The 144,179-nt window shown below is 45.2% G+C and overlaps 8 protein-coding genes across 8 annotated transcripts; 5 read left to right on the top strand and 3 right to left on the bottom strand.

Moving 5' to 3' along the window:
* The first annotated feature begins 2,778 nt into the window (after positions 1 to 2,778).
* LOC142560270 (alpha-crystallin A chain-like) lies at positions 2,779 to 6,245 on the top strand. Its single transcript, XM_075672232.1, has 2 exons — positions 2,779 to 2,934; positions 3,431 to 6,245. The coding sequence occupies exon 2, from the start codon at positions 3,556 to 3,558 to the stop codon at positions 4,069 to 4,071; it is 516 nt and encodes a 171-aa protein (XP_075528347.1). The 5' UTR covers positions 2,779 to 2,934; positions 3,431 to 3,555; the 3' UTR covers positions 4,072 to 6,245.
* A 1,759-nt stretch (positions 6,246 to 8,004) lies between these two features.
* Positions 8,005 to 9,059, top strand: LOC142560269 (alpha-crystallin B chain-like). The gene has a single exon (XM_075672231.1). It carries the CDS (start codon positions 8,247 to 8,249, stop codon positions 8,781 to 8,783), a length of 537 nt encoding a protein of 178 aa, XP_075528346.1. The 5' UTR covers positions 8,005 to 8,246; the 3' UTR covers positions 8,784 to 9,059.
* A 15,486-nt stretch (positions 9,060 to 24,545) lies between these two features.
* Positions 24,546 to 45,271, bottom strand: LOC142559995 (uncharacterized). Its single transcript, XM_075671728.1, has 8 exons — positions 45,127 to 45,271; positions 40,742 to 40,959; positions 37,498 to 37,758; positions 33,478 to 33,617; positions 31,116 to 31,239; positions 27,536 to 27,683; positions 25,552 to 25,694; positions 24,546 to 24,809 (listed from the first exon to the last, which is right to left on the bottom strand). The coding sequence occupies exons 1-8, from the start codon at positions 45,269 to 45,271 to the stop codon at positions 24,636 to 24,638; spliced, it is 1,353 nt and encodes a 450-aa protein (XP_075527843.1). The 3' UTR covers positions 24,546 to 24,635.
* A 13,503-nt stretch (positions 45,272 to 58,774) lies between these two features.
* On the bottom strand, positions 58,775 to 59,666 carry LOC142560268 (alpha-crystallin A chain-like). The gene has a single exon (XM_075672230.1). The coding sequence runs from the start codon at positions 59,596 to 59,598 to the stop codon at positions 59,062 to 59,064; it is 537 nt and encodes a 178-aa protein (XP_075528345.1). The 5' UTR covers positions 59,599 to 59,666; the 3' UTR covers positions 58,775 to 59,061.
* A 1,111-nt stretch (positions 59,667 to 60,777) lies between these two features.
* Positions 60,778 to 62,137, top strand: LOC142560267 (alpha-crystallin A chain-like). Its single transcript, XM_075672229.1, has one exon. It carries the CDS (start codon positions 60,947 to 60,949, stop codon positions 61,565 to 61,567), a length of 621 nt encoding a protein of 206 aa, XP_075528344.1. The 5' UTR covers positions 60,778 to 60,946; the 3' UTR covers positions 61,568 to 62,137.
* Positions 62,138 to 67,151: 5,014 nt separating this feature from the next.
* On the top strand, positions 67,152 to 68,089 carry LOC142560266 (alpha-crystallin A chain-like). The gene has a single exon (XM_075672228.1). The coding sequence runs from the start codon at positions 67,267 to 67,269 to the stop codon at positions 67,798 to 67,800; it is 534 nt and encodes a 177-aa protein (XP_075528343.1). The 5' UTR covers positions 67,152 to 67,266; the 3' UTR covers positions 67,801 to 68,089.
* A 6,559-nt stretch (positions 68,090 to 74,648) lies between these two features.
* LOC142560265 (alpha-crystallin A chain-like) lies at positions 74,649 to 75,519 on the top strand. The gene has a single exon (XM_075672227.1). It carries the CDS (start codon positions 74,767 to 74,769, stop codon positions 75,301 to 75,303), a length of 537 nt encoding a protein of 178 aa, XP_075528342.1. The 5' UTR covers positions 74,649 to 74,766; the 3' UTR covers positions 75,304 to 75,519.
* A 743-nt stretch (positions 75,520 to 76,262) lies between these two features.
* Positions 76,263 to 112,915, bottom strand: LOC142560264 (zinc finger protein 711-like). Its single transcript, XM_075672226.1, has 10 exons — positions 112,618 to 112,915; positions 107,308 to 107,417; positions 105,358 to 105,410; positions 102,780 to 102,900; positions 99,033 to 99,139; positions 91,134 to 91,185; positions 89,715 to 89,974; positions 88,652 to 89,008; positions 85,676 to 86,044; positions 76,263 to 82,731 (listed from the first exon to the last, which is right to left on the bottom strand). The coding sequence occupies exons 2-10, from the start codon at positions 107,411 to 107,413 to the stop codon at positions 82,666 to 82,668; spliced, it is 1,491 nt and encodes a 496-aa protein (XP_075528341.1). The 5' UTR covers positions 107,414 to 107,417; positions 112,618 to 112,915; the 3' UTR covers positions 76,263 to 82,665.
* Between the last annotated feature and the right edge of the window lie 31,264 nt (positions 112,916 to 144,179).

Raw genomic sequence — 144,179 nt, 5'->3', positions numbered from 1 at the left:
GTTGATGCCACAGCACCCATTTCTGCATGGCGCAACCAACAAAGAGGAAAGTGCAGAAAGCTCTCTACTATCCGTGCTTTTTCCTGGCGCTTTATTTGTGCGCTTCGCGTTCGTCCGGCGTGGTTAATACACAGTAGAACCAGTTGCACTTGCACCGAACAGTCGCTCACTCCTCCCGCGGCATGAGTACGGCTAGGAACAATGTAAATTGTTCCTCTTCCGGCACATGCTCAATTTCGTGGTCGCATTTTGATCGCATTTTGATCCAACGAAAGCTGTTGCTAAACAATGGCCCCATGTATGCATTATCTACTAAGCCACGAAATGTTTTCGAATGCATCCCTGCGGTTAACGCCCCCAGACGGCCAACCTGGCTGTAGCGTATCGCTTGGTTGATTACTCTATTCTTGTCGCACGTTTCGTGGCTTTTTGCTGTGCAGGAAACCGTTAAAATGAGATATGTGCCAGAAAAGAAAGGCTGGAACTGCAGCACACGCACGCAGGAATACACGCGTTTATGTAACGCATGTTTTACGAGAAAACAAACTACAATTCCGTAATCTCTTGTTCAGTAAGGCACTCCACGTCGTCATTTTTTTCTTGCTAAGGATTTACTAATTTTGGAATCGCGTTCTTCAAGATTTGTTCTCCGTAACCAGTTCGTTTTGCTGCGCGTTTCTAATATCCTGGATGTCGCATCATATATAGTGTTTATATTTGGTCGTAAGTCTGAATGAGTTCAGTCGATTTTTCCGACTGTGTAGCTTGCCAGTGGACCAGAGTTCTTGCAAGTGGAAGTGTTGCGATGAATCATATTGAGAAGGAATAACAGGAGAAACAGGCTGGCGAAAAATAAAGTGTAAGAGAGCGTCCTATAGTTATGCTTTGGCTTCTTAATTTGGAGGGATTGGGGTGAGAAAGTACCTAAATGTCAAACAACATATTGGCCTTTTTACGGCGCCCTGCGAAATCAGATAATGTTTAAACAAAGCTTCCGCGACCACAACGCATTATGTGATGTCTTAAATTCGTTGGGAGGGTGTTGACGAGTATCATTCCCACTTTGAAAGTGAGGGCGGACCCGAACTATGCGTCTTGTTGTATTCGATATTCGACAATAATTTGATCATCTACCAAGATCTTGTTATATAAAAAAAAAACGCAGTTTTGGTACAAGATGCAGTTAATTTATGCAGGTTTACCAGAGATAAAAGAAAATACGCAAACCATAACGGGGGCAAAAATAGACGTGATACGGGAAGGTTCCAAGGCACGATCGAAGCCTGTTCCTGCCCCTGTTTGCGTTTTGTTTGGAGCAGCTATAACGCGCTAATCTGGTAGGCCATGAAAGAAAGTGGCGTTTAAGACCGTGATTACACCAGCGCGATAACGGTAGCATAGCCATGTCGACCGCCAATCGCTGACGCAATCGACCTATACGTGAGAGAGTTTGCGGGCTCGAGCTTCGGGGAAGATTCGAAGCCCGTCACGAAGTATCATGAATGTGTATACACGTACATGTCGGGGCAGTGATTCCGGGGTGACATTGTGACACGTTAATACAGACGCCTGAATAAACGACAGCTGTACGCATGCACACAGGGCCGTAAATCTAAGCAACAACACACATTCGCTGGCGCCGTCCTCGACTTTAGAAAAGCTGCAACAGTTTTGATTTTGGTTTCGAAGACAACCTCTGAATTACCGCCATGCCAGTCGCCGTCGAAATTTTGCTGCTCAGAAAATATGATTAGAGGCAAAGGGAATTGGGGAACGACAGGAATTTTTCTAGACTAGTCAGGGATAGAACTTTAATTTTTAGCAATGCCTCGTCCGCTTTTACACTTTTTAGTACGTCGTTATATGCACGGCTCTCTCTCTACCTATTCGTAATATCGTATTACCGCGCGCAAATAAAAACTGACTGACTGACTGACTGACTGACCGACTGACTGACAAGAAATGTCTCATTTAGAAGTAGCGTACCTTCTTCACGGTATAAACAGCGATGCATTGAAAACACCTTAATAATCATTGTTTTTCTTTTTCCATAAACAAGGTTGTCAAACGGCAGGAAGTGTTTGAAATATTAGGATATGTGGCTCGAAATTCGCGTCAATATGCATGCTGCTAGTACTTTGACTCGAAAAAAATTCCGCCTTAACATTTTGATCCAACGAAAGCTGTTGCTAAATAATGGCTATATGTATGCATTATCTACTAAATGTTTGTTATCTCCGAGATGTACTTACTGCAAGAGGCATATTGGCGCGTGTTTTGCTTTGACCTCAGCTGCATGCGATTTTTGAACATGTACGTAAGTCATTGATCATTTATTTTTTGTAATGTCATAGCTGACACATATTTTGGATAAAGCTTAAAAAGTGCAACACTGCACTTATAGCATTTAATGCATTAACTAACATAGATTTCCGCAGTACTTGCATGTCTGGCATGTGTTATATGCAAAACGGTGTCGTCGCGTGCTCACTTAATCTGCGTTAAATATTTCGTAAGAAAAAAATTGTTAGCGCTGTGTTCAGACAATAACGTCGAACAGCCATCCGCTGACTCGAATGACCTTAGGACAATGCCATAATAAGGCCAGCAGCAGCAGCCTCTTCGCCCGGGAAGCGTAAACGCATATAGAAAAAAACTCCAGGTTTGTTTTGACTGCTTCCACCGTCTACCATATGGTCAAAGCTCCCAATGACCTTGCCGCACTGCGACGGTTACGACACGTGACCCATCTCTGCCCAATCACCGAGCCGCCTCCGCCTTCGAGTCACTTTCTCCCTTCGGTTCAGTTTCGATCGCGCCGAGCGGAGCAGACACTGCTCCGGTCTTCAGAGCAGACGACATTGAGCTGGAGCTTGAAGCAGACTACTTCCGGTTCTCCACTTATCGTTGCCATTCTTGGAGCCTGCTTATAAGGTAATATGCTAATATTTCTTCGTTATATTTCTCCTCATGTCAGAATAAATGTGCAGTAGTGGGCCTTGACGATAAATCGCACTGAAACTGTTGATGTCAGGAATATATTCAGTGTGTTTTTCCTTCTGTACCTGAAGACAAATTGAAGAATGCCGATGAAGGGCAGGCGATGCCAGGTATACATTGATCACTGGGTGCAGTTTAAGTAATTCCTTTGCACATTCCTCTTGTGTGTGTTTTTTTTTTATCCAACCTTTCTCTCAGACAGGCAATAATCAAATTACAGCTTAATATTTCATCTCTAATGATACGTCCTTAACTGGAAATCATTATGCATACCAAAACTTTCGTGCCACACCGAGTCACGGCACAGTTTCTGTCGACCTTTGCTGGCCAGTAGTTCGTACCTGTAGCTTTCTTCCATGCCACAACACGCTCATGTTATTTCTCCTCTCTTTTTCTTTTGTGTGTGTGTATGTGTGTTCTCGCCATCTAGGTAGGAGCATCCTAACGCCGCTTCGCGCAACATACCATCTCGAGCTGAACCGCGAGTGCACTTGCAGAAAATCTCAAGACCCTCTGCGGTATCCTCTTTCCGAGCAGACGACGTGCGAAAACAACATGGCGCTGTTCCCGCTGCTGAACCGCAACCTGTGCGGAGGCTCGGAGCTGGCGAGACGTCTCTTCGACGACGACTTCGGCAGTTCCTTCCTCGACGGCGAGCTGTTTGACCCTCCTTTCTACCACCAGCGGTTCTACATCCAGCCCCGACATCAGGGGCCCTCGAACAGCGTCTGCCCCAAACAGCAGGGCACCTCCGTCGCCTGCACGCCTGACAAGTTCGCCATCCGCGTCGACACCCGGAACTTCACGCCCGAAGAGATCGAGGTCAAGACGCAAGATAATTGCGTCATAATTCACGGCAAGCACGAAGAGAAGTCCGACGACCGCGGCTGCTATGTCAAACGCGAGTTCACCCGCCGCTACGTCCTTCCCGAGGACGTTGATCCCCAGGCCATCAAGTGTCACCTGACTCAGGGTGGCCTCCTGGCCTTGGAGGCTCCACGCAAGAACCCCAAGAAGGAGGAGCCTAAGACGATTCCCATCGACGTCAAGCACGAAGGCAAGAAGGCCTAAAGAAATGGGGGAGGGTGGGGGTGGAACGTAGTTGAAGTTGTAATATTGTAGCTCTATATATGTTGGTTGTATACTAATCAGCTCTTGGGAAGACAGACATGCGAGAACTCGCTCCGTGACAGATGACAACCTTGTCAAGGCCTTCATCAACTTCCCCAGAGGGTACCGATCGAGCTGGTTAGGCTTAACCTTCCGCACGTGTAGATGTGCCAACGTCCGATTGTTTACAAACACGCGTGGTAAGTGGAACACCTGATGGAATCCCTCCGTACATATATGTCTCGGGGTAGCCGATCCGCTCGGCGTATTTTCTTGTTGAGAATTGATGGCAATCTGTGATGATGGTGCGTATATGATATGCGAGAATATATGAAACGCGAACAAGAGTGGATGCTATACCAAAAATATGACGGATATGAGTTAGGTGCGAGGCATGTTGCTATAGCACTGGTATGCGCCTGCATCGCGCGTCGGAGATCGAGGTTCGAGACGAGAGTCGTCTGTTATGAAAACTTATCGATCTGCGCGCGGGGCGCCGCTGTGCGCATGACCTTGAGGAAATAGTGGGAAGTGCCTCGCGGGTCAACGGTATTTGAGTGTGTCAATATTTATGGTACTCTTATGTATACTGTTACGGGGCGCACCGCCTGGGATGCTTTATTTGGAGCAGCGCTCCCGTTCGCCATTGGCCGTCGTTTCACGTGCGTACCGTTTCTTTCAGTTCTTTACTTTTCCTTGTTTATTTTTCGATTTCTCACCGCAAGCTGCTCACACTTTCAAAAAAGCGCTGCGTCAAATCGATCTTGAATATATTTACATTGATCGCCACGTCCCAAGCCAAACTGCCTAAAGAGATCTGTGATATGGGGAGCTGTTTGATATAAGAAATGAATGGTGTTGAGGGGAGGACATACGAATTCAAGAAGCTGAACGTCTAGGACCTATAGATGTCGGCATATATGCGAGTACAAATTTAGGTAGACTGAATAGTGTGTTCATGTATGGAATGATCGTCACATACTCTTCCAATTAGACGGGCCATGTGACACTTTGAGAGAAAAAAAAATTCTAGAAGGCACCCACATCCCTAGGATTAGATGTCAGTCTGCTACTCAGGCTAGGTTAGTGTGTTAATGAATTCTAAACTGTCCTTTACAGCACATATTTTACACAAAGCCCTTAGCACTGATTTTTTAGTGTGAGGGCTCAAGCACGTGCGATAGGAGGAACGTTGAAGCTCATTATACCAATAGCGCCGGAGGTCGTTCATTAACCGCGCGGTTTGCGATAATATTTCGAATGTGTAGCATAAATTTAGATAATGCAGATGTCGCAACAGAATCGGGACGCTGTAATTCTCCTGAAGTATACTAAAAAATGTGCAAATGAACCAGCTTTAGCACGTGTATGTTAATTAAGCGCTGATACTAGGTGCATACATGGTTAGTTGACCGTTGACGTTGTTTTAGGCTATATGCAACGTTCGCAAAAAAAAATAAAGGACGACTGACAAACATTTAACTTCGCCGTCAGTCTCTCCATAGCAGATTACTCATGTAATCTCAGCAGAGGCCTCACCGTAGGCTCGCGGTCAGCTTGTCGCAATCGGGATGCAGATGTCACGTGGTATATTCGTCACGTATATGCGTGGTCATATGTTGACGTTATAATAGTCACGTGACGCATCACGTGGTCGTCGTGACCCCACGTGATGTGGCGACCGCATGGTGACCGCGTATTGAATCATGCGTTCATTTGATGACCACGTGATGCATCGGTGAGGTCATGATCACCACGTGGTAATCAAGCAAGACCGCGTGTATAGTAGCAGCGCGAAGAGTTCAAAAAATAGGTCACGGAGCGAGTTCTCTCACCTGTTTACTGTATAGCCCTCTCAGCCAAGCAATCGCATGCGCCAATTTACTCGCGTTGTACTGCCAGAGAAGAGAAAAAATAAGTAACCCCTTGTTCTTGCACGAACGACCCTATGTAGCCTATATTTCTTCGCGGTCCAGGAACCCTAAACGTTTCCCGCACGTAAGACACCGAGTTCACGGGTCGCGGCCGGGTTTGTACGGCAAGTACAATGTTTGTTTCTTTGAGATGGTGGCCAGACGCCATTCTGGCCCTCTCCTGTGGTTATGGGTCAAATAAACGTCACTGCTGCCCACATCGATGGTTGCATCTGGCCTTGGTGTGTCTTCTTACCGAGTATTACTAGTCAGTAGAGTAAGCAATAAGTCAACAGAGTTAACAGTAAGTCACCAGAATAAGCGGTAAGTAGTTTTGAAGAGAATAAATTCTTTCTAGACTGCAGATCGATTTGGTGTTGGTGTGATATGTGTACCTGGCCACTTTTGCCTCTCACGTTCACGGAGTAAGACATTTAGAAGGTGAAACTCCCGTCAGCGCGAGCGAGCGCGGGCGACCAGATAAGGTCACAATTGTTGTTTGCGCCGACGGGGCCATATACAGTGGCGGCGCCATGCGGCGCGTCGTAAAAGCCGCAGCGAAAAAAAAAAAAAAAAAAGAATGCAGCGCCCGGGCAGGCTGCTCCGGCGCGCTCTCAACGGCGGTAATTTCTTTCCAGGCCGCCAGGCGCCGCCAGCACGATAACGGCTCCACGGGCTTGTGACTTCTTCTAGTCGCCGCAAACAGCGGAGTTTCCTCTCCTAAATGTTTCTTGCTCCGTGCTCACGTTGGACGATTTGAGTCCTTCTAGTGAAAATGAGAGAACTAACAAAGCGTCAAAACGAAGCTTGCAATGAAAAAGACGCACCAAGTTAGCGTAGAGCTATACGCCGTACGGAGCGATACTGGTGCGTAATTAGAGAGAGAGAGAGAGAGAGAGAGAGAGAGAAAGAGAGAAGCCAAAATGAAACCCAGGTGTGCTCGTTCAAATTTTGTAAGCTTCAAACGGGAACCGGAAGTGTGATTAGTCAACGAAAAATATGGGCCCATACCGGATATAGTGCAGTTTAAATATGTGAGTCGATAACGAAGGTAGTGTTATGCAGTACACTGGTGTACCCAGACATTTTTTCAGGGAAAAAAAGGGGGAGGGTGTACCCACTTGACCAGGGACGAGGTGGGTGAGGAGGATGTGGGAAGGGGGGCACGTACCCTGTGTGCCCTCCCCTGGCTAAGTCACTGATGCATCTTAAACAACAAACAACACGGTACACAAATGCGTGCGAGAAGTCCTTGTCTTTCTTCCATGTCAACCGCTGTTGAGTCGATCGCATATTTTTTTCTCTTCTTTCTGCCTTTCCTGTTCTTATTTTCACTAAAATGATCAAACATGAAAACATGTAGCAAGCAACGTAACAGTCGATGCCGAAGAGTACGACGAGCTATGCACGAATCAACTATCGCCAGCAAAATCAGCTATGACAGAAAGCGCGGACACATTCAAGTCAATCTCTCTCTAAACCGCCCCTCCCTTTTCTTTAAAAGGGAAATAAAGTTTACTTATTCATTCAAGTCAACAAAACGACCCGCAGTGCTCAAAGAATGCTCAACTTCCTTAAGTAGTTCGATCGCCGGTTTTTATTTAGAACATATTCTACGTACGTGTTATTGGCCGAAGCGTTAACTAAGGAGAGAAAATTAACATTGTTTTGATGGCTTTGGGACGGCTATAGCTGCATAGAGCAACAGTAGAAGGTTTATTTCCCCGTAACGACTCCTAGCTAGGGGCATTTGACATCGCGTCGTAGCAGACGACGCCTCGGAACTTGCGAGAACGTATGAGAAAGATCGACGGGTGCGACGTGTGAAATAATGATAACGACATTTTCCGATTTGTTGCGGTAGCGACGGATAACGCTTCAGCGCTGGACAGAATTAAAAAAAAGGAAAAAAAGAAACAAGAACAAACAAGAATGACAACTATCGAAGCCACTGCATGACGCACCGACCGAGCCAGAATAATCGCGAACCTTCTCTCTCGTCCCCACAGCGAGCAAGTACAGCGCTCACACCACGTGACTCTGTTGGACCTATCAAATCGCGCTCGTGGTTGTTGCTGTTGTTCTCTCGCTCTTTCTCGAACGCTCTTCTCGAAGCAGACGACACGCCTTATAAGCGGCGTCTGTTCGCTCAGCTCGATCAGATTTGCACAGCTGTGCTGCACACAAGGTTCTGTGGGTGAAGCAAGCGTTCGCAAAAGCGTCATGGCACTGTTTCCTCTGCTCAACTACGGTTCCCGGTGTCCCTCGGACATGGCGAGGCGCTTCTTCGACGACGACTTCGGAGGCTCTTTCCTCGACGGTGAGCTTTCTGACACGCCGTTTCATCACCAACGCCACTATGCCCACCCTCGTCACCACCGGCAGTCGACCGGTAGCGTCTGCCCTGCAATGCAGGGCACTTCTGTCGCCTGCACGCCGGACAAGTTCGCCATTCGCGTCGACACTAGGCACTTCGCTCCGGAAGAAATCACCGTGAAGACTCAAGACAACAGCGTCGTCATTCACGGCAAGCACGAGGAGAAGTCGGACGACCGCGGCTGCTACGTGAAGCGCGAGTTCACCCGCCGCTACATCCTGCCCGAGGACGTCGACCCCGAAACCGTAAAGTGTCACCTGCAGCCCAACGGACTGTTGGCACTCGAAGCTCCGCGCAAGAACGCCCCCAAAGAGCAGCCAAAGAACATCCCGATTGAAATTAAGCACGAAAGTGCTAGCGGCGACGCTTCGAAGGAAAAGTGAAGATTGCCATTGTGCCTGGAACTATAACCTCCAAGACCAGCAGCGCGATCTCCGAGGCTAGGCCTCGGACATTCCAGCGTGTGTACTTGTTTTTTTTCTTCTTCCTGTTTTTGTTTTCCGTGTTTCCAGTGAAAGCTGGCCTTTCTTGTGTGCCTGTATGCGTGCTTGTATGAGAGTTCCCGGGGTTAATTTAAGGCACTGTTTATGTGGTGGGTGTGTCTGCATACACTTTGTACGATAAGAGTGCTGCCGTATAAATAAAGGCACAATATTTCATATTCTTTTTTTGTGTTTTCCTTACGCCTGCGCTCTTCACGAGGTGTGGGTTCAATTGCATTACGCTCGAGCTCTCCCCTTTACAGCCTGGCTTTGAAGAAACGCTGTCAGTCGCCATCGTCGCGACTAATGGCAGACGACAGTGTACTGAATAGAGCCAGTGGATCCAGTGCGTACACTCCGCTGAGGTTTTTTTTAATTTAAAAGGTGGTGGCGCCACTGTCGCCTTCACCTCAATGAGAAGCCCCGTGCGCTTCTCGCGTCGGATACCCTACCACAGTTGCATGGAACTTTGACAGTAGTTTCATTCTTCTGCATCTAGTTCTGATGCTCGGTGGTGGCGGAACAGCAACGAAAACGACGGTGCGTCTAATAGGCGGCAGCTACTGAGCCCGTGAGCTCGCATCAGCCAATGGTTTTTTTGCATCAACCTCGGCGCTTGCCAATGCATCCGCTGTATCCACTCTACATTCTAGTACTATCTAGTGTTTCTGTATGTCCTCCCTGCGGGAGCATACGCAGGGACACTAGTACACTCCGCACTTGTCGCAACCCTGCGGTCTCCGCTCATGCGTGCTGCTCCAGCCTGAGTGTCGTCTGCTCGCTCGGCTAGAGCCAGGGTCCTTGACGCGTTGTTGCATCCGGTCTTCACAGCAGGTGCCGCATAGCCAGACTGCAAACAAGCACTTTGGAATTGTTTTTTTTTCTGGGCGTGTGTAGTCGAATTGGAATGGTATATGTGATTGACGCATACATACCACCAGCTACATCTACCGCGCAAGTTACAGACCGCCCAGAATGTACGGAACAAATCGCGTCGAATTGCTGTTCGGTTATAGACGCATTGTCACTTCGGTGATTTGAACTTTGTCGTCCGCAAGTGACAGCCATGGTCTCTTTGCGTGTATTTCCTTTCTTTCACGACGCGCCCACGGTATTTCCAGGGGGGGTATTCTTACAGTATAACGCCCTCCCCGGTCACGAATAGGATGTCTTATCAGCGGGACGCATTATTCAAAGTAAAGTAGCCAGCCAGGGGACTATTATTGTTTGGTTACAAGATCGCCCCAAATGGTGCAAACTTTATTTAGGGTGCTTCTTTTTATAATGCTCAGTATATTGCAGTCAAGCAAACCGTCTCTTCGTAAACACTCCATCGATAGTAACTCATTGAATTGCGGTACGTCTACTAGCTGCTACTGGATTATGAAGTTACACTTAAGAAGGACGTCTGAGTTTTCTTAAATATAACGTGGTCCGACAAGTTTTGTGAGTATACACGGTGTAAGTCTGTTTTGCATGTACTTCAGTAGGAAAAATTATGAGTTGGTTCCGAGGCGCAGAGCCAAAGTATACAAATTTGCACGGCTTTTGTCAGTTTCTGCGCTAAAGAGCACAGTTTCTCTATATAGATGGTGAAAATGTGGCCTTTAAAGAAATCTTACCGTGTTTAGAGAACAGTGGAGCGTAACATACCGCAGAGGTCCCTAAACTCTATGCAGTCGATCATACCTGCCAACCTATAAGCTTTAAAATTATTAATAACTCCGCGGACCGAGGGAGGGCGATGACACGCATTCTTACGAACTTTGCACGGAGCGCGCACCCTTTCTCACGCACACACACTTTTAGTAACGATGATGTAACATTAGACGCAATATGCAAGCAACAGTAAAGTTTAAACGGCAGAAGCTGACACGCGTCACGTAGTTCTTAGGTCGAACTGACTTTTTGCAGCAACTCTGCTGTTTGCCGATTTGGCCTACTTCACGAATTACGCCAAATAAACTTGCAAGAATCAAGTACCGCAAGGGTATGTCACCCTGTCTTTCAACACCTTTGAGTCTTTTCCGCAAACATATTTTTTCGTAAGACGTTACGCAACATACGTAAAATCGTATAGAACGAACCCATATTTGTAAACTTTACGAGAAAAAAAAAAAAGGCACAATATACCAGCCTGGCTTAGCCACATGATATTTCTAAGACGGGTCTCTGTCGAATTGAGAAGCTGAGTCGCATACCTCGGAAGACATTCACGAATGAACGGCAACTGGCTGTCGAAGTATTGCAGCTTGCTTAGTGTTCACTCGAATAAGGCCGGCTTGGGATGGCGTGCTCGACGCCAAATGTAATAATAATATTTGGGGTTTTACGTGTCAAAACCACTTTCTGATTATGAGGCACGCCGTAGGGGAGGACTCCGGAAATTTTGACCACCTGGGGTTCTTTAACGTGCACCTAAATCTAAGCACACGGGTGTTTTCGCATTTCGCCCCCATCGAAATGCGGCCGCCGTGGCCGGGATTCGATCCCGCGACCTCGTGCTCAGCAGCCCAACGCCAAATGTGTCACTCAAACAGCATCCAGCAACGCAGCCCAACCAGGCCGTCACAATAGGTAGCCAGATACTTACGTCGGTATATAGGACCGGCTCAGCATGCAGGAACTTGTGTCGGATATAACGAAGAGCATAGAAGTAAAGCTCGGATATAGTGAATCATTTGAAAGGACTCGGGTACAGCGAAGAAATGAGGCAGGTCGGATATAGTGAAACATCTGCAAAGTCTTGGGACAGATTTCTAGCAATGGCAAAGCAGGTTAAGACTGTCGAGAGTTGTGCGAACTCCTCTGTATATACAGTGTCGCTGATGTTGCGGTATACGATGGGATTGGAATGCGCACCTGCGAAACTGTTTATCGGTTGCATTCTGGGCTTACTCACTTTGCTACCACTGTGAATGTACAGTGTGTCTCAAGTAGCATGCACCAAGATTTAAAAATGTGCAAATGCCAGCTGGACAGATCACAAGGTAATGTTGTTTGTCGTCGCTTGGATGTACTCAGATTATTTCATTGCTTTTGCATTCCGCCTAACTACATAATTAGTCATAATTAATTAATCAATCAACTTCACAAATGATTAGATTAAAAGTGTCAACGAGAAAATTGTAGAGCAACGTGAAGAACTCTTGATACAGCTTTCTGTTGCTCAATACGTGCTACATAAAAGTGTTTTCCTGAGCGTGAAAGAAGCCTGCGCACGAATACACGCTAATTAGCTCGAGCTGCCAGTCGTGCGGCAATTATGCGTGTCTCCGCGCTCGGGTTTTTTTCACGCTCGGAAAAAAACACTTTTATGTAGCGCGTATTGAGCAACAGAAAGCTGTATCGAGAGTTCTTCATGTTGCTCTACAATTTCCTCGTTGACACTTTTAATCTAATCATTTGTGAAGTTGATTGATTAATTAATTATGACTAATTATGTAGTTAGGCGGAATGCAAAAGCAATGAAATAATCTGAGTACATCCAAGCGACGACAAACAACATTACCTTGTGATCTGTCCAGCTGGCATTTGCACATTTTTAAATCTTGGTGCGTGATAGTTGGGACACCCTGTATACCTTTCAAAAGACGAATCGCCAACAGTGACAGCACACTAAGAAGGAACAAAGATATTATACCCTGTATACCACAATACCCTGTATACCTCAATATCCTGTATACCTCAATATCCTGTATACCTCAATATCCTGTATACCACGCTTCTGGGACACGGACCCAGTAAGACTTGATTGAAGAATTTTTTTTCGTGCTTACTTCTTTTTTCTTTGCTTTTACTTCTTTCTTTGCCTCTTCTCTTTTCCTTTTTCACTTTCTTTTTTTTTCTCGACAGCTCGTCATGCCATCAGGCACCCGACGGCTGTCTGACCGCACAGGGCGGCATTCCTCCAACAGCAGGTCTCCTTGCGGAAACGGCGTATCCGTTCGCCCCCCCCCCCCCCCCACACACACACGTACGACATCACGGGTTCTGTTTTGCGTGCTATCGTGTCTGCCTGCTCGAGAATAGAGGATAGGGAAGGGTGTGGGTGGGGGGTCAACTGCGCTTCACCGTCACTGGCATCGCTGCGTCAACACTGATAGCTAGGCTTCGACCCCGACGACAAGTAACGATCCTTCTTTTGAATGCGAAGGAATCCTCATAGAACTGTGTAGCCGACGTTACAGATAGGAAAAAAAAAATTGATAAGAGCAACTTTACTCTGTTTCAAACCTAGCAGGCAACGCTGCGGAAGATACGCAAGTAGTCCGGTTATAGAAGTGTTACTACGCGTGCGTTTCGCACTGCGCAGTCGTATTTTAGTTGCGACGCCTTCTATGTACGGAAAAGTTGACAGTCACTTTAGCATACTCTAAAGAGGATGAGGGCGAAAGCCTGGTTGCTCACGAGACATTCGTTAAATTACTTCGACATTCTCATTCGAATGTGATGTTACTTTATGTTACTTGTGCTCTATTTACTTGTTTCTCTCTTGTTCTTTTCGCTCTACTTTATTTTTCTCTTTACTTGTTCTTCTCTTTTTCGGTCGCCTAGATATCGCCAGTGGACACTGCGTGGTTAATGGTACGTTAGAAAGGTCGCGGTATGCGTATGACGACCGTTAAGACACATACGCAGGTTCACTGAATGAATTTTTAAAAAATTTAACACTCTAATCGACGAGGTTAGCTACATGGGCTTGTATATATGGTGCATTATACTTTCTTAAAGCGCAGGAAGAATGAGAGGCGCACGGAAAGGGAAATCAGACAAACGCACAACGCTGACATTGAACAACAGGTTCATTTCCAATCTCGCAGGCGTACTTAGACTCCGAAACGTCATAAGACACGTGTATACACATTGGTCGGCAAGGAACAAAACCGGGAAAAACACACCCAGACACTTTTGTGGTCACATTGACTATTCATAAGGGTGTCCACGTTCATCGCGAACAGAGACAATCGAACTCTTTGTTTTTCTTTTTTTTTATTGATCAAGAAATACTGGCGCAAGCGCTTGAAATTTTGGTGCCATAACGCCGGACGGTCAATTTCTCGGCCCACGAGCCATCTTTAAGACGTTCGCCTTAAAACTCCTTCACGCGTCACAATTGACTTGCGGATGTGAGGGATTCTGAAATCGGGCGTATTATTAGCGCACTTTTATGCAGCACATATGCTACACACACTCTGTTTCAGTCGCGAGCGCAAGCCGTGTGTGCCGTGAATGCTAATCGCGGAAAACGGGTCGCTCGATCGGTGGTAAATAGCTTCGGACCCGAAGAATAAACACGTGGAATAAACATGTCGCGCATTGCGACGTGCGAGAGTGAGTCCCGTGGCATGTTAGGACATGGTCGTTTCGGAGTTCTCTGGTATATGGAGTTCTCTGATAATGACACCATCGATGGGAGAGCACGTGGCTATGGATTGTGTACATAAGTTTGTGTATGCCTTCGAATAAAGTTAGTTGTGAGTTCAGCGCTGTCCTGCGTGTTCCTGTCTTCGTCATAATGCGCTGCCCCTTCAAGATGTTCAACCAGTACCAACTCGCCCAAATGTCGACGCTTCTATGGCATAGCGCTGCAAAGTTCACCTAGATTGCAACTAATGCGTAAGTGCTAGCTTAAGCTGGCTCCACTGATGAGAAGGAAGCCGGATCATCACTTCCATTCTGGTTGTTCTCGCAATAGAGCTTCAAGGCTGTCTTTTACCGCCTTCGTAGCATAACCAGAACGCGGTAAAACGGCCACCCGAATGTGCCATGAATGTTACCTCGAATCAGTTGACTCGTGTATATATATATATATATATATATATATATATATACGCGTATACCCTGTATACGCAATGCCTCATGACCTCGAGCGTACCGGAATCTTGGAAGAACGCTAACATAATCCTAATCCATAAGAAAGGGGACGCCAAAGACTTGAAAAATTATAGACCGATCAGCTTATTGCCCGTTGCCTACAAACTATTTACTAAGGTAATCGCAAATAGAATCAGGAACACCTTAGACTTCTGTCAAGCAAAGGACCAGGCAGGATTCCGTAAAGGCTACTCAACAATAGGTCATATTCACACTATCAATCAGGTGATAGAGAAATGTGCGGAATATAACCAACCCTTATATATAGCTTTCATTGATTACGAGAAAGCGTTTGATTCTGTCGAAACCTCAGCAGTCATAGAGGCATTACGGAATCGGGGTGTAGACGAGCCGTATGTAAAAATACTGAAAGATATCTATAGCGGCTCCACAGCCACCGTAGTCCTCCATAAAGCAAGCAACAAAATCCCAATAAAGAAAGGCGTCAGGCAGGGAGATACGATATCTCCAATGCTATTCACAGCGTGTTTACAGGAGGTATTCAGAGACCTGGATTGGGAAGAATTGGGGATAAAAGTTAATGGAGAATACCTTAGTAACTTGCGATTCGCTGATGATATTGCCTTGCTTAGTAACTCAGGGGACCAATTTCAATGCATGCTCACTGACCTGGAGAGGCAAAGCAGAAGAGTGGGTCTAAAAATTAATCTGAAGAAAACTAAAGTAATGCTTAACAGTCTCGGAAGAGAACAGCAATTTACAATAGGCAGCGAGGCACTGGAAGTCGTAAAGGAATACATCTACTTAGGGCAGGTAGTGACGGCGGATCCGCATCATGAGACGGAAATAATCAGAAGAATAAGAATGGGCTGGGGTGCTTTTGGCAGGCATTCTCAGATCATGAACAGCAGGTTGCCATTATCCCTCAAGAGAAAAGTATATAATAGCTGTGTCTTACCAGTACTCACTTACGGGGCAGAAACCTGGAGGCTTACGAAAAGGGTTCTACTCAAATTGAGGACGACACAACGAACTATGGAAAGAAGAATGATAGGTGTAACGTTAAGGGATAAGAAAAGAGCAGATTGGGTGAGGGAACAAACGCGAGTTAATGACATCTTAGTTGAAATCAAGAAAAAGAAATGGGCATGGGCAGGACATGTAATGAGGAGGGAAGATAACCGATGGTCATTAAGGGTTACGGACTGGATCCCAAGGGAAGGGAAGCGTAGCAGGGGGCGGCAGAAAGTTAGGTGGGTGGATGACATTAAGAAGTTTGCAGCGACAACATGGCCACAATTAGTACATGACCGGGGTAATTGGAGAAGTATGGGGGAGGCCTTTGCCCTGCAGTGGGTGTAACCAGGCTGCTGATATATATATATATATATATATATATATATATATATATATAGTCGCGAATGCGAACAGTGAGAGCTCTATCTCTAGCCTTCGTATAGTGTTGCCTGCATGTATGAAACGGTGTATTAAGGAATTCGCGTAGGACTGTGGACATGTACTAGCAAGTTAAGATCTCTCTTCTGCGCGCTTCACTTGTATAATATATATCGAGTGATTGATTCACAGTTTTAACATGCACCTAAATCTAAGTACAGCAGCCCTTCTTTCTTTCTTTCTTTCTTTCTTTCTTGCTTTCTTTCTTTTCTTCCTTACTTTCCTTCACTATTTGAAGAGGTAGCTTAGCGCAAATAAACCCACGGACACAAGGAAGACAGACAAGGACAAGCGGATATGGACGACCAACTAGCCCAACAGTCAACAAAATAGCGCTTGTCCTTGCCTGTCTTCCTTGTGTCCGTGGGTTTATTTGCGCTAAGCTACCTCTTCAAATATGGACGACCAACTAGCCCAACAGTCAACTCTTCTAGAATTCTTTCCTTCACTCTTTCTTTATGCTATGGTTGTCACTACTATTACTACTACTACAACGACGACGACAACGACAACAATACGTTTCGAAGTCTTTCCGTCAGCTGCTGCGCGGTAATGTGGCGCATGTACACAAATTATCTCCGAGTTTGATTGCGGAGCTTTTGCCATTGCATTCTTAGGCGTATAGTTCACTATTTAAAATAATAGACGTAACTCTGGCGCTAATGAACAGGAGCTGCACACACGGCGATACAGCTGCAGCTTGGGAATGATGGGCGCAGTACATGTATTTGCCCAGCCTTCGCCCTTCATGGCTCCAAACGGCCTTTGCCACTTTGCAAGTTGGCTGTTTTCTACAGAGTATACTGCGTCATATAAACGCAACAATTCGCAGCGATTACGCTTGTGCCCAGATACGTACTTATTGCTCTGCTGTGTTTATAAAGCTGTGAGTGCTTGGAAATTTATAGGAGCACAAACCTCACGAGAACGTTCGAAGCTACGAGCGTGAAGATCAGACAAATGTATGCGTAGTGACCACGGAGGTAGTGACCCTCATTCTCGCGGCACTTGAGCGATCGCAGTTCTCTCAAGTGGCTTTTGCAGAAATACTCGATGACTCACATCCGTCGCATAGTTGTTAGCAGTTGCTTTCAAAGCGACAGCTGCTACGATAAGGCCTCGGCATCGACCGCGGCCACAACAACAAGCAAAGAAGTTATCGTTATCTGTCTGGCTGCGCACATTGTGATGATATAAGAGGAGTTTCAGGGGACGGCGCAGATTGCCACAAAGCTGACCGCGACCGAGCGTCGCAAAGAAAAAATAAGTAAAGGAAAAGATCGCGCGTCTTTATTTACCGAACCCATACTTTAGACAGCTTCAGGTGTACACGTGCGCGCTAACTTGAACACGAACCGTGCTGACTCACCTGTGGCGCCTGTAATAGCAGGTGTGTCTTGGGGGTCAGTCCTAGGACCTTAGTTATTTCTGATTTAAATTACCGATTTATATAATGAAATGTCTTCTTCTCTCTACCTTCTTTTTTGACGACTGTGGGATTTACCGAAAGATACCTTCCGATTCAGATACTGCTATTCCCCAAACGGACATAAATACCAACGTTACCTGGTGTTAAATGTGGAATATGAAATTGAATGCAGCCAAATGTAAATCAGTTTCATACAGTCGATCCCCTTTTCCTACTTATTCCCTTAACGGTACTTCAATAAATTGTGTAACTGCCTATAGCTACCTCGGTGTCCACATCACTAATGATCTCTCTTCAAAGCTGCCTGTTGACTGAATCATATCTAAAGCCACTCGCATGCTTGGTTTTGTAAAACAAGATTTCTCACTTGCTCCTGCATCACTTATGTTCGTCCTGACCTGGAATACGCCTCATTGGTATGGGACCCCGGCGCTATAGCAAGCTTGAAGCTGTGCAGAATCGTTCAGCTCGTTTCACTTTGTTCAACTATCATCGCGCTGAAAGCGTAAGCAGCATGAAATCCAGCCTTAGGCTTCCTTTACTCTCTACTCGACAAAAGATCTCGCGCCTCTGCCTCTTTCATAAAATGTATCACGATAACCGAGTATTCCACCGTCGACACCTCAAACCCCTCAGCCTAACGACGGATCCCCCAGAGTTACGGAAACCGATCTCGATGATCGTGAATTTGCGCAGACGCCGGAAGTGGTAGCTGGCGCCAAATAAACGCCATGGTCGCCTTACTTTGACGCTCGTTGTGTGATGAAGACAAATAAGAGTAAGAATACGTGGACTTTTTATGTGCATTTCATTTACTAATGCACTTTCGCATAGACTTAATTACAGTGGTTTGCGTGCCTGTCCATGAAGGATTATTTATGAACGAAATGGATGACAGCCTGCTGAGAGCGGCCGTTAGAGGCACTTTTCTATCAATACGCTTTGCATAAACGTACGAACCACGGCCAGATTAAGCAGACTTGCAAGTTATTCAAGATTTTTTGAACCCAGCTATCCTTCATTTTGCAGGGTATCCATACCTCATGTATTCCCTTGGCACAATAATTCCTTTCACCCCAGAAAGGCCGCCTTTGACGAAGATAGGTCCTCCTATCGAAACATTGCTCATCCTTTCTGAGGCACCTTATCCCTCAGCCGCCAGCGACAACGAGAGCATGTGACGTCACTCTATCGATCCGTTAAATCTAACCTGCCCAGGATGACATGGCCGCCTTTGACGAATATAGGTCCTCCTATCGAAACGCTGGCCAGCCTTTCAGAGGCACCTTATCCATCTTTATAACCTTTATGCAACAGTGTGCTACTGCATCTGTCAGCCCCGTTCTTGATTTCAGAAAAAAACATTTAAGTAATTTTTACCCGATTACTTTGCCATTTGCCTGCCTTAAACATTTAACATCACAGGGCTGGTCTGACGCACTCCCTTCGGTGCCCAATTTGTGGAGATGATGCGAGACTTCATCACTTATTATTATTCTGTCGCCTTTCTTCATTTGTAAGAAAAAAATATCATTTTAAAAGCAAGGTTTAGGCAACTTGCTTTACATTTTTTTTTTGTTTACGGACATTCTTTTTCTGGGAGCCTTCTCTCGTGGTCGCTGTCATAGGGATGCTTGCTAAGTCGTTCAGGAATGTTTAGTTGTTTCAATACGATTGCCTGATAAACTATTCATGCCCTACTTTTAATGCATTCCTTCTCACAAATTTCTGTTGCCTTTAGTAGTCGACTTCCGTTCATTCGATCTTAGCGGGACTGCGAACTTTAGTCGAATTGTCCGAAAAGTTGAATTAAGAGACAGGCAAAACAACAAATAAATTATATATATATATATATATATATATATATATATATATATATATATATATATATATATATATATATATATATATATATATATAGTTCGAAGTGATCTGTAATGTCCTTTCGGCTCTTGCTATGGAAGTCCGACTCCACCGGGCTGGGTGAGGTGAAAAATCATCGACATGTTTTAAACGCTGCCTCACGCCGACACGAAACGAAAGGAGCGGTCTTCACGGGCGATAGTGCCGTAGGCCAATTAAAATGAAATAGCTTTACGCCTACGGAAGAAGTAGCGCTGTCTATTGAATTTCTTTTATTTAGATAAGAATAAACAGAGGGGTTGTCACCGTTTTCTGACGACTACTACCCCTTTTCGCTCGATCTATAACGTATGGTAAAAATGAAGTAAACATATATGCTTGCATTAGGTGATGCTTCAAAAACGACAATTAAAATGAGAGACGCCTAACACACTAAGAGCGAAAGACTCTTGTTTTGAAGCTTTTAGCAACCGATGCGCACGCGCGGAGACGCCGGTGGCTGTCGGGGGGCGGGGATGGGGGGGGGGGGAGGTCGAACTAACCGAAGCGGCATGCTTTCGCGTTCGAACGAAACGAGCTTTTCTTCCATATCAGCGTGCGATTTCTCGCCACTTTTCAGAGCGTTCGAATTAAACGAAGGGTGGAATTAACGGGAGTCGATTAGTAACAACTTTTCTAATAACTTCCGAATCTTGGTCACTCCTTCGCAGCATGGTTATGCACGCGACCCGCGAAGGAAAACGAAAACGGGAGCGCGGATGGCATGCGCCTGGCCAGCTCGTGGGTACGCGCCGTAAGCACGAGGGACGAGACGAAGAAGAAGAAAAAGCTTTTTAACATTTCTATCAACGCATGGCTCATTTATTTTCCTTTTTCTTTGCCAGCTACGGTTGGTGAACAGGGCTCGGGCGGCGGCAGCGAGCCATGGCTACCTGGACTGAAAACAATAATGAAAACACGGAACATGCGCACAGGACAAGGTATCCACACACTTGGTTTGAGCAGGCTTCTGTAACGAAAAAAAAGGCACCTCTAAAAGGGGGTGAAACATTTAAGACCTAAACAAAACCTTCAAGAAACTCAATCTCATCGTCATTCAAAGATATGGATGGCTTGCTGACGCAGTTGTCCGCCAATCTTTTAATAAAAAAAGCTTCCACGATTTCTCGCTCGGTCCTATCTTTTGCTTTCCTCAGAAACTTAGTGTCGTGAAACTTTGGCTTGCAGCCGCACAGCTTGCCATGTTCAGCCAGAAAGCCACCTGTCTTATTACGTACAATAAGTTATGCTACCTGGCCCGCTCGTTGAAACATCTCCCCGTTTGGCCTGTATACCGGCGACCGCAACCCAAAGAAATTTTTCATAAACATTTGCCATACAGTACGTGAATTTAATTCTGTGCTGAGTAGTGAATTGTAGCAACTTCCTTTTGTTCGTCTTTGCACAAATTTTTGACAACTTACACGGCTCAGAAAACACAATCGGAACCTCATGCTTCGAAGCAGCAATCTTCTTGACGCTGTGTGACAGTTTATGAGCATACGAAATCACCTGCACCGGCCTCTTTTTTGCTTACCAGGCTTACCTTTTGGATTAAGGTTCTTAATATTTCGAAGCAACGCTTATGAAACCACAGTAACTGAGTAACAAAGCAACGCAATAAACCGCAGTTATTGGTCAGCGCTTGTGATGTGGTTTGTGTTTCTTTGTCTCCGTGCCAGTCGCGCTGCGCCTTTTGAGTTTGTCTTTGACCCTGGCCTGTTAATTATTTCATTGTGATATCAATTATATGGACAATTCAGGCGCATTTCTGCGGTCACCGTGAGTTTCCGTATAAAAGTCCAAGGGCGATAAAATCGTCGCCGCGCGCCGTACGCTGTACGCGCTGTATGCGCGAGTGAAAGCGTGGGAGGGTGAGCCAGCGATCGCGTCTTGTCGCGCACGCAACGGAGGTAAGCGGGGAGGAAGCGCGCCGCCTTCCGTCGCGCCCATGGCTTCGGGGGGGGGGGGGGGGGGCAGGGGGGGTCTACTCCGGGCTGCCGCGTGCTCGCCCGGCCGGGCCGCTGTATCTTGAAAGATATTGTTACGGGAAGGAAGAAGCGCGCATCTATTTACAGATGGCTTTTAATGGCTGAGCCAACAATTGTAGATCAGCGATAATGCTAAACTCTTCGTCGTCTCCAAGGCTCCCATCATCGTCCTCTTCTTCCTACATTACCGACTGTGACATCTCCTCCCGTCGGAAAAAAGCACCTTATTGGTGCGGCTCATCGGTCTGAGAAAGGTAAGGTTTGAGACGGCTGACGTGGATGGTTTGCCCGTTACAGCACTCATCGACACTAGAGCCCAAATTTCTACAGCAAGTAGAGTATGCGCTGCGCTGTGTTTTCGCGACATAGTTCGCGTTGGTGCGAATGGCAGCACGAAGGTCAGTTCGCTCGCTGCTGCTGCCGCCGCGTTTGCGCACTGCAGAGTTCTCGCAGCGAGTTTCCGCGGTCATCGAGCGACAGGTGTTCATGTTTGCTTGTGCGCGCGCGACACCTTACTTCGTATAGCTGTCCGCTAATTTGATAACGCAATCTATGCTTCGTCTTTCGGGCGAAACTTCGACATCTTTATTGGTCCTCAGGATGAATATGAGCAGCAAATTTACCTAATGATTAGTGGCGCAACAACCTCCGCCCTCCCCCTCCCCTGTGCAGTGTTTGTTTATCCAACAGAGTTAGCCCAAAGACTGCGTCGATGCAAAGTTATTGCGAGTTGTTGCATTTATAATGAAATATATATGCTTTAATATAGATAGTGCGATGTTAACAAAGCCGTTCCAAGCCATAAGCATGAAACGCAGGCAAATCCACATAAAACCATCACTTCCATGCTGGCAGCAAGCGCCGTGCTCGCACTTTGTGCGCGCATGGCGACATGCTTGTTAATTGTTAGGAAGCGAATGTTTACAGCAGTATAAAAGAGTGAATAAAACTATTAGATTGACTGCGTATCGCAATCAATGCTTCGCCTGTCGGGTGAAACTGAATTTTCTTGCTTCCGCCGTTCGCCATGGGTTGGGTGTTCTGGTGCTGCTGTCGATTCTGAGAAGCTTCAACTGTGTACTTCTGCGCAAGGTGCCTATCGCGGTTTGTGGTGTGACCGCGGTGAAAGGCAAAATACGGAGCTGCGAAAACATAAAGTCGAGGAACATTGCAAGCATTCTAAAGAAGGAATACGCAAGAAACGTCGCGCCTGAAGAAGTAATAATGACTACCTGGGCGCTTCACGTGCACTGTTGTGCGGTACCGACTTGGTTCATTTCGTTTCAAGGACCCCAGGTAAGTGCAAATTTATGAAAAAAAAAAGATAACCGCCTCTTCCAGTCCGTGAAGATGGTTGAACGGCGAAGCTGTGTTACACCGAGTGCTCGGGGTCGGCCTCCCGGCACTGCCGTTTAAACTCGGCATCTCTGGCGCGCAGCTCGGGGTTGGCCCTACGACCACGAGCCCGTTCATGAGCCAACTCTCGCTGGCGCTCGCGGTATAGGCAGGTTCTTGCTCAGGAGTACGCACTACTCGTGGTCTTCCCATAATTGTAGCTGGGATGGAATGTGCGGAACCACTAATTCAAAGCTCCGTATATTGGGCACAAGGCCCACCATGCACTGATGATGCGGGCGCTGCAATCGTTTCGACGATTGGTTTGAATTGGTATGACGATTGCCGTGGCTGCCGGCACTTCTTGCTGGAGCAGTAAGTGCCCGCAGCCACGCGCTCCTCGTATCGCCTTTCAGTCGCTGGGCGCTGTTCGTTGGCCGCAAACCGCCAGCATAACATTTGTTTCTTTCCCGGCAGGGTGGAATCAATCAGTCGATACATTCGATGCCGATCTGACTCGATCGCTGAAAATGCACCGTGTGACAAACACCTGTACAAGATTCGCGTGTAAGATAGTATTCTCACAGGGGGAAAGGGGTCACTCCAACCCCTTTCCCCCCGCTAAACTCTTCTTTTCCTCGCTCGCTAGGTCACGTGGTCCCTTTTTAACGAAGTCCGACAACGACGGCACGGGGTCCGCATCAACAGCTTCGTTGTAAAAAGACAACGCATATCCAACATAACCTTGGCATTCAACTGACTCGAAGGTCCTTTGGCTAGCAAGGTGTAGGTGTGGTAGCGTACGATGCGCGAGCGGCCTCGTCGCCTGTGAGTGGTACGCAGTGACGTCATCGAGGCCACCATATGGTTGTACAGCTAGCATGGTGAAAAGCTACACGTCACCCCGCTTCGCTAATCTAAGAGCACAGTGCTGGCTGTGAATAGGACAACACGGCGTATGTGGCTACTCGTGATTACTCTTCCTGGCCACGAAGACGATGGCGAAGTCTGACTCTGCCGAGGAAAGAATGTTGACGAGAGGCGCACGTGTGGCGGCAGAAGAAGGTACCACATATATCTAAAATACATTTAAGAATACACACATTCAGTAGCACATATCGCAATGGTCCAATAATGGGCTAGCCCAAGAAAATGACCAAATTAATGGCCCGAATTGGCTAGACCAAATTAAGGCGATGCCTCTGAGACACTGCATGTCCTTTGTTGTGACGTATTGTTCGACACAGCGGAACAATGGCGCGGTTATTGGTAAAACCTTGTCGGTCAATTTCTTTTTTCATGTTAGGCTAGATCATTCTGTGGCGCTACACAAGTTGTTAAGAAACGGGTAGCCTAGATAGAAAAAGAAAAACGCCGTTGAGAGGCGCGCGTGTGTACAGGCGATTATGTGTACAAGTGGGCACAAGATATCGCGCTATCACGGGAGCGCGTGTCAAAACTCTGCGATGCCAAACAGCATTCTTGCGCCTCCCTCTGTCGGCGCAAAAAGCCCGGTGTCGAGATGTGGCATTGAGCACGCACGCGCCCTCACTTCGTCGCGATCTTTCCTTTGGATATTCGGTGTAATTTGCGTGTTTCGATGAAAAATAAACCGTGTTTCGATAAAAATAAAATGCTTGCAGCACGTCCTTCCAGGAAGTGCTACAGGACGTGCTACCATCGCTCGTTGTGTAGCGACTTGTTTCTTCTCGCTAAAGTTAGCAACACACACTGAATCGTCCCAGCAACTGCCTCTCTTTACTGAACGCGACGGGATCAGCCAGGAAGGGGGACTTCTTTTCGTCAGCGCTCCTCCTCGGGTGGGAAGAAGAACGTCACCATGGAATCGTTGACGGTCGCTAGCCGCTCCAACGTCTTCTTTTTGTTCTCGCAGAGCATCTGGTCTCGGTGCACTTCGTAGACGGCCCAGGTGAGCATGACACCCTTCTCGCGCGCCTTGGCCAACGCCTGGCTCACCTGCGGCGAGCCGATCGAAGAACCGGCGCAAGCGCGTTTAGAACGCGACACCAGTGGCAAATATCGAGTTGAGTCAGATTGAAAGATTAGGCTGCCGAACTAACGAGTTCTCGATTTGTAACGAAAAGGGAAGTTTTTTTTTTTGTAAGCAAGAAAAATGACGAAAATGAAAAAAAATCTGAATAGCGCCACCCTGTTTTAGACTGTGGTATGCCTTTCATCTATGTGACGCATGGCCTCCGAGATTGGTGTTCCTGCCGACGTTGGTTCCTACGGCCGCTGGATCGGCCGCGCGCCGCCGTCCCATCTCGGAGGTCATGTGCGAAGTCAACACTTTTATGAGTCACCTCACGGCGAGCGGCATCGCTTTTCCTGATTACAGGCGCCGATGCGGCAACCACCCTCGCCAGCCCAGGCCGCGAACGCTCGAAGAGGTAAATAGTTAAAAAAAAAAACACCTAACAGCTGCACAGAGCGAGGTCCCGTGTAGCTGACGTCAACTCCTCCGCCTTGGCGCGGGCGGTTCGAATTCAGGAGAAGCAGCGGGACCTTCGCCGGCAATTTTTCTACCCGACAAAGTGAGATATTGGCACAGAGAAAACGATGAGATACTCCTAGAATAATGATCTGCCGTTGATGCCGTTGATGACGTATGTTATGGCGTCCTGTGTGAATCACCTCCTGAAGAACGTGGAATGCAAACTTCTTTTCCCTCGACCCTGTCAACCGATGGAGGTCTCACCTTTACGCGAGTGGCATTGTTCGTCTCGAAGACCATGAAGATGCCGCTCTGCTTATTCGAGTACGTGGCGGTCGAAGCGGCGGGATTGGTTTCGTCTTCAACGATGCTGGCGTCCGGCACATCGCACAGCGCGCTCATGTCGTCTGCGTCGGATATTAAAAAAAAAATTACCACGGATACATCTAAAACAGACGGACAGTAATCAATGTATATGATACAGCTCTGTGATATATAGCACTAAGATAGAGCACTGATATGGCACTTCGTAATTGTTGTCACCTCACGTAAGGTGTAAACTTAATATCTAATTTGCAATAGGTAATTCAACAACCACAAAGCTGCAAAACAGTGCAATTGGTTGTGAGCATTTAATTACACGCAATTACTTAAAGGGACTTACTTAAAGGGCCAGAATGTGTTATGCGACGTTGATGGAAATAAAATGACCATAATTTAAAGTCATAAAAATCCAGCACGCTGTTCGCGGTTTAAGTAGGAATTATGATTTTAAAGTGGCAAAGAAAGTTGCCACTTTAAAAGTTGGTTGGTTGATTACCAACCATAAAAGTTGGTTGGTAATCTCTTTCAGGGAGGTTAAAAGCAAAACTGCTGGAGTGGAAACTCTGTCCCGAAGGTGAAGCCACAGAAAAGGGGGCACAATGAAACAATAAATAAACGTTAAAAAATGATGAAGGAGCGCTTTTCGCACAGTTCCCACGAGTTAATCAACAACCTTGGTTAATCGAGGCTTATTCTACCGGACAGATATGTATCTACGCGTATCTCTGCATTACTGGTATCAGTATGAAATATGAATATCCTGGCACACTATATTGGGGGAGAACGCCATCAATATTCAGAAGAAATTACTTTTTTCGCTGGGAAAAAAACCATTTTTTATTTCCTAGTTAGCCTAGCATTGCAAATAAAAGAGCGAAGTCGTTTAATCTGTAAGCGGATATCACCCGACAAGGTTCTATTTCAATGAAGGAGAGGCGAGCGTTGGCTTCACCTTTTCTGGTAAGAAGCTACGGCAGCTTCCACTGCCAGCAGTTTTTCTTTAGCCTTCTTGGGGGTCCCTTTAAGCATATACGCATGCTTTTCCGGTATTGCCAGGATATATGTAATCAACCAGTATGCGTGCTCCCACTTTATAGAAACTCTCGCTGTAAAAAACTGGTGGCGCGTCCATCCTTCGGAGCTGACTGCTTAAGTTAATGCGATTCGCAATGTGGTGATGAGTTTTATCTGTTACGATTATTATTATTATTATTATTATTATTATTATTATTATTATTATTATTATTATTATTATTATTATTATTATTATTATTATTATTATTATTATTATTATCGTGATGACGGAAGTAACGAGAACGAGGCTGCATTGTGATATATGCGAAAAAGCAAAGTGTTTCATAAAGAGCTTGACGCGCTATCTTTAATCGTTCTATTATACATGCACACTTAATGGCAGATAACATGCGGCCCATGTGTCTGCTCAGTAATACAGCAGCCAACGCATACCTGTAGTGGCCCAAGCAATTACTCAGCTTGGGTCACCAAGTGTGTCAACGAAGTTGGATACGGACGGACAGACACGCGCACCGCAGAGTGGTTAACGTTCAAAGGGGGGCAATTAGACGGGCTAGCTGACGGCCGTTGATACTTTCTGCTTGCGCTACGATGCGACAAAGACCAGGTCGGGAAACGTGGACAAGCGATTCGTGCGCAAAGCTAAAACTTGGCATCTCTGCTTTTACGCTCGCATCTCAGTCTCATTCTTGCGATTTGTATATACACACGACACCAATAAACCGGTCGTAAGTTTTGCGCACCTACTACTACCACTACCACATAGCAACTACAGCAGCAATAACTACTTCTACTACTACTACTAACCAACAGCAACGACGTCTACTACTACTGCTGCTGCTACTAACTACTACTACTACTCGCATTTAGAAACCACCGGTGCGCTCACCGTAGAAGCTGTGCATGCACTTGTCCCCGAACTTGGTGGTATCCTTGAGACCGCCCAAGGGCTTGAAGAGGTACACCGCAAAGCTTGTGGAGAAGGCCACGCGAAACTTCGCGTCCTTGAGCTTGTCGATGGAGTTCAGCAGGCGTTCCTGCGAACGGGAGGCAATCTATGGAGGGAGCGCACTGCACGGCGGTAAGAGATGGTCTACCGACAGGCCAACTCCCATATCTCTCCCTGTTCAAGCACGCGTGAAACGCAGAAATTACCTCGTTACACAGCCTCTCAACCAACTTGAGTAATTCTTTTTCTCTCTCTCTCTCTCTTCTTTTCTTTTTTTCATTTGAGAAACGTTTACCGACTGTAAAAGGTAGTCGAATTCAGGTCCTCACAATGTTGAGGAAATTGCTTAAAGCTTGTAAGTTGAAAGAACTCGAGCACGAAGTTGAGCTCTGCATGCACAAAAAGAAAGAAAGAAAGAAAGAAAGAGAGAAAGAAAGAAAGAAAGAAAGAAAGAAAGAAAGAAAGAAAGAAAGAAAGAAAGAAAGAAAGAAAGAAAGAAAGTGCAGTTTTATAAATTGCACCCGTTAGAGCATTTAAAGAGAATTAATGCCTCGAAAATAGCTCAAGCAGGGAAGAAGAAAAAATAAACAGGGACGAAATGACGCACGAGCACAAAACACTTGCCCTTACGTGTCCTTTCGTCCTTTGCCGCTTCAGCTACACTATGGTGACGGAATGCAAACCAGCGCGCTTTCAAGCCTTGGAACAAATGCGGTGCTCGAGCTTCCACCTTATACGCGAAATCGCTACAATCGATCAGTGTCAGGGTTTTACAAAAGTCGTGCTCACAAATTATTGACACATTTTGTAGGAATTATTAGCTCGAGGCGAACTCCGATACCGCCTACTAATGCTGCTACTATGCGCCTACTAATATATATATATATATATATATATATATATATATATATATATATATATATATATATATATATATATATATATATATATATTGTGGTTTCACACCTGCTTACCTACAAAAGTGGACAAAATACATGCGTCTTTGGTATAACACAGCACTCATAATGCGCAACTAAACGAATGAAAATGAATTGGCAGCCAAAAGAAACGAAGGTAAACTTCCGCGGATTCTCGAGCTAGTAGCTTCAAGCTCAGGTACAGCCGGTCAAATATCATGCCACCTTCTTGTGTGTGACGTCATTACTTCCGCTTTCCACTTCCGGGTTTCCAGGAATTTCGTCAAAGTGGTGCTCACGTGGCGGGTCTATGAAGTCTACGATTCTGCGCTTCGATGTGCGCTAATCAGTGATTTCTAATTAATTTGAATTATTGCAGACACTTCAGTAACTCAACTTGTAACTTAATTTATGCTCGGCTCTCATATATATGTATATGTATGTATATATATATATATATATATATATATATATATATATATATATATATATATATATATATATATATATATATATATATATGTAATGAAACCCATGAATTTTGTGCTGTACTATTTTTTATAGTTTTTTCTGATTTATTTTGAATTCCCTCCCCGGTCGTCTCAGGAGGTGAACCGGCAGCGCAGCACAAGAAACAAGTGTGTCACTCGATGCTCGTGCCAGTAAAAAATGGACGCACGATCTTACAAATCCGTGGCTCTGGACCGAAAACAGATCTCGCAGTTCTGCAAACCGCAACTGTTAGCAGATTTGAAGCTGAGAAATTTCATCTGCAAGTTTGCAATTTACGAGGGCCCTTTTGCAATAGAAGGGCATCGCAAAAGTCCTACACTCACAAATTTGAGGCAAATTTCCGAGCAGCCTACACATAACCCACCAATTTCGTACCCTTTAGATGTAACAGGAACAGTCTGCAGATTTGTGATAACGTTATTTATTTATTTCTTAGATACAGAGTTGAAAACTTGGCGTTTGGTGTTTTCCTTTTTTTTCTTCGGTCTTGCAACTTTCAACAATTTTTTTTAGATAAAGTGACCGTCTGTGCTGGTTCATCCGCTTCTGTAGATTAAGAGTAAGCTCGATAAACCGGAAAAAATTTGAAAAGGAACGAAGGTTTGCCCGACGCCATCTTCAAGTCCTCGCGTACGTCAGCTATAGCCGCGGCGTCGTGAATTTTGTCACCATCTGCTCGCACCTCGTTCATTCCTTTTTCTTATGGCTAAGGCTGGACTGGGTTGTATTCTAAAACAGTCAAAGCCTGAACTTGGCAAGTTTACGGAATATTTAGTGAGCCGCAGCGTCCCAAATACGAAAATACTTCGAAATCCGGGACGTACGTCACATTGATGTATACCGGCGCGAAAGTGAAAGAAAATAAATTTACCTTTAGCGTTACTTTCTGTTCTCATAACGAGCGTATCACAGTTTTCTTTAAAATATACAGTTTTGAAAGGATACCTAAATAGTCCAAACTGGTTTATATCTTTACGGTCCCTTCCGGCTGTTTCGGCAGGATTCATTCGCTTGCTCTTAGAGGTGTTGCAACAGAACTACTTGTTGGCCTAGTTGGTGCTTGCTAAAAGGCATGTTTTTTTTTTTCGCCGCAAGTTAAAATACACACAAAAGGAAGACACATGCCCGTGTTGTCTTTATGTGTCTTACTTATGTGTGTGTTTTAACTTGCGGCAAAAAGATGTCTTTTAGAGTTGTGTATGCTATGTAGCTGCTGTGCGCCGGATGTTCTGCGCATATGTCTCTGACGTTTTTATATAGCGGAGCTGCATTATAGCTATAGTTTCCAGCGTTTCGTGATGTGCGTATGCAAAAACGATGGCGTCGCCTACAGAGCTGAGATAGTTTAAGCACAAGGCAAAATCGTGTCAGCGTAGCGTGTCCCAGCTGCGCTTGAGGCCAGATGTGTCAAATACCGGCGATGGATGATGGTTTGACGCGTTGCGATCGACGCAAACAACGACAGCGAGGCCCTTGCGCCCTATGCCTTGCAGAACGACGGGCGAGTGCCTTGCCGTGGGAATGTGCCGACGCGTCCGCCGTATACAGACTGGGGACGGAATCGTTGTCGCCACCGTATACGTCCATCCCGGGGACGTCAAAGAGGGACTTTGAAGACTTTATGAGCGACACATTTGGGTGGATCCTCCCGGCGGCACCCCAATTCAATCGTCACTGTGGGCGACATTAACGTCGACGTGTCTCGTCCCGGCAGGAAGTGGTTCTTGGCGTTTCTCTTGGAAAGGCTCGGCCTTCAACGTTACGCCAAGACCGATGTCTGCACGACGCGCCATCGGTCGTTCATAGACCTAACGTTCGCTAAGAACACCTCCAGCGCCGTCACAGAGCCCACGGCCGTCTGTCGTAGCGACCGTAAAGCCATAGTTACTGCGGTCACGAGGTAAACGTAAATAGAAATAAACACAACGTGCGCGTTTGCGTTAAACTGTTTTGTTGTTTTGTCTTATTTTCTTCATAGTTACATACATCTCCGTCGGTCATCCACCTTCGCAGAATGTAATGGCTCTGAATGTTTTTTCTTCAACATCAGAAAAAGAAAAAAGATCTATATGGTTCTATCGTTCGCTTACCATGCTTGGCGGCTCTACGGGGTCTAAGGCGTCGCCCGTGTACCGGCTCAGTGGCAGTATCTTGCAGTTAGGATGGCTGGGGACGTCCACCAGGTGGGTCAGCAGTATAAGCAGGTCAATGTTGCTGCATCGCAGGGAGACATGCAGTCATGCCTCGTCGCCCGCTTGATGGGCCGCGTACGAACAAAAATTTTCAACAGTTCCTTTTACAACAAGGCTGTCGAGGGCGCAGGTCTCCGGCAACAGTCACTAGACTTAACTGCGGTGCTAGTGCCAACGGGAGCCGAACGCCGTCCGTCGGCTTTAAACGACTTTGTGGCTTGACAGAGAGAGAGAGAGAGAGAGAGAGAGAGAGAGCTTTCCCAGCAAGAAAAGGCACCTACAGTCTACATTATCCCTCAATTTTTCTGGTTCTCGACGTTCACATAGCAGAACAAAGTTTTTCGCCGCGTGTTGTTGACATGGCGACGACAACTGCGCCAATTTTTAGAGGTAAAATACTGCGCTTACGCCTTTGAACTACCTGAAAGAAACCGTATTGATTCGGCTGGAAACCGTGAGAAAAGGAACCGGTTTGTTCATATTCTCGAGAACGATCTCAGCCGCTGCGACATCTACGCCTTTCTATATGCGGTCGATCTATCTTATTCACTTGGTGTGTTCTAAACGTGAACATCAAATTTATTCCCATTGATTCTAATTAATTTGCTGCTCCGCTTGCGAACGTCCGCCAATCGAATCCATTTATAATGACGTCGCAGAATCCGCAACGTTTCAAACCCATTCAAATAAGTTTCAGAAAGAATGAAAAAAAAAAACGTTAATTCTGTGAGCACAATGTGAAGCTTGTGACTGACCGCTGTGCTGTGAAGCACAATTAAAATGTGACCCGCCGTGGTTGCTCATTGGCTATGGTGTTGGGCTGCTGATCACGATGTCGCGGGATCGAATCCCGGCCACGGCGGCTGTATTTCGATGGGGGCGAAATGCGAAAACACCCGTGTACTTAGATTTAGGTGCACGTTAAAGAACCCCATGTGGTCGAAATTTCCAGAGTCCTCCACTACGGCGTGCCTCATAATCATAAAGTGGTTTTGGTACGTAAAACCCCATAATTTTAATTAAAATGTGGAGGCTACAAATGTGGAAGGCAACCGTGGCTTCATTACGGTCACGGAGCCTATGCGCCATACGGCGAGTTTCGTCCGCGTACATGTATATCTTTTGAATAACGAACTGCTTTCTATAGGATGCCATGTTTGAAGCAACTTTCACAACTTCGAAGTCGCTAAAATGACGTCAATAGTTCATGAAAGTTGCAAGAAATGCCTCCGGCCGCCAACTCGAAAACTTTGTCGCTAAACAGACAAGTCGTAAATCTAGCGGCAAAATCGCTAAAATGGCAACAGTGATTAGAGACGGCTAAATTATAACAAAGCAAGGCTGATTTTGTGCTTTCAAAGATGGTTAGGTTAGGCGGTCCAAACGAAAATTGGAGGACGCTTAAGCTTCGCCTTCAAGAGTGGAACGCGATAGCGTTATCGCACCCCGTTCGCACCGCCCACTCATTCGCTCGGCATGCTCTTGACGAGACGAAGGGGAGAAGCGGGCGAGTGGCGCGCCACCTGTCGGGGCAGCGCCGTACATTGCGAGGAGGGGGTCTTCTGTGTTTGCCGCAAGATGGCGCTGCGTGTGCGCCAAGCGCAGATGAAATGTAGCGGAAACGTACTTCGCTACTCGTTTAACTACGACTTCTGTAATTTACATGCTCATAATTACCGATATACACCACATTATAACTTTCTAAAACACGTTTCTAAGGCAACACCGCATTCACTAGAGGCGCTTTTGTCCCGTTTGAACCATCGAACTCATGGCCGAGTGGTAGCGTCTCCGTCTCACACTCCCGAGACCCTGGTTAGATTGCCAACCAGCCCATCTTGCAAGTTGTTTTTATTTATGAATTGCCTTCCGGGATTTTTCGCTCACGGCCAACGCCGACGACGCCGACGACATCGGCCTTTCTGCGACACGAGCTTCCTAACGCTGTCGCATTAAAACACGGTATCATGGAAGCTTGAGAAGGTGAAACTTGTTTTGGACTGCCCTGGTCACAGCCTCCTCTGCAATGCAGGTACGTAGGGCGCGTCCCGCAGAAAGCTCACATCGCAAAGTCGAGCGTCAGCCTGTTACACGTACTGACGCTCGACTGACGCAAATGGCCTACTTTGCCTCCCCCCCCAGCACTTCTGACAGTGAGGGTGGTGTTGGGGGAGCAAGTCCCCCTCTCCCTATAGGTACGCATATGCCGCTTGGGTCCCCTGTTTCCAAAACTCCTTATTAAGGGGATACGTGTACTCACGCGACCCCCTTGAGCTCTTGCAAGGCGCTGGCGTCGTTCTTTCCGCTCGAATCCTTGCCGCTCAGTTTAACTGCCAGGAAGGTGGTCTTCAGGTTGGTCGTGTTCTTGTCTTGCGCCGCGTCTAGCATTCCGTTAATGCTCTGCGGGAAAGAATTCGGTGGCGATTTAGCGGCAAAAGAGAGAAATGCGTTAGCGTCACGTCGCACCTCTCTGAGGTCCCTGATCCATGATTTAAACCTCGTTCACCACAATGCAAAGTGCATGTGGTCAATATATATATATATATACATATATATATATATATATATATACACATATATACACCTGTCACATGTCGCTAAGAAGCCGCAGTGGTTGCTCAGTGGCTATGGTGTTGGGCTGCTGAGCACGATGTCGCGGGATCGAATCCCGGCCACGGCGGCCGCATTCCGATGGGGGCGAAATGCGAAAACACCCGTGTACTTAGATTTAGATGCACGTTAAAGAACCCCAGGTGGTTGAAATTCCCGGAGTCATCCACTACGGCGTGCCTCATAATCATAAAGTGGTTTTGGCACGTAAAACCCCATAATTTAATTTTTATATATATTTATTTAGTTACATGTTCCTTACAGGCCTCGTATGATTCATTGGGTGAGAGGGGCGGGGCGTCAGAGTAATAAATACGACGAAAACTGTATATTCACGAACGCACCACCATATAAAACCAAATCATTGTACAAGAGAGAGACAGAGAGAGAAGAACGCCAGCTGTACAATATAGCCGACAAAACAGCGCGAAAAGATGAAGTCGGTTAAGAAAATGCGACAACGATGAACGCTCTAACGCTAGTGAAACAAGGATAAGAAACACCAAGAATAAAGCAAAAATTACTCACAGGGGACCTTGATCATGAGAAGGAAATTTACAGAAGAATAAAAATGGGTTGGAGCGCATACGGCAGACATTTCCAGATTCTGACTGGAAGCTTATCATTGAAAAGAAAGGTGCACAATGAATGCATCCTACTGGTGCTAACATATGGGGCAGAAACTTGGAGACTTACAAGGAAGCGAAAGCGAGTTAAGGACCGCGCAAAGAGCGATGGAGCGAAGAATGTTAGGCGTAACGTTAAGAGACAGGAAGAGAGCGGTGTGGATCAGAGTGCAAACGGGGATAACCGATATTATCATTGACATCAAGAGAAAGAAATGCAGCTGGGCGTGCCATGTAATTCGTAGGTTAGATAACCCGTGGTCCATTAGGGTAACATAATGGTTGCCAAGAGAAGGGAAGCACAGTCGAGGACGGCAGAAGACTAGGTGAGGCGATGAAATTACAAAATTCGCAGGTGCTAGTTGGAATCGGTTGGCGCAGGACAGGGGTAATTGGAGATCGCAGGGAGAGGTCTTCGTCCTGGGCAGTGTACATAAAATATGATAATGATGACGATGATGATGATGATGAACTCGGAGGTACAACTAAATAGACTAACGCGTAAAAGTGAAAACAAAAGAATACAAACCACCATGCCACTTTTGACGTCAGTATGCATTGAAATTCGAGCGTATGACCTGGGTGGAGTTTCTTCTTGACCTCTTTTTGTCGACAATAAAATCAGGGAGGGCGTTCCGTAATCGTATGGCACGAGGAGGCTACGACCACTTGAACGCGTATAGTATTCACGTAGCATTATAGAAAACACCTGTCGTTATGCAAGGCGATGGCTTCGCACATTGTGTTGTCACCTGACCGGTATTTCTTTTTTTTCAACCTGCGCAGCCGATTTTTCGCTTCACTGTGCCGGCTGTACCGACTGGACCATGCACCCACATCGGCACTACGTTTGCCTTTTTTTTTTCTTTTTTACGGTTCTCCTTACATTAGCACATTATAATGTCGCATGGTGCAATTCGAAATTCCTTTGTCAACGCAATTTCTTTTCCTTCTTAAAACACCGGGTATATTGTTGTCGTGGTACTTCCACGTATTCCTTTGGCTGTTTATGGGGTACTATATGGTTTGCGAATAAATTATTTGCAACAACACGGCACGAAGGCTATAAAAATGTGTACCGTATTTTATAAAACCTTTGGATAGTGTTCAATTCTCGGCGTATCGCAGCATTCTCTTCAATTGTGTTCGTTACATAAAAGAAAACTGCGGTACACTTTTCACGAGAAGCGTTGACAACCTGCCGCGTTGTAGCTTGGTGTCTATGGCGTTGCGCTGCCGAGCTCAAGGCCGCAGGTTCGACGCCTGCCACTACGCGTCCGCGTATCGATGGGGCCGAAACGCTAAGACACGCGTACATTTAATTTAGGTGCACGTTAAAGAATCCCAGGTGGTCAAAGTACTCCGGAATGCGCGCTACACAGCATGCCTCATAACCAGATCGTGGTTTTGGCTCGAAAACCCCAAAATTCTATTTTATTTTATTATAACATGACGCCCCCCCTTCCCCCTCCTCCCGCTCTCGGTGCAGGCTTTGTGAATCAACTCTGAATAAACGGATTCGAAAATCAATTCTTACGATGAGCCATGCAGGAGAGTCCGCGGAGGAGGGAAAGAGAAAAGCAGAAGGCAGGGAGGTTAACCAGAATAACGCCCGGTTGGCTACCCTACACCGGGAGAATGGGAAAGGGGAAAACAAACATGACAGGGAGAGAGAGGAGGGAAGGAGAGAAGGAAATTGCGGCAAGTTCGTTGACGCGTGTGGTCTTATAGAAATTGCATTAATAGTCACAGATGGTCGCGCAAGCACGCCGTCAGAGCTTTAGCTCGGGCCCAACTCCGACGCGGCCTATTCAAATACACGTAAAACGCAAAAAACGTTCTTCTGAGATATCCCCTGGACGAATTTCAATGAAATTTGTTGCATTTGAGAGAGAAAGTTAAATTCTAGCGACTGTTGGAAGCGAAATTTCGATTTAGAGCCTGAATCTTGTTAAAAAGATTTTTAAATTATTCGACCGTTCGAAAAAAATAGAAGCACGAAGTTTACAAATTCATAGCTCTGCATCAAGAACAGACATTGCGGTTCTGTAAACGGCATCCATTAGATCATTCAAAGCGGACAAATTCTTTATGTCATTTTACATATTACGTGAATTTGTTGCGTCGGTTACAAGGGTTCTGCAAAAGCTATATTTCCATATTACTAAACTTTTTTATATTCATGTGTAACATATCAATTTTGTCCGCTTTAGATTTACTATTAGATACAATTCACAGAATTGTATTATCATCTTTCGTTGTTAAGTTACAAAGTCGTAAACTTTATAGTTTTGTTTTTCCAAATTTTCTATTTTTGTGAATTTTTAATAAAAAATTGACGACCTAACTCGAAAATTCGAAACAAGCAGTCACTAGATTTTAAGTCATTTCAAATGCAACAAACCTCTTCAAATTTGGGGCAGTGGTTGCTGAGTAAAACAAATTTTCCTTTTACATGTATTTAGATAGGAGCAGGCATTCTCAAATCATGAACAGTAGGTTGCCACTATACCTCAAGAGAAAAGTATATAACAGCTGTGTCTTACCAGTACTCAGGTATGGGGCAGAAACCTGGAGGCTTACGAAAAGGGTTCTGCTTAAATTGAGGACGACTCAACGAGCTAAGGAAAGAAGAATGATGGGTGTAACGTTAAGGGGTTAAGAAAAGAGCAGATTGGGTGAGGTAACAAACGCGAGTTAATGACATCTTAGTTGAAATCAAGAAAAAAAAATGGGACGTGGGCAGGACATATGTAATGAGGAGGGAAGATGACCGATGGTCATTAAGGGTTACGGACTGGATTCCAAGAGAAGGGAAGCGTAGCAGGGGGCGGCAGAAAGTTAGGAGGGCGGATGAGATTAAGAAGTTTGCAGGGACAACATGGCCACAATTAGTACATGACCGGGGCTGTTGGAGAAATATGGGAGAGGCCTTTGCCCTGCAGTGGGCGTAACCAGGCTGATGATGATGATGACCCGAGCTAAAGCTTCCTCTGAAGAAGCACAAAAGTGCCTTCACCGCAGGACTCCGCAACTCCACTTACGGTCATGATGTTCTTGATGTTGGCAAGGTTGGAGTCCGTAGCGGCGTCGGGGCGAAAGTAGTAGGCCAGGCCGGCCGTGAGCAAGCCGTTATCCTTGTACAGCTGCTTGACCTTTGTGGCTACTGTGCTCAGCTGCGATTTCAGCCAGGAGATGTCGTAGGCCGCGAAGCTGTACCCGTAGTGCTGCAGCTTGACCGTGCTCGTGTTGGTCACGTTCGGGAAGCCCAAGTAGTCGAGCTTGTTCCTATAGGCAGTTGCGCTCTGGTAACGCAGAGAACAAGCAATCAGAATAAACGGAGGGGAACAGGTAGACTCATAGGTGCCTAGCCAATAAACTTACGAGTAGACGGACGGAAAGATGAACTAAGTAGGTAGACAGATATATTAGGTGTCCAGCTAGGCATATTGTTATCCTATGTATAAGCATGCATATCCAATATGCGCGTAAACAACCAGGTATGTATATATATCCAGTATAGACTCCCTTTAAGACGAACTCAAAGGGACCATGAAAATTTCTTCTTCTTATCTGAAAAATAATTGGCAACATGACCAGGTGCACCCAAACATCTTACTTCAAAACGGTGAGTGAAGTAAGTTAAAGTGGGGGAAAGTGACATTAAAAAGCATTTATTCATCTGAACTTAACAGATAACCGTTTTCAAGTGGTACTCTTGCTTGGTTTCATCCAGTCTATGATGGATGTTTGGCGCTTCTGTGCAAATGAGCGAGCAGCCACAAACGATGTCATCTGACCTAACGACCTTGAAAATCCATCTGAGCCTTCGTGCTGCTGTAAAAAGTTCACTAGGGAGTTCAAGCAGGCATCTGCGGTCTCACAGGTCACCGGTGCAAGCTCCGAGCTAGCATAAAGTACGAAGGAGCGCGCTGAGAGCGCGGCAAAGCACCGCAACCTGTAGGAAAGTCTAGGTGACGTTGAGAGAGGTGGGGAAGGAGAAACGATGCGAGGCGTGGCGGAAGAGGAATGTAGGCGGAGGCGCGCTGGGTTTATCTCCTCTGGCAGTTGCTACAGGTTTCGTCTGCGATACGGACGTGCCGGGTTCGTCTCGTGATAACATATCGTCCTCGCGCGCGCCGTACGTTGTGTGCGCGAGTGAAAGCGTGCGAAAGTGAGGTCGACGACGGCGGCTCAGTCTCGCGTGCGCAAAGGCAGAAAGGGGGAGGGGGAAGCGCGCCGTCCTCCGTCGCCAGCGTGGCACAGGGGAGGGGAGGGAGGTGGTGTACTTCGGCCGCGCACATCACGCTGGCTTTATCTTGAACGCGATCTGCTTTGGCGTCACAGTCTATAGGTGGGCCGATGGCCCCCCGTAGACTGGGCGCTGTGTTCTCGCCGTTAAGTTTGCGTTGAAGCGACAGACAGCGCGAAGGCCACTTCGCTCGCTGCTGCTGCCGCGATTCCTCACGCCAGAATTTTGACAGCGAGCGTACGCGGTCATTGAGTGCGATGTGTTCATGTATGCCTGTGCGCGCTGACACCATGCTTGTTAATTTCGTTAGTAAGGGAATGTTTACAAGGGGGCGTTCTCCGGTGGCTGCTGCGTACGCCGCTGCCGCGCGAGCCCTGTCATGAATACGATCTGCGATGCAGACGGTGTAGGCGCACCGAAAGCCGATAGCTTCGTATGCGCTATCGCGCCCACGCGCTTATGCGTCACCCGCGTTCACGAAGGGAAACGTCACTGTCTCTTTTTATTTCCTCCTCTTGTTTTCGCCTCTTTCCACGGGCCATGTGCACCGCAGGGCCCTAGGCGGGTGCCTTGATGCGCACGCCCAGGGCCCGACTCGTCGAGGCACGCCTGAGACAGTTCGTCTTAAGCTTTTGAGACGCTGTCTACACAATTGTGCACAGCAGGAGAGTTCATCAATAGCAAGAGCACTGATGAAAACAATGGTACTTAAAATGTGTTTCACACATCTTGAAACACTTATTATTGGAACTGTGCTGCAATTTTGAATACCTTGCAGAATGTTTTAGCAAAATGAGGGGCGGTAGATGGCTGGGTGTTTTTACACTCTGTCAGCGTGCTCTATGTAGCGGATTCACTTCTTTTATTGTTTTTCACGATGTCATGAACCAGGCATAATTTTCAATTGGCTGGATATGTGCTTTTCAAGCTTCTCAAAACACGATATAGTATGTGTTCTCATATTTGATGTTCCCGCAGCGAGTCTTCGGACTGAGTTGAAATATTGCAAACTCGACAAAACTCGCTAAACAATTTAAAATGTTTAGTCTTTTCTGCAGCTGTACACTTTCTATGATTCTGAAGAAGAGATGTGGTGAAAGCAACTTTTCAATCAACGGGATAAAGTGACGTCTGAAAGGGTTAAGCGGATTTTTTTTTTTGCATTGCGTCTATGAAAAACCAAACAAAGATTCTCATATTGCTCGTTATATGCGAGAATTCGGCTTAACCGAGTTCGTCTTATATATATATAGTGACTGGATTTTTCTATGGGCCAAGTGTATTTAGAAAGATGAGAAGCACAACTTCGCGGTTATCTTCGGTTTATTTGCCCAGCAGTTTTGGTCGGTTGATCGACGTATACGTCTCATGGTTGCGATTAACGAAAATCGGGCCCCTTCGTCTGACCCTTTCTTCCGGTTCGTTTAAAATAAACAAATAACTAAACAAATAAATAGATTATGACGGCGCAACTTCGCGGTGCCACGTAGTGCACACAGAAGCACTGCACTATGCTAACATAGCATCACTGCAAGGCGCGACAAACAGTGCAAGATACACATACAAAACATTAACATCGCGTTGAGAACAGACCGCACGTCACCGGCGAGTGAGAGACAGAAGACGTGAAGTATACAGAAAGCATTGCCGCTTTTCTAAGAAGGGATAAAATAAGCTATCAGCATGGTCGGGCGTGCGGAGCGGCCGTGCCATGCCAGTATTGGCATCGCACGAGAGGTACCGGAATTTAACACAGATGGCGCCAGTCCGCCTCCTTTATTTCCGTAATTTTTTTTCTCGCTTACAAAAGAGCTCCGCGTTGTTGCCACGATACGCGGAGTGTTCGAATTTACACAAGCCCATCCTATCAACTTACAGCGCGAGCCAAATGATTTTTGGTTTCTCGTCCCTTTGGGAAAGCACTCGCCTTCTTCATGGTTGTATTGCGCTCAGTTTTACACACGCGATATTAAGGACGTACAGGACGTGGACGGACGTAGCGTTCACCAACTAGCTCCCTTCATTGCTTTACTCGCCTTCTTGAATTGCTCCCAGCTCTGGTGATTGTCGTAGGACAGTATGTCGCGCTGGTAGGGAAGGACGTGAGTGTAGACGAAGTAGTCGCAAAACTGGCCCGCGAATATGTCGTGCGACCCCGACTCCGAGAACGCGCTGACCGTGCAGAAGATGTACGCCACCGGCCGCTTGGTGGGCACCGGGGTCGTCTTGGTCGTCGTGGACGGCGTCGCCGCCTCTGCGCGGTGACGCGGCAGCGACGCGTGCACGCTTGTGCGTTACGTACACAGTTAAGGCGCAGAGAGCTAGGGTTACGACAGGAAGACCTCAGTGCGCAGTCTTCCGCATTAGACGAAGCGATACCAGCCGTAGGATGAACGAGGGAAGCCTCCTCCCCTCGTACTCTTACGGGACATGCCCCCATATGACGTGTATATATATATATATATATATATATGAGATCTCCATGCCGTCTGAACCTATAAGACATATGGGAACAGGTGGGTACCCCATATGTTCACATGGGGATCATACGGGACCTTACTTACACGACATAGGGGAACATACAAGTGCCGAATATGTCTACGCGGGGATCATATAGGACATGCCCTCATATGATACACAGGAACACACAGCTTTTTATACAGAACTACCATACCTTCATACGGAGATTACATGAGATGTGCCCCATATGGTATGGCAAACATACGACTTCTATATGGAACCACCCCCCACCCCCACAGGTTCACATAGGGTCACATATGGGATATGCCCTATGTGGTGTATGGTAGCAAACGGATATCGGAGCCTCATATGTTCATAACGGGTTATTGGAAAGGGGCAAATTGTTTTTTGATGGGGTCAACCTGGAGCCAGGCTTTCTACATCAAGCGCTTTTCCAGCGCTTACTTGACTCACCCTACCTCTCAAGGGCCAAGCTTTCGTACAAGCGGGTACGAAACGGTAAGCTGAGGATAATGTAACTTCAAAATGATGGTATGAGTCACGAACTCACAATATAGTTAAAGCTTACTTGCATCCTTTCTGGGAAGACCGATTTCGTCGGACTACGTAGGAACGCCCTGCTTACCGCGCGCGTGGCTTTTCTTTTTCTTGTTTCCCCCCCCCTTTTCGCCTCTGCGTCTCAGAAGAAACGGCAGAAGAAAACACTCACCCTTAGTACCACAACTAACCAATCCTTTTTAACGTGTCCAGATTTGGGCCGCATTGGCTCAGAGTTCCCTAAACTTGCCACGTTCATTATTTTGTTCCTTTAGAATGCAATGTAGTCCAGTTTTATCGATAAACAGTTAATTTGGTTATAGCAGACATAATCTATGACGTACAGCGTGGTTGGTGCCAAAACTTCGAAGGGAGTCGTCGCCACCCTCCTTTCCTTGTTGCGCCTTTTCTGGCTTTCTTGCTTTTCTGGTAATTCCAGAAGGGTAATTGCTAATACAGCTGAAATCATTCTCTTTGATGTCCCTGAAAATTCAGTTTCTTTCCAAAGAAGATTGACGACTGCAGAACTGACTTCCTCCCACCCTTTCACAAAATCTCTTCTCGCGGTGAGATGGAAGGGTAATTGCGCAAGCCTAATTGCTAATACAGGTGAAATATTTTTTTTCTTTTATGTCCCCGTAAATTCAGTTTCTTCTTCAAAGACAACTGATGACTGGCACTCACTTCCCGCCACTGCTGCCATGACGAATATGATTTTGCTTCTGCAATTTTAAAAAACACTTCTCTTGCTTTTGGGTACTGTTTGTTGCTTGCAGTTATCGTATTGATATCTTACACACTTTATGCTATGTTGATTGCGCGTATAGGTTTTGTTTTTGTGACCACATACTTAATTATTATTTTTTTGTCCTACGCAGCCCCTCCTGACACGTCCATCGATTGCTTGACCACATAATTATTATTTTTTGTCCTACGCACCCCTCCTGACGCGTCCATCGATTGTTTCGCGACGAAATTATGTAATGTGCCCTTGTCAAAACGCTGGCTCTAGTCTGAGGCTTCACTCATTCCACCACTGTCGGTCATACGCGCACGAAATTCATATCGCACACTTGGCGCCAATACGAAACGGAACGTTCAATTATTCATTAATTATTCTTTTTTTTTTACAAGCTGCGAAACCACAATTTCGTCCTTGCAGGACGGACACTCGTACAGCGAACAGCCAAGAGTAAGAAAGTCCACAAGGGATATGCAAAAACAAAAACCAGATACCAAATTGCACTAGAAAATAATTTGAAGGCAAAATTGCAACGCACCGATAATTCCAATGTAAGAAATTGCGTTACGAGAATTGCAATACAACATACAAATAAAATTAACAGTGTCAGTGGGCATTTGTGTGCGTTTTTGTGCTTTGTGTGTGTGCACATGTTTTTGTTGGTAGTGAGCAGTGCGCGAGTGCATACGCAGAGGCAAAATGTTGACGCCGCAAACGACGTCGTGGTCCACTTACGTGTGGTCTCCTTAGCTGCAGACAGAACAAAGACAATAGCGTTTTCATCTCTCTCTCTCTCTCTCTGTCTCCATTCCCACTAACAATGGTTAGTGTGGGAATAACAACGACCTTTCAACGCCCCTGCGTTGAGAAAGAAGAAAAAAAGAGCGTCCGGCTGTAGTTGACAAGCGCGTCATTCTGCGTCCACAAATCCTAACGACGTAGTACAATTGTTCCGAGTATCCAGGCTCAGTAGTACGAGCTTTCTTTCTTTCTTTCTTTCTTTCTTTCTTTCTTTCTTTCTTTCTTTCTTTCTTTTTTTTTTTCAAATATGACCGGAGGGAAATCAAGCGCCCCGCTTAAATGGACACAAGTAAGGAAGAACAGTAAATCAGTTTGCACCGATCAATCATTCGTTTAAAACTCAATTTTTTCCCCGGTAATTTCGCGGTAAGAAAGAAGTCCGTTACTTTAAGAGAAAGAAAAGGTCAAAGCGAAACCCCGACGCCTGTACTTAACTGTGACGTCACGGGTTTGAAAGTGTGTTCGCGTATTTGGGCCGTTGGTGGTTCAGTCAGTTTTTTCCTTCTTGCTGCGATCAGTATTGAGCTCTCTTCGAGCACGATGTAGCCCATGGTTGCCGATAAGAAATTAACTAGGCCCGAGCAGACGTCGCCGTCAAAATCTGTGGCGTCACTGCGACGTAGTGCGGCTACTTCACCGCGGCGTCGCCGCCTGAATTTTAGTTCTCGTTTCAATTTTTTTAATTTCATCGGGTCTACCCTAACGGCAAGAAAGACGCCCTAGTGAAACTCGATATATATTTTTTTCTCTTAAGCGTTCTACAGATAAACATTAACTTCAGCTGCTGTGCTGTTTCTGTGAAAGAAGCGAATATATCCGAGTATATATATATATATATATATATATATATATATATATATATATATATATATATATATATATATATATATATATATATATATATATATATATATACGAGTTGTGTTCAAAAAGTATCGAACCTTTGGTCAGCACAAATACATTTATTCATTAGGAGGTAAAAAAACCCTAGTCCCCTTCAAAGTGTATAGCTTTCTTGGTAACGCAGACACTTATCCCAGAGCTTCCGCCATTGTTGGAAGCACTTCTGGAACGTGTCCGTTGAAATAGTGATCAGCTGGGCCATCGGATTCCGCATGATGTCTTCTCTCGACTCAGATCGGGCTACTTTGAGCGGCATTTTCAGCTTGATAAATAGCCAACGGTCACGCGGAGCCATGTCAGGGGGAGTACAGGGAGTCTGGCGAACCACGGGAATGTTGTCTTCGGCGAAGAAAGCCTGAATCCGATGCACGGAATGGGCGGGTGCGCTGTCATGATGGAGCATGCCTAGTTTTTGCTGCCCACGGATCGGGTCGTTTGTGCCACACAGCATCACAAAGGCGACGAAGGACCTCCTGGTAGTACTCCTTTTTTGATGGTTTTGGCCTTGTGGTGCGTACTCACGGTGCGCCACCCGACGGGAGTCGAACGGTCGACATGACCTTGACATTGCTGCATGACCTGGAGACGTACGCGCTTTTTTTTCCCCCTCGGTCATGTCGGACGTTTCCACTGTGACAACTGCATCTTGGTTTCTGGGTTGCACCCATAAGCCCACCCCTCGTCGCATGTGGTCACGGGTGTTCAGAAAGTTGGAGTGGGTTTGCTGTTTGCATTGTCCAGCAGGTACTGTGCGATTTCCAGACGGTATTTGCTTCTGCTCCATTGTTAGCAGTTTCGGTACGAATTTTGCGGAAACTCCGCTCATTTGCCCGAATCCTCGGTCAAAATTGAATGTACTGATCCAACGCTACACCCGTGTCTCGTTCGCAAGTTCTCGGACAGTGATGCGACGGTTCTCCATAACCAAAGTCCGCAATTGCTCAATGGCATTCTCACCTCGGCTTGTTGACGGCCTGCCTGGACACAGTTCGCTGTCCACTGATGTGCGAGCATCCTTGAAGCGGTTGTACCACTGCTTCATCTGTGAGGTACTCGTGGCATCGTCCCCAAAAACCTGTCGAATCTTGCGAATGGTTTGCATGGCTTGGGTGTCGCCAAGCCTTTGGCAAACTTTGATGCAATATCGCTGCTCATTTTGCTATTTACTGGAATCCGACAAGCGCTCACTACACTTCCTTACTGAGAGGTCGACTGCCAGCAAGTAGCGCTTTCCACTCACGCATGCGCACGAATGTCCCCTACCTATCTCCAGCGAAGGAAGACCCCCGCACTACATTGGTTTACGTGAGAAAGAAGAAGGTTCGGTACTTTTTGAACACAGCTCAAACTTCATTTATTTACCCTAACGGCCCATAATCATCTTCAACATCGTCAGCTATAACAGGGCATTACAATCGGAGGGAGAAAGGAAGGGGATAAGAACAAGAAACTTCAATATGGGGTTATAAGCATGGAAAACAGATGTTATCAGCATTAAGGAGATACAGTGTATCCAGCAGTAGCATGAAGTAATGATTATATAATGCAATAACGCTCCGAGTCTAACACTCCCAAGGTTAATTCTAGTAGTATAACAAATACCCCGGAAAGTGGAAGGGAGTACGGCGCCGCGGTAGCTCAATTGGCAAAAGCATCGCACGCGTAATGCGAAGACGTGGGTTGGTATCCCACGTGCGGCCAATCGCAGTTTTTTTTCCTCCACTTTTATTCGTATTTATCATTTCTTTAACTTAATCAGCAAGCACAAGTTATTTCCGCTATGTTGTCCTTGGTGTATTTGTTGGTTTCTTATGATTAATAAAAATCGAGCCCCTCGGTTCCCTTTCTTCCCGTATATATATATATATATATATATATATATATATATATATATATATATACACACGCTGCTCCAAATAATCAGCCTGGCTCCGCATGTATAATACACTCACATTTTTTACTGCTTCCGCCGCCGCCACCGCCGCCGAAAGCGCTGTCGCCGACAGTGCCACCATCACCGCCACCACCGTCTCCTGCCTTGGCTTCACTGGACGCTAGGAGGCGCAGCAGACAAGTGCGTAAGCCGAGGATAATGAAAATAGCGCGTTACCTTCTCTGCAGGTAAGGAAGCCACACCGCAGTACACGTGTCTTACAACCGTTTTCCATGTTTCTAGCTTCGACTTTTAAAGACACGTTCTATGGAAGCGCGAGATCAGTCTGTCTGCCTGCCTCCATTTCTATCTATCTATCTATCTATCTATCTATCTATCTATCTATCTATCTATCTATCTATCTATCTATCTATCTATCTATCTATCTATCTATCTATCTATCTATCTATCTATCTATCTATCTATCTATCTATCTGCGTCTTTATACCTGGATGCCTCTTTATCCATATGTCCATCCTTCCATGCATCCAACAAAAGCTGTGAACGCATGAGTAATCTGATTTTGTATGTAGACAGGGCTAATGATTTGCTGTATAGGCAGTCTGTAGGCAAGGGTCAAGAAAAGGTAGGGTGTTGTGATCGAACAAGTTGCGAGGATTGAGCTTACGGCCCGGCGCCTTTGTGCGGGCCTTCACCTGTTGTGTCGTCCCAGCGCCTCTGCCTTTCCACTCGCGACGTTTGTCGGCGGTGGCGCTTCAATCGCACTGGTTTGCGGTGGAGGCGCTCGCGCTGCCCTACAGTGTACTAGAAGAGTACTGTACGCTGCCCTTGGCGGCTCGGGGCTTGTCCGCCGTAGGGTACATCGAGGCACCCTAGTCCAACGTTTATAGATCCCTATAGTCCGCCGAGCGAGCGCGGGAGAGATTTCTCCAGGACAGCGCTGGGTACGTACGCGTTTCTTCCCGTCCGCCGGCCCCTTTGTGTCTCGGACTTGAGCTCGCCTACGATGCCTTTGCACGTACAGCAAGCGCGTACCTTGTGTGTCGGTCCTTTCCGGACGCTAAGCCACAGAGCGGCTCGCGTGCGGTCGTAGTGCGCCGAGCCGTACTTACCGGAGGCCCAAGCCGATGGAGAATACCCGAGCTCTACGCGAGTGAGCCAATCGGTTATCGCGAGGGTAAGCAGCATAGCGGCGGGATACTTTTCCTACAGCGGCGTGTCGCGGGTCCTCTGGCAGCGAACTGTCAGCACGGCGCCCCTGTGTATTTCCGCCTTTGGCGCGGGAACCCTCCGGTTCCCGTACCGGCCCAGGACCGGGCGCCTGTGCAGTGTTGGGTGCCGCCAGAAGCCATAAACGGTTTCCGCTAACTCGGGGCAACACTGTGTTCTCTTACGTGCGCAGCGCTCGGCAAATGCACCTTTTGCGGCCTGGGCGCTTGAGTACGAGTGGCTAACGGCTGACGCGGCCCTGTGGCTTGCTATTGCTCGAACCCGCGGTGGTCGGTACTCCTGTGAGATACTAGACCCCCGCAAAGTATATATAGACTGTCAGCAGGCGAGTCGAGAGGAATTGTCTATAGGCACGAGTATATGGTCAAGCGCAAAGCCGTAAGTTCCTGTGTGGGCGGTTCGCAGATTAATATACAGAAATCGTCAATGGACATTCCCTACAGAGTCGCTAGACAAATGCCTATGGGTTTTCTACAGATGATCTAAATAAATTTTGATAGAGGGGAGGGGGTGTGCCCCCTGTTGGTGGCCATGCGTACACGAGTCGTCGAACATGATAAGCATCAGCAGGATTATCGTCAGCAGCACGAGCACGACGATGATGAACGCCTTGACTGGATCCCTTCTGCGAAGTAAAAAGGAGAGGAAATAGAGCATTATGCGGTCATTTGCACCGTAATCGCGAATAACAAAGTATGATTGACTGATTGTGACAGTCTAATTGATTGACTGTTGCGCAAACAATGTCAAAAGGAGAGAGAAATATAGTAAAGTTGCAGAGTGGAAAGGGCTGCGGCGATTCGAGATCACTGGGAGAGATCTTCGTTCTGCTGTGTACATGAAATAGGCCAACGACGACGAAGGTAACAAAGTTTTAAGTAGCACTGTGCCGTAATATGCGCACGCAACAAGAAAACTTACTTTTCAGCTGAAAAAAAAAAAACGAAGGAAGCAAGAAAGAAGAAAAAGAGCAGTAAGCGGCAGTAAATAAATGCGTGAAGTACAGATTGGATGCTGCCAATAAACATGTTTTATATGTCCAATGTGGTATATAGTATATGTAAAGTGTTTTGCTTTCATTAAACTTTTAGTTGGCACAGTGCGCTTTTGTACGTTCGTTCAATTCGTCCAACCTGTATCTGTTAAGACAGTTCACAAATTTGCATCGATACCGACCCGCCCGTCTCTATTGTTGCGGTAAAATCAGAAAGAAAAGAAATATGCTTGTACAAATATTCCTAAATTTCACACACTCGAAATCTCGAACGATGGCGTCGCTGATAGAAGTAAACGCGATTCGAGAAATTTGTTTCCAGATATACAGAACGAATGAGTAGCGATAACGGGAATGAGTTGAATTTTAATTTTCGAGAGGATGGCAGGTCAGCCTGAATACGGGGACAAAGGTATGTAGTGTAAGGGGCGGTGCAATGGCATCGATGCTTTACAGTCGCCCTTCCTTTCCGGGCGAAGTCCCGCAGTGATCGAATACAGGAACTCGTGGCGGATGTTTGCCCACGCACGAATTGCTTTCGGGAAATCACCTTCCACTGGGCATTGCGAATCGACACGTACTCAGTGCTACATTTCAGAAAAAATTATATATCGATAATAGATCTCCCCCGATTTCATGTGTCTTGCCTGTTCGCAGAGTCAAGAAATCGTAATTTAAAAAATAAGAATGTTCGCAAAATGCCACACTATAAGTTGTTGAACTGCGGCGACCAACAGAATTAAAAAAAAGAAACTTACCCTTGCCTGCTGCTGCCCCGGTGTCTGTGTAAAGGAATAGGACACGACAATTATTGCAAAATAATAATAATACGCAGAGCGGAGTCCTTGTCGGGGTCTCCCGTTTGGGTTCTGAGGAAATATTAGTAAGCACGAGCCGGTACACTCACCCACCGACGACATCTCCGACATCTGCGACATCTGCGACATTTCTGGAATCGGACGAGAGAAAAGAACGTAGCCATCAGACTGCGATGATTAACTTAGGGCCTGCCTTGGAGCCCATTACTGCCGCAGCAGGTGGTCGTAACCTGCTACCGTTCAGAGCTGCGGAGTGTTGTGCAAATATTTGACTTTTCAATACTCTGCAATTATCCTCCAAGAGCAGTTTTAGAGCTCAGATCTTAGGTGCCCGTTCCTGCGGCGAGCGTCGGCGTTGTTCCTCGTTACTTGTGCGAACGAACACAGCGAAGGATGTAAGTGAGTGCGGAGCGCAGCCGGAGATGAAAGACTGCGATAAAAAAGAGAGCGCGAGGAGGAAAGCGGAGGAGGAGGAGGGTGCGGAGAAAGCGTGAGAAGGAAAGCGTAGGTGCCGCGCAAGACGGGCTTTGCGGCGACGACAGCTACGAGATGGCGCCAGAGTAGCGTGTGCGTCGTCTGTATGGGAAACAAAGCGCTGCGTGAGCGGAGGTCTCTCTGCAGCGCGGCTGCTGTGAATCGCGCTCACGCGTCACCCACGCACCGCCTCTCGCGATCTCCCGATTACCGAGGCAGTCGCGCCACACATCGCCCCATTTGCAACTTGTAGCACAAGACATATTGTCCGCGCCAGCCGATATATCGCGAAATGAAAACAAGTATACAGCTGCGCTCAAATTTCGGCCTTTTTATAATCTCTGGTGAATTTTCGTTGACTGGCGGGGCGTGTAACAGCTGTTGTAATTGAAAAGTTGGTAACACAGTGATAACTCAACCCTGACAAGAAAACAAGTGAATGCGCCGGATCAGGCTCTGTTAAAATGAGACCAAATACGTTAGCCCTGGATCTATCAAGTAGTTCTCGTTGGAGTAGTAACTAACCGAGAAGTTGAAATCGTAGCATAACGTTATGAAGCCGGCACTTTCACTTGAGGATTCCTTTAGAGCAGGAAGTGTACCGGACCAATCAATGGTACGAAAATTCAGATCGTCTAAAATAAAGATAGGCGTGTGAGGGAACCTCAGGATAATATCGTTCAAAGCACCATGCAAGTCAGAAGAAAAATTAGGTTCTGCGTTATGTGATCGATGGCCAGCGCAAAAAATGTATATCGCATTTGCTAATAGCCATGCAGGAGCAAACAGTTTTTAAAGGTGACTCATTGGGAGCATGATAAGAGGAAATTCGATCGGAAGCATATATCAGGACGCCTCCTCCTGATATAGAGAAATGATAAAAACTATAAACTGTGCGCACCTTTTTATACTCAAATATTTTGCCATCACGCACTCTGAACAATAACCACGTCTTCATAAGTATGAACACATTAGTACTACACGTGTCACTTAAATAAGAAATGTCATCACGCTTGTTAACAACGCTGCCAGCATTGGAAAAAAAAAAGAAATTTAACCTCACTATAGGTGAGCTGTTTGGCGTAGATGATAGCTATGCCGAACGAGTGTTATCTGAAGTGTGCGAGGGTACGCCTTGGCTCTTCGTAACAGGTGCACCGCTGTTCAAAAATATGTCACATGCTGTATCAGTTGACGCAACCGTACATAGAGCACTTTTTCTTCGAAAACAACATCTTGTGGCGAATTGAATACGGTTCTCCGGAGTTTTTTGCCAGTAATAATCATAACAAAGTAAAATTATCTGATCTTTTTACGCGTTGTTCCTAGTCTAAGACTAATCCCTAGAGAGGAGTTTGATTTGTATTTAGTTACATTCTTAAATGCCACTATTACAATGTGTACTTTGTAAGGAGGACTTGATGTTGATTGCATGATACTGATGTTAGGCTGTATGCGAATGCGTGACGCTCTGTGTAGGGCGGTAACGAGTGATGTGTTTGATTTGATTGTTTCGCGTAAGTGTTTGATAGTTGATAGCATAATACTGACGTGAAGCGATGGATGCAAATGCGTGACGCTCTGTGTAGGGCAGCAACCAGTGATGTGTTTAATTTGATCGTTTCGCGTGAGTGTTTGACATTTTGTGTTTAATAGCTTTGTCAAAGTGCACGACAATGCTTGTGCCTCTGCTGCTGTCTTTGCCAGTATGGGGACGAAGGACTCCTTCCAGCCGTGCTTGAATGGCTTTTCTCTTGGCTTCCCATCACGTGTATTGTGATAAACCTATAATTAATCAATAAACTAATCAATCAAACAAACAAAGTCGTTATACATATGAGTCATCACCCTTCTGTTTAAGCCTGACGACGACCGCGCATAGATATGCTAGCGTTATCACCTGACCGCCCAGTCATGCATTAAGAACTTGTATGAATTCAGTAAAAGCTCCGCCCACAAAACTGCGCTGCTCTGTGCGCGCTCCAAACCGTATAGTTTCGCTTCCGCCGTGACGTCACCTAAACGAGCGCACATAATAGGCTGGCGGGTCTGCACAAATTATCTTCGAGCTGGACTTGGGTACATACGGCCGTGGAGGGAGAAAATAGAGAGATTTAGTGTAGGGGACGCAAGCGGCTTGCGTCCCCTAAACTAAAGCTCTCTAATAATTAGGAGAGAGCATTGCGCGGCATGTATCGATTCCGAACGAGTCGACCCAACACGTGATCGTCACGTCAGAGGCGCGCAGTAGGTTTTAGATCTCCCGCTCTGCAGTCGGAGGTATACAGGCTGACTTTCAAAAGTCACGTGTTGGGCCGATACTGCGCCGGTGGGGGGGAATAACGAAGTGAATGGCTTCAGTGAGAGTTCCCTTGACAAGGCTGGCTTTTCCACGCTTAGTGCACGTGACACAGCACTCGTACATATAGGTTGCCGCCTACCATCAAAAAAAAAAAAAAAAAAAGCGGCAATGTCCCCGATCTATCATCGGGCCCGAGGAGAATGTAAACGGTGCATGTCGCTCGTACACGATAAAGGCTAAACCCCATGCGCGCGATCTTGTGCGCGACAGCGTCGAGGGACGACTTCGAGCGCTCGAAGTCGTCGCTCGCATGGGGTACGACTTGTTAGGCGACGAGCGAACGCGACAGCCATCTCCATCGCGTCGCTTGTCGCTGTCGCGCGCAAGGTCGCTTGCACGGGGTTTACAGTTTGAGGTGGTAGCGCGTCGAGAGCGATTCACTGACCCGTCATCTTGTCGGCTTTCGGCGAGGCCTGCCGCCTCGGTGCCCCCTGCGAACCGGTTCTTCTTCTGGGGTCGCGCGGTGCGCGAGCCGCGACCCGCTGATTCGATGTCGATGTTGGCGCCGACCTGGGGCACCAGGGCGCGAGCCCGGCGAGTTGCCTACCGAGAGCGACCTCCTAAGACCCTTTCCATGCTTACAAACAGAGTTCCCAGAAGACTTCCGGTTAAGCCCTCAAGAGCAACACAAGTTACAATAGCCTATAAACTTACAGGACCCAACAGCTGGCACCAGTTTTTGTTGGGGAGTCTTAGTGTTTGACAATGAATGGTATTGTTAAGTACAGCAAAAAAAAAAAAAAGCCCACAGATGAGTTTGACGCATGCGTGTGGCACTTTCTTTATATCTGAAAACATCAAGAAAATGTGCCTACAATATACTATGCGGCAAAATACTTCTTTTTTTGCTAGCTGAACTCTCGAAAATGGCTGACCGGAAGTTCCCTAGGCTGATATGGCTGCCACATCGCGGAGGAAAAAGGTCAACCCACTCATCGGGCGGTGAAGGAACTGTGAGTATTTTTGAGATTGATTACCCTGTGACTTCTATCAGAAGAAGAAGAAGAAAAGAGGCACCACATTTGTAAACTGTGACAAATTTCGAAAGTATTTGAGGTCTGTACGACGCTTTCCCCTCTATACGGATATGCAAGACGACATTAGGGCTATATGAGCGGCTGCGCAGTTTTAAAACGTTCCTTGAAGAATGCGGCTGTTGATGTGACCTCCGACATAGGTAGATCTTTAAGTCCGGGGTGGAATTCAGAATTCATGCGGGCTCACCGAAAACGAAAAGCTGCTCGGAAGCAACTTCTCTGTAATCAATGTCCAAACAATTGGAGTGACTACCAATTTGTTGCTGCACCATTCAAGCGCACGATAGCTAAAGGCAAAGATGAGTATGATATGAATAAATCCACTTATCTGTCTAACTTAAAAAAACAAAAAAGCCATTTTTTAGGTTTTTAGGCTCTCGAAAGATGATTCCGGTTCCAGCAAAGATTGACTCTTTTGTCTTTTCACCACATGAATTGTCCGAATTATTAGAAAATATTGTAAAGGGACTAGACGACATGTTCTGTTCAGTCGTTCTACCGCATCTATTGAAACCATTACCGCTAGAGGAATTTAGGGAAGTCACATTACAATAATCGGCGGCTGTTGTTCGCTCTCTGCCTTCTTCAGCGCAAGATCCAGATGGATTTACCACAGCCATGGTAAGGATTCTGTATGAATTGTCCCCACGAGAAATTTTGAATGTGGTAGATTACTCTTTGAAAAATGCCTGGATACCTTCAGAACGGAGAATTGCTAAGGTAATTCCGATACCTAAAAAAACACGGAGGTGGATATGATAATATTAGGGAGGTGGATAATATTAGGTGGATAAACAGGGAGGTGGATAATATTAGGTCAATTTCTCTCGCATCCAATTTGGTTAAACTAATAGAAAGAATTTCGAATTGCCGAATGACGGCCTATATTTCTGAAAACATAGTACTTAGCGCCAGCCAATTTGTCTTTAGATCTGGGAGTTCGATATGGTGCGCACACGTAGACTTAGAGAGTCGCATACAACTTGCTCGTCGCCGCAGGGAATATTCAGCATTAGTGACCCTAAATCTAGCTAAAGCTTATGATTGTTTGGAGCATGGCATACTGATAAAGCAAATAGAAAGTTACAGGTTTCCGAAATACATCACGGCATAGGTTTCAGAATTTTTAAAGGAAAAAGAATTCTACTGTTCTCAACGCGAATTTTCGTCGCCTAGGTATAAGCAGAAACGCAAAGCACCACAAGGTTCAGTGTTATCTCCTCTTTAATATATTTTAAGCTCCATCCCTTTGCTCCAGGATTTTGAGGTATACATTTATGCCGATGACATCGCTTTCTTGCATCGAATGACGATCTACATTTACTTTATCAATCATTACAAAATTACTTATGCACTCTTGAAACTTGGATGGAGAACGTATACATTTGTCTTGTATTGTCTTGTGCCCCAGACAGTGGCGCATACCCACTATGGTGGATTGACCAAGAAGCAGGCGGTTTTTTCGTATGCTTAGAAGTAAAGTCAAACTAGATTTAAATTGTGGAGCGTGAGACTAGAACTGTAATTTAGACGTGTGGTGAAAATATTGTTAAGGATTTTGATAAAATAAGTTAACGTAAATAAATGAAATAATAGAAAATATTGATAATTTTAGAAAGTCAGCAAGGTACTCTTTTTGTATCTCTAATGAAATTGCAAGAAAAAGCACCCCTGTGGCTGGATCCCAGTGAAGTCGCACCAAAAGAAACAATGGTTGGTGAGGTTAGCGATAGCCCAAGTTGTCTCTGAACGTCACTAAAACTGCACTTCTCTTTCTTTCCTTTAGATGTTCCCGTTCACACTTCACTCATGTGTCGCCAAGAGTTCATTCCCCAGGTGGATTCTCTTAAGTACCTGGGGATCACGCATGATGGGACCCTAAACTGGAAAAGCCACGCTGAAAAAGTCGCGTCTAAGGCAACTCATGCCGTGGGATGGCATTGCGTATAAGATCAGTAGCCGAAGATACAGGTTGCAAAGACATACACTAATTATGATATATAAAATGTATGTCCGACCCATCATGGAATACGGGCGTGTTTTGTCTTCCGGCATCCCAGCTTATAAAACGCAGCCTCTGCTTTTATTAGAAAGGGAAGCTCTGCGATTGTGCCTAGGACTCCCTAAGTTACGTATATAACACCGTTCTGTATATGGAAGCGCGAATATCATGTTTAAAAAGTAGATTCAGGATCCTCACAGTCCAAACGTACCTAAAAATTTACGATTCTCCTCGAAGAAAATCAATGTATGTTTTCATTAATGAACCTAGTTCATTTTAAATAATCATTGGCCGTGACTACGCACACCCCAGATTGTATTTGTAGAGGCACAGATAAAACCACTGAATGTACAAATTCAAACTGTTCAACAAACAGGTCAATCCAGGATAATTCTCCAGATAGAATTTGGCGATATTTTCTCCTCAAATGCTACACTAATGCCATGCCAACATTTAAATGACCAACTACTAGATTACCTTTCTCGTCTTGAAACAAGCTATATAATACCCTCTGATGTTTCACTGTCTGAAGAGAAGGCTGACGTAGGCATTTTCTCTCCTTCTCTCCGGTGGTCCTTTCTATACGCCTCCCAGATTACACGCCTGTATTAATTACAGAATTACTGGCTATTATTCTAGCGCTGCGCAAACTTCCCGCTAATCAATCGCCAGATGTCGTAGTTACAGATTGGGTACGTGCGTCGTTCTCCCCGGCAAATGAACACAGCTATAGTAAATGTGTTCAAGAATTTAGTTCCTGCAACATCACAAAAAGAAATTGCTGTGAGTTCCTGGTCACCGCGGTTTATACTTAAACGAAATGGCAGATTTATTAGCCAGAACTTCTTTAAGTGGACCTTTGATTTGCGTTTTACCTGATACAGCTTACGTCACTGCATCGAGATACAGGAAATTTTCCCTACAAATTGATTTAGGCAAATCATCGCTGATACCCATCTCCAGACTTTCAGCAGCTCGGTTTCCGCCGGAATAAACAGTGGTTTCCTTCTCGGCTGCTGGGATTACGCTGTCGCATCCCGCAATTGAATTTCTATTTACATAGAGCTGGTCCGACGATGCCCGCTCTATGCCACACTTGTAAAGAAATCGAATCAACAGAGCACTACTATTTACCACGCCGACGATGTTCAAACCAGAGAAAACTATTACTCGAAGCTCCACTCTTGAAGGTTTGATTAGGATTGAGTATAGCGGTAATATTATCATTTAGGGCTTTAGCCCTAGGCTATAGCTGCAGAGACATTTGTTGCGCAATGTTTGATCTATTAACTGAAACGAAACGATTGCACTGCTAATTATTGTAGCTTTATTATAAATATTAGATCAGCATTAATTTCACTGAAGTTGGTTTGTCCAAGTTCTTTATTAACCTGTATTTATTCTCTCATTGATTACATTTCAATATTAACCTTTCAGTTAGTCTGACTGCTCGCTGGCATACTAGTCTAATTATTCTATAATCTTGTTTCTGCTTTTTTTTTCTTTTACTTTGCGTTTCTCATGTTCAAACAAGAAATTTCTTTAGCTACCTACTGCCGCCCGATTCTTGGCCTATTTCCCTTGGTGGGTACGAGCCATAATAGAGATTCATCTTCATCATCCTCATGCTAGTGGCTAGCCTCGATGTTAGTGGCACATGCCCATACTGCAGGGAATTGTTGTGGCAGCACAAGACATTATTTGCCACGCGGCCGGGGCCACTACCTTCGAACAATTTTGTTCACACAATTTCCTAAAGCAGGCGAAATCGTAACAGCACGACCACTGAAAAGCTCAGTGCAATCTAAGAACAATGTTTCTTTTCTCTTTCCGCTGTTCCTTGTCTGCTACTGATTGCACGCTGCTTCTCAAGGTAAATAATCGTAAATAGAGAGCCCCTGTGTATCCTATAAATAGCAAATCCTCAACGCAAACTTACAAAAATGAAGTGTAATAATGTGTGCTGTACACCCGCCCTAACCCTCTTTTTTTTTCAGATCATCGGGATCTTTACGAATTTTGAATTTTCCAGGTTAGTAGGTACCGTCATGCCCACGACGTGTATTGGCCACTTTGTAGAAGCAATGAAAAGTGCCCACAACAACGAACAAACAGAAAAACAGAACTATTATAGGATGACTATCCAAGTGCGGGCGAGTAGCCCAAACGCGTCACGCATATACGATGAGTGTACTGCAGCCTGGACAGCCCGGCTTCACTCAGCGCCTTCTGGCGGCGCCGCCGTGAAGCCTGCGCAAACCGAGCAGCACATATTCACGTGGACGGCCCATATCTTTAGACTGCACTATCTCCCGGATGGGCCCACGTTTTGTAGTGGAATGGAATCTAGGTAGCAAGATAGCCAGAAAGAAAGCTGCTCTGACAATGCCAAAAATATTATTCGCATTAAAGACAGTCAAGAAAGAGGCATAGGGAACTTAAGCATAGCAAAATTTTAAAAGAGCTTACTTCGTAAAAAAAAAAAAAAAGCTAAAGTAGACCATGGTCGGCACCCCTACAGCGTAACCTTCCGAACGCTGCAATGGACTTATATGGAACAGCTTATAAATATGTGACTTGTGGCTATTACCTAACTGACACGCAACAATATATAACAGGTTTAACGTTGAATATTCAGGCAAAAGGGCTATACAGCGACGACGACATACGGTTGATGAAGGTGGTGATTCACAGACTATTGCATATACTTAGAAAGAGGGATTGGTCAAGAAGCGGGCGGTACACTTAGAATAAAATAATGTAAATATGAATAAATATAAGGCAATAAAAGACGCAAGGAAAACAAGCAGAAGAGAAATCAAGCAGGATTACTTGGAAGATTAATGAAAGAAAGCTGGAGATATAAATGAGAACTTCCACACACACACACACACACCAGCGCGCACACACACGAACAAAGGGTAATATCAGCTGGCAATGCACACACCCCTGTAAAAAAAATTATGGGGTTTTACGTGCCAAAACCACATTGTGAATATGAGGCACGCCTTAGTGGAGGACTCCGGAAATTTCGACCACCTGGGGTTCTTTAACGTGCACCTAAATCCAAATACACGGGTGTTTTCGCATTTTGCTCCCATCGAAAATGCGGCCGCCGTGGCCGGGATTCGATCCCGCGACCTCGTGATCAGCAGCCCAACACCATAGCCACTGAGCGACCACGGCGGGTACACCCCTGTAGCTGAAGTCCAGCGCCGACGGCCCGAGAGGAAGGATAATTAGAGAAGTCAATGAAAGTCAAAGTTGGCGAGACGGAACCTCGAGAACTTTTTTTTTTTTTTTTCTGGTAGAGGAAATCGATGGCAGAGAGCAAACGATCAGTTGTGCCAGATTCACTGCAAACAACGGCAGTTTATTGCAGTGAAAACTAGCGGTTTCTCAACTGGATTCCGAACAATATGCGCTTCGTCTTATTCACATAGGATGGTCGGTGCGTGATAGATGGCACAGCCTGCATACATATACGCGTATATCAATATACGTATATAAATTCAGCGATAGTTTAGTGCGAGCATTTTTCCATTTCACATCTGGAAGAGGCAGATAGAGGTTCGCCTCCAAGTCAAGTTACCTGTTGCTTCCGGCTTGTCAGGAACTAAGTAATTTTCAGCGCTTATGAGAGAACTCTCAATTAAAAAGCAGTGTGACCTGATAAAGTTAAACAGGATTGTAGTGCTTGTCCCTTCGTGCCGAAATCGGTACATTAGCATATAGCCGACACGATATGCAATGGCGTGTTGCGAACTACCACGAGAGAAAAAGAAAGTCAGACGGTGGCTGCAGAAAATACTGTTTATTTAAGCGCCTTAAGGCACATAGAAAAGACAGGAATTAACGCCAGTCACATGTCGATAGCACAAACTTTCGCCTTCACAACATAAGATTATAAACACTCAGTCAGGAGCACAACCTTTCGCGTTCACGACATAAAGATATAAACACTCAGTCAGGATCGTTATCAGCAGTCACGACAAGACGATTAACCGACACTCACACAGAAACAAACTGATGCTCAGCATCGCCAATTGGGCCCCGACGTGAGACGGTGACGTCTCTTTGTTTACTTGTTCTTCACAGCGTTGCTGCTGGCTCCTTCGTGCTTCACTTGAATCGGGATGGCCTTCGGTTGCTCCTTGGGCGCGTTCTTACGCGGTGCCTCGAGGGCCAACGTACCATTAGGCTTGAGGTGACACTTCACCGACTCGGGGTCGACGTCTTCGGGCAGGACGTAGCGGCGCGTGAACTCGCGCTTCACGTAGCAGCCACGGTCGTCAGACTTCTCTTCGTGCTTGCCGTGGATGACGACGCTGTTGTCCTGCGTCTTGACGGTGATCTCCTCCGGAGTGAAGTGGCGGGTGTCGACGTTGATGGCGAACTTGTCCGGCGTGCAGGCGACCGAGGTGCCCTGCTGGCGAGCGGGGCAGACGGCGGTCGACGACTGCTGGTGGCGTGGCTCGATGTAGAAGCGTTGGTGGTAGAAAGGCGGGTCGAACAGCTCACCGTCCAGGAAGGAACCGCCGAAGTCGTCGTCCAACAAACGCCTCACCAAGTCAGAGGGGCCCCAAGAACCACGGTTCAGCAGCGGGAACAGTGCCATGTCGCTTCTTTCAGGAACTCTTCGCGCTTTTAGTGCAGAGAGCGATGCAAATCTGAGCCGGCGACACGCGCAGGCGCCTTTTAAAGGCGCGTCGTCTGCTTCTAGAAGCGCGTTCGAGAAATCGCGAGACCAGTGCGGGGCGACGACCAGTAGACCGGGCTGAAAGGGTTGAGAGAACGTGATTGGCTGGGCTGCGTCACGTGGTCATGCTAGCACTTTTTTTTTTTTGATGCGCCGGGTTTCCGACAGGTGAAAACTTCGCGATTGTTCTAGCGCTTTCGTTCGTTCATAGCTGACCTTGAGCGGCGCGGTGCTAGTGTCATCTCTCGCCGCGAGACCAAGGTAAACGTCCAGAGAATTGCCTCGGAAATGGGCGAACGCGCAGGTCTTGGAGGCCATGCCCGGAGAACGACGGCTGGTGCATGAAAAACGCCCACTGTGTGTCATTCAGCGGCTGTGTCCTTGTAGTCATGTTCTCTATTTTGGCGCTTTAAGCGCAATTATTTGCGACTATACAGGCCCTTAAATTAGGTCAAATGTTCATTCAGAGGTTCAGTAATTTTTATTGTATATTATGGGCCAGTCGGGACATATATTTCGCCTGTAGTTTATTTGGTGTCATTAACTGCGTGTACTTTAGTATGTCCTACTCCAGACTAATATCAAAGACAAATCTGACGGACATCATGAGTATCATGATTCCTTTAGGCATGTGCAACATAATTCAAGAACAACACGCCGCCGTGGATGAGCTTGTTACAGCTGCTGTTAGAGTTGCCTCACGATGAACTATAGCGCCTAAAGAATGTCGGGACTTACACCTTGCATTATAAAGTGATGCTGCACATTTGAATGTGGTTTTATTTTATTACGGTGATGCCACTTGAAAGCCGACATGAACGCCACTCAAATTTAAAAATAGCGCCTCCCGATTCAGCCAATCAGCGGTAAAACAGTTGGCAATGCTGCCTCAGCTCTCAAGAGATGGCGCTAAACCTCGCACGAGCCTTTTTTTTCTTCTTTTCTTTTTTTGCAGAATAACAATAACATGCAAAAACAAACCAATAATACAGAACAATCGCGAGCCACCAGGTGCTCTCGAAGTCACGAGACCACGAAGAGGCGTAGATGTACCACGTGACTTTGACCAGCCAATGACACGTCTCCATGCTTCAGCTGCTTCTTTCTTTTTCTCGTGTTTTCTCGAACACGTTTTTCAGAGCAGACGAAGGCCTTTTCGAAAACCGGCGTCCTCACATCCTGCGCTGTGCGTGTGTACGTGCTGCCCGGCTGCTCAGAATCTGCAAGTTTGGTACAACGTTTTTGATAGCCGTGCGAAGGAATCATCATGTCTCTGTTCCCGCTCATCAACCGCGGCTCCTGGGGCCCTTCAGACTTGGCGAGGCGCTTCTTCGACGAAGACGACGTCGCCGGCTCCCTGCTTCTCGACGGTGAAATGTACGACCCGCCGTTCTACCATCAACGTTACTTCGTGCAACCTCGCCGGCACCTTAACCAATCGTCGTCGACGTCAAACGGCGGCGGCAACGGCGTCTGTTCAGCCCGCCAGCAAAGCAACGGCACGACCGCGGTCGCTTGCTCGCCGGACAAGTTCGCTGTTCGCGTCGACACCCGACACTTCGCGCCCGATGAGATCTCCGTCAAGACTCGCGACCACTGCGTCGTTGTCCACGGCAAGCACGAAGAAAAGTCGGACGACCGCGGCTGCTACGTCAAGCGAGAGTTCACCCGGCGCTACGTGCTGCCCGAAGACGTCGATCCCGAGTCTGTCGAGTGTCACATGACTCACGGGGGACTTCTGTCGCTCGAAGCGCCGCGGAAGAAGTTCAAGAGGGACGACGCCAAGCCGATTCCGATTAAAGTTCAACACGAAGGTGGCGGTGATGCTTCAACTCCTGCGCCAACTGCTAACGCGACCAACGGAGACGTCGGCGACGAGGCCAAGTAGAACGCCCTCCGCCTGCGTTCTAAGGCCTCCGAGATTCGCCAGATCACGGGCGCTATGCGCGGTTCTTCTCATCAACGTTCCTGCCGTAACACTGCCATTGTTCGTGCTCTGTTGCGTCTTTGGGCACTCCATTTTACGCTTTTGTGCGAACTTTTGAACTTTTCTCGTGTGACTTGATACGTTCACGTTTTCTTTCGGTTGAGTTTGGACGGTGCGTATGTTGATGAATTTTCCTCAAGCGGGATTAAGGGTTCTGTTTTTCTTTGCTCGAGAGAGCAAGAAAAATACGCAAATGTTTGTCGCTAGTCTCTCCCCGAAATCTTATCCTCCGACGTGTTGTATTGGTTGGCGGAACAACTCTTGTAAGTTATAAGAGTTTTGTGTCGTGTGCCTCACCTGACACATAACGTTATTTTCATTTTAATTTGTTATTGTATCTTTTCTGTCTGATACTGAGTTAATGTGCGTGTGAAAAGCTCTCAGGTGACACGAGTGAATCTCACTGGACTCCTTTGTAAGTGCTGCATACTTGACTTTTACACATAATAAATTTGGAGCTTACCCTCTGCACGTTGGCATGTTCCTGTTTTCTTCCTTACCTGTTTAGACAGTTCCTCGGCTATGCGGTAGACGTCTTTTTATGGCGTTCAACTCGACTAGCAAGGTTGCTGTCTCGGAAGTTTGTGACGGGTCTTTGGCGAGGCTACAATGCGTATCCGGTGTATTGAAACTGGAGTTAGCAAGGGTACTTCCGACAAAAAATAAATCCTCCCCCTCTTTTTTTTTTTTTCATGTGAACAATAAATCGACGACAAACGTACACGTTCAAGACTTGTGTACGTTCCATGTAATCTCGCGATGGTTCTCGATATATGTCTACGACATAAAAAAAAAAAAAAAGAAGAATGGGATCTTATATAATTGCGTATAGCGTATACGTAAAATTCCTGTTAGCATGCCTATTTATTCGGCGTCACATATTCGATTCATACCCGCCATGGTGGCTAAATTGGTGGCATGGCGTTGCGCTACTAAGCTCGAGGGCGCAAGTTCGAATCCCGACCGCGGCGGCAGCATTTCGATGGCAGTTAAATGCAAAAGCGACTCTGCACCGTACGTCGGGTACAAGTTAAAGAAACGCCAGGTGGTCAGACTCAATCCGGAGTCCCTCACTACGGCATGTCCCATAATCAAGTCGTTGCGTTGGCACATAACACCTCCAGAATTTAATGTTCTGTTCGTTGCCCTGTCTGTCAAAAGACGTGTAAATCTTTGCAGGCTTTAGTAGCCTACGCCAAAAGCTGTTGTCTCGACATTTTACGTTCCAATGTTGCCGGTATAAATAATCGCGAAGGCTGGTTGTGAAGTCTGGCGACAACGCGTTAATCCTCCGGCTGTAATGAATGCACAAACACAGATAGAGAAACGTGCGGTCCTGGTAGCGTCCTTGCAACGAAACATTAGATAAGGATAATTTATGTTTAGGCCGCACTTATTAGGCGCGCTTGGCTAGCGCGGTTCCTTCTTATACTGATTCAGTGTAGTACGTGGGTATTAATGTTGTGAAGTCGGCGAAAAATAGCTTCTTTAGGCCAACTTTTTTTTTTGTGTGAACATGCGGAGATGCTCGGCTACTTGTTACAATATAACCTTCATTCGTGGTCTGCCATTCACAACTCAGGCCCAGCCGCTATGACGTTCTGCTGCCGAGGTCGCAAGTTCGACACCAGATCACGGCGGCTGCATCATTTCAGGGGGCGGTGAGCAGAAAAGCCATGCTCTGCTCCAAAATGATGGCTTCCCGAATCGCATCACCCCTACGCCTGCATTATGCCGCTCACAACATCGGACAACAGAGCGGAAATAAAGCGGTGATTCGCTCATTATGACAAGCTCGAGCCAATATTTAAGGAGAAAAATAATTAACACGAAAAGATCTTCCAGATCAGCTATTCAAGAGCGGGTAAGCGCTATGGACGTCGTCTGGAACAAACTTTAGTTCAAAAGAGGCGGACCCACATCAAGATGCGATAATTCTTGCTTCATATAGCGTTTGCAGCGCGTGCTGTGGTCCGCGAACAATGCAGAAGATGCAATGCAGCAACTGGCCGAGCAAGTCCTGCGATGCTTTCCAGACAAGCATCGCTCGGCTAGCCCGGCGGCTGCTGTCGTCTGGCTTTTTTTACTTCTGTTGTCTATGTCTGGCATTCACCGCCACTGACTTTCTCTCTCTCTCTCTGCCGTCGTCCGCCTCACGACGGCGAATAAATGGACATATAGGTTCGACGACCCGAACGTAGCGCCGTCGCGTGAAGGACGCTGCGATATGGTAACTGTTAATGCGTACGAAAGCAGGTGCACCGGTCAGCATGTGAGCACGAGGGAACGATAGGGATGCAGGTCATATAGAAGCACGAACTCGCTTGAGTGCGCTGACGTTGCTGCCTCAGCAAGAACATACGCGCCACTTCGCTGCGATTCACACAGGTCCTCCCCCGTGGCTTGCCTTCTGGGTTTGACTGAACAGTGAGCTACTCCAACTGTGTTTTAATACGCCCACAAAAGTAGACGATCACCCTGGCCTCCGAGATAGTTAGCGCGGTCTCAAAGATCAGACGGTGATCCCGGAGGCAATGACACGAATATACGTTCCACGCGTGTCTGTAGCCGACGGAAAGAGGTCGCCGTACTTTAGAACCTACAAGGAAGGTGAAGCGCTAGAGGTACAGCAAAAATAGCGAAAAGAAAAAAAAAAGGAGGAGTGGGGGGAGGTGACGGCCGGAATGCCGAAGAAAGAAAAAAGAAAAATGACTAAAAAGCCCTTTTTGTGGAACGTTTTTTTCATTCGCCGACATGCGCGTTACGTTGGCTTGCGTGGAGTCGTAACAGGCCGCGTTGTAGGTGGTCTGTGGGCCAGCCGAGGCGTCGGAGGCGATGGCCGAGGTCACGTGGCAACTTCCTCGGCCGCCGCGGTCGGACCGTTAACACGCTCTAGATGACTGCGGCGAATCTCTCACGCTTCTCGACGACCACGCAAACGGGTGCACGGTCATATATCGCGTGACTTTTTTTTCATACGTTAGCGTTAGGAGTGCCAAAGTGGAATATATATATATATATATATATGAACAAGCGAGAAGAAAGCGGTTGCCCGATTTTTTATTAATCATATCATGAGAAGCCAAGAAACAGACACCAATGACAAAACTCAGGGGAAAGTACTCGTACTATACTAATTGAATTAAAGAAATAATTGATTGATGGCAATTGAAAGTGGATGAAAAAGCAACTTGCCACAGGTTGGGAACTATCCCACGTCTTCGCGTTACGTATATATATGTATAAGCGTGTCCGCTATTCCGGCAAACCGGGGCTGTTTGGGTGGATTACCGGATGGTCGTGGGCGTAAACGTGAGCGGCCAGATTGGTGGCGCCAGCTGGTGGTGCAAAGCTCAACTACCTAAACACATAGCCAATTACTATATTATTTTTAGCTGGGGTGTAAGTTTTCGACAGCGGCGTAACTGTGAACACAATTACGCCGCTGCCAAAAATTTGCACCAGCAGCGAAGCAGAATAAAGTAGGCTACTACAATTTTACCTCTGTGTTTGTCTGATTAGCTCTACGACACCAGGCGGCTGCACCGCTCCGGCCTCTCACGTGTACCCCCGACCATCCGGTAATCCGCCCAAACCGCCCCAGTTTGCCGGAATAGCGGATACGCTAAATGTCTCTACTGTTACATAAGCTGCAGTTACCGGGAGGCATGAACAGCAGTCAGGGATCTTTCAACGCTATCGCGTTCCACTATTAAATGAGAAGCTTAAGCCTCCTCTAAATTTTTTTGTTGAACATGCACAGCGATCGAGCACCGCGGCGTCGAAGCACAAAGGAAAAGGGGGCGAACGCGGCGATTCTCCTCTCCACCTCCAGGCGCTAGCTTCCCTCGCTGCTTTGTGGTTGTCCTCCTGTGTTCGCGCCGATTTTTTTCGCTTAACACACTGTGTACCAAGTAGCCCCAACCATAGAGTTTCATACAAAAGCCCCAACCGAAGTTTTATTCAAACATAATCACGCCGTTTTCACAGACTACGTGTTTATATCATACATAGTTGTGGCGGCGTGACTGACTCACGTAATATATATAATTGTGACTGACGAAGGCTGGCCCACCAGCCGAAACGTTTGACAGTAATTAAAAAGGACGTGTTTTCACGTTCGTCGTGTTTATTATCTTGTCCTGTATATATATATATATATATATATATATATATATATATATATATATATATATATATATATATATATATATCTTTTTAATCGCACGCGTAGCGTAAAGCGCTATTTGGCATGCTGAGGTGGGTTGATGGAAGCCAGCTGTGGACGGTGCTTGCACAAGAAATGACAATGTCCCAGTGGCTAATTAAAAACATTCAGTAAGTAACTCCTTATAATTACTCACTTCAGCGGCGCGTGTCTGAATTGCCATATTGAAGCCGAACAGTAGCAAAGCCGTGTCTTGCTTAGCACATACCTTCAGAACGGCGCCACTTTCGAGATGTATCCGTCCCCAAAATCTGCTAACGAATACAGTCGCGTTACAGTCACGATCATCCCGAAATGCGAGAAGAACGTTACTAAATCCTTTGTGATCTGTGTTTGTTTTGTCCTTTACCTCCTAATATTTACCAGATTCATTCCTCCTCGAGGCAGTCAGAACGAAGGAACACCGAGCAACCAATTTGATATGCCAAGAAAACGTAAGCGTTCGGGCTTTTCATTTATGATTAGGGTGTTCGAAGTATGAATAGGGTGCATTTTGGAGAGTCAGCTGTAGTAAGCGCGATAGCGAAATTTTCAAATCGTACATACGCTATATGCCCTGTCTGCCTACGGCTATAGTCTGCAACGTGCGAAATTATTTCTTTAAGTTGGCCATGTAGATTACATTCGGGAAGATGCGGTATGTGGGGGTCGTGGTACCTGAGTAGGATTATTCAGAAATCCAACGGTATAGATGTATCAAACTCATCGCCGCGTTTCTGACAAAAAAAGAAGGGAAACAAGGAACATCACGTTAAAGTCCACGTATGAATTTCCACAAGCCTGTGCTGGCGTTCGAATAATTCACGCTCGCTCAAATGAAGGTAACAGCGCACCTCTAACGAAAGGCGGCTTGAATAGCGTTACGATAACTCATCAGTCTGACCATAAATGGACGTGCGAAGTTACGTATACGTGGCCGGAACATCGCTTTTTTGCGTCATTACGCAAAGCCCACGATCCGCCGATACGTAATAATTCAGGAACGAAAAGAAGAGAAGAAAAAGAAAAAGGAAGAAAGAAAAAAGCCAGAACAACCGAACGCCACAGCGACGCGCGAATGCGCGCGAAATTTCTAGAAGCAAAACAACCGCCTCGCCACCGCCCACCCGTAGCAGCCGACGCAACAAACCAAAACGCATACGCGGTCTCGCCCACGTGACTTATCTTGTCCAATCCGCGTTCGCTTTCGGTGGGTCAGTCTCGCGCGCTCTCCCCAGCTCTCGAGTTTTCGAGAACGCTCCAGAAGCAGACGCTTGCCTGTATAAAAGCAGGTAGACGCGCGGGGTTTCGCTCAGAATTCGAGTATTCGTCTGCCTCGACGAGACGCTGAAGATCGCACCTGCTCGAACGCAACCTTGCTCCTACCGTAGAAATGGCACTGTTTCCGATGCTGTACCGAGATAACTGGGGCCCCTCCGAGTTCGCCCGGCGGTTTTTCAACGACGACTTCGGCCGGTCTTTCCTGGACGGTGAGCTGTTCGACCCGCCGTTCCTCCATCAGCGGTTCTTTCTGGAGCCCAGCCGGCTGGGTCAAGCCGTCGTGGATCGGCAGCAGCAGCCGGGCGCGTCCGTGGCCTGCACCGGCGACAAGTTCGCCATCAACGTTGACACGCGCCACTTCGCCCCCGAAGAGATCACCGTTAAGACCAAGGACAACAGCGTCATCATCCACGGCAAGCACGAGGAGAAGTCGGACGACCGCGGCTGCTACGTGAAGCGCGAGTTCACGCGCCGCTACGTCCTGCCCGAGGACGTCGACCCCGAATCCGTCAAGTGTCAGCTCACTCCGACCGGCTACCTTGCCCTGGAAGCTCCTCGCAAGAACCCGCCCCCCAAGAGGGACGAAGGCAAACCGATACCCATTGAAGTCCGCCACGAGTCCAGCGGCAGCGGCGACAAGAAGTGAGCACGAACTGTGAACTTTGAGCTGGCCTTTTGTGTGCGAGGTTCAGATATCCAAGATGTTTCTGTGCCTGAACTGAGGCCGCGGAGCTAGCGGCCGACTTCGGGGCCACCATGGCAGCAGATGACAAGTCAGCCAAAGCGGGAAAATTTCGTTGCGAGCTGGTCTCGGGACCTTCCTTCCTTCCCCCAGAAGAAAGACTTTTTTTTTTTTTTTTTTTATGGTAGCTTTGGTTCGTGTTCACCGAGTTACGTCTTTGTTGTGTTGTTAATAAAGTAAGTTATTTTCTGTACTAGTCTTGCGGGCAGTGTGCTCATCTACGATGCGCTGATGCGAGCTGGCCGCCGAGCGGCTTTGCTTGCCGGTGTTATCGATATCGAAGCTGAATTACCATAGATATGCAAACAGCATGCGCTTATTCTAGCGCTCAAATAGATGCCAGAACGAGAAGCTTGGGAGAAATTTTTGAACGTGTCGTAGGAATTCAGAGCACAATATGTAACTTGTGCTTGAATACCGTAGCTGTGAGTATAACGAAACAAGACTTGTAACCACTTCAGGCTCTAACAAATGTTTTTCATTTCTTCCTGGGAAAACTTTCTTGCAGTGGCCGTTGTATTTGCTTCACATACTGATTTTGAAGAGCTAATGAAAACAAAAAGCAAAATTTCCAATTCTAATACAGCTCCTTCATATTGTAGCTTTATTGAGAGGTGTTGCCATATATACTGTAGATGCATGTTGTGGCAACAGCTTTGCTTTGGCATGCATGAACTTGCTGTAGTGAGGCCAGACGTGAAATTCGTGTGAAGCAAGCCCATGAGGACAGGTGAAATTTCGTCTGCTCTTTCTTTTGTTAAAGTGCAGAAAAGGGGAAACGATAGTGAAGACCAAGACAACTTGTCTCGAGCCACTTGAGCAAGTGTCAAATTCACATCTTGTGCATTAATGCATGCAGTGTTTTACTCCAGAGATTCTTTTTTTCTCTTTTTCGACTTCTTCTGGCGCCATTGTACAATCATTCTCTTGTATTCCCCTTTTACCATTAAGCTAGCACAGCGACTCAACCTTTCTTTGTTTTCTTTCATACTGATTAGTGGCACAAGGCGTATACAGAGGAGACATTACACACAAACAAGAATGCAATCAAATGTTGGGAGTGTTGGAGCTGTGTAATGCCAGATCGCTAGCCTTGGGCAATACGCTCTTGAACACTCGCTGCCATCATACTTTATTCGCACGGCATAGCTGCATCCGTGTTAATAACATGTATATTCCAAAAATGACAAGGGGCTTAACCGAGTGGCCCGATTTTTATTATTCATATCATGAGAAGCCAACAAGGACAACATAGGGGAAATTACTTGTACTTACTAATTGAATTAAAGAAATGATAAATGAATGACACATCTGATCCACTTTCATTGCCCTTCATTTATCATTTCTTTAATTCAATTAGTAAGTACAAGTAATTTCCCCTATGTTGTCCTTGTTTGTTGGCTTCTCATGATGCGATATTCCAAGGATGTATTACAAGGAGACTAATAACAGACAGTGGTGAAAACATGTGCATGCTGCTAGCTGTGGTAAATCTTAATGATAGGTGGGTAGGCTAGCTTAACAAAAAAGGTTTGACATGCTACCACAAGTTTAATATAGAACAAGAGATCAAAGGGCAAGAGAAAAGAAAGTAACGCACATGCATCCACTCTATCCACACGCACAAACGCTCATAAAGGGGAAGCAGTGAGCACCATGAAATAAAGTAAAAATTTAAGTGGAGCTTAGCACTAACAATTACCAAAACGTTATTCATCTACATGGAGCAGCCAAAACGATAGAGATTGATAACATTTCGTTCATTGATGGTGCCACAAAGCTCCACTTACCCGTTTGTTGATTTCGTGGTGCTCACTGCTGCCCCTTTCCCAGCTTTTGTGCCAGTGGACGCATGTGTGCACCCATCCGGAGAACTATCTTTGTCCCTGTCGTTCTTGCACTATGTTCTGCCCAGTTAACCAAGTATTTATTCTAGCACATGTTCAAAATGTAGCATTTACCTTGACGCAGATGTTGATTGAGGCCTTTACTGGACAAGAATGAGACAGGATCAGTAGCTTTTCTTCTCTCTTTAGGCTTTTTTTGTATAATTTTAACTAAGTGAGCAGCTGTAGCCATCGCCAGCATACGACAACCAGCAGCGCCTCTTTTTATCTCATTAAAACTTTAGAAAAAGCTAAGTAAAAGAATTTAGTAGCTATTGCTGTGTGATAACAGTTAACTTGACTTTGGCCTACATGAGTACAGGTTAACCCCGTACATCGGGTGACAACTCTGGAGAAGAAATGTCACCTATGCAGCAGCAGAGCCAACGTGTCGCCAGCACAGTCATATGGGTTGCTTAGACCCATTCATTTTTCCGCAAGGAGCAGTTTGTACCACCTCACCTAAATCAACTAGTGATTGCAACGGTTGTTGAGCCATGCCTTCTTTGCCCTGACAGGGGCTGCATGGCATCCCGGTAAAAAGAATTAGTCCTCTTCTGTGCACCTACCTTGCAATTGCCATGAGTGCTACAATAAGCCAACAGTATGGTCTATCAACAGCTCCAATCACGAATGAACTGGCCTTTTAGTTTTTGGCATGTGGAATATATCTCCTGTCAAGGAACTCTGCCCCTGTGACTGAGCTTGCATAGTTGCAGTGGACCTCTCGTCTCGTCCCTAGCACTACAAGCAGTCAATTAATCAATCTCATTCCCAGGTGAGAAACAGAAACATCACAGCATTCGTTGTAGAACTCTTTGATGAGTTATGAGAGGGGCCGATATAATCAATACAAATAAAATAAGGAGCAGTAATAAGTAGGAATCTCATTATAACTTTTGCAAGACAGGTAAGAAAAGCACGTCTGGTTATTGCTACTTCAGTGTAAGGACAGGGAATATCGATATAATGGGTGAAATGAAATAACATATATACTGCTATATTCAGTATGCACATGCATTAGTAGCACTAGTTGCTGGCTAGTAGAAGGAGGTGGTGAAGGGATATGGGCATGTGTTTCAGCAGCGAATTGGTCACCACTCCACGGTTTGGCCAGTGTTTGCATAGACACATCTAGCTGTATATGTTCTGACAGGGGGTCTTTTTGATTTCCGGTGTCACTATAAGGAATGAAGACCTACTGTCAACTGTCAAATTCCAGAAAATCAGAGCCCAAGAATACCATGGAGGCCCTTCACTAGATCGCTTAGTAACAATATTGTTCAGATGGTGTGGCTTCTAAACGTGAAAAAGACAGAGTGTTGGTGGCACGTAACCTAGACCTCAACATCCGTGTCAAGTAAGATTAACAAAGACAGGATTCATTTATGCGACACTGCATGCAACGTCAGTAAGGTCAGAGTAAGATCCCAATTAGTGGTATATTCCATTGAACTCTTTCTCCAGTACATGTCTGCCTAAAGTGTCACATATTGCTCTACTTTTTTCGAATGATTGATTTGTGGGGCTTGACGTGCCAACACAAGGCTGTGAGAGAGACTGTAGTTCAGGATGCCTGGTTATGTCAGACAAAAGTGTTCGTTAAAAATTAGATTATGGGGTTTAACATGCCAAAACCACTTTCTGATTATGAGGCACGCCGTAGTGGAGGACTCCGGAAAATTGGGCCGCCTGGGGTTCTTTAACGTGCACGTAAATCAAAGTACACGGGTGTTTTCGCATTTCGCCCCCATCGAAATGCGGCCACCTTGGCTGGGATTCGATCCCGCGACCTCGTGCTTAGCAGCCCAACACCACAGCCACTAAGCAACCACGGCGGGTAAAAGTGTTCTTTAACATACCTAAGTACATGAATGTGTCTGCATATCACTGCCGAAATGCAAATGCCTGCTCAGCAGCCACTGTGACAGGCAATTTTTTCTAATATAGTAGCAAAGGTATTGGTGTTTTTAGCATTATTTATTTGTTACCTATAGCTGTGGACCATATATACATGTTCATATTATCCCCATGAGACGGAGTTTGTGCAAATCTATTCTGTGAAGCATATGTTAGCAGAGATGAATCTCAAGTACGTTCATGAAAGCACTGCTTTTAGAACACTTGCTTCACATGTCTGTCTTGGTATCCCTTTTGATATCATATCAGACAATTTCATCGTCCAGGCAGTTTACATGCAATGTCATGGTGTTCTAGATGGTTGGGTGCAGTTAACTAATGATAGGTTAATTGTACAAATATAAACCTAGCTTGCAAGGGTGCAGTTTTGAATGCATTGGCACAGCCTACTTTCTAGTAGTATTCAGCACAAAAAAGTTGACAACAGGACAGACAGAAGGCACATTGTAGTGTACTTGTGTAAGTCTTGTTTTCTGCATTTCCCTGCATGTCTGAAGTGTTTTGTGCTAAACACTTGAAAAGATATGCAAATAGGTTTCATTAACCACAGTGCTAGTATACAGCCTTATAAAACGTGCCTTGATGGTTTTCAATACTTGTTCTTTCCTTTGTGTATTAATATATGGAATGGCCTTCTGGACTGCACTGTAACAGCCCAAAATGTTAAAGAATTTCATACCCTACTAGAATTGTATGACAGGCAACGGGATAATTACGAATTTATCATGCTTACTGTTATTCTTGCATTTTTAACAGACCTTACATGTGTATACTTGTTCATCCTCCCTGTAATTTGTGTTTGACAATGCTGTATACTGTTGTATTGTCGGTGCTGAAATTTATCATTTTATTTGACAATTCCTCTCCTGTAATGGCCCTCAAGTGAGGGCTACAGTATTCCTAAATAAAATAAACAAATTCTCAACTTTAACATTTCTGTTGCCTCATCCATTCTTAGCAATTCACCGGCCGTTAGATATTTGCACTTTTCCTTTCAGGGCAAGAACAGCTGTTCTTTGAACAGTATCCATATCAGTGCAGTGTCAGCAAACAACTGGGGAAATCAGCATAATTCTTTGCATAACTGAGCACGAGTTCAACATGTTATGATGTCCATGCATGAATGAACATTTCTACAAGCTTATTATTATGGTAATATGTCGCGCTGCTTGCTTTATGCATAGCTATAGTTTTGCATACAACTACTGCAATAGTACTGGGCAGCCACAGGTGAGCTTATATTAGACATAGCCTTAGGCAAACAAATTGGAACCAGAACGGGTCCATGTGTTAATTAGGGGCTCTCCCAGGAGTTCTTGCGCAGGGGACGTTCTCAGCATGTAAGATGGGATGTCCGCTCTTGTTGCAATTACATACCTGGCATAAAACAATGTGCGACAACACCCACGTACTTGCCTTCCGCTGGTCAGGATGAACGAACATGCAGATTATGATGCAATTTATAATTGATGCATATGAGTATGGCTGAAGAAATAATGTCAGTTTCAAACTCGGAGATTGGGGCAAGGTTAATTTGGGCATCTACACTATGGAAGGAGGCCTGGCCTGCCAGCCATGATGTGGGAAACAGAGGCCAAATTATTGCACCTTACTGAATTCATTGGTGCGCAATATTTAGGTGCCGAACATTTAGTTGCGCATTGTCAGAGCTCAAAGAGAGAATAGCGTCTCTCAGAAAACGTGCAGAAGCGTGCTGCAGTTGAGCGTTCTTAAAAAACTATAACATCCGACAGACGCAGCCAGTTAGCCAGCTAGAAAAACGAAGCTCCCGCTAATAGCTTGGTCGGCTTCCGAGCTAGATTGCAGCTGTTTATATTAGCTTGAATAATTTAATCTGAACTAGATATATAATTGGAAAAACTCCACGTCGTACGTATATTAGCTGACAATATGTCAATTGGCGAAAAATGCATATGGTGTTCCCGACGAAAAGTGATCCATATACAGAGGTAAATTGATCGTGCAATTGATCCTCACTAGAATAGTCCTTGTGAGTACCTGATGTACTACACTGCTAATTCATCTACCGAGCACATGTTACAAGTATAACAGCGTTAAAAGCTCGATCTGCATGAACAGACGCTGTCGGCGTCTTGAAGCATATATTATGCATACACAGTCACTGATATGTGTAAAAATGCAATTAATTCTGTCTTTCTGGCCATTCTGCAACAATGCAATTCATTCTTGCAACATAGAGCACTTAAAAAAAGACAATTCTATGCGAAAACGCAGCTGGCCGCCATATATGATACGTCCAATGTTGATATAAGTAAATAAACGCGTGAATGCGCGTGAACGTGCAAGTCACAGCGTACGCCCGAGGCCGTTTAAACTCTGAGCACGAATAATAACCCCGATAAATCTCCAGCGACAACTCGCCAGGAACAATATCACAAAATATATGGTACTCGCGCGTTTCCTCATTTCGATCGACTTCTATTTTTGTTGCGTAACCACGGCCTCGTGAAACAATGCCCTAAATGACGCCTTCTCGGTTTGTTGCAGAAAGTATGTCACAAATATATCATTACTTGGCGTCGTGACGTTATTCCTACGCTGGTTAACGCATGACAACACCACACAGGCAAAGTTTGCAACACGTAAACATCCAGTCGTTACTCGGAAAAATGCGTATTCTTTTCGTCAACGTTGAAGAATAAAAGAATATACGTCCGATATACACTGGTACGAATCGCAATGAGAAAGAACAAGCAGGTGTCACAAGTTTATTTTGCAAAAATCGGGCACTTCTTCGGCTAACCACGGTGAACATTCGAGAAAAATCGAGACGCTTCCCACCTGTTTCGACGCCGGCACACACCGGCACGCCCACCCGCGCGAGGCCCAGGCGTACCACGTGACAGAAATCAACCAATCACGCCACTCCACCGAGCGCACTTCTCGTGTTTTCTCGACGAGCGTTCTAGAAACACGCGAAAACGTTTAAAAGCGACGCGAGCGCGCGACGGCGATCACAAATCTCCTGCTCTGCGAGTGAGAAGCTGCGAAAACGCGAAGTGATCACCCAATCCTGAGCGTCATGTCACTGTTTCCTCTTCTCAGCGGCAACAACCGCAACTGCTGGGGCCCTTCGGACCTGGTGAGGCGCATCTTCGACGATGATTTCGGCGGCTCGTTCCTCGATGGCGAGCTCTTCGACCCGCCGTACTACCACCAGCGTTTCTACATCCAACCGCGCCACCAGCAGCAGTCCAACAACGCCAGTCTCGTCCAGCAGGGCAATTCTGTCGCCTGCACCCCGGACAAGTTTGCCATCCGCGTCGACACCCGGAACTTCACTCCGGAAGAGATCACCGTCAAGACGCAGGACAACTGCGTCGTCATTCACGGCAAGCATGAGGAGAAGTCTGACGACCGCGGCTGCTACGTGAAGCGTGAGTTCACCCGCCGCTACGTCCTGCCCGAGGACGTCGATCCTCAGACCGTCAAGTGTCACCTGCAGCCCAGCGGACTGTTGGCTCTGGAAGCCCCGCGCAAGAACGCTCCCAAGGAGCAGCCGAAGGCCATTCCGATCAAGGTACAGCACGAGAAAGCTAGCGGCGACGCTAAAAAGTGAGACGCCTTGCCACGTTCGCGCTGCTCCTACATCTTGTGTGGACATTTGTGGTTTCGTTTTGAGGGCGGCGCCACGCAACTAGTGTGCACAGAATCAACCTCTCCTCCCTATGAATGTGTTCATGGAAAACTTTTCATTTGTGAGTCAAGAAGACTAGTGTGTTCATTCTCTGTACAAAAGTCATGGTACATTAATTAAAACTTGTGTTCACCTCGAGATTGTCTGTGCGTTGTTAGCCGTGTGCGGAGGCTGCGAAACTGCCGCATATCGCGAGCAGACGAGGGCAGCTCCTTCCGCTCTGGCGCCAAAATTAAGCACCACCATTTTGAGTGCGTTGTCAAAGCGTTTCACCTTTATACCTTCACCTTTATAGTTGATGCGTTTATTCCAAGAAGGTTAAATTATATGCTTGGACGCGTAGTTAGTAAATGTAGTATCGTGGGCGGTTTCATCTTTCAAGAACGACTGTACAAGCTCTGGCATGTGGAAACGATTTCGGAACCACGACAGAAAAGTTGAGCGGTCGCAATGCCGTGAGTACGGTTGTTTCGGCATGCTTTATAATATGTTCCCTCAATGGCACCTACATAGGCTGGGCAAAGTACCCTTGACGTTAGAACGCGTGATGCTTGCTGATATAAGCCTTCTGCTAGGATGTTTCAAGAATTGTCTAGAAGAACGGCGACCACGGCTAAATTGGCAGGTGAAAACATTTATTTTCGGAAATACGGCGTTGTACATGCTACAAACCTAACAAGGGTATATATAAAATTTCGGCTATATATGGATGTAGGTGCTGTGTGGCATTACCTTGACTATGAATACAGGCCGTTTTCCTGCATGCGTCTGGTAGGTTTCACATCTCGTAGTTGCATGTCCTGAATTAAAATACTTGCCGATATAAGCCTTGTGCTGGGATGTTCCAAGAATTGTCCAGAAGAATGGCGACCACGGCTAAATTGGCAGGTGAAAACATTTATTTTCGGAAGTACGGCGTTGTACATGCTACAAACACAAACCTAACAAGGGTATATATAAAATTTCGGCTATATTTGGTTGTAGATGCTGTGTGGCATTACCTTGACTATGAATGCAGGCCGTTTTCCTGCATGCGTCTGGTAGGTTTCACATCTCGTAGTTGCATGTCCTGAATTAAAATCACCCTGTGATGAACATTGCAGGTTCTTTCCTGGTGGATGTGCTGTGAAACATTCCCATATGACTGCAGATTTTGGGTAGTGCATGATTAACAATGACTAGAGATCTGCTCTGTTTGTACACACTCCAACTAACATCAACTGCAAGTATAGCGCTGCACAATTCAAGCGATCATTACATAAGCAAAAACTTCACATGTGTCTCAATACATATAGTTCTCTATGATGTGCAACGAAACATCCAAACAAAACAACACTAAAATGTGGCAGTGACTAGCAATGACCTAATGGCACTAGTGACAGTGGGCTAAAAAATTTGCTAATACAATTAACATTGGGATTTGTTATACAGAGCAATTGCGTACTTGGATAACAAAGCTGTATCAACTAACAAAATTTCAACAAAGTACTCAAGATAATGAAGATGACAACATTGATATTGACCAGCAGTGGAGTAAAGTTTTCAGCTACGCCAACAGAAGTGTTATTTTTTCATAAAAAAGGACACTTCAATTTTACCATTTAATTTACATGCAAGCTATGTTGCAAAATAGTTGTGCAGCTAAAAGGCACACTCTTGTTGTCTACAAACATCCAAGTGGGCAGTTATAAAACAGAACAAGGGTAGCAATCTAACAGTACCATATAACATGAACATTTTAGTTATCGCTCTGACTATATATTCAGACCTACTGCATGTTCTCTTACACTGCATGAGCTATCTCTACATAAATCTTTGACAGGACTTTTGCGGAACATACACACTGTTCCTTACAGCAAGCCCTATACAGGTACCCAATCACTACTTTTGTTTAACATTTGTTTTCATGATCAATGTAAAAAAATGTCTTTGCAAGAAAAAATGATGGTAAACAATGGGCTTTCCAAAGCAGCAAAAAATGCTCCGTCCCAGGGGCTTTACCAATTGGCTACAAGTTCTCACATGTGCAGCATCGTGTCTACAAACAACTACACTGCCAGAAGGCTCTCGCTTCTAATGTTCAAAGACAACAGTATATTAATGATATGGTGTGACAGAATATGCAAATATAGTGTGTTGCAAGCACGTGTCGAAAACAAAAAATGTGTCTTGGGGATACAATGTATAGATCCTACCAAGACTACTGTTTGTGCATTATGTGAATGGTGCAGAGGTTTCTGTGTGAAACACTTAAGCATTTTATGGCATGAAATAGTTTAGGGTCACCAAACTTCAGTGGGGAACATAGTAGTGCTGGTTAGTACACTTGTCTGGTGCTTGCCATGTTGTCTGCTTTGCTTTTACCATTTGTTCCAAGTAGATTCACTGACTTTCACTCAGGCTTTGCGTTTCTACTTTCCGAATCTTAATATGTGACAACTGCTGCATGGTAACAGGATTCTACTTTTGCACGAAACATTCTCGTTACTTTTCATTGGCTTCCACTCAATCTTTCATGAAGAAAGCCCTCGGCAGTGGCTGCGTATGGTACATGGCCAGATGCAAAAGGAATCAACATCTTTGCATCTGGTTTCATGGAGGCCAGCCTTCGGACTGTTTCCCCTTTAATAGTGGTCACTGCAAGCTCCTATTGAATACTGTTCTGTGAACACTTATAGTAACACGTAGCTACTGAAAGCTGCTTTCAATAAAAGTAGTAGCACTTAGGCTTTTCCCAGAACCAAACAAGTACTGCTTCTTGCACCGATTGCTAAAAAGAAAGGTAAGAAATCAAGTATAATGTTTCATTTTTTGTCATGATGCATAGGAAGAATCACGCAATGTAGAATAATTATAAAATTGCAACCGTTGACGTGCACACACCTCTGCGGAGAAAGCTTTAAGAAAAGCTTTTTTTTTTTCTTCGCCTCCTCCTGTCCATCTCTACCCTTGTATTGCGGGCACTTATGATGTGTTGCTGCTCATAACACCTAGCTGTTACCAATTCTTTCATATTGCAAGATGCATAACCTTACATTAAAGCTTTTACTGTAGTTAACCCATTATCGGCTTTCTGCTGTTTTGTTCCTACTTCCCATGCATTTCTACAGCATGTCGCATATTTCTTTGCACAATGTTTACTAAAAGCTAAACGAAGGCTCGTGATTTGTTCAGCGTATTATATTATTTGGCTGAATGAAGCTTGCTTTAAAGAAAGTCCACTGTACATTAAACAGGGGCGAAAGGTGGATTATATGAAAACAGGATGAAGCTGAGTGCAGACTTTCAAACGAGGTTTCATCATCAGATGCACAGAATTAATGCAGCTCGTTTCTGTACATATAATAAAACCTCTGATGGGAATAGACCATTCTGCTATAATAGTGCATTCCACGGCAGCTCTTGGCTCAGAATTATTATCGTTTACAAAGTCAAGCCAACGTGTGCCAGCTTGCTCATGTAAGAGCAAGGTAATGTTTGAATAATAGTAAAGTGTTTGACTTTCCAGTACCTTGCACAATGCTTTCTGTGTCATTGAAAATCTGGAAGTATACTAACAACTGAGTATAATTCATTATATTGAGGCTGACTAGTTAGTTTCAACACTGTAACATGTGTGCTATCTTGCTGGAATAAACTACAAGCCATAAGTAAAGAAGCAGATCACCTATTGGTGCTTAATTACTTAATGACAATCTGTGGTTGCGGTGTAACTGGTTCCCCTAGCCCAGAAATTAAGCATCTGTGAATGAATTAAGACACAGCTCTATAAGAGAGGGAGATGTACTTTCTAGTTTGTTATCTTGCGTTCACGTTTCATTCTGGCATGATAGTGGCACCAGAGCATCACTCATGTTTCTCTGTACATATGTTTTTCAAGTATGTACATCAGCAGCAGAGAACGCTGAACATGTTCCATTTGGATCATACAATTTTGATCGCACATTTTCTTTCCCAAGTGTGTGTGTGCGTGTGTGTGTAACAGTGTTCTCACAATGCATCTCCGATATTGTGATGTACTTTGAGGAGCCACAGCCAATGTTGCTGCTTGTTTGATGGCACGAAGATTTCGCAACTCTAACTCAAATCATTTAAGAACCTCACATGCCTGAAACTTAAATGAATGGCAATGATTTCCCATGCTTTTTGCAATAATTAACACCCTAAACGCAACCAGATGCTTTGGTGCTGTTAATTTGTATGAACATGTAACATTTTCTGCCATAGCATACTTCAGCTGATGGTCAATTTTATGGCATTTCTTTGGGGGAAACTGACAGTCCCAGACCTGTATCTTGAAGGGTAAACAGCAGATGTAACTACACTGGGAAAATAGCAAATGTTCCCTAATGTTTTGCTCCAGCCATGTTTCGGAAGCCTGGCCTAATCACGCACATAGATTTAAAAAATTTCAGTGTCTGCATTTTTATAGTAAACTTTTAGTGGTTAAAAAAGAAAGAGTGCCTCGACTTAGAAGACAAAAGAAAATTTTCTGTCCGTGTTCAAGGCAAAAGCAGTAAATAATATTGCAAAGAAATGCCGTAACATTTGTGAAACTGTAGTCTGCAGTTACCAGCAATGCCACATATAAAATGTCAGGGTAACATTTGTACTGCTGTGACTGAACTTCCTCTGGTGGTCAAGCTTCCAACAACAACAACAGCTGTTTTTGCACTTTTCAACATTCATAAACCAGTTTGGATCACTGAAAACACTCTCATTATGTAGCACAAACTGCTGACCATGGTATGGACATTTCGGACAGATAAGCAGTCGGCACCAAATGTTTATGGACTGAGGGTTTCTTGAAAAGTTTATTTTTCAAGCAATTTGTGCCTGCAGTCAGTACAACTGTACAGCTTTATGTTCTTTGCATATTAGTGAAGTTAGTATTAGTGAATGAAGTTGCATCCGACATGACAATGCCTTCATTATATCTGATATATGTTATAAAAGCATAGGTTTGACACATGCCAATATCAGCTTGCAAAATTTTAGATTTACTTTGTTAGATACGATAATTCATTATATTCACGGTTGATGTACTATGAGATGCTGAAAATTCAAATTCCAGGATGCTGAAATATTCAGCTCTTTTCTCGAGTCCTGTGGTTTGCAAACTTTTGATGCCAACTCTACCTGTAAAATTATAAAACTTTGATAACATGGGACATCAGGCCGTAGACCTTTTGAGTGGTAAAGGCATGGTGTATCGTGTCTGCCATTTTGTATATTCTCACCTGTAGATGTGGCTTTATCATAACAGTTTTTAAGGATTAAGAAATGAAAGGCTGATAACAATGGCCTCGAAGGATGGGAATAACTTCACTTTGTATTGTTACAAATGGTTATGGGGATTCGTAATAGTATTATCAGTTAATTATAGTGCAGTATGGGGTAGTCTGGTCTAGAGATGGTACCGAGTGCCACACCAAGGTGAATATCAACTAGTCATATGCATGCATAATGGCATAGTGCCTGGGCTGCTTGTCGTACTGTAACAACATTGACTGCTATAGCAAATTTCTACAACACAGTATTTAGTGACGCTCATTTAACCATTGTACACGCAAGTTAATGCATCAAACAGCTCTCCAGGGTCGTCTTATTTCTTTGTACAGTGCATGACGACTTTTGCTTTGTACTCAATACTTCACAAAAGTTGTTTGTTGCGTTTGTCCCTTGTACCATATTTGTCTTTAAGGCCACTCCAAGAGTGACAGCAAATGTCTTATAATAAGTGTAGTAAGTCTATAATAACGCTGCAACCACTGCAGACAGTGGGCAAGAATACTTCTATATAACACCAAAATGCTAGCAGTGCTACGTAATACTGACTTCACAAACCTGAAATAGCAGTAGCTATGAGTGAAGCTAAACATTTGAAGCATGGGTACATTTTTGAAATCATACATTCAGTTTTGCACTTCAAGGGAACACTAAATGTAAATACAAAGTTAAGTAAGCTTTGTAGATTATATGCATCTGCAATTGGTAATGTATGAACCATAATGTGACAGCAGGCTTGATATGCCAGAATACTTTTTCAAAAATGCAAGAACGTTGCAACACTACTCTGAAGTTCCTGCGTCTGCTTCCTGAGACAGCAGGCATTTTTGATACGATCTCTCTACGGCTAGCTACATGTTTACTGATACTGATTATGAAGCATTTGAAGAAGTTCTGTATAACCTTTGTTGACTTATTTTGCATAAAAAGGACCTAAATGAGTGAAGTTACATTAAAATATATGGCATCACACAAATGGTGTCATTGCTGCCATTGGGCAAAACAGTCTGAAAATTGCAACGTTTGTTTACATTTCTCTTTCAATAAGCTATCTTTTTCTGGTAAAGAAATACTGAGAGTTCTGAAAGGGTAATCTGTCCATCTTGACTTGTTTAGTATATTTCTTTAGCATCTCTCTAAGTGCTCGATTAGATGCGCAAACTTACCTCTTGGACGCAAATGTGAATTAGGATAGCACAAGGTGGTTGGACAAACTTCATTGCAAAACAATTTTTTCGTGACACTAGTTAAGATGCAATCAAACTCTGATGCTGGCTACAAGACCAGGCTGGCTTTGATTCTCAGCAGGCTAGGTATATGCATGCACATTTCTAATGCAGCTTGACAAATGAGGATATTTGGTTAGGACAACATAGTTCATGGCGAAATAGTAATGTTGCAAGACTAGTTAATATACAGTCAAGTCCGAAACTTGAATAGGACAGGGTAGTTGAATGAACGTCATGGCAAAATAATTCTTCTGTAAGACTAGTCAACGCACATTCAACTCTGAGACTAGTGATAAGACCAGTCAAACTTTGGTTTTCAACAAGTAACATGGTTATGGAAACTTCAGTACTCTTAATACTCATTTCTACATGGCATATATGTGCCCTTTGACTATTTCAGCACAATGACATGCACAAGCTCACCTAAATGACTGATGTTGAGCTGTGCTGTTTTGGCATGTGACAGACAAACAAAAATAAACAAACAAAGTAACACTTGGCAGATGCTCAGTTGCGCTAGTGCGACAAACCAACAAAAAATGATAAAAAATTTGTTTTCAACATCCAACAAAACATATATACAGAATATAATGCCCATCTGCCCGCTAAGTTTTTGCAACAACAGTTCCATGACTGCAGCAAGGTTTGCAACATGAACATCAGTATATGGGAAGCTGAAACAGTCATGTAACAAGTCTGTAGCTCAGTGTTGTAGAGCATCACCATGTGGTGTTGAGAGCCAGCTATATGATCTTTGCATCTTTCTTCAGGTCCCCGATACAGTTGTCGGCACTATGGTGTCGCCTGGTAGACTTCCGTCCCTTGGCTTAATCTGTTTGAGAAACAAGGACAGCTGTTCATGCGATCATGTGTGAAATGAGGCAGTAAAGTTAATTTTCCACAGTTACGGGAGAACCTCAATTTTTCAACTATTGGAGAAAGCTCATTTTAAGAAAAATTTTAAAGAGAACTCAAGCACGCCATTAGAACTGAATGTTTAAGATAACCAAAGCACTACTGAACAGCCAAGCACTGAACTATGAAAAATCTTCTGATAGTTGGACTGGTGGTCATTCATATTAGCTGAACTTCAATATTAAAACAATACTTTCAAGAACTCATTCTTTCCTTGAATAGTTACAAGCTCAATGCTGATAAAGTTGATGCAAAATGAGTTAAAGAAATTCCAGGGTCTTCTAGGAACTATGAAGTGATTGCGATGCCATATCGTTAGGCTTTAAGGGGATTATTTTTCATTATGAATATGTATGTATGTCTATATTGCTGATACATTTTTCGTGATAAGTTTGATTTATATATTTTCTCAATTTTACGTAGCCCTATTTGTCACATTGTTCGTACCAATCTAGCACAATCTGTTCTTAGGTTTAGCAGTATTTTAAATATTGTTATGTAGTCCTATTTCTCATATTGTTTGTACCAATCTAGCACAACCTGTTTTTAGGTTTAGCAGTATTTTAAATATAAGTCAATAAATGAGCACTTTTCTTTGTGTGATCCTAGTTACACAGCAACTTCCTAGCTACCAGACTTTCCAGGCAAAAACAAGAGTCAACATGACAAGTATTTGGTTCTGTGTAACTTTTGGTTCTGCTAAGCCTTGTGACTAAGTTGAATGGTTGGGTTGTTTTGCGGTACCCCATAGTCCTGGTGGGGTTGCCAGCACAATGTGTATGCCATCATTTCCGTGGTTATTATGCAGGTGTCAAGAAAGTATTAGAAGTAAGCTTTACCATGAGGCCAATTCTGACTTTTTTTGTTCCAATACATGTAAAACAGGGAAATGCTCTCATAAGACAACTACTGAATTGATTTGAATAATATTTAATTGTTTAACTTACGAGAGAAATATGAATTATATTTAATGTAGGGAGATTTCGATTTATGGCCTTGAATATTTTGCCACTATTTCTGAAAATATTCAAGAACGTTTGTAAAAGAAATTATGGCCCACATAAAAAATGCACTCCTCACACTATAATTTAACATTTTTTTTTCTAAGTAGAGAAACCTCTTCAAATTTGGTGCAGTATATGCCGAGCAGCACATTTCTCTGTTCTGATGTATCTAGACATTTAGAGTTCCTCAATGAAAGTTTCCTCTCAGCTGCTCCCCCTAACAAACAGTTATGTCTCTCTAACAATCAAATAGTCACACAAACAACGGTAGTGGCATGTATCCATTTAATTCAGCTTCAGTATCAAAAACATTTCTTCTTGCTCATTTCTTTTTGTGCAGTTGTGTTTTAAGTGCCAAATTTTGCAAGAAGGTTGCTCTATACCTGCACTATCCGAACCTAGAGCTCTTGTGCAACCTGAAATTTTGTTGCAGTTGGCTTTACTGACAGAAAATTCTTGTCTGGTTTTACTTCTTATTTATTTCTTCAAAGATAGCTGTTGAGTGAGTAATTACACTATGAAGCTCCAATTCCTCGAGAGTACAACAAATAATTACTTTACATTTTAATGCAAGCAGTTCAAAACGCTTACCAAGTGCAGCATGGCAAAGCAGGAGACTATTTACGTCGCCTAAGCTCGATGTGGCGGTCTCATAGTACCAGACACCAATGACACATATACACACGCACACTATGAATGTGCTGCCCAAAGCCGAGTCCATTCTGCAATTGGCAGGACAAGACGGTTGAGCAGACTCCTCTGCGTTCGGCAGAGAGGAGCACAATGGGAAGGGCCAATTTAGCAGCTTTCGGTGACGCAGTCATTGCACGGCATTCGACCACTGCACTGGACTGACTGATGGGCTATTGAGTTCTTTGTGACACTGTGTGACTGCCACCTCAGCGTTGACTGACGTGAACAGTCTTCTTTCTCGTGTCCAAAACCACGCTGCACTTGGCGTCCGTTTCAAACGGGCCTTATAAAAGATGCTGTAATTTATTATTTGTGGTGCTCTTAAAGAATTAAGGCTTTGTACCATAATTAAATAGTCGGAAGCTACTTCTTAAAAAAGGAAAGAAAGGAAAAGTGATACACAAAATTTTTGGGTCAGTATTACATGATGCATTAAAACCTTCGTTTGGGCGAGTAGGTTCATGTGTATATTGACTGTATTCCGGCTTTTAAAAAAATAGTAACATTTATAGCCATGTATTTATAGTTATGTCCCTTCATCACTGATGTCCTACTACTTTCTTTGTCTATATTATTGCAACTTTCCTCTCCATTATTCTTTATTGTAGCCTGTATCTTTCCCATGGCTGTGGGACAGCTCTGGTGTCCACTGGGAAGTGAGGCAGTTACAACGCCTCACTTCCCAGTGAGGCATTTTAATTTATTCCGGGGCTTATGTGGGTTCTTACTTAAAGATATTTGACGTGCTATAACTTTGGCCCAAATCAGTCTGGAGCATTCAGTCCTGCAGAACTGTGAACTTTGATCATTCAACATCATTTCGATAGGCCAGTCTCCTTCATAACAATGAGCATTTCGTAGAGAGCTCACCTTCAAGCTAGTCCAAAAAAAAAACAAATTTCTCAGTAGCTTAATAACTACTTGATGCAAAGAAACATCAATTGCATATTTGTAATCAGCAAGTCAAAATATATTAGTAATGCGCATTTGATAGAAAAGCACATATAACAAAAAGAAGTATTTAATTCCTTAATTAAACAGATATTTTCGTTAAAAAAAAAACACAAGCTATCAGGGCTGAACTTGGGAAATAGGCTTTCTCGTCACAGTTGGACTCGCTCCGAGCTGCCATATTATAAACTGCGAGTTCATGCGAGAGCTCACGTTGACTGCTGCTCTTGCAGTGGCTCCCGGCTTTCGGCCATGTCGGGGGGTGCCGTCGTCGTCTCCACCGTCCAGGTCGTCGCACTCCAGGCCATGCTGCGAGCGGACGTGCTGCCTCCATTGGGTGATGACCAGGAATCCGCGGTGGCACAGCGCACAGACGTGTGGATACTCGCGGGTGTGGATGCAGATCTCGTGGCGCTTCATGTTGCGCAGGTGGCTGAAGCGCAGCGGGCAGCGCGGACATTGGTAGGGGCGCTCGCCCGTGTGTGTCCGTAGGTGCACCGTCAGCGCCGAGTTGTGCACGAAGGTCTTGGTGCACTGCGGGCATGCATACGGCTTCTCCTGTACGTGCGTTCGCAAGTGTACCTGCAAGCAAAAATAAAAGTGCTGTGCTTGAGGATTGGAATGTTTGGAAAAGTTACACGGAGCAGGAGAGGAAAGCTGCCTGCCACTTTGAACGGCACTATTTGCCAAGTTTGAGTTTGTTTATTGTTTAAAGCCATACAATCGATTTGCTCGTGAGGTAAGACTAGTATAGGGAGAGCTAGTCCCCTTATTGGCTTTTGTTCTTGTGTGGCACCACTAGCTGCAGTGACTTCACAGTAAGCACACAGTGGTGAACACATTTGTATGCAGATCAGACATATACATACAGCAGAACCTCATATATAACTATGGTTTGGTGTTCTTGGACTTATTTTCCCCGAGATTTGGCGTACTTTCGGTTTTGATTGCCACCCGAAAATTCGCCTTTAATGCGATAGCGTTAAGGATCCCGTGTTGCAGAAGATCCGGTGTCGGCATTGGCAGCAGAGTTGTCAATGAGCGAAAATTCCCGTATTTATTTACATATATGTATATGCCATGCCTTGCTATACGACATGCGATATATGCCGGTTAAATTGCCTGACCATTCTATCACTAAAGTTGCGCATACCTTGCGTTACATTTGAAAAAGTTATTCCTCGGAATTTTGAGAATGACAGCCGACAAAAAAATGTCATGAAGCAAAACACTGACAAGAGCATGCCTCTTAAGTTAAATCTTCTCAGACTTAAATATTGAGAGTACGAAACATTAGCATAGACCTGAAAATGATGTAATTTTTTTGGCACGGCTGTGCGCTACCTCTGGAATCGGCTCACGCAAGAGGCCGCATTTCTACCAGAAAGCTCGCCTTCGTGCATAGCGTTCGCCGCCAGCATTTCCCGGTAAACATTACGGTTACATAAGCCACAAATGCCGGGAAGTGTGAGAAGCAGTCAGGGATCTTTAAATGCTATCGTGTTCCACTGCTATCATGTTTCACTCTTAAAGGTGAAGCTTGAGCGTCCTCCAAGTTTTTATTTGTTTAATATATTATTTTAAATGAACATTAAACAGTGCTTTTCAGTGAATAACTTCTTGTGTTAAGCCAACCATTTTTTTTTCTCTTGACACTGCAATGTGCTATATTACTGCAGATTCTGCTCTTTAACACTGTAGTGACATCCAATACACAGAATAGCAAAGTTCTCAGAAGCAGTCTAGAGCAGTCTGAACTGAGGCAGTCAGACACTATCAGTCAAAAACACTATCGGCCGCACACTTTGATGTGTCCTATCTTGGCACACTGTTAGGCACACTGTTGGCTGTATACATGGTGAGTGCAATGCTAAGCCACTTCATGAAAGTTATTGTTTTCTCTAAAAAGATTGCTCAAGAATACCACCTCTGCTGTCATGCCACGTGGAATCAAGAGCCAATCGACAGATTAGGTCTTCCTTTAGATGCAAAAGTGACAGTATTCCCAAAAGGGATTGCCTGAGAGACCGCCGAAGCAATCACGAACAATATGCATGGTGAAAACAGCCGCTTACATATCAAGCAGGTACATTTTAAAAGAAGATGCCCACATAAAAATATTTTGCACAATACTGTAAAACTGTTCAGGGTAAAAAAGAAAAGAAGGCAATCTGACATCTAAAGTAAACGCTAACTGGGATAACTATATGTTGCGTGTCTACAAACTAGGGCAGATAGTGCAGGTAAAAAAGAGCATATTACTATGTTGACACGTTTGTTTTGCTGTTCACAGCTTTGAACAACAATTATAGCGAAGTATATACTTTTGAAACCTTGAACAATCTGTCATTTAAGAAGGTTCATGCTTGTAGAGCTTGTCAGGGTGTTTCTTGGCTGCACGAAATTTGATGCTAGCAGTGCTTTATCTTCATAATGTCAAGCTCTGTGGCTTGCTTGTAGACAAGCCATAGAGAATGACAAGTTACAAAAAAGCTGCGGTGTGTGTTTATAAGCATCACTGTCATCAGCCTAATTTATGCCCACATTCATGCAACAAGTGATAGAACAAAAAATTATAGGCATAAATGTTAAGAGACACGAAGCCAGCGTAAGAGGAAGAACTATCGTTCGGCAGGCTATGTGATGTGCAGGGCAGATAACTGGTGGTCTATTAGAGTTATAGAATGGTTGCCAAGAAAAGTAGCCCAGACAACACTTGGCACAACATCGTCACAATTTTTCGGATGTGCTCAGGGCAACATTTGCTGGTTTATCCTGAAAACATTTCTGTCAGAGCTTGTTAAGGATGGCTGATTGTCCAATGAACATACACTGCAAGATGTTTAAGGACGTTTTGTTCTATGTTAAAGTATACCCTGCAATTGAAATTTTCATAACTAGTTCGGCTCATGAACAAAAAATTAAAAAGCACACTTTGTATAATGTCGCTTAGTAGGGCATGCAGCCTGATATTGAATTTTGATTTTGACATGTTGGGAACATCAGAGGATTAGGTGATGTGTTGAAATTAGGAAATTTGCAGGCACAGGGTAAAGTTGATATGATGTGAGGGAGGGATAAGTAGAAATTCCTTGGAGAGGCCTTCGTCCTGTAGTGGGCGTATGATGATGACGATGATGATGGTTAGCTAGCTTAAACTGCAATGTGTGTCCTGCTGCCATGTCTCACCTGCAGGTAGCTTGAGCAGGTGAAGCGGAGGCCACAGACGTCACACATGTATGGGCGTTCTCCTGTGTGTATGCGCATGTGTGTCCGCAGGTTCCCCGCATACTTGTAGCTCTTGTTGCATTCGGGACACACGTTGCCACCTGTGCTGCCGCTGTTGCTGCCATCAGAGCCGCCGCCACTCATCCCGTCGAGCACATGTACCGCCTGCATGTGCCTTTGCAGGAACTGGCACTGCGTGAAGGTCTCGCCGCACATCTCGCATTCGTGAGAGGTCTTGGCCGAGGCTGAAGTTGCCGAGTCACCTGGCATGCCGCTGCTGCTGTTGTCACCACTGGTGAAAACATCGTTGTCCCCCTTCTGAAACAAGTAAGTGAGACATTTCATTGTGTGCTGTGCCAGTGTCAAGACGTAGGCTCAAGTCAGGGATGGTATTCTCGAATGATAACTTTCAGGGATACAACCACCTCTGCGAGAATTCACGTGACTCGGACCCGTTGGCACCTATGAGCGAGAACATATCTGAAACACTGCCAAAGTACCTAGTCGTGTGAAATCTTGCAAAAGTGAACATACCTCTGAAAGTGATTGTCTGGGATCACCACCCAGGTGGTCTTCAGTAAGGTTTTAACGGTGCAGTAGTGTTTTTATAATTCAACGGTGTGGTTAAGTAAGAATATAAAGCCTGTTTTTAAAAAGCACAGTTAGTTCTTTCAGTGTTTGCAAAGTTATATTCTATCCTTAAGTTGGTGAGATGCATGGTTCTATAAGAATGAGCTTACAATTCTGTTTCGAACATTCTTTTCTCATTGTTTTCTGAAAAGGTTTCTTCCCATGACTTGCACTTTCTTGACATGATGGTTCTACCGTGACACCATGTTTTTTGGCACATAATGCTTGTGACATGCTTGTGAAAGTTAGAAGTTGATCAGGTACCCTGAAAATAGGTAAGGGGCTCAGAAGAAAGCTTCAAAAACTTTGAAAGTGTGTGTCAGGTTAGCTGGTCAGCCAAATCCATTATTTTTTACCTATTGTTCCTAGAGATCACAAGCATGCTCGCGCTTACCTTGTCGTGTAGGCGCAAGTGTACCCGGAAGTACTTCTTGCGGGAGAAGCGTTTGCCACACGTCGGACAGCGAAACGGTCGTTCACCCGTGTGCACAGGCAAATGCTCGCGCATGGTGGTTGCATTGTGGGTTGTGTACGGACAAAGCGGGCACTGTAGCGGCATGCGGCGGCCGCTCTTGGCCGCTGTTGACTGCGAAGATTGGCTTCTTGTGGCCGTCCCGTCTCCGCTGCCTCCACTTCCATTGTTGTTTTTGTCCACTGCAGTTTGGAGGCAATTGTTTTTATTCATTTATTTACATCGAATTGTTCATTTTTATTTATTTGCTCCATGAATGACCACATTGTAGTTTACGAGCCACACGTGACCTTTCTCGTCTCTACTTGCAGCTTGCAGCCAAATACTCACTTATGCAGTTGCTGTCCACTGATATATGAATACATGAAATAACTCGCTAGCTTTTGCCAAACTTGGCAGTTGCTGCAAACTTACCCATCTGCAGTTTTCACAAACCAGTAAGAGTTATCATCATCATCAGCATCATCACCATCTTCTTCTTCTTCTCATTCAGCATCATATTCTCATCATTATCAGATTCTGGACACTGAAATTCTGCCACATTGTTGAATTGGCCATCTTGTCAGCTATGGTTGGCTCAAAGGGTAGCTAGTCCCATCCTGAGTGGCTTAAAATGAAAAGAACACCACATATCCCTGTGTTTCTATGTTTGGAGAACGAGCAATAAAAAGGCAGCCAATTTCTGTGAGGCCTAAAACTTCTAGTTTTGTTGTGGCTCTCAACCTTACGATGGGAGCTGCTTTGTGATTCTCTAAAAATGTGTCTGTCCAGCCAACACTTACTCATGTAATTCCTAATACATCATCTCAAGGGCATTACGGCGCGGGGGAGGCACTATGATGCCACTGACGCTGTTACCTTGTATAGGAAAATGTGTGCTATTGTATCACTGTCTGATGCTGAGTTGTCGGGTTAGTGGGGCCACTCAAGGTTCTAGTTTATAAATGGATACATGGAGACAAAATTCGAGATATAAACTCTATGAAAATTTTGTACCCTTTGCAGCTTACCATGTCCCCAAACAATACTCGTTGCCTATCTTGCACGCCTTTTCTTTCTTTAACCCCGCACAGCTGGTACTTCCCGGTCACGAACCTGTGCGTCATCAACACAACATGGCCTTCTTGACAGGAAAGTAGTGACCGCTGAGTTTTCAAGGAAGAAAATGCCAGCAAGACAGATGATCATTACTGCCTGAGGATTAGGCAAACCCCCAAAAAGTTTACACATATTTTAGAGTATACTGCTGGAAGCAGTGTCCTAAGCAACCAATCTATATATCAAGCTCACAGGAGGTTTCATCCATTCTCTACTTCTGCGAGCGAGTGGAAAACTTCTTACCTAACGTAGTGCCGCCCGAGCTTGCTTGACTGGTCGCCCAGGGTCCTGCAGTCTAAAGAAGTTTAGATGTCAGCACACTGACCCTTGCATTTAAAGACATTCCTAGCTGCTCTACACTTCACCTAGCTCTTCTCAAGAATAGCAGTGCGTGCCACTCCTTAACTAAAGTGGTCACTTTGTTTCACCGACACCCCATGGAAATTCCTGACTTACGTTTTTCTTGTTGGGCACTGTTGACACCTATTTGAGTGCGCGAGCGTGAAGCTGCATCCCTAAGTAACCTCGCACTGTAGGGACCACTGATGAGCATTGTAGAATTGCAACATGTTGCTGATTTATTTGCTCGTATCACTACATTTGCCGAAAGGGCGTTGTTGCAGGGGAGGCGCATTACAAGATGTACAAAAAAGGATTAGCACAAATATATGTAGTAACACGAAAAAGGCCCGGGCCCCTGAATGATGTCAGGAAACATGATACATGACAAGTATATGCAATGTGCATGTAAGTGTTGATCTTCTATGTTGCATTTTGCAGCATACTGATCTTGTGCCTGCATGCCAAAATATGCGCCAATTTTGTGAGCGCAGAAGTTGCCAGCATGCTTTGGAAAAGGTGAGGGGTAGTGGCATTGATAGGGAATACCTGTTGATAGGGCACATGAAACCCCTTGTAGTGTAATCAGCACCATAAATGGAGCGTGTAGAAACCGATTATTCATAGATTTTCCTACGCATGATCTGAAGTGTGCATCTTTGCCAGTTCAAATCTAGCACCACATTGATAGCACGCTGGGACTTGCAGCCCGCAAAGGGGGTGCGCAATTTAATATGAACATAAAGAACAAGTAAAAAATAAAATGTGTTCTGTTCAAAGAACAAAGCTATATAGGCATTAAAGTTGTTTTAAAGTGAAAATATGTAAGCATGATAAAAAATTAGACGGCTTTATCTAAGCACAGTGCCAGCAGTGAAGGTGGCATCACATGCAATGGTGCCACTTTGCGCTTTTTGCCGATTGCGGTGGTGGCGGTTCGTTTGTGCTGTTCGCTTTCTTAAAGTGGTACGAGCTTTCGAGTGGAGAACTCAGGATCGTGTTTGCAGGAATGGCAGCAACAACACCGCTATATTTCGGTTCGGTAAGTGATTTTATCATATGATTGAAGGGTTCCTACTTTGCTGGGAATCATGTTGCATGATTACAACGGCATGAACGTTGGTTAACGTTTTCGGTGTTCGTACGGTTATTGACGGAGGCTGTTTCAGATTGCAAGTTCTTTAAAACTTGTTAGCACCATTTTTTTTTTCTCTTTTGCCTCTTTGCAACTTGAATATGGTACTGACTTTGAGACTATGACAGGAGCTGCGTAATTCCGTTACCGACATGATGTGCGGTTGCGATACTATATATATCACTATGCATGCACTGTATTAAGACATGATTGTGTAAATAACGCTTGCAGGCTGTGACTACAGATGAAAAACAAGCAATACCACAAAAATATTGCGTGAAAGTCGTCTCAGCACCGTTCGTTGACCTCCCAATTCGGGAAAGAAACAGCTGATGGCCCGACATTTAGCTCATGGAAGTGTGTCCATTCCTCTATTAGCCACGAAGGCAATGCAAATAATACCAACGGTAGGCAACAAACAAGTGCGGTCGCCGAAGATAACGGCCGGCTGCAGCTGAGGCCTCTTTTGTACAATGATGACAGTAGAGCAGAAGTTTTATGATGCTGTCTCAAGGGAAACCACAATGGAGGAAAACAAAATTATCAGCAGCTTGCAAGCATACATATGCAACATTTCATGAAAATTGAAATTTTGAAGTGGTTCAAGAATCTGACGGGTACTGCATGCTGTTTTGAGTGCAAAAAGAAAAAGAAGTCGCCTTTACACATTAGCTAAATGAAACTTGCAATTTCAAGGTTAAGAAATTTAGTATGGAGGGACTCGATTCAGTGTTCCTGTGTAAAATGTAAAAATCCTATGTGCAAATCATGGTGAACTTTAGATTACTTTTGCGTGTGTTGTTTTGGTTGAATGAGTATAATTTACGTTTAAAAATTTCCCTAAGCAAGGTACCTTAACCGTCAGTTGGCCTTTATTCTGTTTTTACTGAATAGTTTCTGTGCTGTGCTATCCCATGTGACCATAAAGACAGCTGTGTCGTTTGCAGTGTTGTTACAGAGTAGTGTGTAGTCAATATAGTCTGCATCTTTTTCCATTTTGGTTGTTCCAAGCATATGAGTTTTTTTTTCTTTCGGAGCACCTGTCTTCACTTAAAGGTCGCATTTGAAATTTGGTGTAAATTATTACTGTTCATATGACATTCTACCTTTCTCACTGCAAGAAGAAAACCTTGGATAAGGCATTCATAGCTGTCATAGAATGTGAGTTTGAAGTAATGTACGGTTAATTTGGCTGCAGAAAGAAAGTAATGACAATAAATTTCAGAGAAGCAACGAGGCTAAAAAAAGGTCAATTTTGTTTGTTGAATAGTGAGCCATCACATTTAAACTGTTTCCTTCACATATGCCGATGCAGCTTAAGGCTGCTAATAGCCAATGTTCCATTATTTTGCTATTCTAATTTAAATAGTCATTTGTGCTACCTGCATCAGCTGATCAATGTTTTCTGAATTTCAGAGGTGGCTAGGAACAACCCATCGTGAGCTAATATGATGCCACACTCTATCAAAACAGTGGCAGACTGGCTGGCAACACTGCAGCTTGAGCGTCGCCTGTGCCTCAAAGGTAAATGTGATGCATTGTATAACCTTAAATATATAAAATTCTTACTGTGTTTTCTGGCATATATGAAAGGTGAGCTATGCTTGCACTTATTGGTGGGGAACCTCTAGTTTTTCAATTGAGTTATAGATATAAGTCTCAACTCTAGCTTGCCAAATTGCAATGTCGAAGTGCTGGCAGCATCAGGAAAGCAAATTTTATGTTGTGCTATTTGTCAGTAAGGAAAACGGGCTTTTCCTTTTGAAATTTACAATATCCAATGTGAACTTGACATCAAAACAAGGTTTTTTTGTGAACTTAAAGTGCGCTAGGGACAAGACACTGAGGTAGATGAACCGTCAGTGTATGGTAGATGAACCGTCAGTGTATCTTTTCAAGAAAGAGCTCAATTTTTATGCGTAGATAGGGGCTTGCCGAGGGAGTGTTCCATGGTCACGCGGTTACGATCTGGCTTGGGCATGAGCATAGTTCGAAGAGGCAGCATTGTGTGATTTCAGTAAACCAGTTGTTAGTCTGCGTTCGTCCGCCTTCATATACCTCGGTCTGTTGTCCCTAGTGCAGTTTAAGTTCACAAAAAAAATGTCTTACCAACTAGCCTCCCAACACTCTCTCCTCGATGATAAAGTTGTTTGTCATTGTTTGTGCTGATGAGAGAGTACTTAACTTTTTTACGAGTATACCACAAAAGTTTTGTCTCGTTTTTATGCCAAAAATGTGTAGCTGTGAACTGAGTAATTATGCTATGGAGCCTCAATTACTTGTTTAATAATACAGAAATATTATTAATATATTACCTCTTGGTATGACAGCTCAAAACATGTGCGAGGTGTAGTGTGCCTTTGGATGTGAAACAGAAGTATATTCATGTCACCTATACTCAATGTGGCAGTCTCATAGTACCAGACACAACTGACGTACACACACACACTATGACCATATTGTGAAAACAGGGATCATTCAGTACTTGATAGGATAATGGGAGAGAGTCCTCCTGCATTTTATGTCACCATCAACTACTGCATTGAGCTGTCTCGTGCTCGAGTTGTTTGTGACACCGCATGAATTCCAATGATAGTTTCAGTGATGTGAATAGTCTCCTGCTTCATGTCTAAAATAGTGCTGCACTTGGAGTACATATTAAACTAGCTGCATAAAATGCAATGTGATAATTATTTGTGCTGCTCAAGGAATTGTGGCTCCATGTCATAATTGTGGGGTTGGCAACTACCTAAAAAAGCAAAAGTGTGGCACAAAATTTTTGTGTCAGTACTCCCTTAATGAATTTCTCCTAGGTGCATTAATTAATTTTAAAAAAGAGGCATAATTGTCTTGTTTTAACTCGTGCAAAATACTAGAAACCATTGAGCCTGCCAATCCTTGTTTAAGCAGCTGCACCTTTCCCTGAGGTGGCACGAAGAAGGAAGTTCCGTAGTTGTGATCTCATTGACCAACTTTCTGCATGGGAGTCCCAGTTGTCCGTAGAAGATTGCAACGAAGTATTCCCGGGTGAAAATCACACCTTCCCAGTTAGCAGAAATGGTGGGCCTCCTAATCAAAAGATGGCTCCAGGGCCCACAACGAGGTCTTTGTGGTGGGCCAGCCACAGTTCAGCTGTAGTTGCAATTTGTAACTTCTGAAAGCACCACAAATCAGTTTTGCGTGTGCGTGTGTGTTGCTGAAGTGACAATGGTGTAGTTTTTGTGGCCATGGTGCAAAATAAGCCTTTTAGAACATTGGTTACTGAAAAGATACATTCAAGAGAGCATTGCAATGTGCTTTTGCAGCCTTTCAAGCTTACAATTCCTTCCATGTCTTGACCTTTCTTTCTCAACACTGTTTGCTTTATTTGAAGATAAAGTCTACTACAGTTAGTAATGCTCTCAAAAAACGCTCATTAGGTCCTGTAACCGCTTTAAAAACATTTGAATCAACGTTTTAACCAGACAATTTCTTATTTTGGGTGCACTGATAACTAAGATTTCTAAATTCTCTGTAAAGAAGTTGCATTTACTAAGGACATGCTCTATTAGTCATATTCATGGGAACCATACTGAATCACATTGGCATTTATAAAATAAACTGCATTTTTTTACTGCTCCCTTAAGCATCTATGAGCAAGTATGCAAGGCTGTGTCTGTGTAGAGACAGGAAACAGCCTTTCTGCATGCTGTTTTCTCTCGCTTAATATGCACTCTCCACACACTTGCAGTCAGATCTGCTGCCTTTAGTACTGCTTGCAACCATTCAGAGGGCAGCTTACGTGAGGTGATAGTAGTACTTATTGGCTGTATTCGTTCGTGAAAATAGTATATGTGGTTTTTGCATATGGATTTATGCATTTTCATACCAGTACAGGTATACTGCATATAAAATGCACACGTAGTGGAACCTACTCATGGCCTGTGGAACAAGAGAAATAGAATCATACATCTGTTGCACTATTTCAGACAGACATGATAATGAAGTGCACTGCTATAGCTGGCCTTCATGGTATAGTATGCTGATACTGATCCACTACTATCACAGAACAATGGTCCTTTCTAACTTTGAAAGTGTAGAACTATTTACAGGGAGGATGCTCGAACGTTGAGAATCGTTAAACAGAATGAGTGGACTGGGAAAGCTTCAGCCATTTGGCATGAACACAAACACTACTAACTCTCATGCCAGAAGGAGATTGATGTTATTACATAGGGAGTCAACTTAGAAAAGCAACCTGAAGAGCTTAGCTGTAAGGAAACATGCCTCTATGTTTCAGTCTATGAGTACGAATAAGGTATATTTGCCCCTCCTTGAATTTTAGCCTTTGGTTTACTTGAAGTCCTTGAATTGTCCTTCAATTTTGCGTCGAATGTTTTGTACGAACCCTGGACTGAACTGCTACACTTGTTTAAGCTGTATCTTAAATTTTTTTTTAAATAAAGGGGCATAATGTAAAGCTGCTTCTTCTGCTGCACATGCATAAAGGCAGATGTCATACTTTGTATGAAAACCTCCAATAATATTTTGTTACCAACTAACTTTGGTACACAACAAAGTTAGTGCTGATGCCATTTGATCACTAGGAATGCACATACTTGCACAAGCTTAGGTGAAAACTGTTGTCTTTCAGTTTACAAAGAGCAGTTTACAAGGGGTGGGAGAACAATACGTAGGGCACAAATACATTTGTTTGTGAATGTTGGGATAACTATTTTGGTACTACTGCTATGCATTCACAAAAAGTATTTTGTTGCACTGTATTTATTACTTCTTTAAATGATTATCAATTTGACATTTATGCAATATTACAATGGCATGGGGAAATCAAGGGGCTTGGAGACAGCTCACCTGGTTGGGAATTGGCACAAGAAAAACACTGACCACTGTCAAAGTGGAAATTTTACTGTGGTCGTTGCCTCTCCTGCACTTTTGTAGCGACATGTAACATAATTCAACCTTCCAGAATGTAAACACGATAAGTAGAGCCAAGTATAGCACCTGCAAAGCTGAAACAAGCCTGGACATTGAATGTCTACCCCGCAGCTACAGCAATGTTTCCCGAGGTGGCTGCTTGCCCTAAGTGGAGGGAGCATTAGCTGAGCTGCCAGCTGGCTTGTAGAGGTCTAAGTCTATAGTACAGCTTTCAGAAGACAGCTACTAGCTGTGGCCTTACCTAGACCAAGCTGGAAGGTAGACGTCTACTAGCCAGCTGTGCGCTTCCTGGGATGTGCTTCCGTTTTGTCAACGGTGCAGATGCAAAAGTGATATGCTACGTTTCCCTGATGCACACGTGCGTGCGTGAGTTATGAGATGAAAATGTTGGGACTGCGCCTAGGTACTATGGACAATGAACATGCTTTCACCCACCCTAGCCCAGCTACACTACACAACCGCTGATAAATGCTCCGAAATGAGCATATCCTCCGTTCGTCCTTCGTGGCATAACGGTCACAGCGCTGCACTCTTGATTGTGTGGTCAGTTGTTCAAATGTGTGTTCAAGCATTTTATTAGCTTTTCAACAAAATATCTCCATTACTATATCATTTCCCCCTTTCACTTCTGTAGTGGTTGTTTCTTTACCTAAGATTCGCCCCACTGGGCCTGACATGGAAGGTTCCTGCCAAGGGGAGTGACGCGACCTCGCGCAAAGTGCAGGGGTGCAGGCTTAGGTAGACACCGCTTTAGCGGCTGTAGACCAATGAATAATGACACATTGTTACTGCTAGTTGGTTGTTTTGTATGCTTCCCCGTGACAGACTCTGGTTCGGCCACTGTGATCCCAGTTGAATCGAAGTTAAGCATTGGTTGTCGCTTAGTCTGCATTGCCATCACGTGGGGACGAACGGAGCAAAGTGCTTACTCCTCCGTCGTTCCTAGGCGTACTCCCCAGATTTCTCTCTCGCAATTCGCGCGTGTGCACAAGCTTTGGGCAAAAGCGCCGCAGCTCTCACGTGTTTTCGGCGTTCACAAAATATAAATACGCCAATGAGTATGAGTGTGCATCAGTGTGAGTGAGTAAAATAATAATACGATAATATTGGTGAGTTGGTATGAGTCTGTTGGCTTACCATGCCGACCTATGCGAGCGCTTGCTGACAGACATCGCCAAAGTGATCCAAAATGGTTGTGACACAGGTTTGTTGGTGTGTTATCTTGGAATACTAGTGTGGCATAAACAAAACGTGGACGCACAAATGCAATGAACACATCGACACTGTATCTCTGTTCATGGTTCCTGTGTCTTTCTTTTGTGTGTTCCTATTTCTAATTTTGATATCTTAGTTGAAATCAAGAAAAAAAAATGGGCATGGGCAGGACACATAATGAGGAGGGAAGATAACCGCTGGTCATTAAGAGTTACGGAATGGATTCCAAGGGAAGGGAAGCGTAGCAGAGGGCAGCAGAAAGTTAGGTGGGCGGATGAGATTAAGAAGTTTGCAGGGCCGACATGGCCGCAATTAGTACATGACTGGGGTAGTTGGAGAAATATGGGAGAGGCCTTTGCCCTGCAGTGGTCGTAACCAGGCTGCTGCTGCTGCTGCTGATGATGATGATTTCCAATTTTGCTTGTGATGCGGTAGTATTCCAAGCTGAAGTAGTCAGCTATGGAATTCATGGTCTCCTTCTAGCATTTCTCTCAAGGAGAGAGAAGAATGCAACCTACCTCGCCGACTTCAAGGCACACCTGAAGTGGCACACCGCCATGTACTTCTTCAGACTCTGACTCTGTGTGGTCACGGGGGCCGGCGCTGACATTGTTTGGAGCACAGGCTGCAATATAGATGGCAGCTTTAGTGCGAGGCTATCACAGGTAAGCTGATATGTCGCCAATAAGCTTATGTAGAAATGCAAAGACAGTATGCAACATGCACACTTAACTCTGAAACGCTCTTTTTCGATGCCACATCCCGTTCATACGCTGAATGCATATTTGTGAATGCCAGAAAAGTACACCAAAAGCAAAACACTAATGAAAATAATAATTTAACATATGTATCACGTGCAGCTTGATACACTTCTCATTGGACCTGTGCTGCAAGTTTGAATAACATGTGTAACGTGTTTTAGGAAGATAAATTGGATAAGAAACAACTAGGTGTTTACTTTCAATGCCAATTCGTCATGTATTGGGTTCGTTTTCATTATTTTTTATAATGTTTAATATGAGGCATATTTTTCAAGTAGCCAGCTAGGTGTTCTCGAAGTGTATTTGAGAAAGCATAAAATAGTTAATGTTCTTATATGTGACATTCCTGTAGAGAGTTCTCGCATGGAATCTGCATTCTATAATAAGCTAGACAAAACTCACTGAAGAAGTGAGAATTCTCAATTCGTCCTGCAACTGCATGTTTTTCTTGATTCTAAAGATGCGAGAAATGTCGTGAAACTAAAATTTGAGTGGACAGAATTAATTGGCACTTGAAGGGGTTATAGTCAGTCAACACGGTATTGTGAGAGACAACACAGACCATGATGTGTATTATAAAAAAAAGACCTGGAAAGATAAAATATCTTCAATGTAAGAATGCTAAAAAGCTCTGCAATCAAGCGAAACTCAAGCAAACACAGATATTGGCCATATACATAGAGACAGAGAGATGACAACAGTATACACCATGCTGCTATCCCCTTTGTAGCAGATGTTTTTCACATGTATTGCTGTTCTTTTGTACTGGGCCAATGGCTGTCAAAGCACTGTTGTGTTTAGTATGACCTACAGCAAGACTTGTATGTAAAAAATCACATGTGATTAATTACTTGTAATTGATTGCATCTCTTGGTAACTTTGTAATTAAATGATTACTTTTTTTACTCGATAATGGTCACTGTAATGTAACTACATTTTTTCAGTAACAAATTGCATGTAACCCGTTACTTTATTGATTAGATAAGCTGTAAGAGGACACGCTGGATTTAGCACTTCATTTTGGCGGGAAGTGCAGTAGGATGCCTATGGTCGTCCAATGCGGCAGTCTCATGGGTACGCCTGCTTCAATAGGCAAAACTGAGTTTCACACACCTCTCTTGCAGGTGTTGTTAAGCGTTAAGTTGTTAAGTGCAGGTGGAAAGAGTTACCACTCAGTCTTTTGCTTAGTGCAGTCTACAATGTCTATCAAATAGACAATTTCTTGGGCATTGAACATACATGTTCCTGTTTGTCTTCATGATACCTGACTCACGCACACTTATTTTGCGATTGTAACACAAACAGTATGTTGAGGGTTGAATGATAAACACCTGTATTTTTAATTACAATACACATTTAGCTACGTTTTCAAAGAACGTGAACTTTCGCTGGTGTTCCTTGCAAAGCTCTGGTTTAAGTCTCAAGGGCAATCAACTGAAGGAGGCCGGCAAGAGCTCCATCAGATGCTGGACGGCAAATTGAACCGGCGGTGCTGCGAGTTCAGACCGATGGCCACTTCAGAATTTGTTGCCAGCAAATTACATATGGGCGATGTTTTCAGCTTTTCCCTGCCAGGAGCGCCTTCTACGAGCTCCAACAGCAGTGAAATGCTATGCTTCATAGAGGATCCAGATGCGAGTACTGCGGCATCGTGCAACCACGGTCTCGTGTGCAAGGTGTTCATACGCTACAACACCACCACCATTCCTTCCAGCGTGCACATCCAGTGAGCTTTCAGTGTCGCTGCCGATGTCTTTAGAAGAAAAAGAGGGGAGATGGGTGATGAAAACCTTGAAAAGAATTTCTTAGTAAAGTAAAACGTCGTGTGAAGGGCTGCAGCGACGCACTGAAAGAGCCAGAGCGGCTCGTTTTATATGTTTACTGTATTTGTGCAATACTAAAAAAAGTTGGAAGGAAAGTCTGGTAAAAGTAATAGTTACTTTTTAGTAATTGCCAAGTTACTTTCGTGGGACAGTAATTCAACTGTAATCAGTTACTTTTTTTCTGTAATATGTAGAAGTCTGGCTAAAGCACATACAGGGTTTGTCCGTAAAGTAATGAGACTGCCTGTTGCACAGCGCTGCAGGGGCCAGCAGCATGTTCCCTGGAGGTGGGATTTGTGGTGGAGGTTCTAAGCTAAGGAGTATACCGGGCGGCAGTTGCATCCAAGCTTTGACGACGTGAGGATCTGAAGTGCCGCAAAAGCTGTTTTCGAGTTTGTGTCATGGCAGAAAACGTCAAAAATGAAGCGTTCACTGGAGCAGCGCTGCGTGATTAAATTTTGCTTTCACCTGGGCAAAACCACTTCCGAGATGCTTGCTTTAAGGTTAAGGTTCAAGGTTAAGGTTAATAAAGGAGGCTTACAAAGATGACGCCCTATGACGGGCCGACTTTTTCCGGTGGTTCAATGAGTTCAAGAAGACTGTTGAAGACATGGAGCGATCTGGATACCTTTCAACGAGTGGTTTGGACGAAAATGTGGCTAAAGTAATAAATCTCCTAGACTCTGATCGTCGTTTGATTAACAGTTTAATTGCCAATGATCTCAACATGTGCAAAGCAACGGTTCACAAAATTATTTCTGAAAATTTCAATGTGCGGTAGGTCTGTTCGAAATTGGTGCCAAAAGTGTTGAGTGATGAACAAGAACAACGGCAAGTTGACATTTCCTGTGAGATGTAGGTGCAGCTAGAAAATGTGCAGGACCTTTTAGATGGTGTAATAGCAGGCAACAAGTCGTGGGTGTTCTAGTACAACTCCGAAACCATGCGCCAAAATTCGGAGTGGCACACTGCGAGCTCTCCGCGTCCCAAGAAAGTGAGAATGTCGAAGTCCAAGGACGAGACAGTGTGCATTGTCTTTTTTGACTACCGTGGGGTGGTCCACAAAGGATTTGTACGTCCGGGTCGACCCGTCAACACCCGCCGTGTTCTACAGAGAAGTCCTTGAGCGCCTTCACAGAGCCGTCAAACGGAAAAGACCGGAGTGCTGATCGCTGGAAGCTCCACCACAATAATGCTCTGGCCCACACCGCCTTCGTTGTGACTGCCTACCTTTCCTGAATAGGGGTTGCAACCTTGTCGCAACCACCGTACAGCCCCGATGTGAGCCCGGCCGACTTTTTCCTGTTCCCAGAGCTCCAAAGAAGCTTGAAAGGTCGCCGTTTTGATTATGTTCCCGCAATCCAGCGGGCTGTCACAGAGTCTCTGAAACATGTTACGACAGCTGACTTCTAGGGAGCTTTTGCAGCCTGGGAATCGTGTTGGCAGTGGTGTATTGATGCACAAGGAGACTAGTTTGAAGAATTTTAATAGTATTTACCGATCGGATCAATAAATTCGTTTTACCGAACCCAGTCTCATTACTTCACGGCCAAACCCAGTAAGTGCTGCAGCAGGTGCTATCACGCTGTAGGTCATACTGAGCACAACAGTACACTCACGAAACAAAATGAAATTGAAAGCAGGAAATGAACTGTGGGTATATCATAATGCAGAAGTGCACCTGATGACGGTGATATGTTTTTCTTCAGCGTTTGGCGGACTGCAGTTGCTGAGTGATCACTTGTTCCTTGATCAAATGCTCTATTTGGTGATGCTTCTGGTGATGAGGTAGGTTCCTCCTTCTGCATGCAAATTAAAAATGTTTTTGCACTAGGTTTCTACTTATGACAATGCAATGTACAATGTTGAAGAGTCCCAACGAATGTGCATTCTCCCATGTTAATTTACTTATCAACACTGCTGATTCCTCGCAAATGTCATTGCAGAGTGGGTAACAAATGATAAAGGTATGTTACACGAGAACAATTTTGTATACAAAGAATTTCAGTATCCAGGGGGGCGGGGTCGAATGCATATAAAAGGCCAATCAGCTTTGAACAAACATCTGAAAGTTATCTACATTGCCACATTTTAGTGATGGTAAAGAGCCAGACGCTAGCAAAACTCTGAGTAATGAATTTAACACTTTATTGGGTGAACATGTGCGCAGAAAGACAGGTGATGCTCAAAGCAGAGTGAAAGCAGCAAGCACAGTTGTCAATCATCAAAACCAGATCTACGAGTCAGATACGTCGGCTATTTAAATGTGACTCGATGTAGATTCCAGCGTAATAGCTGGTGCTCATGCGCGTTACAGAATGTACAACACTATTCACATTACACATGCAATCTGATTACACAACGTTTAGCAACAATATAGACAACAGATAGAATTGGTGACAACATTCGAAAAGGTTGTGATACAGAAAGGTGCGTCCTCAGGTGAGCGCTAACTATTAACATTTGTTAGCCAGTTAAAAATGCTCACTGGAGAAAGTATGCGGTGTCTATATTACCGTGTTGACTGCATGCAGATCAGATAATTTCTCTCTGCTGTCATTTGCAGAAATAAAAGAGTCTTATCTGTGTTGTTTCTCAGCTGATATGGGACTGATAAGAGATCGTGCCTGTGGCCAGTAGCACAACCTACAGAAAATGCACCTTAGAATTGCTGCTGCTTAAATGCCCTTTAATGATTTCAATCATATACTGTACATGAGAAATTCTGCGCTTCTCTGAGGTGAGCTTTGGGTCTGCTTTAGTTTTATCTCTGATACTACATAAACATAATACCTGGCCATAATGATTAAAAATCAGCTGTCCCATATTTTATGTGACATTACATCAAGCTTTTTACCAGCCTGCCAACTTTCGATTACGCTCTACCAGTCGGTAATCTGACATGTCCAGCTCTATGATACTGGTGTGTGAATATGTTCATGTGATATAGTGCAGAGCTGCTAAGTGCAGAAAGCTTCTGTCAATTCGATCTTTACACAGCCTGAGAAATCGGTTTTAATTGTATGTTCCAATAAACAATGCGTTCAGAACTTGCAATATATTGCTCAACATTTATTTAATGAAAATGTGTGACTCTACAATGGGCTCTAATGATACCCACACGCATACATTGCATACACTGTGCTGTGAAAGTGACATTGCTTTCTTGATTACTTTACACCATGATTGCTTCTACTTCATTTATCCACACTAAACTGGAGCAACAGCCTTGAAGTTGAATTACAAAGACAAGCGTCTTTCTTTTTCTGCAAGAGAATCTGCCAACATTAATCTTTCTGTAGTCTTTTGCAACCTAAGAATGCTGTGGAAAATAAACACTGCCTGTCCAACTTGAAGACAACCTGTATGGATGTGCCAACCAATTACAGTCGCTCACTTTTGTGACACCATGGTAGAGGTGAGCTTCTTTCAAAGTCTGCGTCTCTTGGGAGCGATTTTTTGTAGCACAGAGGGCACAGAGGCCAGATTTCGGGTGGAGCTTAACTGAGGGTGATATTAACAAATGAGATAAAGGTGGTACTGCGGGCAAGGCCTGTAGAGAGGGAGGTATTGTTGGCAGAGTGAAGTTAGTATTATGGGCGGAGCTTGTTCTGAGAGCATTAGTGTAGACAAAGGTTACACTGAGGGTGTTATCAAAGGCAGAGTGATGACAGTATTGTGGGCAAGGGGGGTGGGGCAGTGTTGTTGGCTAAGCTTTTACTGATTTCTTAGGTTATGAATGAGTATAGGTACAAATTTTGTATCTCATTGTTGTTGCGTTAGGTCTCGCATAGTGGACGATAGAACACAGGACTTTTGTTAACGGGGGTTAGCTGGGTTCATTAAGCGAGTGGTACATAGGAATATTTGTGGTCACATGGAGGCACAAAGAGTAGAATGTTCTCAGACCGGCAGCTGAGGAGCAGGAGAGGAGAGGAGCAGGAGGGCTGCGCGCAACTTGGTACTTAGTCTGCTCCAAGTTCGTAGAAAAGGAGGGTTCCCGCAACAGAGCGAGTGCAGGATTCAGAAGGAGCGTGGCGCCAGCATTTACTACCGTACATACGAGATGGCGGTGCCATCTCTTGATCCTTCTTGTACCAATTGTGTTAAAGCTTAACGAGCTCCACCAAATAAAGATATGTTGGGACTTCTCTGTACATATGCATTTGCTCACTGACCATCAAAGATTAGCATTATCAAAGCAGTGAGCACGAGGTAATGAATACTGGTAAAAGAAAAAAAGAAACATAACTGTTTACCTTAATGGTTAGATGTGGAATACAGGAGCTCCTGTACAAGTCTGGTGTCACATCTGCGGAACAAAGACAAAATGAAATACAGCTTTGTAATTGACAAAAGGAACTTGTCTAACTTCAATATGACCATGACGCATTTCCCAGGATCAGGCTCAGAGTGATTGACTCAAAAGTTCAGTCGAATTAAGATGCATGTTACAGAATACAGAAACTTCGTATCTGCCGAGATTTCAGCACATACTAAAGAATCGCAGGTACACAAAATTAATCTGGAGCTCCCTGGTGTGGTATTTCTCATAGCTATATTGTGGCTGTGGGACGTGAAACCCAATTAATTAATTGCAGACAGACCCTCCGTGTAATTAAATTTATACGGTAAACAAAATTAAAAAAAAAACAAATCTGGAAAATTTTCCTTGAAGCATCACAATGACAAAATTACTCAAGTTGTCCCATCAACTAGGATGGAAAATGAGTGCTGATCAGCATGTCTGTAAATTATAATGAATTATTTATAAGTCATGTACATATCATATCTAACTAATTAATTGAACATATAATTACTGAACAGGACTCATTTTCTATCCTAATGGTTGAAACAAATTCAGATTGTCGAGAAGAGCTATCACAAAAACAAAAGCCAGGCATTGCTTACAAGTATTTTTCTCAGTGCATGGTTTCAAAGCAAATTGCTACACCTAATCATTTTTATCACTTTCATTTATCACATAGATCTGAATAGATAAGTGAATTGCATTGTTATTCTTGCATTTCTTAAAAGTAATAATTTCAGAGAAAAAATAATGGTAAATGCAGCAGTGGCATAGCCAGGACTTTTTTTTCTCTTTGTTTTCTTTTTTTTTGGGGGGGGAGGGGGGTTGGGGGTGGGGGTGGGAGGAGGGCACACTTGAGGGGTGATAGGGGACTAGGCAAGCTCCATACTAACACAAACACTTTGGGAAGGAGGGGGGGGGGGGGGTAGGTAGCATGGCGCCCTGCATGCCAATCTCTGGCTATGCCACTGCAAAGGTAATGTAGGGCAACATTTGCTGCATTCGCTGCTGCCAAAATCGTTTTGCAGAGGGATTCTTTGCCTGATATCGTAGTGGGATACAACTGTGTTTTGATACCATTAGTAGTAGCAGCAGCGGCTTAATGGCATTGCAGCCGCTTAGGCCATAATGCCCCAAGACACACTGTATGTCACACTTATAATGTTACACCACCTGAAGAAAATTGCACATAAGCATGGGGTGGACGTTGTTCTTACAGCCCATTGTAAACTCTCGAGGTTGTGCTCCTTAGTACGTTACCAGAGCAAAAAGAAAAGCTCAAAACATGCATGTGGAAAGAGACATGTAAAATCCTGTGAGTTTTGTACCACCGAGGTCGTTTACAAGATTCAGCTAAGCTGAGGTAAAGTTTACATTGGCAAAATGAGTCTATGCATTAACGACAGACTCGGGGAGCGCTCGTCATCTCTGAACGCTGTAACAGGTGGCGTGCACCTACCTGTGTGCATTAAAAGACAGGGGTTACATCTTGCTCTTTGATAATGCTACGAGTGTCAGCAAGTGTAATGACGGACTGGTGACGTAAATCATTGAGGCTGGCCAGATAAGTGCTCAATCAGCCACGTGCATTAGCGCGCTGACGGATAAAGAAATAAGTTATCTTAGTAGGTGTTAGGTTTTGTTTTAACCTTCACATGTGAATCTTTATGAGCCTTGTATCTACCTTTTGACTGTCCATGCGCGTCCTCTCTTTTTCCTTGGAAACTATTAATTAAACTTAAGTAGTAAGTGAGTCCCTTTCCTGTCCACATTGTTTCCTTCTGCCCTTATTCTGCTCAATAACACATCAATATAATATTATTTCAATATTATATATTAAAGCATGCAATGACATCGCTGAAAAGGTGCCTGCAACTGAGTAAAGAGTGCCTATACATACATTCCTCCTCTTCGACATCAGAGCCCGGTGGCGATACTGGTTCCTGCTTGATTTCAATGTTTAAGTTTGGTTGCAGTGGGTGTCGATTGCTGGTTGAGTCCATCATTAACCTGAAAGGAAGCAGTTAAATATGCCAATTAGCAAAAAAAAAAAAAAAAAAAACTGCGCCACTTTGAGTAAAACAGCTGTTGTATTTATTTATATTATATTTATCTACTTAGTCAGTCAATCAGTCAGTTAGTTGGTTTGTTAGAACAACCCAAAGGCTTGTTTAAGCGGCATTACACATGAGGCAATGATCACGAAAGCATTGATATAACAATTTCTGCAAATCAGTAGATGCAGAAAGAACAAAAACATATGTGCAAGCACCAAAAAGAAACATCAAGGGGCATCGTAGGTAGCAATACTGTCAGTTCCAGTACAAACTTGCAAGATGAGTCGCAGTGGAAAGAGAACAAGATTGAGGAAAAGTAATACTGGTGCCAAATACACATGAAGCCCATTGATAACTGAACACCGCAATTGCAAATTACAGATTGGAACCCTAAGCAAGATCAGATTGCTTTTATAATTTATCCTTATTATTTCATAACTGCATATGTACAATTGCAGTGTCCATGATACTTGGGAAATCATGAACAAACATCTTAGTGTTTTTTTTCCTTCTGATTTGCTGATTAGTGTCCTTTGCCCAGTCATGTAAACATGCTATACCAACAGCAGCTTTCATCACCTTTAATAGGCTAACCGTGCATATGTGGTGCTGTAATATGAATAAGCGGAATGCTGTAACAGGAAAATGTCGGGTGTTGTAGAGCCCTTTTAAATATGCCTAATGCAGTAACCTGCATTTTATTTTTAAATTTTAATAAAAAGGTGCTGTGCCTTCACTCACGGCTACTTTGCTTTTGTTTGAATTCCACGAGCTGCCATTTTCATCTTCATCATGCTTTAATCAATCAATAATTTGTTTAATGTGTCTAGGAACAACCTTAAGGTGTGAGTGCTTGTGCATGCATACAGTGAAAAAAAAATCTACAAGAGAATCTGAGAGAGAAAAAATAAGAGGGAAAAGATAAACAAAAAGTGAGAACTGGGCACACTATGAAAGAATAAGCACATTAAGTATAAGAAGGCAATTATGGAAAGGGCAGTTTGCATAAACAATAATCACACCAAGTTCAACGGAAAGAAAGAGGAGAAAAGGACTTGAACAATGTGTGAAACTTTATGCTTTGATACACCAGTGAAGAGTGCGGAAACAAAACCGTGACGTATAAAAAATGAGCTCAACAAAGTAGGTGTTATAAAAAACTTTGTATTCTGTGCTTAGTTGATTATTAGCTATGGCAGGCAGGAACATGAAAAGATCTATGCTCCCTAGTGACCTTATGTGGACCTTGAAACACAATACATCTGAGTTTGGGGCAGGTGAAGATACCATGAAGGAGTTTGAAAACGAACAGAAGATCAGTAAACACGTAAGCAACAAAGTGATGGCAGTGCCAGTAATCCAACAGTGTTAAAAAAGATGCGTTGTCAGTACTAGCAAAGCGATGACTATGTATGCTTATAAACTTTTTCTGGACCAGTTTTATGATGTCTATCTTGGATTTAGAAGTGCCATTCCAGACCACTGATGCGTGTTTAGGTTAATGAAGACAGATTGTTGTGTACAACACGTGGAAAGGTGTTGGAGAATTAAATTCTTTGTATAGTCTGCAAACACAATCGAGAGAGCGTAGACCCTGCATTGTAACACATCTTTTATGACCACTAAAGTGTGCAGTTGTATCAAAGTGAAGTACCCTGAGGCAGCTGACTTCAGAGACATTACACACTGGTACAAAATCTTCAGAATAAGAAAACGGAATAGTTGCAGTTTTGTGAGTGAAAGTCATAACCTTGGTTTTAGCTGCCTTCAAGGCGAGGTCATTACGTTCGCACCATTCACAAAAAGAAGATTGGTTGGACTGCAGGATGTGACATTCATCAGTAGGGTGAATTTCACACTACTGATCAACATATAAAAGAAAATCAACAGATAGAAGGAAATAAGTATTCTGAACACACAGTGGAAGAAATATCATTCACAAAAATAAAAAAGGAGTGGTCCTAATACTGATCCTTGAGGGATGCCACTAGTTGCCTTGCACAAAGAACACGTTCAACCATCGACATCAACATAGCATGATTTGTCAAGAGGATAGCGGTGCAAGAGAGTGATAACGATGATAATAATAGATCATTCAGTCAATAATTTATTTAGTGCACCTGGGAACAACACTGAAGTCAGGGCGTTGATGCACAGAAGAACGAAAACAAGAAAGGCAGGAACATAACACAACTACGACCAAAAGTTATGGGATAAAAAAGAAATAGAATGAAAAAAAAACAAGGGCGAGAAACAGCTGCATAAACTACTGCAGAACTAATAACAATAAAGCTACAACACGCAACTGAAAGATGGAGAACATGTACAGAAGGAGAGAGAAAGTATGAGAAGAGGGAGAGGATTGCAGCTGGAAACAAGGCTCAAGAGCAAGTGCGAAGCTCGGAACAGAAAGAAGACAACACGTTTTGAAAGATGTCAAGATGGAGAAAATGACAGCTGTAACTTTGCACTCTGTGGAGAGGCAAATGTTTGCTGTAAGAGGTAGGATTGTGGAGCAATATTATGTTCCTTGGTAGTCTTCTCCGGAACCTGCAGCAGAACAGAAACTAGTAGATCTGAATGAGTAATAATTCCATGTATGAGTTTGTTTAAAAAAAAAAGACATTGGTACGACTGCATCTGCAGCTAAGTGATGGAAGTGTAGGATGATTATTCAGAGTTGAAAAGTTGTTGCTCCGTGCAGTCGGAGAACAATGTTTATATATACCCATGAACTTTTTCTGCACACACTCAATTAAAATGGTACTCGAATTGCTTCTGCCATTCCACAACCCCGAGGCATATTCAAGTAATTGGAGATGGAGGGATGTAAATAGTTTGAGGGAAGCAAAGTGTGGCAGGGAAACCTTTTGCAAGTCTGCAGATGGAACCAAGTGCGCGCAGGCCTTGTGACGCTATGTGCTTGGAGTGGGTGGAGAAGCTTAACGTAGTCTCAAAAAGCACATCGAGGTCACTTATTTCAAGAACCCTCGTCAACGCAACATGATCACCAGAATAAACGTGGACAATATTGTGGGCTTTACATGGATGTGACAGTATCTTGGTCTTCGATGACTGGAGAGTGAGCCTGGAGAGCGCCATTAAGAGGATGCAAGTATAAGGTCAGACTGCAGAGCATGGCTGTCCTTAGTACTGTGTACGTCCTTAAATATTGCGACGCCATCAGAGTAAAGAATAAATGAGGACTTCTTGATTTCTGAGGAAACGTCATTGATGAAAATTACGAAAAGAAGTGGACCTTATACAAAGCCTTGAGGCACACCACTAGATACCATATACAAAAAGAAAAAAAAAAAGGTTGATCATTGATGCCCATAAAGCAGGATCTATAGAGGGGTTAGCTACCATAGTAGAGCAACAATATGTAGCCCTACTACCTAGCAGCTTCAATGCAGTAGTGCACAAGCTTATAATAATAATAATAATAATAATAATAATAATAATAATAATAATAATAATAATAATAATAATAATAATAATAATAATAATAATAATAATCATGATGATGATGATGATGATGATGATGATGATGATGATGATGGGGGCCGGGCACGGGTGCTGCCGCTCGAACATACAAAATTCGCGAGCCGTTTCGATCGCGTATGAGTTCACTTCGCACTTTGTCGCGTGCTGACGCCGGCACGCGACGTTAGTTTGACGCTCGCGTCAGAAGCCAATATTTTGCATCGAAGCAAAATATATCCGTTGAACAAGGCCGGCCTAGGCGAACGACCAGTGTCAAACTATTCACATACGCGCGCACTCGCTGATATATATATGCTTTTATTTAATTTTTATATTAATTTTTCTTTTGGATCGCGGACTCTCGATCGCAGTGCGAAAGCATATGGCCTCCGGAACACCCGATCTCAGAGGCTGCTGAGAAAGAGCGACAAACCGGATCTGAAAACAGAGGCAGCACAGTAAGAACAATGCGGTCTGAGATCGATATGCACATTCGAAAATTTCCTTAGAACAGCTGTCTCTGGCGCTAATGGTGGTCGCGTGAGACAAATATTTCACACCACGTAAACAAAGTAATGTTGTTTTTTCCCCCTTCTTTCTTTTTTCAGTTTCTTCCTCCCTCAGGCACGAATAAACTGTCATCTGGCAGGACTTTGACACAGTTACGATTTGTCCCAGCTGCTCTATCACGTACGCGGACAACTTTCAATCGATTACCACTCAAGACACTTTCCATCAGGACATAGCAACTCGTCGATAATGCGACGACTTTTGCCCCCACTCGAGCGCACTGCCAGATTTCGTCACCGTGAACTTTGTAACATACGGCTTTTCAATTTGCATTTTCGCAGTACAAACACGGACCCGTCTGCCATACGAAGCAGCCTCAAGTGCGATCAAACCGCTGAGGTCAAGAAACGCGGGATATGTATTGAAACGAGAACTGCATATACGCTCATTATATTCCAATTTTTAAGATTGCCAGTCGTAACACGGACATTCAACTGTAAAGAAACCGATTACGAGCAGACGACGCGCGGAGGATAGCAGACGACAAGAGAGCATCAATCTCTTGGTCCTCTGGCGGCTGCGAGATGCAACAGCGAACTGAAAACAAAAATATTTCGACAACTTCGGCACAAAAAAAAACCTGTCGCCGAACGCTTCTCGCGTTCGACATTAAGCAAGAGAAACGTATTATGCGTTTTTCTCACAGAATTTCGCTAGGCGAGCACGAATAGAAAGACGAGACGCGAACGAGAAAGCGCGTAAAGCAGACAAAAAGAGAGAAGCAATAGAGCGAATCAGCTGGACGTTTCCGACCTCGCCTGTTAGGCCTAGAGCAAATAAACGAAAGTACCGCTTTGGCAACGAGCGCGCCCGGCCCATATTGAGGCGCTCATATGCGCCGTTATTTCAGACATTCGTTTCGGGGCTGCGCGGATAAGTGCGCGATAAGTCACTCGAGATAAGGGTTGGCAGGAAGTGATATACTGTTACGCAAGGCGACGCTGGCGTTTTACGAATCGTACGGGAAGCCCTGCGCTAACGTTTCGGTTAAGCCCGGCTCGTCGCGCAACCGTTCTTGCTTCGATCGCGCAGCACGCGCACGAAACGTTCCTCGCGAGACTTGTTACGAGATGAATAGCAAAAAGACGTTTACTTACAAGGTCTGCGATCGTGCGGAGGAGAAGGCGACGAATTTCGAAAACAAAACTCGCCGCTCGGTCGAAGCGGGCGAACGCAGCCGCACTACGTTGAACAGACGACATTTCGGCTTGCAGACGACGTTTCTTCTGGTAGGCTGTGAGGCCCCGTGATGCGATCGTGGCCTGTGAGAGATAAGTGTTGAGGTCTAAGCTTGCTTTCCTGTAGACTGGCGCCCATGTTTGCCCTGTTCTGAAAGGTCGCGGTGGGGCGTACCGCAGGCCCAGCGAGCCCGGGCCGGAACGTCGCCAAGAGCATTTTTTTTTTTCCTTCGACCGCGCGCGTGGCTGCTAGAGCCATCTGATGGACAGGGGACCAACTCCCGGTACCTGCAAAACAAGAGGCGCGCGCTTTTTGAAAATTTCCGTGTTCATATACGTGCTCCACAGCGATCGAACAAGGGAAGCCGCAGCCCGAAGCCAACGTTTCGGCAAGCGGATTCATTTTCGACGCTAATTGTCTTCGCCATGGCGTGGACAAGTCCACTTGCCGTAATGTTGGCTCCAAGCCTGGTGTGCAGTCTTATAACGGTTCGGGAGATGAATCGTTCGCTTGCCTTCGTGTGATTGGTCAGAATGACGCGTTTGCTGACGAAAGCGTGATTCTGACCAATCACGCGAGGTCAAGCGAACGGTTCACTTTCCGAAACAGTTATAAGATCGCACACTAGGCTGAAGCTTACATTGCCAGTGCTGGTTCTTTCACGCGTGATGATTACGGGCCATCAGTTTAAGTGAGACGACCTGTCAACGTCAAGGGATTCGATTTTATCCTGCCCCATGGCAATATGCTGCATGGTACTATCGACTAGTCCGCATGGCGCATGCGCAAGCTTTATTAAGAGGAGGCAGAAATTTACAAATGAATTACACACCATACGGGCAAATTTTCATGCACATATTAAAGGCGGAGGTAATTAATGAGGATCCCTGCATCAGCGTAAGGTGTGTGTTGTGCACACTCGTTGTTACCTTGACAACAGCGAAGTCGGTTTATTTTCATTTTGCTTCTGGTGTTTACTACAAATCTGACGGGTGGTGAGCAAACTGTGGCCTGTGATGTATGGTGTCGAAGACCACGTGAATTTGCATTGTGTTGCATAAATTACAACTTCAAACTCCAAAGCAAATAGAGAATACAGCATTTGACGTTTCGCTCATTTTGCTGCTTTTTTTTTTTTACAAGCAGGTGACGACATTTATGCTTCTGAACGATGAACAAGGATGGTTTATGCTGAACCATACGTCGATGTACCTTGCGCATCTGCATCTTGCGCGTCTTGCTCTGGCGAAAGGCGGACAAATATGTCAAAAGCATAGGTCAACAAAATAAACGCAACTCACTCAGACTCACTCACAAATTATATTTTTTTGCTTAGGGCTTATTCGGACTCAAGCTCGCCAAAATTCTACTGAGCTGGACCCCCTCGGACTCGCTCACCAGAATCAGGATCTGCCAGGTCTACTTGGCCTGCAGACTCTCACAAACTTGGGCTTTCTCGTGAGTTGAACGCATCACTGATTAAAAGAGCTTGATACGAAACTAACAGATCGCACATCCAGGGGGCTTACAAACGCTATACGTTTAGAAAAAAGTACGCAAGACGGTGATGGTGGTTGTGGTTTTGGTGTAGCAGTAGCCAGAGAGCCTGACATGCTTAACCGGCAAATTGTTCTGCGTGTGCATTTTATACGCTTAAACATGCAAGCAATATTAAGTTCCTTATTCCCTGTGCATCACAATGTCTTGTAACAAACCAATGCCTCCTTTGAACAAACATGTGTATGACGCGTGATGTTGGAAGTTCTGGAAGTAGACCTAAGGGTAAAGTGTGCTAAGTTTAGGCAATAGGGAAATTCTTATTTATGTGTTGGTGCATGCATGCGTATGCGCGCGGAGTGAGGTTTTGGCAGTTCAGGATATAACTCGGTCCTTCTTGCACTCTGCGGCATGAAGGCCTACGACGTAAGGAAAAGTGGATGCTGCTAACATTGTGCACAAAACAACAAAACTTGACTTCAGGCAATGTCACTTTTTAAATGCGATTCACGATGGCACCACAGAAAGTCCGGCTCGCAGTTTTGCTTTTTGAATTGCCGGACATGGCGCTAAGCGCTGACGATTCCGCAAGTCCTGATCGGCCAACGGAATCAACTGTAGATCCGTCTATGACAGTACGTGTCATAAGGGCAGATGCGCAGTTCCAGAAGTTTTACTCCCTTGCATCCATATTTTCCGTGGTTCGTGGTTCGAATCCCGGTGCCGGCAATTTTCCACCGGATTAAAAAAAAAAATCCGCGTGTTGATAAAATTGCACAAACAGGCCTGGAGTGTGGCCTGATTCCGGTGACCAGAACCGGTAACGCACTCCCTCACCAGAGCAGGATTGGCCACCCTGGTGCAGTACTTGGCCACAACCTCCTATGAACACAACAATCAAACCCCGGCCCTCAGTCCCCAGCAGCTGCGAAGCAACTGACCACGGCGGCGGTCAGACCTGCGACGCAACAGAGGGTGCTAAGAATCACTGGCTCCGGACAGGCCGCCATTGGAATATGAACCTGGCAACGTTTAACGCTAGAACGTTATCTAGTGAGGCGAGTCTAGCAGTGCTATTGGAGGAATTAGAGGGCAGTAAATGGGATATAATAGGGCTCAGTGAAGTTAGGAGGCCGAAAGAAGCATATACAGTGCTAAATAGCGGGCACGTCCTGTGCTACCGGGGCTTAGCGGATAGAAGAGAACTAGGAGTCGGATTCCTGATTAATAAGAATATAGCTGGTAACATACAGGAATTCTATAGCATGAACGAGAGGGTGGCATGTCTTGTTGTGAAACTTAATAAGAGGTACAAAATGAAGATTGTATAGGCCTACGCCCCTACATCCAGTCATGATGACCAGGAAGTCGAAAGCTTCTATGAAGACGTGGAATCGGCGGTGGGGAGAGTGAAAACTAAATACACTATACTAATGGGCGACTTTAATGCCAAGATAGGCAAGAAGCAGGCTGGAGACAAGGCAGTGGGGGAATATGGCATAGGCACTAGGAATAGCAGGGGAGAGTTATTAGTAGAGTTTGCGGAACAGAATAATATGAGGATAATGAATACCTTCTTCCGCAAGCGGGATAGCCGAAAGTGGACGTGGAGGAGCCCGAACGGCGAGACTAGAAATGAAATAGACTTCATACTCTGCGCTAACCCTGGCATCATACAAGATGTGGACGTGCTCGGCAAGGTGCGCTGCAGTGACCACAGGATGGTAAGAACTCGAATTAGCCTAGACCTGAGGAGGGAACGGAAGAAACTGGTACATAAGAAGCCGATCAATGAGTTAGCGGTAAGAGGGAAAATAGAGGAATTCCAGATCAAGCTACAGAACAGGTATTCAGCTTTAACTCAGGAAGAGGACCTTAGTGTTGAAGCAATGAACGACAATCTTGTGGGCATCATGAAGGAGTGTGCAATGGAAGTCGGTGGTAACTCCGTTAGGCAGGATACCAGCAAACTATCGCAGGAGACGAAAGATCTGATCAAGAAACGCCAATGTATGAAAGCATCTAACCCTACAGCTAGAATAGAACTGGCAGAACTTTCGAAGTTAATCAACAAGCGTAAGACAGCTGACATAAGGAAGTATAATATGGATAGAATTGAACATGCTCTCAGGAGCCGAGGAAGCCTAAAAACAGTGAAGAAGAAACTAGGAATTGGCAAGAATCAGATGTATGCGTTAAGAGACAAAGCCGGCAATATCATTACTAATATGGATGAGATAGTTCAAGTGGCTGAGGAGTTCTATAGAGATTTATACAGTACCAGTGGCACCCACGACGATAATGGAAGAGAAAATAGCCTAGAGGAATTCGAAATCCCGAAGGTAACGCCGGAAGAAGTAAAGAAAGCCTTAGGAGATATGCAAAGGGGGAAGGCAGCTGGGGAGGATCAGGTAACAGCAGATTTGTTGAAGGATGGTGGACAGATTGTTCTCGAGAAACTGGCCACCCTGTATACGCAATGCCTCATGACCTCGAGCGTACCGGAATCTTAGAAGAACGCTAACATAATCCTAATCCATAAGAAAGGGGACGCCAAAGAGTTGAAAAATTATAGACCGATCAGCTTACTGTCCGTTGCCTACAAAGTATTTACTAAGGTGATTGCAAATAGAATCAGGAACACCTTAGACTTCTGTAAACCAAAGGACCAGGCAGGATTCCGTAAAGGCTACTCAACAATAGACCATATTCACACTATCAATCAAGTGATAGAGAAATGTGCAGAATATAAGCAACCGTTGTATATAGCTTTCATTGATTACGAGAAAGCGTTTGATTCAGTCGAAACCTCAGCAGTCATGGAGGCATTACGGAATCAGGGTGTAGATGAGCCATATGTAAAAATACTGGAAGATATCTATAGCGGCTCCACAGCCACCGTAGTCCTCCATAAAGCAAGCAACAAAATCCCAATAAAGAAAGGCGTCAGGCAGGGAGATACGATATCTCCAATGCTATTCACAGCGTGTTTACAGGAGGTATTCAGAGACCTGGATTGGGAAGAATTGGGGATAAAAATTAATGGAGAATACCTTAGTAACTTGCGATTCGCTGATGATATTGCCTTGCTTAGTAACTCAGGGGACCAATTTCAAAGCATGCTCACTGACCTGGAGAGGCAAAGCAGAAGAGTGGGTCTAAAAATTAATATGCAGAAAACTAAAGTAATGCTTAACAGTCTCGGGAGAGAACAGCAATTTACAATAGGCAGCGAGGCACTGGAAGTCGTAAGGGAATACATCTACTTAGGGCAGGTAGTGACGGCGGATCCGGATCATGAGACGGAAATAATCAGAAGAATAAGAATGGGCTGGAGTGCGTTTGGCAGGCATTTCCAAATCATGAACAGCAGGTTGCCGTTATCCCTCAAGAGAAAAGTATATAATAGCTGTGTCTTACCAGTACTCACCTACGGGGCAGAAACCTGGAGGCTTACGAAAAGGGTTCTACTCAAATTGAGGACGACACAACGAGCTATGGAAAGAAGAATGATAGGTGTAACGTTAAGGGATAAGAAAAGAGCAGATTGGGTGAGGGAACAAACGCGAGTTAATGACATCCTAGTTGAAATCAAGAAAAAGAAATGGGCATGGGCAGGACATGTAATGAGGAGGGAAGATAATCGATGGTCATTAAGGGTTACGGACTGGATCCCAAGAGAAGGGAAGCGTAGCAGGGGGCGGCAGAAAGTCAGGTGGGCGGATGAGATTAAGAAGTTTGCAGGGACGGCATGGCCACAATTAGTACATGACCGGGGTTGTTGGAGAAGTATGGGAGAGGCCTTTGCCCTGCAGTGGGCGTAACCAGGCTGATGATGATGATGATGATCCATATTTTCTCTCAACCGCGCTAAACGCGATCACCTAACACAGAGGAAGAAAAATGACTAGGAGGGAGTGTCACGTGATCATCTCGTAGCATAGTAAAAAATATAAAGTAAATGCTTCTGGGAAGTAGGCCCTCGACACGTGATGCGCAAGCAGTAATTTATAGCCTCTGAACATCGTGCAGAGATGCCTCAGAGCGAAAGCGGCGCCGCGGCGGCAGAGGAGGCCCGGTTGCCTAGGCCAGCTGCTTGGCATCATGCAACCTTTAGGCAAACGCAAAGCAAGAAGACGCATGGAGGGGGTAGAAGTGGGGCTCCACGAGTCTGGACTTAGCGCCTGGTTGCGTTGCCGGTGCTGCGATAAGGACGGGCGCAAAGCTGGTGGCGGACACGGCAGAATGAAACATCGTTCCAGCGCACAATTGAACACGGACGAGAAGAGAAAGACAAAACGAACGCCGGACTGCTAAAAGGTTGACAAGGGTCGAGGAAGGGTTTGCACATAAAGGAGGAGGGGAGAAAGGGCCCAATGTACTAGAAAGTATATCGCTAAGTATGGACAGCTGGGCTAGTTGGTTGTGATTAGCACTATGAAACATCGTTCGAGCGCACAATTGAACACGGACGAGAAGAGAAAGACAAAACGAACGCCGGACTGCTAAAAGGTTGACAAGGCTCGAGGAAGGGTTTGCACATAAAGGAGGAGGGGAGAAAGGGCCCAATGTACTAGAAAGTATATCGCTAAGTATGGACAGCTGGGCTAGTTGGTTGTGATTAGCATTATAAAACATCTCCCCTCATCTCCCCTCCTCCTTTATGTGCAAACCCTTCCTCGACCCTTGCCAACCTTTTAGCAGTCCGGCGTTCGTTTTGTCTTTCTCTTCTCGTCCGTGTTCGATTGTGCGCTGGAACGATGTTTCATAATTCTAATCACAACCAACTAGCCCAGCTATCCATACTTAACGGCAGAATAGCTGGGTGAGGGAGGGACGGGGGGTTTCAGGCGCAACGCGGAATGGTAGGACAACGCGAACGTTGGCTTTGTATTCTAGTGCTTGATCTATTTTGATGAACTCGTGCGATATACGCGGTGTGCTGCATCGCGTTACCGGCGTCGCGGCGACTTTAGCGATGTCTTTGTATCAGGTCGGCAAAATAAACAGAACTCACTGAAACTCACAAAATATGTATTTTTATGCTTAGGGCTCGCTCGGACCCAATCTCACCGAAACTCTACTCAGCCGGGCTCACTAGGCTTCAAACTCACCAAAATTCTATACAGCTGGGCTCACTCGGACTCACTCACCAGAATTCTATTCAACCGGGCTCACTCGGACTCAGACTCGCCAAAAATCTATTCAGCCGGGCTCACTCGGACTCACTCACCAGAATTCCATTCAACCGGGCTCACACAGACTCGCCAAAATTATATGCAGCCGGGCTCACTAGAACTCAACTCACCAAGATTCCATGCAGCCGTGCTTACTAGGACTCAAACTCACCAAAATTCTGTTCAGCTGGGCTCACTCGGAGTCACTCACCAGAATTCTATTCAGCCGGGCTCACTCAGACTCGCAAAATGTCTATTCAGCCGGACTCACAGACTCGCCAAAATTCTATGCAGCCGGGCTCACTAGAACTCAAACTCACCAAAATTCTATGCAGCCGGGCTCACTATAGGACTCAAACTAGCCAAAATTCTATGCAGCCGGGCTCACTCGGACTTACTCATCAAAATATACTCGGCTACACTGACTCGGATTCAGGCTCATCAAAATTTTATTCAGCCGGGCTCACTCGCACTCAGACTCGCCAAAATTCTATTCAGCTGGGCTAACGCTGACTCAGACTCACCAAACTTCTATACAGCCAGGCTCAGTCGGACTCAGAATCGCCAAAATTTTATTCAGCCGTGCTCACTTGGACTCAGACTCACCAAATTTCTGTACAGCCGGGCTCAGTCTGACTCAGACGCCAAAATTCTCTATAGCCGGGCTCATTCGGACTAAGACTCGCCAAAATTCTATACAACCGTGCTCACTCGGACTGAGACTCGCCAAAATGATATTCAACCGCGCTCATTGTACTCCATTCGCCAAAATTCTTACAGCCGGGCTCACTCGGACTCAAACTCACCAAAATTATATTCAGCCGGGCTACTCGGACTGAGACACACCATAATTATATTCATGTGGGCTCACTCGGACTCAGGCTCGCCAAAATTCTTTACAGTCGGGCTTACTCGGGCTTACTCATCAAAATTATACTCAGCCGGACTGACTCAGACTCATCAAAATTCTATATAGCTAGGCTCACTCGGAATCAGACTCACCAAAATTCTATTCGGCTGGGTTCACTTGTACTCAGATTCGCCAAATTTCTTTTCAGCCGGGCTCACTCGCACTCAAACTCGCCAATATTCTATTCAGCCGGGCTCGCTCGGACTCAGACTCGCCAAAATTCTTTTCATCCGGGCTCACTCGGACTCACGCTCGCCAAAATTCTATTTAGCCGTACTTATTCAGACTGAGACTCGCGAAAATTCTATTCTGCGGGCTCACTCGGACTCAGACTCGCCAAAATTCTGTTCAGCAGGGCTCACTCGGACTCAGATTCGCTAAAATTCTCTACAGCTGGGCTCACTCGGACTTACTCATCAAAATTATACTCAGCCGGACTGACTCAGACTCCCCAAAATTCTATTTAGGTGGGCCCACTCGGGATCAGACTCACCAAAATTATATTCAGCCGGGTTCACTCGGACTTGACTCGCCAAAATTCTTTTCATCCGGGCTCACTCTGACTCACTCGCCAAAATTGTATTCATCCGGGCTCACTCGGACTCAGACTCGCCGAAATTCTGTTCAGCTGGGCTCACTCACTCACCAAAATTCTATTCAGTCGCGCTCACTCGGACTCAACCGCCAAAATTCTGTTCGTCCGGGCTCACACAGGAACTCAAGATTGGCGAAAATTCTCTACACCTGGGCTCATTCGGACTCAGACTCGCCAAAATTATATTCAGCCAGGCTCACTCGGACTCAAAGACTCGCCAAAATTCTACACAACCAGGCTCAGTCGCACTCAGATTCAGCGAAATTCTGCTAAGCCGGGCTCACTCGGACTCAAACTCAACAAAATTGTACTCAGCTGGGCGCACTCAAACTCACACGCGCGAGTCTTGTTGAGGTTTAGTGAGTCAACTCGTGAGTGAGTTTACCGGCCTATGGTCAAAAAGCACGCACATTGTGCCCCACGAATGATTTCGACAACTCGAAGAGTGTTGTACTGTGCGTGTCTAAGGATCGACATTTGGGCGAGTTGGTACTGGTTGAACATCTTGAAGGGGCAGCGCAAGAAGACGATGACAGAAGGTAGGAACACACAGGACATCGCTGACTCAACTCAACCGGGCTCACTCAGTCTAAGCACCAGGCGTGCGTGGAATCATGTCGCGTAGCAAAAGCAGATTTCGCATGTCGTTTGCAGCCGCGACTACCGCTCACCGAAAAGGTGACGACATTCATTAGCGACAAAAGTGTTATGGTTACAATAAGTCATGCTCAGTTGATATAAGTCACTTGACGTTCCTCCTCGCGAGGACAGTCTTTTCTGCTCTCCTTGTTTATCTAATTTATCTAGCTTTAGTAGCCAGTTTACCTAACAAGCGAATCGGGAGCGTCACCAGAAATGTTAAATCCGGGGAGCCCCTGAAAAGAAATTTTCGACCACGGAACAAAACTGGCATGGCCGACTTCAGAAGTGCAAGCGCCTCTGCCGAGGTGGCCGTAGTTACCCAGCATATGCCCATCTTCTACTCTCATTCTATCACAAAACGCAACTCGTGAGTCGCAACAATCTGCTTGTAGTGTGCGCTGGCTGAAAAAGTACAGTTATTTGAACAATCTTGCAAACTATTAAACGCCCGTTGTCGCGTTATATGATTGAACTGTTTTGTACCGAATCGGTAAACACTTATTACTTTTTCGGTTCAAATTTGGTTGGAGTTCAGGCACGTTTAAAGAAAATATCGGTTCATGTCCAGTTCCGCCCAAAACTCTGGTTCGGGTACGGTTTTCGGCTCGGGTGCGGGTTAGGTTCGGCACCCTGCCCAAAACAGCTGTCGTCGCTGTAAATGACAAATGTTCTGCCCATGTTAGACACCTGCGTACTCTCCACAGCGGTTCCGGACTGCAGTCCGGAGTACAGTAATAAGTACCGGAGCGGTACTCTTCCAGTATAGGTGACTCTTATAATAGATGAAAATTAGGGCGATCGGAGAGGCTCGTTTCTTGTGTTATAGTTACACACATATAAACAAAAGAGGCTATGAATCCAGAGGAAGCATAGGGGAAATTATTTGTTACGTTGAATAGAAATCTGAAGATGATAAGAAAAACGGAAATAAAAGTGCATGACCAGACAAGCCAGCTGAACTCAATCTTCCGCACTACGCGAGCGGTGCTTTACCAACGAGCTAACGCGGATGCCACACCCCGCGTGCACTTTCTTCAGAGCATCTGTGTTGACGGACTGTTGCTGAACCCGAGGTCATGGGTTCGAATTCCCGCCTGCATCGCAGCTCTGGAATGAATTACCAACGGATCTAATAGCACAACAGCCATTTATCAGCTACAAGACTAACCTTCGCTCTTTTGTGCTCGCTTCACTTGCTCAATGAGCATGTACCATATTAGTACTGTCTCATACGTTGTTTTTTCTTTCTCTCACGCGCTCTAGTGTTTATATGCCAGCATATAACACAGGGGCCTCCTTCACAACTCCTACGAGAGTTATGGTGCCCCCCCTTCATACCGTACCCAACCTACTTCTTGTCCTGATGACGAGCGGAACGCAAGGAAGCGCTCGTGTAACGTGCCTTGTTTACACGTTAAAGAAAGCCAGCTGGGTGGTCGAAATTAATCCATAGCCGTCAGTTTGACGTCCTTCGCACCCCGTTGCTTGCTTTCAGACGTGAAACCCCGTAGTTTAAATTTTGCTTTCGTTGAAATGTTACTTATCGTACTAAAAAAAACAAAGAAAAAAAAAGTGGCGAATGAGCTGATGTAAGGCGGCGTAAAGGGTCACACACGAAGGGATGCTCATTTGTGCCGCATACTTGCCGGCCGGAAGCAATTTGTCAGGGTGCAGTGACCCTTATATAACCTTCCAGAGCGGCGAGGCTCCTCTTAAATTTCGTCGCACGTGACCTCCTTGAGCTCCAAAGATCGCGTGCCATATATCGAAGCACGTTGTCACTGTTTACTCTAAACAGCGTTACTTTAGCTTGATATTGAGGCAAGATGACGAGAGTGGGGGAGGGGGGATGTGTGCCTCAGTTTCAAAGAAAAAAAAAAGAGCTACGTTTCTTGAAAAGCCACTGTCGAAAGCGAAATGTATATGTAAGAAAAGTGCGGATGCGGGACAACATACAGTGGGATGACAAAGGAGGGACGAAATTAATAAAATATCCTTTGTGTTGGCTTTATGTATTATTATTTTTTGTGTCAGCATTTCCGTGTTATTATTACTGCTTGTAAGTTCTTCAACGCGAGCCTCTAAACATGTACAGCCACGTTCAATATAAGCAGCCACATTAAATGTGAGCCTAGGCGGCTTCAAACAAAACTGGTCGGTAGCGTCGACATTTAAAGAAATTGGAAAATTTAAACTGTTCCAATTACTGTTGCGGCTCATATTGAACGCAAATGTACCTGCACAGGGTGATCGCTTTTAATTTTTGTGGAATTTTTAAAAATCGCCTGTGGCAGACAGCGTAATTCTTGTGCTTGAGCTGGATCATTCGAAGAGGCTAGGACGAGAAATCGAAACACGTATTCAACTAATTAATAGAAATTGACAAATTACCTTCTCAATTAATTACTAATTTACAGCACACGTTGTAATTTACGAATTGTAGCCGGTAAGCTTTCAAGAAGTGCCCACTTGCAATGAATTTTCAGGATGACACCAGTTTCTAGATATTATTTCTCAAAGTGTGGAACGAAATTCAGGGGGCGTTCCGGTTACTTTTGTGCTTAAATGCGTAACATAGCGTATTGTTAAAAAAGAAGTGGCATAACTAGAGTCCCTAGAAATACTAGGGACCCTAGCACAACAGTGCATTTTTACGGCGGGTTTGATGGCGCATGTCTCCAAAATGGCGTCATTCTGGAAATTCATTCCAGATGGATACGCCTTGCAAGCTCACCGGCTAGGATTTGTAAATTGCAATATGCATTGTAAGTAATTCAGAAGATAATTAGTGAATCCTTGTTAATTAGTTTAATATGTGTTGCGATTTGTCGTGCAAGTAGCCCATTTTCATGAATAATCCAATTCAAGAACTACAATTATGTTATCTGCAACAGGCTATTTTTGGAAATTTCGTAATACTTAAAATGGTGACCCTGTATGCAGCTGCGCATGAACTAGTTTTCAGCCTGTCCAGTTCGCTTTACGGAATGCCGCAACTATTGAGACATCGAAGGCGATAATAGAGATGATGGTGGTGGTGTGGTAAAAGAAACATTTTGCTTTATCCTATTTGTTGATTGGGAGGACGCCTTCCGTCTATAGCCCCTCCCCCCTCCATGCGCGCTCTATGGCCATCGGTGTGGCGCCATTTTCTCTCGGAAATGTAACAGAAAAGAAACTTTACTATTCGCTAATGATCGAGGCTGGCCGACGTCATTTCAGCGGCAGGTATTAAATAGGGTCAAATGTGAGCTTGTGTACCCTAGATGACGTCATCGTCACGAGATGGCGCCACGGGCGCAGCTCGAGCAAGTCGGTCTCCTCGGTGTTCCGATATTCCGTAAGCTGTCATAGCGTATAAGGACAGGATTCAATTTGAGGTAAGCACGGAAGCTTCGGTCGATGGCAAGATTCTCGCAGCCGAAGCATCCCTTTGGAGGAAGCTTTAGCTGAGGAGCTCCTCTGTATAAACAGACAGGAATTACAGAGGAATCGTTCTGCTTGCAGTCCACGGCACTTAATTTGACGATACTTGATGTTAAAAAAAACATACACATTTGCCGACTGAAGCAGATTTTGTTTATTAGGCCATCCATTTTTAAATACAAAATGTCGTCAAACGGAAGATTAAAAAGGCGCAGTTTCGCCCGAAAGGCGAAGCATCGATTGGGATAGCAAATTGGTGGACAGCTATAATCGCTATATATAGCTATACGAAGCAAAGCAGTTTTATTGGCCGTGTAAAGTTGTAAACATAGGCATACTGACTAAACTAACAAGCATGGTGTCACGCGCGCACAAGCAAACATGAACACTTCTCACTCGATGACCGCGGAAACTCGCTGTCAAAACGCTAGAGGCAGGAAGCGTGGCAGCAGCAGCGAGCGAATCGACTTTCGTGCTGCGTCTCGCATCAGCGCGAACTAAGCCGCAAAAACACAGGGCACATCGGACTCTGTGTCCTTGCAGATGGCTTTTAAGATACAGCGGCCCGGGCGGACGTGCACGGCCGCCCGGAGTAGAACGCGTTCCCCCTCGCTACCCTCCCCCTGGAGTCTCGCGCGCGACGGAAAACGGCGCGCTTCCTCCCCGCTTTCCTCGCGTGCGCGTGATTGAGCCGTGATCTCCGGCTCCCCATCGCACGCTGTCACTCGCACATACAGCACACGACAGGCAGCGATGATTTTATCGCATTTGGACTTTATATGAAACCCTGCGGTGACGGCGATGGCAGAAATGCGACTATAGAGTGTCCATATAATTGCTATCGCAATAAAAATGAACTGTGGCATCAATACTAATGTTGCAGTTCTGTGAACTGCAACAATTAAAACGTGACAAACCATCCCGGCCTTGCGAAGGTAGATGTCCGGCGAAGCTTTTGCGAAGCCACCACTACAATTGCTGAGGGGGTATGCGCATGCTTTATTGATGGTTCGGATGCTTGTTTTTAGCTTGTTCTTTATTGAAACATGTGTTGTGTGTTGCATAGGTGATTTCAATAAGTGTATGCACTGTTTGCTTCACTTTGCTGAGCGCTTGTAGCCTCTGCCTTAATTAAGGTGGCATGAGCCATTGCATTGTGTGCTTGCCAACGGACTTATGAGTCATTGCATTTTTTGCTTGTTTAGGGGGGTATGAGTCACTGCTGAGGATCACAGATACTTGTTTTGAGCTCGTTCTTTATTGAAACGTACGCTGTTCTTAACGTTGTACTCGTGATTCCAATGAGTGTATGCACTGCTCGCTTCACTTTGCCGAGTGTTTCTAGCCTCTGCATGACGAGGGGGATGAGCCATTGCATTTTTCCTTGCTTAGGGGGATATGAGCCACTGCTGATGGTGATAATTTTTGTTCACGGACGGACATGAAAAATGCCGACCACCTAGAGGTTAACAGCTTCGCTGTAAAACATCTGAAGTGGGGGAAATTCACGTTCACCGAAATGTGCCTCTAATTTGTGAGCAAGACTTCTTCAAAGAGGTCGTAAACGTTGCAAGGATCTTGCCTAAGCAGTAAACTCATTTTATCGCAACTGTATGCACTTCAGGTGCCCTAAAGTAGGCTGTTTACATAATGGAAATATCTGTTTTTGCCACAGAGTTGCAGATCTGTAAATATAAGGATTCATATTTTTTTTCGATTTACCACGTGCCGGCAATAATAATAATAATAAAAAAACACGAGACCCTTGCTGAAAATGCTACTTACTACAGCCGCAACCATTTCAACCTTCTCTCTTGCAACAAAATTAATCGAAATCATTTGAGTGGTAGAGCCGCTCTAAACTTTCCGCGCCAACTCGCCGTGGCGTCATGAATTTTGACAGTGTCCGCATGATCTTATAGTTGTTTGTCGTTAAAAGGCCCGACGAAAGAATGCAGTAGTGGTTTCTTTGAAAGCTCGCTTCTGTTCATGTCATCCTGCGGGATGGTATGGGTAAAACAATTTGTGAACCAACGCTACAACTTGCAGTGTCTTGCAACTTGCTTACGGGGGAAATGATGGAATTCCACGCGTCGAACGGTTGCAGTGACTACCTCCGACTTCTTTCTTTTTTTGTCTCTTATTTCCTCACTCGCGATAGGGTGTCCTTTTAGACTCCCTGCTTATGCAACGATTTCTAAAGGCAAAGAATCTTGCGACCTAAAAAAGAAGAAAGATAACAAAAGTTGTAGTAAAGGCCTTGGCCTTCCGCCATGTTATGCAAGGTTAGAACACGCACCCAGGCATAGTTGCGTGAAAGATCTGTCGAAATAGAAGAAAAGAGAGCGGCAAGCAAACTATCAAAACTGAACACGTCTCATTGTTCGGAGGTTTTCCTCGAAGGACTTGCGCCACTACACATAGAGCTAAGTGCATGGACAGTTGTGGTGAGCAATTTTGAGAGTCTTTCGCCGAAAGAGGGTCAGTTTGGCCAGGCGGCGCACGGTGTGTTGGCCATATGCACGTCTGTCGGCATGACTTACATGCGGGATGGACGGAGTTTCGTCTGCTGAAACAAAAATGCAGACTATGTATTCAGAATAGAGTGGACTGATGGTTTTGTGGGCCGTCGGCTAAGTCCAAGTGCAGAGAATAAATTCAGAAGGTAGTTGGCAAAAAAATTCTACTGAGGCTCTTTGCTAACGTGAAATGCAAACGATGCATTCAGAAAAAAAGTTGGGAGGGCCACTAAGACCCTCTGCTGAAACAAAATGTAGGGAATGCTGAAAGGAGTAGGCTGCAGGTGCTTGGGGTGCCGTTTGCTAAAACTAAATACAGATAACACACCGTAGCTTCATAGATAGTCTGCAAAGAGAGCGAGAGAGCGAAAGAGAGAAACACGATATGAAAAGCGATAAAACGAAATCATAGAGAATAAAAGGCTGCCGCTTTTTGGTCTTGCCACGGAATTGGATCGTATTGGAGAAATTGACGTCTAAACGCCTCTGACATTGAACAGAAAAAAAAAAAGGCGACAGTAAGTGCACAGGGAACTCTTCAAGTAGAGGTGTTTTTTCCTTGGACAAAATGACCACGAAAAAGACGGCGCGTTAGACTATAAGCTGTCATACATACCGTAGAGCGGTGACATGGTATACACTATGCCGGTGTCACACAGCGCACTTTCGATCGAGCCCGATCCGGATCCCCATTGTCGACCGCGATTGGCTCCCACCCGAGCTTGCGCGAAGGAGCCAAATGGCCACCGAGCAATTTGATCCCGCGATCGAACTCGATCACGGTCAAGAGTCTAATAACTGCACGACGCACGGTGTTAGGAGTCAATCATTTTATCGGGATGACAATAATCCGGACCCTCGAGGCGCGTTCGAGCCGTCGCCATAGGCTCCGCCGTGCCGTCCCGGATGCGATGGTGCTCGTGCGCGGCCCAGCCCGCGGTGCCCGCTCGGTGACGCTGCAGCCGAGCTCATAGCATTTTTGGAACGCGTACACATTGCCCGCGTGCCGTGTTTTGTAGGTGCACGCGATCTGGCGTGGGTGCCAGGGCGAGCATGCCTGCAAGGGCGAGCATGCATGAGAGGGCGATTCGGGAAGGCTGGTGCCTCCTCGTTGCGCACTGTTTTTTTACCCCGCGCACTGCGTCGGAGCTCACGTGACCTGTCGAGTTTCGGAAGCGCTGCGCAGTAGAAATGGCGAAGGTAGCGGCAGCGTGGAACGTTCTCTTTTGAAATAAAAAGCACGTCCGGTCCCCGCTACCTACCGGCGCTCCTCGCCATGCCAGCGTTGTGACCGCAAAGGCTCGCGGTCATCGAGTGAACGCCGTTAATAGAGAATTTTAGTGCGTCCGGTACTCCGGCAGGCGCGGCCGGTTTGCCGGATGAGCGGGGGCGTAAACGTGAGCGGCCAGATTGGTGGCGCCAGCTGGTGGTGCAAAGCTCAACCACCTAAACACAGAACCAATTACTATATTCTTCTTAGCTGGGGTGTAGGTTTCCGACAGCAGCGTAATTGTGAACACAATTACGCCGCGTCCGAAAATTTGCACCAGCAGTGAAGCAGAATAAAGTAGGTTACTGCAATTTTAGCTCTGTGTTTCTCTGGTTGAGCTCTACAACACCAGGCGGCTTCACAGCTCCGGCCGCTCACGTTTACGCCCCCGACCATCCGGCAATCCGCCCCCGACCATCCGGCAATTCGCCCAAACCGCTTCAGTTTGCCGGAATAGCGGACACGCTAAAAGTCTCTAATGTTTGCATTTGGGAGCGTGAGACAACGCGTGCACTAAGCGGACTTTTACTGCAATTTATGCCGCCCGCAAGGCTTAAAGCTTTCGTGTAGTAAGTCTAACACTTGGATTTTGCTGTCGGCCTTCCTTTTGCGAACGAAACTGCAACTTTTTTTAAAAGCCTGCATAGACTTCAACCTTTCGGATTCACTTCCTTTTGTATAATTGTTTCTTGTCTCGTCAGGTATACTGTACAGCAACAATCCCAAACATGTTTTGTGATTGTTTCTTTCAGGTGCACTTATCATTAAGATGTCATCAGCCACGCTTCTTACATACATCCTTACTCTAACAAGGCATTGATAGCCTTAGCGAAAAGTGCGTTCTGTCAGTCTACTGAGTGGCATTATTTTTCGCTCACTGTAGGCATTGATATCTCTTCTGCTGATATAATTCTTCGTCTTTCTCTTTCGCTTCTTTGTTTCCTTCATGCTCAATATAGTAAGCTTTATTTTTTAAAAAAGCTTTTTGGTTGCTTTTACAATCGGGTCTACCTGCGTGTTATATACATAAAAAAAAGCGCTCCTCGGGCGTTCATTTGAAAATAATTAACGATGCGTAGATGTTGCCGTTGCGGGAACTTCTATCTTATCGTTACTTTTCGCTTTTCTCGAGCGTCACCTGCCGTCTAGAAGTATTGTAAAAAAAATCGTCTGTAAACGTCAGGGAAGCAGCAGGCATCCATACGGCAAACACTGCATGAGGCCGTGGCTTAAGCAGTCCGAACAATGCAGACGGCAACGTGCTATGTGCTCGCAGCCTTCTATGCGCAGTTGCATAAGCGAAGCCCTATGACTGGAATGAGCCATATGCGACCTCGTGCGTAATTCCAGCGCCGCGATTAACGTAGTACATGGTCTCGGGTACTCGATCAGACCACAGGCTCTTGCTGCCTCCATTCTTTCGTCTGCTGCAAGAACGCTCGAGAGAGAGAGAGAGAGAAAAGAAATGTGGAAGTCGGTCAATGTTTCCAAAGCTCATTCATCAATTTCTTGCCGGCTTGTAGAAAATAAAGGTCAGATGCCAGAGTGGAAAATATAAAAGGGACAGGGACGGTGATGGAGGAGTGATCCCCACTCGAAATGCATTGCGTTCGCAGAAGCAGACGAAAAGAGGGATAGTCAGCAGCAGAAAAAAGCAGCGACAGCAGCAGACGACGCGCGTGGAACAGACGATAATGCAGTGTTAGCGCGGCTGGCCTCCTCCACTCGGCAACAGTATATGTTGGTGGTCGTTAACCTAGTTCTCAAGATGCTGCCCATTTTAGCGAAACGTTAAGGCGCGCTTGCGTAACAGAAAGAGCGTAATGCGTCCGCTTCTAACTCCTTATGTAATGCGCAGGCCTCTTTAGCCCTGAGTGGACTCGCGGGCGCGAATATTTCTAAATGAACATTCGTTCCGCGACCCTGTGTTTTCCGAAAGCACAATGCTCTCATACACTGCAAATTGTGCCCCTGCAAATGCGTGCAGTGTGACGGTAGCTAGCGCGGACATCGGCCAATAAGCAGAGTAGTAATAATTCACAGCCCAGGGGTGCTGTATGCTGCCGGGAACGGAAGCAGAAGACGCTGCAAACACGTAGCGTCAGTTGAAAGAAAGTATGTAAAGAATGAACGCATGGTGCAAAATAACCTCTCCCGCATTACTTCTCATAAAGTTACGAATGCGTATAGTGCGAGTTCTGTCGGAACTCTCCTGTGTACTAGCAGCCTTCGCACGCTTTGCATAGTTATCACAACACTGACTGCTTTTTGTTCATGGCTGAAGTGCATTTCCCCTTTCTTTCTTTTTTCGTATATTCTGTTTATTTTTCCCCCGTCTGAAACGAGTGCAGAGGAACACTTAGCTTGATGTATGGTAACGGTTTCAGCGGACTGTCTCGAATTGAAACTGCGACGTTTTGCGAGGCGAGACGTCAAAAGCAAGACGGCGAATAGCGTCACCGTTTTTTTTTTCTAAAATTCGTTCGATGACGCAATAGGTCCTCTCGAGCTCGACGCAACTCAACGCAAAAGAAACTCGGTGGCCTACAGTGGCAGACCGTTTGCGTACAGTTATCACAGCACATCTACGAGTGCAGATCACGTTTTCACAGGAAGAGAGGAAGGAAAGGAAGAAAGGAAGCAATTAACGATGGAAGGAAGCGATCAACGAAGAAGAAAAGCAGTAAACGAAGAAAGGAAGCAATAAATGATGGATAAATTAAGTAAAGGAAGCGATGACCGAAGTTAGAAATTAATTGAAGGAAAAGGAAAGAAGCGATTAATGAACGAAGGACAGGATCGACGAAGCTAGGAAAAACGAAGGAAACGATGAACGAAGGAAGTAAGCAAAAATGAAGGAAAAAAAAACAATGAAGTGATGAACGAAGGAATGACATCACAATTCGTGTTCCTTTCGCTAATGCTCGTATCGTGCGTATATGTAAAATCAAACAATTGGGCATGTCGTAAGCTCGCGTAGAATGGCCCCAGTAGAAATGCCGTCGGTGTCGCATGATCGTCGTCACCGTCAGTGGTGGCACAGCTGCAAACAATTATGCCATACTGCGTCGAGAGCGGTCCTGTGGGCCATCCTGCGCCAAAACGGCATTTTAGCGGAATATTGCGTCGGGCGTGCGCCAAAGCATGCGTAAGAGTGAAACTCTCCTTCCATCGATCCTTCGCAGTTAGCAAAACTGAAGTCAAAACGAACAGCACGCTATCATCATCATGCTAGAAGGAAGCAAAGACCAGCGTGCATTGAGTTTCTCACTGTATAGCGAGATACTTTCTGGGCCCGTCGGAGTCGTCCGATATCGTGCATTTTTCATTGGCGCGCACACACACACACACACACACACACACACACACACACACACACACACACACACACACACACACACACACACACACACACACACACACACACACACACACACACACACACACACACACACACACACACACACACACACACACAGACACACACACACACACACACACACACACACACACACACACACACACACACACACACACACACACACACACACACACACACACACACACACACACACACACACACACACACACACACACACACACACACACACACACACACACACACACACACACACACACACACACACACACACACACACACACACACACACACACACACACACACACACACACACACACACACACACACACACACACACACACACACACACACACACACACACACACACACACACACACACACACACACACACACACACACACACACACACACACACACACACACACACACACACACACACACACACACACACACACACACACACACACACACACACACACACACACACACACACACACACACACACACACACACACACACACACACACACACACACACACACACACACACACACACACACACACACACACACACACACACACAAATAAAATGCAAGAGAAAAGCGGGCAGAGAAAATTTCTAGCACGACTGCCGTAGGCCGTCGAAAAAGAGCGCAGCGTTCCATAATGTCGTGCAAGGGGGGCCTTGATTTGAATATCCTGTGCAAGAATAAATGCCGCAGGCTACGACAGACCCGGGCGAAGTTGGGGTAAGAGTGCAAAGGGGTGTTTAGAACAATGTTGCCTCCGAAAGTTGGGATGGTTGAATTACCTTTAAAAAAAAAAATCTTTTCCTCATAGCTCTTCGTTCATCTTGCGCCTGAGCGGTAGGCGTAATACAGTGATGTAGGCAGGAGCGATTCGCATTTGTGTTCTTGTACATAAGTTCTTTACGGGACAAGGACGAGCGATCCTCTTGTATCTCTTTTTTCTGTGCAGGTAGCTACGCTTTTGCGCGAAGTCTAGCGAAACTCTAAACTTCCTGTAATTTCGCGGCCCCAAACTCTTGTGAAACGAACATTTTCGAAGCCCTATTAAGTTCGTATAGCCTTTCTTCTTTTGCCTGGACAACGAGATGTCAGATGCGCTTGATACGTGTCCTCTGCGCGCACTTTTTTTCTGCAAGCTTTTACTTTTGCGATAAATACAAGTTCTATCGAGAGAGACAAAAAGAGAGACAGAGAGAGAGAGAAAGAAAGAACTTTATCAAGTTCAATGTGTCGTAGCGCAACATGCAGGTATATTGCGCCGTAACGCTCGAGATACTCCAAAGATATACACTAAAGCAGTTTAGGTTGATAGGGTATTCTTACAAAACTTTAATTTCGCTAATTTCACGATAACATAGGTTGGTTATCAGAAGAGCAAGTGGAGGTCATTATAGTTCCTTGTTTTTGAATTTCGTGCTGAAACACCGCAGCGCCGTTACGTCAATGTGACGTCACAGATTTCAGTGTTTCCTTTTTTCCGTATTTGGGCCGTTTTGGCATAGTCAGATTCTTGAGAAACTTGCCAAGTTGAGTTTTTGGCTCATTTAGAATGGTACTACTTTGTCGATAAAAAAAAGATAACTGTAGATCCGAACAGACGGCGTCAAACTACATGACGTCACGGCCTACTGGTGTACGAACGTCGAAGGCGTCGTCGTCGCTAGTCTTTCGCTTCTTGGGTCATTTCTGGCTTTCAGAACCTCCTCTCACAGTCAAAGTGTTTGCATTGTAGATGCGTAATTTACGTATCGCGCCAGCTAGACGGGCGAATTTACTGACACTTTGAAAGCAAGCGCACGAATTCGCTGCACGCACGAAGTGTCACTTTTGCGGCCCACTGCTTAGACGGTAAAGTGCCCTTCAGTTTTGATGGCAATGTCGATGGGTGGCATATGAGCATGCACGCAATGTATTTATTGTTTTAGGCAGTGTTTGGCAAAGGTAACTCTAAGTATACTGCGTTATTAAGCGCAGTATTTGGTGCGTAGCGTAAATTAAGTAATTCGTTGCAACCGAATTCACGCTGATCAATCCTTCACGATTCGGAACCAGAGAGCATTGATTACAAGGCAAGCGGGGAAAAAGTGGCAGTTTCAACTGCAACTGGCTACTTATGTTTCGGTGACGCTTATAACATTTAAAATCACGAAAACCAAAGAATAGTTGTTTCAGAACTAGTTTCGACCCTACATTGAGCGCAGTTTTGTTTGTTTTTTGAAGCACTTCCATTGAAGCTACACACTTAGGCTTTTGGACGCAGCGAAGTTAGTTCGACGAATACGCTAGCTGGAAAGTGCGTTCTAGCAACTGTAACTAAACGTTTCCCTTTGACAGTCTGCGAAAGACACAAGCGGTGAATTGCACTCGCTTTCTTTTTTATTTGGGAGGATTTGCCGCAAGGCAGGAAGAATAATAACAACAAGTCAAATAAGGACTTCTAAATATGCATCGTGCAAGCACTCCAGCAGTGTCTTTGCAAACTTGTTGTCCATCATCCAGTGTTCGCAGTTTTCTGGTAGGTCTGGATTTTCAAAAAGTCCAGCGTTTTTTAAGTCTGATCGGCCGCGTTCCAGGACTACATCCAAAGCAGGTGTCGAACATCTGACGTTGTCGCAGGAGCCGAGCACTTGGACCACGTTTCTTGGTCGTTTTTTTGTGGATCCCCAAGCACAGCCCTTACACCGTCATCATGATGTAAGAGCCACTCCAGCCCGAAGCCCCCGAAGAAATGTTCCCGGCTAAGGTTACGGGGAAGGAAGCAGACACGCGGGGGATCGAGGCCCGCGTGTGCCGTCGGAGGCTAGATTTCAGTGCTTGGCGGAGAGAGCGCGGGGATCCAACGTAATGGTTATCCCATGGCGAATTGCACTCGCTCAAAGTGACACTCGATTCACCCGTCTGACCGGAGTATGACTGAAACACTCAACCCATTTTTCTCTCGTGGTTCCTCTCTGACAGCGCACAGTGGTGGGTTCGTGTGCAGACATTGAAATTGCTCAAGCAGCGACATCACGGCAGCGGAGTAGATTTGTCCTGTGTACTTCGCTGTTGCGATGCAGTGCCTGCTTGCGTGATCTTTATGCCTAAATAAGCGAAAATATTTCGGAATGGAACAGTAGTTAAGGATTCCGACAATAAATCGTAAAGCACCAGTCCGAGGAAAGTGTAAAGTGTTGCCAAAAATCGCGATAGTAACGCTCTCGGTTACGCCGAAAGGCTCTGACGCTAGAACGAACGAACGAACGAACGAACGAACGAACGAACGAACGAACGAACGAACGAACGAACGAACGAACGAACGAACGAACGAACGAACGAACGAACGAACGAACGAACGAACGAACGAACGAACGAACGAACGAACGAACGAACGAACGAACGAACGAACGAACGAACGAACGAACGAACGAACGAACGAACGAACGAACGAACGAACGAACGAACGAACGAACGAACGAACGAACGAACGAACGAACGAACGAACGAACGAACGAACGAACGAACGAACGAACGAACGAACGAACGAACGAACGAACGAACGAACGAACGAACGAACGAACGAACGAACGAACGAACGAACGAACGAACGAACGAACGAACGAACGAACGAACGAACGAACGAACGAACGAACGAACGAACGAACGAACGAACGAACGAACGAACGAACGAACGAACGAACGAACGAACGAACGAACGAACGAACGAACGAACGAACGAACGAACGAACGAACGAACGAACGAACGAACGAACGAACGAACGAACGAACGAACGAACGAACGAACGAACGAACGAACGAACGAACGAACGAACGAACGAACGAACGAACGAACGAACGAACGAACGAACGAACGAACGAACGAACGAACGAACGAACGAACGAACGAACGAACGAACGAACGAACGAGCGAACGAGCGAACGAGCGAACGAACGAACGAACGAACGAACGAAAAAAATTGTGGGGTTTTTCGTGCCAAAACCACTTTCTGATTATGAGGCACGCCGTAGTGAGGGACTCCGGAAATTTCGACCACCTGAAGTTCTTTAACGTGCACCTAAATCTAAGTACACCTGTGTTTTCGCGTTTCGCCCCCATCGAAATGCGGCCGCCGTGATCGCGAACGAACGAACGAACGAACGAACGAACGAACGAACGAACGAACGAACGAACGAACGAACGAACGAACGAACGAACGAACGAGCGAGCGAACGAGCGAACGAGCGAACGAACGAACGAACGAACGAACGAACGAGCGAGCGAGCGAGCGAGCGAGCGAGCGAACGAACGAACGAACGAACGAACGAACGAACGAGCGAACGAACGAACGAACGAACGAACGAACGAACGAACGAACGAACGAGCGAACGAGCGAGCGAAAGAAAGAAAGAAAGAAGGAAGGAAGGAAGGAAGGAAGGAAGGAAGGAAGGAAGGAAGGAAGGAAGGAAGGAATGAATGAATGAATGAATGAACAGCTGGCTCGACGGAAGTGACGACGGTGGTAAGAAAGAAAGCAAAACCCAGATGCTATGCGGTGGAAGCTAACGACAAGGAACTAGATCGCTCCAACTCGCGTATTGCCAGAATCTGCTTGTGGGCTTTGCCGCACGCAAGAAGGCTGTTCAGGAAAACTTGATTGCGGTTTTTTAATCAATATTCGTGGGTGGCGCTTCATAGGATCGTTAAGTTGACCTGTTGACTGACAACGTTGTCACGTCCTCCTTCGTGACTCAGTGGCTATAAAGTCTGGCGTCATGCTGCTTATATAGGTACCGGGTTCGAGTCCCGGTCGTGGCGTTCGTGTTCCCCTTGAGGCGGAGGGCCGAAGCCTTCGCATATCAAGATGTCGCTGCACGTCAGCGTACTCCCGTACGGGGAAAATTAATCCTGGAAGACGGCGAAAACAAGAAAAGCTACTGCTACTACAAACGAACTAACTGCGACGATGATGAGACTTACAACTGCTGCTATCACTGCTACTAACGCAACAACAATAATAATCCCGAGTTAGCACTGCAGAGCGTACGAGACACGTGCCAGGTGCCGCCTCTTCTGAACGCCCTCCGCTTCCCAAGATAGTGAAGATACCAGCTGCTAAGTTTGTAAGCGTTTACGGCGACGGTGACGATGATGCTGGTTGTGACGATGTGAACGTCGTCGGCGCTGAGTCCAGCCGTCGTGGGGGCGACAATAAGCATGGTGGAGCAAGGAAGAAATCGATAGGACCGGATCCGTTGCGTCCATAGTTAACCGTGCAAGATCGATTATTAACAGGGTGTCTACCAACCGAGAAAACCGGCAAAACCGGGAATTCTCAGGGATTTTGAATAGTCTGGAAATGCTCAGGGAAAACTCAAGGAATTTTCGCTTCAATCAGGAAAAATTGGCTGTCATTTTATTGAAAGGGAACGAAAGTCGCCATGCTGTTGGCTCGAGTGAAAGAGAGGAATCGTAGCCAATGTTCTTTGACGCCGTGTCGTCGGCTGGAGGAGTTGCCAGTATGCAGTCAACGACCGATTTGCCGGACGCCCGATTTTTGGAAAATGCTCGATAATGCGGACGTCTTCGCGGCGCCACCGCGTGCCCCATAGAGTCAATGTATAAGAACGTCTGTAATTTCAGACGAAACAACCCTTCCCTGTCCGATTTTGCGGACTTTTCGCCGCGACTGCAGGTTCGAAACGGCATCAATCAAAGCCAACACCGCCGTTTTGATTATCTCGCCGCCTCGAACCGGCGCTCTCGCACGCAGGTCCGCTGGCAGCCGTAGCCACCACTGCGGCAACGCGAGGTCTAGCTGCCTCGACGTTCGCTATTAAGGTTCTTGTCCTTCAGTGCCGTGTCTTTCATTGAAAGAATTCAATGCCGCTGTCAGTAATGACACGTGCTCCGCCTCTGTAATCCTCGCGATTGGCTTCGAAGCGTAGAAAGCATGGCGCGTTGCATAAAGCCGGTTTGGTTACCGAAAGCCACATTCGCCTCGATACATAACTGTTACGCGGTGAAGCGTACGTGAAGTATTGCGGTGAAGCTTCACAAGCACGGGTAGGGGGAAATTGTCACAGGACACAGTGCGCATTCCATAATTATACACGCGTGCACCCGCCGTGTCCTGTCACAGTAGGACCACCGATATGTCTATTAAGTGTACTGGCAGGCCTTCAGAGCTCTTTCGGATGTGCCTGTAACGATGTGAGCCCTGAAGGGCAGTAAAAGACATGCATTCATTTTTTCGGAGTGCCCGATTTGATTTTATGGATGTTTTCGTGGCCCATATGAAGTCCGAAAAATCGGACGTTGACTGTACAACTGAGCAAGAGGTTGCTTCAAGTGGTCCGTGGAGCGAACGCGCGCCGGAACGAGGACAAGGACAGAAATGACTGTTGCATTGAGGAATGATCGGGAAAAGAACCGTGCCGCCTCTTCTTTGAAGAAGCTCGAGCTAAAAAAGCAGTGTTGGCTGACGCCGAGATGCAGGTGTCCCTTAGCGAAACCAAAATAAACTCTTTAAAGCAGTGAAAGGCCACACTGAGGCATTGTGCGCGCACTGAGAGTATGTGAGGACAGTAGAGGTTGACTTTCCAGCTGCTGAGAAAAGTTCACTTGTGACAAAATTCGGGCCTAATGCCAATGATTTTGTTATCACTTGATGTAAATGGCTCAGTTTCGAAAGTATTTTCTTCTCTATGCGTCTCCTTTTTATTCGTATTTAAATATGTTCGACTAGATTTGCAGTGGGCTTTATCATTTTTTTTTCGAAGATATTCGCTGTGCATTTTACTATCCCCTCACTTCAGTTTTATATTTTGAATAAAATAAACACTACTTCTTACCATTCAAACTGGATTAAGTTTTTTTTCTTTTTTAATATGCTTACTTGAGAGTGACAGCATCGGGTGACGCGGTGTCAGTCTGTCTTGACATAAAATGAAGTTCTGTGTTACTCAGGGAAAACCTGGAAAACTCAGGGAACTTGAAAATGTCAACTTGGTAGACACCCTGAGATATAGGATAGTACGAGGGAAGTATAAGAGAGAAAAGGTTAAAGAGATGTTGGCAAAGCGATAGATTAGTAAGCACTTATAATTTACCTGGTTAGCTCAAGCAACCACATCAGCCACACATGGTGGCAACCACATACCCGTCTTCAAGGGGATGCCAATAAGTTATCATCATCATGTTACAGTGATAAGGTAAGACGAAAGGCTATCAAGAAATGCACTTCACCGGATGCTGGACATCAACTGACTTTACCACACAAACGATTACATTCATGAAACGCTCACATACGTTGCAGAAATATACATCACACGACGCATCACTCAAACTGCCCATGCCGGGCGCGCACCACATTTCCTTTGATTCACGTAATCAGTTTCTTAATTCGAGATCCAAATTCAGGCCGTTCATACGCAGTTATTGGCCTCTTGTTTGCGAAAAGGCCTCGTGCATCAATCTGCACTTTCATCGAAAACGTCTTATTTATAACGCCGCGAGCGTCTTTCACAGTGTCGGTAAATAGACCCGCCCAGCTTTCAGCAAACGGTAATCGTGGATGCAACCGAGGAAGTGAATCATCCTGGTGTTAACAGCGCGATATGTAGACGAGAGTCGAGTCGAGAAGACGACACCACAAGCGCTGGTAACACCAGGATGGTGTTAACAGACGAGAAGACGTGTCAACGTCTCCTCGTCTCTTCTCTCGTCTACATTTCGCGCTGTTAGCACCAGGATGGAAAACCGACAAGCCCAAAGCTGCTATTCTAGTGAATCATCGCCGTGCTAAGTGTGTTCGGGACTCCGTAGAAGTGAGCACTCCGAATAGCGCAGCCGTTGGCTTGGCTCACCTCCGCAAGTTCCTTCCGGGGGACGGCCCGAGAACTTATGGGACAGCGCCTCGCGTGTTGTCCCAATAACAGAACGCGTCCGCGGCACGCATTCGCTCGGGCGATCGCGCGCTGCCCAGTAATCAGTTTATCGGCCCAGCGTCCGGACGCCTGTCGCATTTGGTTGACCCAAATTCGAGGCCCGACCGCCGCCATTTCTCTTATCTTTTTTTTTCTCCCCTCCCCTTCTCTCGATCGCGCCGGGGTCGTTTGTCGTGGCTAACCGCGGTGCCGAAGGGAGTTAGTTCAGCGGTTGCGTTGGACTTCGGTAATGGATTGCGCACTGTCACGTTGCGGTGGGTGTTAGTGCGCGGTAATCTCAACACGTCTTGGGAGCTGTAGGATAATTGGCGACAGTGTGGCGAAAGCTGCAGCGCGCGCGTTCCGAGCGGCGTCGGCTGTTGGTGTGACGGTGCAGGAAGCTGCATTTTTCGTGCAAACAGGGGGCCGTATAACGTCAGACTATTCCAATATGTTTTTATTCCAATCTCCTGACGTAAAAATTTGCGTAACCGCCGACGCATGCATGGGGCGACCACCCGCATGGTTGCCTGAACAAACCAATCAAATGCTCCCCTCGTTCATAGGGGGTCACCTTTGTGTGCTTGAAAAACGAATATCATTGCCTGCACTGAGCGGCTTGTCTTATCTAATTGGCTCACAAGAGGCGAGGAGCATGCTCAAGTGGAGAGGCATTCGATGGGGCCGAGCCACTGCACTGAATATCCATAACCGGATGAAGGGGGTGGTGCCGGCGTCTGCGATTGGTCCGCTTTCGCTTACTTAGCTTGCGGTGGCTCGTCGACAATCGCGGCGGCATGCAACGGAAAGCTTAAGGATGGCGCTAAAATGGATCTTCAGCAAAGTAGAGTTGGCAGAACGGGGTCGTAAATGTGCCGAAAGTTCTCGAAAACGTTACATGGCCACGCAAAAAGTTTTATTACACGCAAATAAACCCGTGCTCTCTGGCAGTTGCGAGTAGCCAGTGCCTGAGCGATTGGGGGCAGCCATCTTTTATTCCTTTCGGAACGGGGCAGCCTGCGGCTATTCAGAAGAAAATTCAGTTTTGTTCGGCATATTAATGCATCTTTAACGCGCACGTGTCACTTTGACGCGGTATGTTTTTGCGGTTTTGTGACGTCGCGTGAGAGGCAGGTGAAGTGGGTGCAGCCCGAAAACTTTTGACCAATAACCGAGGGCTAATGGCAAAAGGGCGTTGAGTCAGAAATAACTATTTTTGTTTTGTTCGGTCAAATTATGCATAATGAGTGTGTTCACGCCATATCAGATGGGGAGCTATCGCGGTTTTCGTGACGTCGCGTGACAGACAGTTGAAGTGGGGGTGGTCCTGAAATGTTTTTGACCAATCGCAGTGGGCTGATTGCAGAATTGGAATAAAAAAGTTAGGAATAGTTTTACGTTATAGCGCCCCAGCTTCGAAGGAAGATTTCGCGCTTATCGGGGATGCTTTGTTTTCACTTAGATTCCGAGAAAAGATTGCAATTTTCGGTAAATGTCGCGACCATATAGTGTAAGTACGTGAGCTTCCCGGAATTACAACAGCTCAAAAAACCAAAGGGAAAGAAATATATGCGCGGACACTAAGACAAACCGCGATGGGCTGTTGGTGTTGGCGTACCTGTGCGTTTCTCTTGTCTGTTTTACGTTTTCTTTTTTGTGCGTGTGGTAATTACGAACGATTACCAACTCGCTCAGTTTACTGTTGTTTCCAAATTCCGTGAGTCGCATCTCTTTACCGAACGGCTCAAATTCCTAACGAAAAGACCCACATAATCGCAATGTGAGTGTGGCATTCGTCTGCTGGTCGTCTGGTAATCGTCTGCTAGTGGTTTTCGTGGTTTTCCTCGCCTTAAAGAAGGCAAATACGCAAATAATTTGAACCGGCACGACGAACATTTGAACCGAGGCTTGCACATGTCCCTGTAGTGCCAATGATGCCGGACTGTAGAGCCCGTTTCTCCTTTTGTGAGCGATTGAGAATGATATATTATTCATACGATGTCTGCGTTTGCAAAAAGGGTGCCAGCATCTCTACGAAGTATTGCTTCGCTCCCCTGGCACATCCTCGATGTCAAAGTCAATCCTTTCACTTTGTTCAGTGAATCAACTAATCCCCGAAGCAGGGTGTTTTATTCCTATTAGTTCCTATATCGCTTTGATTTCGATGACCTCGTGCCATATAGCCCTGTCTCACAAAACTATTATCGCGGAAAAAAATTTGTTTTACGAAACGCAAGGCCCAGACGTGCGTTGCGAAAAGCTCGAATGCGAAAAAAGTGTCTTTTGAGCTTCCCTCAATCTGTCTTGACTGCGCGTCTCCACGGATCTGTAGAGCTCGGCCGCTAGGGAGGAAAGGAGAGAATGCTTTAAAACAGTGCGACGGGACAGGAAGTCGTCGTCACATGCGAGCTGCATATCAGAATGAAAAAAAAGAAAGAAGGAAGGAAGGGCAGGCGTTGTTTCAGGGCCGTCCAGACGAGCCTAAAAGGAATTAGCGAAACGAAACTAAGTTTACCAGAGCAAGATGAGGAGAAAAAAAATTGCACGAAAGATGATGCCGAGAGCGAGGTCATTTCGAAGGCCGAAGTAAAAGGATTAAGGTTTAAGGACGTTATACATATTCGGAGTCCGCTAGCACGCATTCGCGTGGAGCCATTTGAAAAACGAAAGTTTGGGACAGAGAGAACGTTGGGAAGAACTAAGGAACAAAGCAGGCTTTGGTTGGAAGAACTGTGGAAAATGTCTGGGACGCGGCCAACAGGAGAGAGCTGTAAAAACAAAAAGGAACGTCCAAATTTTCGTTCAGCAAGCGAATTCTGCTGCGCACACAGAACCTTAACCCGCTTTTACCGGCGAGAATAGAATAGCCAGGTTAAGGTTATCGGTGTTTGTTTGGGTGCCGTTGTGTTCCATTTCGTGAAGCGTCACCGTTTGAGCCAGGACGGAGATAAATGGTGTTGAATCAGCCGTAGAACATTCTTCAAACATTCGTAGGGGAATTCTGGCGCAGCGGTCAGCGATCATTGAAATTAATGCGGGGGTATCATGAATCTGTCTAACTTTAGCGCTTTTGACTTAAAACGTGTTCGTCGCGTTGTTTATTATGCTCTGTCTGAATAAATTAGCAAGAAATCGTAATTTTTTCCACACGCACAAAGGCAGTAAGTTTCTTCCCACGTACGTGCGTAATCATTGCGAAATTGTGCATTTATAACGCAATATATTGTTGAAGATTATTAATTTTCAAAGTAACGAAGCCGTTTGAAGTTAGAAGGGCAATATTTAGTGGAATAAACGTACTGCCCGTCATTCCTACGCGCTCCGAATCGCCTTATTCAACGCTTCCGTTGGCACTAGCGCCATAATTTCATCCAGTAACTTTTGTGACAAACTCTTGGCATCAGCAGTCCTTGAAGGCAGGATCCTATAAACGTCGGCTTAAAAAGATGGCGCCAACAGTTGTGCCAGTGGTGTCAAATGCGGTATACCCCGAGAACCGGCACTTCGATGCGTGCCGCCATGTTCGTTAACGCAAAACTTTTGCGTTGAGCTTGGGTCGCTGCGCTATGTCGCTGAAATAGCGTCGCCGACGTAAACGCCAAACCCTATCTGCGTCTCGCGCATGCGCAGTGACGTTGATGCTTTCTTTATTGCGACCCCTATTCGAAAACTTCCTAAAGTTCACGGCATTACATCAGTATATTGCGTGATGTCATGCTCAGTGCAGGTTCGCGTACTTGATCGGTCTTGCGGTGAGCCTTTGCCCACAAGCTTTGACTGTCGTAGTGTTGCATGCTGGGTTAATAAACGTGTTTGTTTACGATCTGTCAGTGGCGCCTTCTCTGCGCCGTATCGACAAACCCGGGCGTAGCGCCCTCTGTGCTTCGTGGAGCGGAGCATCGCATCCTTTCCTGTTTACGCATGCAGGGTAAGCCTTGCGCAAACCCGTCTCCACAACATATCGCCTATATCAGTTGAAATGTGCATGGTATGTGGTAAGCACATGGGCATTGGACCCTGCGCCAAAAGTGCTTGCTGCATCGCCAAGTCGGCTCTTTGCCTGCGCTAGGACCTACGCCGAAAGGTGAAATGGCTGTTCCACCACTGATGACTGTACAGGCGTGTAAAA

This window comes from Dermacentor variabilis, chromosome 10 (genome assembly GCF_050947875.1).
Source record: "Dermacentor variabilis isolate Ectoservices chromosome 10, ASM5094787v1, whole genome shotgun sequence".
NCBI lineage: Eukaryota > Metazoa > Arthropoda > Arachnida > Ixodida > Ixodidae > Dermacentor > Dermacentor variabilis.
Note: the sequence above shows the minus strand (reverse complement) of the source record. Positions and strands in the feature narration are given on the sequence as shown.

What these genes read in the sequence shown, in the direction of transcription:
- LOC142560270 (XM_075672232.1), top strand. Translation starts at nt 3,556, where the DNA reads ATGGCGCTGTTCCCGCTGCTGAACCGCAACCTGTGCGGAGGCTCGGAG.
- LOC142560269 (XM_075672231.1), top strand. Translation starts at nt 8,247, where the DNA reads ATGGCACTGTTTCCTCTGCTCAACTACGGTTCCCGGTGTCCCTCGGAC.
- LOC142559995 (XM_075671728.1), bottom strand. Translation starts at nt 45,271, where the DNA reads ATGCAAACCATTCGCAAGATTCGACAGGTTTTTGGGGACGATGCCACG. An exon ending in CAGGCCGTCAACAAGCCGAG is followed by an intron (nt 40,960 to 45,126) that starts GTGAGAATGCCA and finishes GTCACCGCGCAG; the next exon opens with AGGCGGCGACGCCGTCCACG. An exon ending in GTGCATGCACAGCTTCTACG is followed by an intron (nt 25,695 to 27,535) that starts GTGAGCGCACCG and finishes TATCCGACGCAG; the next exon opens with ACGACATGAGCGCGCTGTGC.
- LOC142560268 (XM_075672230.1), bottom strand. Translation starts at nt 59,598, where the DNA reads ATGGCACTGTTCCCGCTGCTGAACCGTGGTTCTTGGGGCCCCTCTGAC.
- LOC142560267 (XM_075672229.1), top strand. Translation starts at nt 60,947, where the DNA reads ATGTCTCTGTTCCCGCTCATCAACCGCGGCTCCTGGGGCCCTTCAGAC.
- LOC142560266 (XM_075672228.1), top strand. Translation starts at nt 67,267, where the DNA reads ATGGCACTGTTTCCGATGCTGTACCGAGATAACTGGGGCCCCTCCGAG.
- LOC142560265 (XM_075672227.1), top strand. Translation starts at nt 74,767, where the DNA reads ATGTCACTGTTTCCTCTTCTCAGCGGCAACAACCGCAACTGCTGGGGC.
- LOC142560264 (XM_075672226.1), bottom strand. Translation starts at nt 107,413, where the DNA reads ATGATGGACTCAACCAGCAATCGACACCCACTGCAACCAAACTTAAAC. An exon ending in TGATGTCGAAGAGGAGGAAT is followed by an intron (nt 105,411 to 107,307) that starts GTATGTATAGGC and finishes TTTGTTCCGCAG; the next exon opens with ATGTGACACCAGACTTGTAC. An exon ending in TGTGCCTTGAAGTCGGCGAG is followed by an intron (nt 91,186 to 99,032) that starts GTAGGTTGCATT and finishes AAACTTCTTTAG; the next exon opens with ACTGCAGGACCCTGGGCGAC.